At 39.7% G+C, this 142,301-nt stretch overlaps 5 protein-coding genes and 1 non-coding gene across 11 annotated transcripts in view; 3 read left to right on the top strand and 3 right to left on the bottom strand.

Annotated features, from left to right (window-relative positions):
• The window catches only part of LOC106903367 (nucleosome-remodeling factor subunit BPTF), a 45,224-nt gene extending 7,009 nt beyond the window's left edge, over positions 1–38,215 (top strand). The window contains exons 3-36 of one of the 2 annotated variants that reach the window (XM_014967099.2): positions 1–13; positions 110–278; positions 799–1,050; positions 1,967–2,149; positions 2,933–3,118; positions 3,760–3,935; positions 4,093–4,272; positions 4,402–4,583; positions 4,784–4,915; positions 6,538–6,667; positions 7,140–7,275; positions 7,922–8,185; positions 8,609–10,625; positions 13,785–13,909; positions 14,187–14,315; positions 15,346–15,496; positions 16,447–16,486; positions 16,711–16,936; positions 17,018–17,167; positions 19,578–19,708; positions 20,412–20,526; positions 20,671–20,888; positions 22,105–22,342; positions 22,432–22,712; positions 23,128–23,241; positions 23,344–23,505; positions 24,590–24,672; positions 26,843–27,068; positions 27,175–27,500; positions 28,268–28,441; positions 29,365–29,557; positions 29,994–30,078; positions 32,774–32,960; positions 34,827–38,215. The exon at positions 1–13 is cut by the window's left edge and continues 39 nt beyond it. In XM_014967099.2, coding sequence (XP_014822585.2) covers positions 1–13; positions 110–278; positions 799–1,050; positions 1,967–2,149; positions 2,933–3,118; positions 3,760–3,935; positions 4,093–4,272; positions 4,402–4,583; positions 4,784–4,915; positions 6,538–6,667; positions 7,140–7,275; positions 7,922–8,185; positions 8,609–10,625; positions 13,785–13,909; positions 14,187–14,315; positions 15,346–15,496; positions 16,447–16,486; positions 16,711–16,936; positions 17,018–17,167; positions 19,578–19,708; positions 20,412–20,526; positions 20,671–20,888; positions 22,105–22,342; positions 22,432–22,712; positions 23,128–23,241; positions 23,344–23,505; positions 24,590–24,672; positions 26,843–27,068; positions 27,175–27,500; positions 28,268–28,441; positions 29,365–29,557; positions 29,994–30,078; positions 32,774–32,960; positions 34,827–34,863 — 7,411 coding nt within the window. In that variant the 3' untranslated portion in view covers positions 34,864–38,215. Of the gene's footprint in view, positions 14–109; positions 279–798; positions 1,051–1,966; positions 2,150–2,932; positions 3,119–3,759; positions 3,936–4,092; positions 4,273–4,401; positions 4,584–4,783; positions 4,916–6,537; positions 6,668–7,139; positions 7,276–7,921; positions 8,186–8,608; positions 10,626–13,784; positions 13,910–14,186; positions 14,316–15,345; positions 15,497–16,446; positions 16,487–16,710; positions 16,937–17,017; positions 17,168–19,577; positions 19,709–20,411; positions 20,527–20,670; positions 20,889–22,104; positions 22,343–22,431; positions 22,713–23,127; positions 23,242–23,343; positions 23,506–24,589; positions 24,673–26,842; positions 27,069–27,174; positions 27,501–28,267; positions 28,442–29,364; positions 29,558–29,993; positions 30,079–32,773; positions 32,961–33,872; positions 34,792–34,826 lie in introns of those variants that run through there. The other variant, XM_088009721.1, reaches the window with a different exon arrangement.
• Positions 38,216–39,629: 1,414 nt separating this feature from the next.
• Positions 39,630–48,479, bottom strand: LOC106903369 (uncharacterized). The gene is made up of 5 exons (XM_014967103.2): positions 48,232–48,479; positions 44,744–45,406; positions 44,268–44,354; positions 42,465–42,656; positions 39,630–42,245 (listed from the first exon to the last, which is right to left on the bottom strand). Exons 1-5 carry the CDS (start codon positions 48,302–48,304, stop codon positions 42,058–42,060), a joined length of 1,203 nt encoding a protein of 400 aa, XP_014822589.2. The 5' UTR covers positions 48,305–48,479; the 3' UTR covers positions 39,630–42,057.
• A 1,156-nt stretch (positions 48,480–49,635) lies between these two features.
• Positions 49,636–49,708, bottom strand: trnar-ccg (transfer RNA arginine (anticodon CCG)). The gene has a single exon. It is a non-coding gene; the product is annotated as a tRNA-Arg (tRNA).
• Positions 49,709–50,128: 420 nt separating this feature from the next.
• LOC106903373 (importin subunit alpha-1) lies at positions 50,129–59,722 on the top strand. Its single transcript, XM_014967112.2, has 10 exons — positions 50,129–50,973; positions 51,072–51,212; positions 52,388–52,476; positions 54,407–54,675; positions 55,483–55,577; positions 55,978–56,241; positions 57,306–57,539; positions 58,141–58,323; positions 58,444–58,593; positions 59,518–59,722. Exons 1-10 carry the CDS (start codon positions 50,908–50,910, stop codon positions 59,602–59,604), a joined length of 1,578 nt encoding a protein of 525 aa, XP_014822598.1. The 5' UTR covers positions 50,129–50,907; the 3' UTR covers positions 59,605–59,722.
• Positions 59,723–61,114: 1,392 nt separating this feature from the next.
• Positions 61,115–123,365, top strand: LOC106903371 (E3 ubiquitin-protein ligase SMURF2). 3 transcript variants are annotated; one of them, XM_014967107.2, is made up of 25 exons: positions 61,115–61,595; positions 83,097–83,135; positions 85,824–85,932; positions 90,084–90,217; positions 93,267–93,332; positions 94,327–94,411; positions 94,548–94,631; positions 96,598–96,809; positions 99,037–99,121; positions 99,981–100,139; positions 101,818–101,871; positions 109,240–109,453; positions 112,110–112,213; positions 112,296–112,410; positions 112,541–112,719; positions 114,434–114,571; positions 114,671–114,791; positions 114,893–115,094; positions 115,678–115,753; positions 117,134–121,413; positions 121,580–121,631; positions 121,720–121,814; positions 122,510–122,558; positions 122,647–122,716; positions 122,816–123,365. In XM_014967107.2, the coding sequence occupies exons 1-20, from the start codon at positions 61,544–61,546 to the stop codon at positions 117,231–117,233; spliced, it is 2,328 nt and encodes a 775-aa protein (XP_014822593.1). In that variant the 5' UTR covers positions 61,115–61,543; the 3' UTR covers positions 117,234–121,413; positions 121,580–121,631; positions 121,720–121,814; positions 122,510–122,558; positions 122,647–122,716; positions 122,816–123,365. The 3 variants fall into 3 exon arrangements, with proteins under 3 accessions (XP_014822593.1, XP_087865833.1, XP_014822591.1); XM_088009707.1 differs by having other exon boundaries at positions 101,815–101,871; positions 122,516–122,558; XM_014967105.2 differs by having other exon boundaries at positions 101,815–101,871.
• A 596-nt stretch (positions 123,366–123,961) lies between these two features.
• On the bottom strand, positions 123,962–138,600 carry LOC106903372 (centrosomal protein of 95 kDa). Of its 3 annotated transcripts, none has more exons than XM_088009697.1 (21): positions 138,387–138,600; positions 135,532–135,660; positions 134,319–134,426; positions 133,727–133,843; positions 133,415–133,517; positions 132,024–132,089; positions 131,657–131,849; positions 130,941–131,007; positions 130,789–130,856; positions 130,493–130,680; positions 129,663–129,786; positions 128,642–128,720; positions 128,364–128,548; positions 128,167–128,262; positions 127,685–127,820; positions 127,232–127,401; positions 126,107–126,181; positions 125,853–126,005; positions 125,495–125,641; positions 125,348–125,419; positions 123,962–124,914 (listed from the first exon to the last, which is right to left on the bottom strand). In XM_088009697.1, exons 1-21 carry the CDS (start codon positions 138,409–138,411, stop codon positions 124,738–124,740), a joined length of 2,478 nt encoding a protein of 825 aa, XP_087865823.1. In that variant the 5' UTR covers positions 138,412–138,600; the 3' UTR covers positions 123,962–124,737. The 3 variants fall into 3 exon arrangements, with proteins under 3 accessions (XP_087865823.1, XP_014822595.2, XP_014822597.2); XM_014967109.2 differs by having other exon boundaries at positions 131,657–131,847; positions 132,019–132,089; positions 138,387–138,599; XM_014967111.2 differs by having other exon boundaries at positions 129,663–129,783; positions 131,657–131,847; positions 132,019–132,089; positions 138,387–138,599.
• Positions 138,601–142,301: the final 3,701 nt, after the last annotated feature.

Below are 142,301 nucleotides of genomic sequence, written 5' to 3'. Positions count from 1 at the left end.
CTACAGCACAAAGGTAGAAACTCGGGTTTTTCCGCTCGTACAGAAGTTCGTATTTGTGTTTAGCGCGGAGGCCATCTTGCTTAAGTCTCCCCCACTCTGCGTTTGCCAGGTCCAGCTGGCCGAGCTGATCGACCGGCTGGATAAAGAGTACTGGGAGGCCGACCTGTACGCAGCCCTGGAGGAGATAAGGGACGAGGTGCACACCCACATGGACATCACCGAGGACCTCACCAACAAGGCTCGCGGCAACAACAAGTGTTTCCTCACCGCTGCCAATGGTAAAGAACGGGAAACTCCACAAGCTGGTGGACTTTGTGATTCTTCTTGTCTTTTTCTTAAATTATTTAATTTATGGTATGTTCTCTCAATCTCTCTGTCTCTTATGATGCACAGAAAACCTTTTTTTTTTTTTTTTTTTGCCTTTTTTTCCTTAACCTATATTTCCAAGAGGTGAAACTTCCTGTGTCCACAGACATAGCTTCATTTTGACTAAAGAAAACAATAATTGAACAGTTTATTCCCTCTGGCTTGTCAGCAATATTTCTACACTAAATAAAAAAAAAAAACACACACAAAATAATCCCCTTGGTTCCAAGCAGCACATTATTACTGCAAACTGATATTACAACAATAACTGCAGATCACTTTTCCTGCTGGCTTTAGCATGGGAGCAGTTCTCTTAAGCAGCAGATTTAAAAAAAAAATAATACTAGCCTTCACCTTTTTAGTAGATTTTCCTTTCTGGACTTTCAATTTGACCGTTTCTTAATATTATTTCCCTTCTCTCTTTCCACTCAGATGAAATCTTGGAGCGACTGCGAGCTAAGAAGGAGGAAGAGCTGGAGGAGGTGAAGAGACGGGCGGCCGAAGAGGCCCAGAAGGCGCGGCTGGAGAAACAGAAGAAGGAGCAAGACTTGGAGAAGGGAGAAGAGGAGGCCAAGCCGAAGGATGAAGAACAGGAGGACGGCAAGGCCAAAGAGCGGTCAGTGGAAGACCAGTCAACAAAAGAGGAGGCCGCACAGGAAAAAAACGACGGAGAGAAGAGCAGCGGTAGGTGCTTTAGAAAGAAAATACTCTTGTAGGACCAAATTTGTTTTAGTAGCTGTCTGATAATGGAGCAGTAGTGGATAATATAGCTTAACCTGATGTTGTGTAATTTGGCCATATAATACTTTCTTTATTGCAGAGGTTCCCAAACTGTGGGGCGCGCCCCCTAAGGGGGGCGCCGTGTCATTGCAGGGGGGGCGCGGGAAACCGTCTGGATGAAAAAAACAAAACAAAACATGAACACTGTATGCGCTGGGTTTTTACCTTAGAATGGCCAACTCTCTGTTATTCCTATGTCAATTTGATACAGTAGAGGCTTCCACACTTCCCATATTTGTGTCCTCTGTCACTTTTATCAGCAGTTAAAACTGTTTAATCCGTTGTTAACATGTTGTAACCTGTTTTTCCGAGCCGCCTTTAAACGCAACATGAGCGCTACGACGCTCGCGCTGGGTTTACACCTGTGAAGGAGACCTGCTGCTGCTGGGCGGAGCTACGTAGGTTTGTGTTAGAATCACGGCAGCAAACCAGCAAAACGCAAAGAACTTTTCACAGTTTTTCCCTCCAAACTAACCGTTGAGTTGAGTAAAGCTGCTGGATGCAGGTAATGTTAGCTAAAAGATGACTAGCTAATATCAGTAGAACCTTAAGCTTAACAAGTACCTTGTAGGCTACCGATGTTGGTGTCTATTTTCAGCTACGTACATTCATTTTGCCCCCAAAAAAGTCGATGCTCCCCCCTCATCGTTTCAACCAGACAGCCATTTGTAATCCATGGGGGGGGCGCAGAAAATGTTTGGAAACCACTGGGGGGGCGCAGAAGAAAAAGTTTGGGAACCACTGCTTTATTGGCAGTTTCATATTTCATCACCTTCATGAAACATTTACATTTCACATTATTTCTGCTGCTATTCTACAGAAAGTGAAGCTCCGCCCTCTAGCCAAGAAGGCGGCGGCGGCGGCGGCAGTGTCGGGGATGTACCATCGATCCCGTCGACAGCTTCTCCTTCACAAACCTCCGTCGGGAGCGGCGGCCTGTCCTCCACTGTGGAGGTTCGGCTAGAGCGATGCGTCTTTGAGTCGGCGCCTAACAAAACCGAAGGTACAGTTTAAGTTTAAGTAGGACTATTTTCTTAGTGTATCTGGAACTCCACAAAAGAAATTAACTCTTGGCTTTCTTCTTTTTTAAAAAAAAAAATCATCTATGAGAGTATTGTTTTAGCTGTAAAACAAATAAAATTCATTTTGAGCTTTTCTGGAAAATGTTTTACTTCCACAGTCAGTATCATGAGGAAGAGCTCAAATTGAAATTTCTTAAACCCTCTTTACTCCATCCTCGTCTTCCCTCTTTTTTGTTGTGATGCAATACTCAAAAGGTTTCAGCAGAGGGAGCCAAAGCCTAACTTAATTTTTACTGGCATGAGAAATTGTCTTTTTTCACTGACAGTATATTACTTCCTCGTTTATTCTTTTATTGCATTTTTAATATATTGATTCTCTTCTTAAATAGATGGATAGATGCACTCTATTAATCCTGACATGAAGAAATTCATGTGTCACAGCAGCAATGGGCAACTCACAATTTAAAAAAAAGAATCAAATCACAATGAAAAAGGATCTAAACTAAAAGTTATAAACCATGTAAAAATGTTTTTGTTAATAAGCAAGCTGTGATATTGCACTTAATGAAATAAAATGAAAGAAATAACTTATACATTTAATTATTATTAAAATGTGCACTGCAACAATGCCAGTGCAGAATTAGATATTATTCTGGGTAAAATGAAAAAAATCAAATCAAATCTGCTACCTGTTTCAACATGTATACCATTTATCAGTCAGTGCTAATAGCCTTTTTTTTTCTCCCAATTCCTACTGCGTGAAGGAAACCCAGCATCTGACTCAGTGCCTGTCAGTGGTGACGGCGTCCCCAGCCTGAGTCAGCCCTCCCAACCCTGTGAAGACAACAGCAACAGCAGCGTAGGAGCTGCCGTCGCTGCCAGGGGCCCGGAGCCCCCAGACTTGGCTGATAGATCATCCCAGTCATCCCTGGCGAGCCTCGATGACGCAGGTCCGTCGCTTATAAAGCCATACAAAGCATCATGCTTAATAATAGGGCTGCAACTAACAGTTATTTTAGCAATCGATTATTCTGCCGATTAATCGGATACAAAATATCGGCACGTTCTGCTGATTGTTTTATTTAACCACTTCAGCCTTTTTACACAATATTACAAATACGTTAAAAGATGCAAATAAAAAATGCATTCCTTTTTTTAAGTAAGAAAATAAACATTTTACTGCTTAAAATGCAACAACACAGCTTTCCTTTAGTAAAATTGAAGAGTGTAGAGCTAAAACTACGCCACTCGAGGAGTTTTGGGTGAAACATATTTATAGACAAAGGTGTTTTTATCTTAATTAAAATGTGTATATATATTGTACCATTTTTGCTATAAATAACTTTTTTTTTCCTCAGTCCATATACTCCAGTTAACAATTAATTGATTTCTAAATTAGTTGATGATTATTTCAATTATTGATTAATCATGATTAATCCGATTAATCGTTTCATCCCTACATACTAACTGTCAAAATGTTGCAATGAAAGCTTTTTACTGTCTGAATTTATGTATTCACAATACAAAACAGTATGTTTTACTACGTCGACCTTCTTATTTCTTTGACTAAAACTGCTCGCTGCATTTCTAGGGGACAGCAAAGACTCGACCAACAGCGAGACGGCAGGCGGCAGCAGTAAGAGGTCCTCAGCGACGCGCATGGTGACGCGCCTGAGGAACCCAGAGAGCAAGCTGAGCCAGCTGAAGAGTCAACAGGTCGCAGCTGCTGTTCATGAGGCCAACAGGGGCTTTAAGGAGGGCAAAGAGGTCAGACTCAAACATGGGAGCAATATGATTCGACATATTTTATGTAAGAATGTCTTTGAAGTAGAATATCACGGGAAAGAAAATCTGTTTAAATTCATGAAAGGTGAGAGTTGCGGTTGTTGCGATAGTGTTTTTAAGGTTGCGGTTGTTTCTGCAGGTGTTGGTGGTGAACGCCCAGGGCGACATCACCCGGGTCAGCACACGGAGCAGCAAGGAGGTGGTGATGAAGGGAACCATCAGCCAGTTCTTCAAGCTGGGTCAGGAGGGGAAGTACCGCGTCTATCATAACCAGTACAGCGCCAACGCCTTGGCCCTCAACAAGCACCAGCACAGAGAGGCAAGTGGCGTTTTCGTCATTTCAGCTGTTGTTTCCCGATCAAAGGGGAAAAAATGTCAAATTCTGACTTATGTCCGATTGATTAGTGCATCTCTAATTTAACTTTCTTTTTTGTTTAAATCTGGACAGGACCATGACAAGAGGCGACATCTCTCCCATAAGTTTTGTATGACGCCAGCAGGAGAGTTCAAGTGGAACGGGTCCATTCATGGTTCTAAGGTTCTGACCATCTCCACGTTAAGACTCACCATCATCCAGCTTGAGAACAACGTTCCGTCTCCTTTCATGCATCCAAACTGGGCCTCACACAGGTAAAAACTGGAAAAAGATTACTTTTCTTTCTTTTTTTAACAAAACAAGAGACTTTGTGAGTATCAATCTAATTCTTTAGCTTACAAATAAGGTTCAAATAGAGGCACAATCAAAACCCGGGTGTTTATAGCCAAGTTTAATTATAATTTCTCTTAGAATTTAGGATCATGTAATTGATCTTTAGTGTTTCTTTTCATAGGACCAACTGGATCAAAGCAGTTCAGATGTGCAGTAAGGCCAGAGAGTTTGCTCTGGCCCTGGCCATTCTGGAGTGTGCCATCAAACCCGTGGCGATGCTGCCTGTCTGGAAAGACTCACTGGGTCATACCAGGTAAAGAAATACTACGCACAGAACCTGCCTGGAGTACAGATAAAAGTACCAGAGTTTCAGGGATTTTTTTTTTTTTTAGTCTGAATACTCCACTTAACGATTAATTGATTACTAAATCATTTGAACATTGTTTCCATAATCGATTAATCGTTTCAACCCTACACAGAATATTACACCTTTTCACTTTTCATAATGCAATATAAGCTAAACAAGTTGATATCAGCTAATTAATCGATATGGTTATCTGCTGACAGTTTGTTTTTTTTGTAAGTGAGAAGGAAGCATAGTGCCCTCTTTCATCCAGCTGACCTGCAGTGCTCACCTGCATTTTTTTTTCTATCATCCTAATTAATAGAAAGTGTTTCTAGTTTGAAGTTTTAGTATGATTAATCACCAGTAAGGAGCTCAAGCCTAACAGTGCTGTATGTGTCTGAGATGTGTGTAAATCTTTCATGAAACTACGTAAGGACATCCGCTGAACATGTAGAAAACAATATTTCATTTTTGCATCTTCTGAGTTCATGAAAAGCCTAATTTAGGAAGACATCTTCGTAACAAGAACACACCTCCTCATTACTGAACTATTTCTTAAACTAGCTGACCAAACCTTCAAAAGCTCCAGAAGCCTAAGTAAGCATTCAGTGCATGTACACAGGGTATGTTCACTGAGTTTAGCGGGCAAAGTCGACGGTAACCAGATCCGTTCGAAAGGCCCACCCTAGCTGTGAGGCATAATATTTTGATTGCACGTCCCCGACCAGCACCACCCGACTCTGCCTCTACGCCTCCTGTGACATAGGGCCCTTTCATAGAGGTGATTGTCCAGGCCCTCATTGGGTTAGGACCGGGATGTGTTTATACGTCCCAACTCTGAATATCGAGATAGTAGTGAGAGAAACTGCATTTCATAAAAGGGATTTTAAACAGAAGACCAGGTTCTCATTTTAAATGAAAGTCAAACTCATTAGTTTGAGTTAAACAAGGTTCCAACGCCGTCTAGAGTGACTTTAGAGTTTTGGATTAGTAAGGATCATAAATGTATGGGAAATGATTTGTATTCCTTCTCCTGACTTCATTCCCTGTTCCTTTGTCTACATTTCCTTTCTTTATTTTTTTCTAGTTTCCTTCCTTTTGTTTCTTCCGTCCTTTTATTTCTTGCTTCCTTCATTGCTTCCTTTTTCTTCCTTGTTTTCCTTCTTGTCTTGTCATTCTTTCCTTCCCTTGTTGTGTCCTACGTCATTTCCTCCCTCCCTCTCTTTTCATTTTCTTTTTTCTTCCATTCTCTCCTTCATTATGTTAGTTGACATTGTTCTTCCTTCCTTTTCCTTCTGTCCTTGTTTACTATGCTACTTCCTTCATTGTGTCCTTCCTCCTATGTCACTTCTGAGGTTTTGATTCTGCTCGAACTTCATAGAGTAAATGTTATTGTCTCGTATGTTAGAATCGGCGTACGGGACCGGGACCTCTGGAACTTAAATTGTTCAAATTAAAGTGTGTGTTGCACACAATGACAAATCTCACAATTCAACTTTCACGTTCTTGTCTTTTAAGAAATATTCTGTCAGGTACAACCAGACATCTTCATGCTTTCAGTTCATCAGTAAAATGTGAAACACTTTCAGGTTGAACCGCATGACGTCCATGGAGCGTGAAGAGAAAGAGAAGGTGAAGAAGAGAGAAAAGAAGCTGGAGGACGAGGAGACAATGCAACAAGCAACCTGGGTCAAGTACACCTTTCCAATCAAGCACCAGGTAGTTAACATTGGCTTAATTAAAGGTGTACTGATAGTTGGTTGAGTCCTTAATAATCGAATGCTTGTTAAGATTCTGTGCTGTCAATTTACTCTTTTATTTGTGGTGAAGTCGGACCAAAACCCGTACGATAAAATATTCCACCCATGTCGTCTCATCTGTTGTCTGAGTCAAAATATTTTTGAAGTCTTCATATGTTAAATGACTTTAGAGTGAGTCAATCTGGTAGGAAATAATGTGGTTTATGTGACCATCAAGGGCTCTTTGATATAGAAGGTCAAACATTGCTGTGAGTCATTTCCCTGAGCAATTTGGACTAAATATACCACTAATCTCTGAACATTTAAGCTTTGTGTACGAAAACTTGTTTTTCTTGCTTCACAGAGAATTTTCCTTGCATTTCACTTGATCAGTTGAGCTTCTTGTTCTTCCTTTTATTGATGTTTTTCCTCATTTTACGTCCCATATGTAGGTGTGGAAGCAGAAGGGAGAGGAGTATCGTGTTACAGGCTACGGAGGTTGGAGTTTTATCAGTAAGACCTACGTACCTCGGTTTTCCCCAAAGCTTCCTGGAAACACCAACGCCAACTACCGCAAAGAACTGGAAGGTCTGAAATAACCCTTTCACCCCAGAGTCTTTGGTTTATGCAAAAAATGGTCAACACTTGTTTTCGTTGAATATCTTCCTCGGATTCAAACTCTTACTCTTTCTTGGTGCCTGTGCATCATTAATAAAAGAGAGGTGTTAAAAAGGTTCTCATCTATGTCAACTTTAAAAATTATTTCATGAGAACATTAGACTTCAAAGGATTCTTGCTTTTCTAGTTTGCAAAAGTATTCACACCTCTTAGACTTGTTCACTTTTTGTCATATTACGAACTTAATGTATTGTACTGGGATTTTATGTGATGTTTCGAGCTTGGAACATTGTTTTATAACCAATCCCTGCTTTAAAGTTTAATGTTTTCTAATTTTTTAGATTTGTTTTACTTCTGCATTACTTTATTGTGTGACACCAATAAAACATCTTAAAGTTTGTGGTTGTTGTATGGAAAGGCACAAGGACTATCGATGCTTCTGCAGGGCAGAGTCTGGTGGTGTTACAACTCCTCCGACTTATTTTGAAGCTTTTTGTTTAAGCTGATTAACATATGGACTCTGCTGCTAAGCTGTTAAAGTTCAACCTTTCGAATGATTCAGTTTTTTAAATCCATTCTGGAACATGATCTCTCATTCTCTCATATTTTTCTATAGATGCTAAACTGGGCAAGAGATGTACCTTGTTGGACTTGAGCCGACGACCCAGTTTAGTTGGATCGGGAGCTCAGGACGGTCCTGCGTCAAGCAGTGAAACCAAGGAGCAAGACTCCACGAGTCTCTCCAGAAAAGCTGCGGAAGACGCAGAATCTATGGAGAGGATGGAGCAAGACGAGAACGAAGAACCGGAAGAAAAGAAGCCAGCAGGTTCACCTGTAAAGATGGAAGGGGATCCCACAGACTCCGCGTCAAAGGAACAAAGTATAGTATTGTTCTCCAAAGCTTTCGACTTTTTAAAACTACCGCAATGACAAGTACTAAAACAGCTACATGCTAGCAGCAGCAAGGGTAGCATATGGAGTTCTTCATATGCATTATAATATACATATCTCCATCAGTTGAAACACTAGTTAATCAGAGAGATAGGAATGAAACAAAAAACTTTATATTACCCTTTTTTACAAAGATATTGTATATTATTGTATATTCTCCACACATAGCCGGGTCTTTCTAAGAATCAATAGTAATATCGTACACACCGAATGGGATTCAGAAAAGTTTTCATCAACATGAGAGTTTTGGTGTGGATGAAAGGCCACAACACATAAAAATGTATTTGTTTTAACAGATATCCAGCTAGGTGTAAAACTTAAGCTGAAGTGTGAATGCATTTGTCTCTTGCAGAGTCCAGTATTCAGGAGCACAAAGCTGCCATAAAAGAGGAGCCTTCAGACCCTTCTCAGCGCCCCTTCAACTACGACGTCGTAGACGTCAGCAAGGGCTTCCTCACCCGCGTTGCTTACAAGAAGAAAGTGAAGACCTCCAAGCTGGACAGCCTGCTGGAGCGCAGAGTGAAGCAGCACACGATCGAAGAGAAGCAGAGGCAGCAGGTTTCCGCATCCAGACCGCTGGCACCAGCGCCGGATTCTCCCTCTTCAGCCCCCATCCCAAGCACTCCGATCCGGCCTCGGTCGCCGCTCAAGCCGCAGAATCTCGCACAGACACAACTTGTAAACAAGGAAGCTGTGAAAGTGGAAGAGAAACTTTCTACGGCACAAACGTTGGGGGCAACAAGAGCCGGAGGACCAGAGGAAGGAGAGAGTGTGACTGAACTCTTTAATCCTTCTCCTTCCTCTGTGTCGAACTGCAGCCCCAAAAACACTTGCAATACAGGTACAGGTGAAGGTTCACCACAAAGTCAAACTGCCTCCATGCTCCAGGATCACTTGGAGGAAAGGACTACAGGGCATAAAGAAAACAGCTCTGAAGGTTCTGGACAAGAAGCTATTAAGCTGTCGGAGGAGCAAGAGAAAAAAGTGAGGGGGTCTAATAGCTCTTTAGGGCAACAAACAGCCTGTGTTGCATCCGATGTAACCAAGGCGGAACATTCTTTAAATACAGAGTCCAACTCTGTGACAACACTTCCACGTGTTGTTGACCAAAATACCAGTGAAAACGGATCTCCTGTTAAAACCTCAGACTCTCTGGATTCTGCGCATTCAGAGGAAAATGGCTTTGGGCCAGAGGAGACCCAAGGAAACTCGCAGGGCTTTGGACACAACGGAACCATAGGGGAAGACATTTCCAAGCCGGTTTCGCCCGTTCCTCAAGTGAACGGGAATGGCGGTTTGGTTGGCGAAAACGTACTGAGTAACTCTGTAACGAGCTTGAACAATGGTGTGCTCACCGACAGGCCCCAGCCCAACATGAACAGCATCGGGAAGGCCGAGGATCAAAGGCTGGTGGTCTCGTCGAAAGATGGCGCACAGCAGAAGCCTTTAGTGAACGGAGACTTGGCCTCGGTAAACGCCACGGTCATTTTAAAAGGAAAAGAGGCACATTCAGATTCTGAGGCAGAGGGAAAGATAACTACACTGGACCAGAATTACAGCCCTCCGCCGAAGATGGCAAAGCTTGAGAACAGCACAGATAAGTTTGGAGGCAACGCCAGGAGCAATCTGGAGAACGACAGCACCTCGGCTTTTTATCCCGAGGAGACCAAACGCGCTCCTGCCGTGAAGATCATCAGAATGGCTCCTTCTCCCATTCCTTCACCTGAGGAGTCCAGTCTGAGCGACGACTTCGCGGAGGAGAACAGCAACAGTGGGTCAGCGGATCCATTCAAGACCATCATCACTCAGGTAACCACAACCTCCACCACAACGACAGTAGTCTCCACGGAGACGAGGACGGCGAAAAGCCCGGGTGAATCCACGGCGTCGGTGGTGACGACGAAGAGCAGCGCAGTTTCGACCCTTTCCAGCATGACCAAAACGACAGTGACCAAAGTTTGCTGCTCTGGACTCGACGGTCTGTCTGAAGACAGCCAGAACGAAACCCTGGTGCAGGAGCAGAGAACGATGCACTCGTCCTGCACCCGGGAATCTGGTGCAGGTGGTAAAACTACAGTGTCGTCTGTCTCCACGAGCCACGAAGAGTGTTCGACGACGAAAGGACGCGTGCGCCTTCTCAAATTCTCGCGCACGAAGAAGATGCGCTCCGACACAGCTCTTCCTTCTTACCGCAAGTTCATCACCAAGAGCGCCCGGAGGAGCATCTTTGTTCTGCCGCATGACGACTTGAAGGTGCTGGCGAGGCGAGGAGGATTCCGCGAGGTGCCGGTGTTCAGTTACAACGCCAAGCCAGCCCAGGATATCTGGCCGTACCCTTCACCCAGACCTACGTTTGGCATCACTTGGAGGTAGACCTGCTACTCTTTGTTTGTCAAGAATCACTTACTGTTCTCTGTCTAGCTTGTTTTTCTGGCATCCAAGTCCATTTCACACTCTGAAGGGATTTTTCAGTGAAGTTGAGGTACACATTGCACACACAATGCATTTTTTGTGAAAATACATTTAAAACATACACTTCATTAGTATATGTTTTACTAACAATATGATTGTTTTACTGTTTTGTATCATTCAGATAATATCTTTCTAATTGCATACGGTACTTTATAGAAGTATTTATACCCCTTTAACTTTTCTACATGTGATGTTAAAAGCACAAACTTTAGTTTATTTCCTTAGGCTTTTTGACATTTTTATTTTCAGCCCCCTTTACTGTGACTCACCTTACATAAAATCCAGTCCAGCTCCAAATGAAGAGTAATTTAACCCCATTCAGTGTTACCTGAACTGAACTAAGAATCTGTGACAAGGTTTGGAAAAATGTGCGTGTACAGATGCTCTCCATTCAATCTCACTGAGCTTGAGCTACTTTGCAAACAAGAATGGGCATTGAATTAATTCTCCAAATCATATCTGTAATTGCAGTGACAGGTGATCCTGTAAAGTGTTGGTTTGGGGATTTTGAATGATTTTTGTACTCTGCAGTTGTCAAGATTTTTGTATAATTTTCCTCACACATTACACGTGTACAGTACTTTGTGTTGGTCAGTCGCAAAAAAAAAAAGAAACTAAAATACTTTGAAGTTTGTGGTTGCAACATGACAAAATTGGAAAAACTTAATCCTCAGTATCGTTTACTGCAGAACATTAAGAAAAAGGCTGTCATGTATAAATGGGAAACAGATGGATGTGGAACCACAGGACTAAAGACACAGGTTACCTCCCCAAACAGCACACTTTCAGTTTCAATATAACTCAGTCCAGGCCTGGTTGTCTCTGAAAATCTTCACACATCTGTTTTGTATTTCAGCTCAAACTGATCAACACCCTTGACAGTTGTAATTAGATTGTCTGTACAGTTGTCCAACAATATGAGAGTGGTGTTGCAGTTTATATTACTTCTGTATCACAATTGTTGTTTCGTAGACGCCAAGCAAGATGTAGCCACAAGAAAGGTTAAGCTGGCTTCACATCACAGGGTGTGATGTAAAAACGACAGCTAGTTGGTTGCGGCATTTCAGAAAACATGTCTAACTCGACGTCTTTGGCTATGTGATGCTGGATTCATTTCTGAAAGCTCGGGTTGCCCTAAACATGGCCGGCTTCACTGGTAATAAATGGCCGATTTATACTGGGCGCGTGCGAACCGAGCATGCAGTGTGACGTTTATAGTTGACACGAACGACGGTGGCTCTGAAGATGAACAGCCTTAGAGGGATTGTATCAATGCAAATGCAGGGGTACGCATTTCAAATCGTCAAGTTAGAGTTAAAAGTGACGCGCGATTCGCTTTTAAAAGTTTGCGTAGAGCGCGCGTGTTCCGAGCAAGCGGTTTGGGGATTATAGTTGATGCAACGAACGGCGGAGCAATATTCTCCTAAAACGAGCCCTCAAGGAAGGATCATATAAAAACCGAACCTGCTCTGCAAGAACACCTTCCAAGTCATTCACGTTGCGTGAAAGGTGGCACGCGCGATTCGCGTCCAGATACAAACATTTTGAGGTGCACGCCGCGACAGCGCGCGGAGGCGACGCGCAGGGCACCGTTCATGCAAACTGGAAGATTTGAAAAGTGCTCTCTCTTGCAGACCAGGTGCAGTTGTACTGGTATTTATATAAACCCTCTTTGAAGGATCATTTTACAGGAATATGGCTCCAACTTAGGCACTAATGATAAACGCAATACCGCTGTCTCCGCTTGCGCAGGTTCAACAAGCGCCAATATAACTTGAAGAAGCCTAGTTAATTTAGCAATTATTAATCGTTAACTGGGATACACAAGCTAAATAAACGACTATTTGAAAGGCTAAAACTTTACAAAATATATATATAAAGTTTGCATTTAAGATAACACCTTTGTCTGTAAATATTTTTTTTCTCAAAACTCCTCAAGTGTCATAGTTTTAGCTCTTATCAGTTCAAATTCACTAAAGGGACGCCTCTTCGCTGCAATTAAATGGTCAACTACAAAACTTAGCCAGCTTTACAAAAATCCAGAAGTGCACAACCAGACATCGCAACAGGTGAGATCTCTAGTTGCCCCTTTGCACCCAGTTCAATTTGTCAACTATAAACCTAGCTTGAGGCTTAGATCAGAAAAAGAAAAAGGGGTCCTCTTATTGTAAAAATAACAAACTCATGCACTCATTTAAAGGGCTCCCTCTTAAAATTACCTGCTATACATACAGCAAATAAAGTGTTGTGTCAGAAAGGTGTATCCACTGTCAGTTTATCATTCGCGTCTCCTCCCTCCCATCTGCTGTTTGTGGTTTTGGCCCGTAGAGCCTACTGCGGCTCCCAGTCTCGTGTCACACAGGCTCCTCTGGTTGTTTTGTCCAAGCTTCAGAGTCTCGGAGCAGACATGAATCACCCGGTGGTCAGAGAGGTGTCACCACGTTCACTTTCTGCACCGACCAAACCCTGCAGCCTGTGCATACTTTTCCACTGGCGGTCACACATGGGAATGTGCAGATCTACCAAACCCCATCCGCACTCAAAGCCCTGAGATAATCATGTTTTTGTAGATGTTCAAGATGTTTTTAATCACAGTGTCCAAGAGCCAAATTCATTGTCAGGACAGAATTCCCGGCCATAATGGCCCGAGCAAGATTAATGCCTTCTTCTGGACATTATCTGTGGATGAACGGCATCCTGTCGTAAATTTTCGGTGACTAAATGAACTGTGTGAAATAAGTGTTCTTTGATACGGTTTTTAGTGAGCAACCATCCTAAACTTCCACTAGAGCTTGAAAGTATTTATTAAAAATGAAAGCCACCGCTGTTGGTTTGGCAGAAATATAATCGGCAGCGATATTCCCAGAAGTCTGGTTTTTTTTATCTGCATCTTCCAGTTATGTACGTGATTGTACAGCAGTTTGTTTTCTGTAACTCTGAAGGAGTCATTACGACACCGGCAAATCATGGAAATTTTGATGTTGGTCAATTGGACAACTGGAAATGTTTTCTCACATTTGTGGATGACTAACACTTCCTCTGGCTGCTGGATCCAGGTACCGGCTGCAGACGGTGAAGTCCCTGGCTGGAGTGAGCCTCATGTTGAGGCTCCTATGGGCCTGTTTGAGGTGGGACGACATGGCTGTGAAACCGTCTGCCGCCGTAGGCACGACGCGTACAGGTAGACCCTCCAATGTGTCCTCAGTTTTTGGAAAAAAATAATTAAAAAAAGGAAAAAAACTTCTAGAGATTTGTAAATTACCTCTCATATATGTAATAAGTACCTGATTTCTCCAACTTATTCCTACTTTCACCTAAAAACCAGCCAAGACATTCAGTTGGCTGTTACTGTTTCTATGTTAGAGAGCATTTCCTCCAATTTTTTGTTTTTTTTTGGGGCGGGGGTCTCGTCCTCATCACCATACCAACCAAAGCCCTATCCCCACTCATTGCAACAGAGACCTCGGATACCGAAATCACCACCACCGAGATCATAAAGCGGCGTGACGTGGGACCCTACGGCATCCGCTCAGAGTATTGCATCCGCAAAATCATCTGCCCTCTCGGCGTTCCTGAGACGCCGAAAGGTAAATCGCATTTTCTGTTTTTTGCCATTTACTGATTCCTACACAGTCGTCTTGCAAGATCGTGAGTTGATGAGATTGGTATTTTGATAAACAAGTTTGGGGTTCTTCTTCCCAGAGAGCAGGGCAAATATTGTGCACATGTAAGTGATTTGTGGCTTAAACCAGTGAGTTTCTTTTTTTTTTTTTTTTTTCTTTAGTTGTGAATTAAAATCTGCACTCTGATCATTCAGTGACAGACCCGCCAATCGCTGACTTTGCTCTCAAGTCATCTGACCCAAGATGACTTGAGACAAAATATCAAACTGTCAGACATTTTCTGGAATAACTGGAAATCAACTACTGTGACAAAGTTATAAAATGTTGTCTTCTTTTGCCATGCTTCAGGCTCTCTTGCTTCAATTGAATTCCTCTCCCATTTCCTAATAATAAGCAAATTACTGACATACATTTTGCCTTTAGTTAATAACCAAAAACCCATTAGTACACTCATAATTAGTTTTAAGTTTATTATGGGAGGCATTTTACAGTTTAACATTTTTGAGTCTTTTGTTCTTTTTATACACTGATACGTCAGGGTTTCCCTCAGTGTATTACAAGCCTGGCGGGCCACCAGGCTAAGCTTTGCTCGTTTTATTTATTTTAGGGGTTTTTAAGACTTTATAGTTGATACTTGGTTATTACAGATAATGTCTTCCACTAGCACATAATTACCTAGTGATATTTTCAAATTTCCTCTCAACTTTAAACATTTTTTTAACTCAAAAACACAGAAAGTTGCTGGATGACTTCCCCAGCTTCCCTACCACCAGACTTAGCTAGTTTTTTGACATGTCATACTAACTCTTAGCACTTGCTTGTTAAAAATGTTTGGAGAATCTAAAGAACTGAATGAAAAACAATGAAGAACTGATCTCACATTATATGTGTGAGAGAATGTTTAGCTGAACTTTACGTCCACATATTGAAGCAAAGATGCTTCCAATAATCTTTTTTTTTTTTTGTTTCCCTCCCAACCTGTCCGCTGTTCCAGAAACACACACTCCTCAGAGGAAAGGTCTGCGCTCCAGCGCTTTGCGTCCCAAGAAGCCCGAGCCCACGAAGCAGACCGGCCCAGTGGTGATCGAGACATGGGTGTCTGAGGAGGAACTGGACCTCTGGGAGATAAGGGCCTTTTCAGAAAGGTCAGGGGGACGGGAAGGGGCAATTATCCTTTCAGCAAAACAAAAACCAGTGCTGTGTGAGCAGAGTAGCCCCCAGGTTGTGTTGCTAGGCTTCTAAATGAGGTTTAAAGGGTTTAATCAAAACTGTTTCTTCTCCTTTTGGAGATGCAGCTGTTAATAAAATGACTTTTTTTTAGCTATTCCAGGAAAATGAGTCGTTTTGATTCCAAACGGAGGAGCAACCCCGTGTTTTTGCTGTTATTTGAATCAAAAAAATCAAATCACTCACTGCACTTAGCCAGCCATTTTAGGCCCTCATGTTTTTATTTAGACAGCCAATGATTAAATATTAGAAAAAGTCTCTCATTCACCTCTTTTCATGTCTTCTGTTTGTTTTTGGTGTTGCTCTGTTGTAACAGCTATTTTAGTGATTGATTGTTCTAATGATTATTCGATTAATCGGATTTAGAAAGAAATATGCGCATTCTGCCCATTTGTCCTTCTACCACTTAAGCCTTTTTAAACAATAATGGAAAACGATTAAAAAATTCAAATAAACTAATAATTCAATACATTTTTTAAATAAGAAAATAAACATTTTATTTCCTAAAACGCTGTAACAAAACATTCTTATACTAAATTTGAAAGATTTGATTTAGTCTTAAATGCAAAATTTTGTACAGTTTTGGTTTAAATACGACCCTGAATGTGTTTTATTTTTCACCAAATAGTCTTTTTAGAGTTCGAATGCTCCAGTTAACAATTAATAGATTTCTAAATTGGTTCACGATTATTTAAATAATCGATTAATCAGATGAATCACTTCAGCTGTATTGTTTAATAACAGAATCAGGTGCTAATGATACCCCTTATATGAGAAGATTGAGTGGAAATGTACCTTTTTAGGTGTTTTGAATCTGAAGTGAAGTTCTGTGAAGTGCTTATTGTTTGAACACTTTTTTATTTTACAGGGTGGAGAAAGAAAAGGCCCAGGCAGCAGAGCAAGCCAAGGTAAGTTTGTTTCCCCAGCTGGCATGTTGGTTGATTTTTATCAAAGCCAATTAAAGAAACCCATGAACTGAAGCACGGCTCACGTGGGTGGCATTAAAGGCTAAATATGGTTTTGGATGGGATCCAAACATAATTCTCCGATTAAAATCTCTGATTTGCGCGCTAGATATTTTCTATACGTTCTTGTGTTTCTCCTGCTGAGCGTTTGGTCTCCCACATCGCAGAAACGTCTCGAGCAGAAGTCCGGCTCCGTCACAGCCACGCCGGCCGGGACTCCCGCTACGCCTGCCGCCACGCCCAAAGTCATCGTCGGCTCAATTTCCGGCCAGGGCACCCCCACTGCCAAGGTGGTGCTGTCCACCAAGATGGGCAGTCCTGTCACATTCCAGCAGAACAAAAACTTCCAGCAGTCCTTCGCCACCTGGGTCAAGCAGGGTCAAAGCACGCAAGGTAACTCGGAGGGAAAAAAACCTCTCTGTTTATAAATGTCTTGGATTGATTTTAACACTCTGTGTGTTTTTAAATTTTCAGGATCAGGCGGCGAGACCCCGGTCGCCACTTCCAGTGGGCACACTTTACACATCACAGGGACCTCGGCCAGCGGAAAAGTCGTGACGGCGAAGCTGCCGCTCCCCGCAAACAGCAAGATCGTCACAGTCAACGTGCCAACGACGCAGGGAGGTACGGCTTCGTTCCGGACGCACGCGTGTTTGTTTTTCTTTACTTTACTACTGGCCCACACCTGAGACGTCTAGGACGCGTCGCAGACGGCTCGTTAGATTCACCTTATTACCTGCCAGCTGCTGTAAACAGCTCAGTGTGCCAGAAAAGGTCACAGATATTTAAAAATGCCGGGCAGGTCTTCATTCTTTTTAAATTATTTTTTTTAACCCCACATAACTGGTATATTTTGAAACTCAAATTAAACATATGGGACTGCTGGAGAGACATGTATTAGTCGCACAGTTTTCAGTCTGTTTTTAAAGTAGCAGCGCTTTATATGCAGTGTCTTCTTAATTTAAATTTTTTCTTGTTACAGCCACAATGAATTAGATTAGTGCACAATAAAGCTGCAACTGACAATAATCGATTAGTCGATTAATTAGATATAAAATTTGGCATGTTCTACAGATTTTCTATTTATCCACTTAAGCATTTTTATACAATACAAGAAATGCATTAAAAGATGGAAATAAACAATTATTCAGTTTCTTTTTTAAAGTAAGAAAATAAACATTTTATTGCTGAAAGTGGCATAATATAGCATTCCTTTAGTGAATTTGGGCTGAGTGAAGCTAAAAATACACTACATGAGGAGTTTTTGTAAGGAAATTATATATATGAACCAATACCAAAACTACAAATTTACAAATTGTTGCAGACATTTTTTTAACCCTGTTTCTAGCAAGGCACTGATAAATCAGCCCTGTGTGTGTGTGTGTGTGTGTGTGTGTGTGTGTGTGTGTGTGTGTGCGTGTGCGCGTGTGTGTGCGTGTGTGTGTGCGTGTGTGTGTGTGTGTGTGTGTGTGTGTGTGTGTGTGTGTGCGTCTGCTCTGTCTGACGGACAGACCCGCCCACCAAATCACATCTGTACGTGTTCGGTAAACAATAGCCACCACTCTGTTGCCAACTCACCGACTTTGTCTCTATTCTCAGACGATAACATCAATATCAGCCAAAAAATTAGAATCGGCAGGTCCGGTTTTTCAAAGATCAGCTGGAAAACTGCAATTAGTGCACCGTGAATCATTTTGTAATGATTCAGTCAAGACCGTACATTAATTTCCTTTCACTTCGCAGTTCTGCACTGTAATGTATTTGTTTGTCAAATGAAATCCAAATCCAGCACATTTAAGCTTGTAGTTTTATTACAACAAAATGTGCCTAAATACTTTTGCAAGAAATCAGAAAATGTTGGATCAAATTATGGGACGATAAATGAAAAAGCATACGTTTGATTATTTGAATTGACTTCAAATCTGCTTTATTAAAACACAACTAACATTTGAAGGGAATTCTGTTAGAGAGTAATGCAGCGCACGCGATATTTCTTACTTTTGAAGTCGCTGTGAAAGGGAACGTCGGCTCAGGTGGAGTGTGTCCGTTTAATAGACGTGTGTGTTTATCCAGCGTGACTGCTTGGTGCCCTGTTTGTTTTGGAACGGCTTAAGGAAGTAAGGCAGGGAAACAAGTTTACCCTGAGGTCTGCTTCCCAGACAGGTAGCCCTCTATAGTACGTCTGTACTCCTCCCCTCCCCCTTCACACACACACACACACACTCACTCGTCTTTCGTGTTTTTAAATAAGAGTTTACCTCTCCACTCGCTGCAACCCAGACTTCTCGAGCTTTCTTTCTTTCCCTCCCAAACAGAAGCGTGTTTTAATGTGCAACCGGCGCGGCAGCTACCAGCATTACGAGGAAGGCCTTAAACATCTTTATTTGAAGAGGGAAGCCCTTGATGTATGGGCTTACCTCTCGGGTTAGAGTTGCAGAACCACAGAAAAGAAGGCAGCAGAGAAGTCACACTCGCGGTTTCCAGTTCCTCCAGCAGTTTCGCATGAGCTCATGAAGGCCGAGAGCAAATATGAAACGCGCTCTTTGTCAGATTAAGCTAAGAAGTGGGTTTCTGCCGCTCCATGCATAATTTATAAAGGAGCTCAGGTATGTTGGGGGAAACCCAACTAAGCTTTCAGTGAGCCTTTGATTTTATTTTATTTTTCTTTAACCTACTCGACTAATATTTATAGAGATTGTGATCAAAAGTTGGCTCTTAAGCAAAGCGAGACACCCACAAGTAACGGATTGAGTTGTGCAACAGCAGGGCGACTGTGCAACTGCTTACTTGTGGCGTTGGTGATTAAATCATGGACTCCTGAATGTTTTGAAGCTGCTACCTGCCTAGAGTGTGTGCATATAATTGATGATTCCTACAAAACTGAACTTTTTTTTTTTTGACTAATTATCGTAGCGCATCTTTGAAAGTCTTCATTATTCACGCTTTCTTTACCGCTTTACTGTCTCACACCAGTTTAAAACGACGTTTTCGAGGCGTTGGGAGTTTTTGTAATCCGTCTCGGCTTTCTGTGCAGGTGTGGTTCAACAGAAAGTGTTGGGGATCATCCCGTCCAGCACAGCAGGAGGCGCCCAAACCTTCACCCCATTCCAGCCCCGCACGACCACCCTCAACATCAAGCCCGGTGCCCCCGGCTCCCACCAGCAGGTACAACTCTGGCTGCTATCACTCCCAAACGCAGCTCGGATTGTCTTTTCTTGTTGCGTTTGTTTTTGTTTGTATTTTTATCCGGACACCGTTTTAAATTTAAACATTTAGCAGACGTTCACGTTGCTGGTTTTCGTCCCCACCGTCCATTAAAACACAAAAAAATGTTTTGAATTTGCTGTATTTACATTATTTATAGCAAATTATTGATATGTCTGACAGGAAAGATTCTGCCAGCAGATTTGACCACAGAATTACATACATAGGAAAATATGCTTCTTTTTTTTTTTTTGTTTATTTGTTTAAATCCTTTTTTCACAAACATTAAAATCCCACTGAAGAAAATTTATCAGTCCTGTTTCTATAACTGTTTATGGTTTTTCTTAGTTTTAAACCTAAAAACCAGAAATAAAATGGTGGGTTTTTTTTAAAGTGTCTACAAATTTCCTATTGCAGATATTTATTAAACATTTGTACGCTGTCTTTTCACAAAAGCAGCTTATGTAACATTGAGTTTTATTCAGCTGTACTGATAGATTCTGTATTTAAGGCCTAGCCTGGGTTTTTATATTTTAAGTTCACTTAAAGCTCTGTCAGTTTTTGTCTGGAACAATGTGGAGTTCTCACATAAAAATGTGTTGGAACCCCGTTTAGAAAAGTGGGTGCTGTATTAAAAATATTTAATGGAATAAACACCCTTCAGGTTCTAGGTGGTGGTGGTCAGATCCGTCCAGGAATGACGATGATCCGAACCCCAATCCAGCAGTCCGGAGCTGTTGGGAAGACGATTCTCCGCACGCCCCTTGTGCTCCAGCAGGGTAACGTCATTCTGAACCCTTAATTTGAATAAATGTGCAGAGTTTTGTGTTATTAAACGAAACCACAGATGGAGCAGTGACCCGCTCTGTGTACATCACGGCTGCCTCCCGGTTTCTAATTGCGTCTCGTTGTTTTTCCTCCAGGTCAGGGCGGACAGCAGGTAGTGACGCAGATCATCCGTGGCCAGCCTGTTTCCACAGCAATATCGGCTGCCGGCGCCGTCACCGCGGTAACAGGTCAGGGAGTGACCGGTCCCAACGCCGCAGGACAGGCAGCTGGCCAAACACCGCCCGGCACCCCGCGGGCGCCAGGCCAGGGCCAGGTTAAACTCACCATGGCCCAGCTCACGCAGCTCACACAGGTTGGCATCCTGTGTCGCCTGCTGGTCTCAAATTAACATTAGAAGTGTGTGTGTGAGCGTGAGTGTGTGTGCATCTGTTAGTCAGCTAGAAATGACTGTTAAATGATGTCAACAGAGGAAAAACATACAGTATTGGGCAACAGTCTTTCTATTTCTACAGTATTCTCCCAAGGAAGGTGACTTCTTTTTATCTTTTACACATCTTAATCAGTAATTCATTCACTTTTTTTCTTTTTATCAGTTTGTCTTATTTTTATATTTAAGCCATTGTCTGAAAATGCCAACCAAAATAGCAAAAATCATTCCTAATTTGGACTTTTTTTGCATGTATTTTTAGCTGCATATCGCAAAGACACAAATTGATTCCATTTCTTCAGCTTATTCTGTAAAAACACCAAAGTTTGTACAATTTAACACATTAAATTACTTTAGCACCAGTAAGATGGTTGCCTTCAGACTAGTAGCTAAGAAATGACACAATGTTTCTAAGTGTCCCAATACGTCTTTTTCGCTTGCGATACTGGAAACGAAAATGTTTGAATGTTTGAGTATTGGCCGATACAAATAATGAACTGATATGACATCATCACAAATCACACTTTTCTTAATTACTTTACAGAGTGTAATGTTAGAATAGGCTTGACCAAGTGATATTACTCTGATGGTTCAGTCAACAATAGAAACTTTTACATTTACCGTTGGCTCTGTGTGCGGGATGGAAATGCCGGAGTGGACTAGATGCTGGAGCGGACTGCTTCTGTTGAAGTGCTTATACCTCAGGTTTTAGTTGCAGGCCGACATAATCTGATAATATGTTTTATTTTTTACCAATTTCTGACATTAATATCGGATCGGGAAAACCTTACAGTTGATCGGTATCATTTGCCAGTAGCTGAACTCAGTAGTTGAGCTGATTTCACTTAGCAATGCAAACTGATGTCTGCATTTTATTCATTCATAAACTCAAAGGCAACTTGCTACCAAAAACAGGTTGTTTGACTTTGTTATTCGGAAACAATAACATTGAAGTCGCCAGAAGTTCATATAAACTGTGCTATCGCACGTCACTACACTGTAAACATTGATTTTTTTTTTGGTCAGTTAAGCACAATATTGATGAGTTAGACAGACTAAGTGGAACCAATCTTAGTCAAAGCTCTTAATCTTACCTCAATAGTTTTGTAATGCACAGTTATTTGATCTTTGTTAACCGCAGAAGCAACAAGCTGGATCCGGTTTGGAGCGACCAGCTGGCGTTGGTGGTTCACAGGCCCTGACTGTGATGGTTCAGGGCCAGGGTCAGACCACCGGCCAGCTGCAGGTCATTCCCCAGGGGGTCACCGTCATTCCAGGACCCGGCCAGCAACTCATGCAAGCAGCCCTGCCGAACGGCCAGGTGCAGCGCTTCCTCTTCACCCCGCTGCCCTCCGCCGCCACGCCAACGTCAAGCACAGGTTTGACAGCGGCGCAACTCAAAAGGCATAAGATGACTCGGTTTATCCCGGCGTCTTGTATTCTCGCGCTCCGTTTCTTTGCTTTCCAGCCACTTCGTCTCCCAGCCAGCCCAACGCCACGGCGAGCAAAACCGCAACCCAAGCCGCGCAGCAGGCCGCCGCTCCGATCCAAGTCGGGGCGACCCCTCTCTCCACCACCGCCGGCGGCGCTTCGTCCACAACCCATCAGGGCCAGTTACCCCCGCAGACCCAGGCCCACATGCCTGTCCAGTCCCCAACTTCACTGCAGGTCAAAGGTCAGGGGGGAACCGCACAGCTCCAGCTGCAGCAGACGCCCCAGCTCATCAGTGTGTCCGGACTCCCACAGCAGGTACAGGCGTGTTTTTTGGGGGGGTGTGTGTGTTTGTTTTATTTAATTTTTTGCTTTTCTTATTTTTTAGTAAAATACAGAACAGCTGACATTCAAATTTTTTCACATCTCGTCATAAAACTCATTGATGAGCTTTTCGGGTGAATTTATGTTATGGAGCTTAAGTGGAAAGTGGAACAAAATGTTTTAAACATACAAATACACACCTAATATTTTTATTTGTACATAATTTAGAAAAATCCTTTTCCTTCCGCCTTCCAATAACTGTACTACTAATTACCAAATAAATAAAAAGCCCAATAAAATCCCACTTTTTGTGGTTTTAATGTGACACACTGGGCAAGTTGAAGGGACAGGAGTAGTTCAGGGTTTTAGAGGACGTTTCGTTGACCATGTGGACATTTGTCATCTTTAGGTTCTGGCACAGCTCCAGGCCCAGCAGGGGGGAGGCTCTCTGCCTCAACACATCAAGCTGCAGCTTCCCATCCAGATACAGCAGAGCGGGACCACCTCAGCCCAGGGAGGACAGGTACAGGACCCAACCACACCACGCTATCGTTCACCTGTCGACATGGAAACTAAGCTGATTTGAGATGCGGCTCAGTTCAAACACAAACCGATTTCTGCCCAGATTGGAAATGTGGTGACCATCCAGACGGCGTCAGTCCAAGAGCAGCTGCAGAGAATCCAGCAGCTCCGAGAGCAGCAGCAGCAGAAGAAGAGGCAGGCGGCAGACGCCAAGAGGGAGCTCGCCCTGAATGCGGCCAACCAGAGCGACATTATACAGAAGCAGGTGCGTTTGTGGAGGGAAGCCGCCGAAGCCAAGTCTTCGCCCAGTCAGTGTCCTTAAAAACAGTCACGACCCACAACTCCTCTGAGATGGTGTTTACTTTACTGCCTCTGTTTAGAGAGCCCAGCTGTCCCAAAACTACCAGTGACGCTGAGCCCAAACTGAACGCGTTTCACACGTCAGTGAATCAAGTTGGACGCTTCATATCGAGCATCAGAATCGCTTTAGAGCCTGTTGCCTTTTTTTTTTTCTCTCTGCCTATCTCTCTCTGCAATGGCAGATGAAATATTGAGAGAGCTTGACTTTATTTACTGAAAGCATCATCTCTGAATTCACCAGATCATTCAGCTGTGATTTTGGTGAGTTTCCCAAACTAGCTGCACGCTGAGAAGGATTGCTACCAGTGCTACTTTCGTCTCACCCAGGCCCAGTTTGACGACTTGATAACTGGAATCGGTGCCTGCATGTCCTGGCAGGACATCAACTACAGGCCACACCGTCGCAGAGCGGAGTCTCTCTGACTGGCTGACGCTCTGCGTCCAGCAACAAAGGTTCAGATTTTCCAACTGTAGCGTCGGCCGCATTGGAAGCGCTTCAAAACCAAACGAGCCACAAGACTTCTTGACGCGCCATAGACGCCCGTCCACATAGACTTCGCATGTAAACCAGATGCTCAAATCACGTTGAGTCTGAACGTAGCATCCAGGTGTCAGAGCATCCTTAAAAAGTCTTCAGTTCGTGTAATTCGTGGGACTTTTCTGGAACATAGAGAATAGAGAGCCACAGACGCAGCTGTGAGAAACAGGGGAAAAAAGAGTAAATGAACAGTAATTCATGTCTTCAAATGTTGGCAGTACAGATTTTAAATTTCGTCCATAATGGTCTTAAAAAAGGACTTTAGCTATAAGTTGGTGGAACCTGCAGAAAACCTGTACACAGTATGTAAATAATTTGCGTGTTTTACATTCAGTGCAACCTGTTTATGTTTAATATTGATGCATATCTGTCCTTTTCAGTGGCGATTCATGGTGCGTGATACTTGCTCATGCAAATGGTTTGTGCTGACATCGTTCAACGTGTTTTTCAGGTGGTCATGAAACAAAACGCTGTGATCGAGCACCTGAAGCAGAAGAAGACCATGACACCTGCAGAACGAGAAGAAAATCAGAGGTGTGTGTGTGTGTGTGTGTCCAGTGTTCGTTCTGTGTTTTCATCTGTGAAGAGATTTATTTAGTAAGTAAGGTTTCGTTTGGGGAGGTTAGAGGTTTATGTTGCGGCCCGTTGGGAATGTGAGTCAGCTCTCCGGCTGGTAGCAGCAGCTTTTGGATTCAGTTCTTATACCAACACAGAAATTATGTGTCAACCATCTGGGGGGAGAAGAAAAGAAAATCAGTTTTTCCTTGAAATTTCATCCATGTTTGTGTTTTAAGCTATTCTGGTATTGTCGTGGGTTTTCTGTGCTAGTTTCCCCTCTGAGACTTCATAACATTAAATTATAATAACAGTATGTTCTTCCAGTGATCCTAAACCAGAGAACAAAATGCAACTTCAGTTATTAATAATAAGAATCACACGCAAAAAAAAAAAAAAAATTCCAGCCCCTTCAGAGATGTACCCCGAAAAACAACTCTTTGCTGCTTTTTTTTACTGACTTCATCCTGCCTAGAGATTGAACTCTGACCAATATTTCACCTTGACAACCATACGTTTATGTCTGCAGACATTGTGTCAACACTGCCCATTCACACACACCTGAAACATCAAATCCAGACTACCTCTCAATCTCAAACACTTCTGTCTAGCTTCTTCTACATGCCTGCCCGCATTTGTTCGTTCGCCTCCATGTGCTCGCCGTAGCAACGCCGGCCTACCTCTGACCCTGGCAGCCATATATGCGTTGGTGTGTTTTTCACACAGATGCCATGCAGAACGAGGCGCAGACTTTCGATCTCGGTCGCGAACATTAGCAAACACGAGTGAACACACTGAGGGCCATAGATGACACGGGTTTACAGTCATGAACACACATTTTGCTTTTAGAGTTGCTCACAGTGCAGACTTTATCTGTGGATCTTTATTTCTGTCTTATTCATCACTAATATTTGTTTGAACAATTTAATTAGAAGCATCAATCACCACGAGCCTTGTAGCCCTGCACCTGACCTTCTTTCTTTCTTTAAAATTTATTGAATGTTATATTTTTAAACTTGCGGCTCTTTGAAGATAAGAAAAACTTAAACAGCCTGTTTGTTTTTTCTTCTTTTTCTGTTTCACTATTACCCTTTAGGCAGGCCTGCACTCTTATTGTTGAAGCTTTCAGAGTCTCATTTAAACATGTTTAGAAAGAACCTAACCCTGAAACAGAAAGTCACAGTTGTTACCAGCAAATTTGTAGCTCACTGTAGTTTTGTGTTAAAAAACGTTGAAGGGGCAGAATTTGAGCTTTAGATCATGCTGTAGTGTAATCCCTCATCAAAAACATACCTGGAGTGTCGCTTTGATTCTCTCATGCATGTTTGAGAAATCCTTTCGTCATGGCAACCATTCAGTTGTGCCTGGTTGGACATAGCCCCCCTGTCAGAGTTTCTGCCCCCTCCATTCCCACACTCGACTCCTTCAGACTAGCCAGCAGCAATTAGCAAACACCTGGTGGAGCTGCACATCAGCTGAGCTCATTATTCGAGTTACTTCTCAGAGAATCGCTGGTAAAAACATTGCTAACGGTTGGTAGAGGAGCCATGTTGTGATGACTTCCTGAAGGCGGAGTTTCAGAAAGAGCAGAACGTTCGTAAAGAGACAGAGGCTCAATTTCAAGGCGTTACAAACTGTATCATTTTAGAAACAACTAGAGATAATAGTTACTTGATTGTGTTTAAGAGTGGCACTATGTGGCTGGAAGACAGAACACCGCCCCTTTAAAAGTAGACAGGAAATGTAATAATACGACTAGGTAATTATGTCATTGGAAAACATTGTTGACAATCCTTAAGCACACTGATGTAGTCTTAAAACAAATAAATACAAGTAAAATAAATGTTATTTTTTGGCTAATTAAGCAATCAGCCAGGACTCAGAACCTGCTTAGGGACCCCAAACCTTCTGGGGCCCTCATAAATATTTAACACTGACCATAGATCTAGAAATGTAACATTGATTTGAGAATGATTTTACTATTAAGTTTGATTTAATGGTTTCAGCAGAGACAAATTAAAAGATCTTTTAAATTTCCTTTCTGTTGGACATTCTGACTTTTAGCATCACATTTGTCACAAGTCATTTCTCTCTCTCTCTCTCTCTCTCTTTCTCTCTCTCTCTGTTATTTTTCTTCCATCTGTATCAGGATGATTGTTTGCAACCAGGTGATGAAGTTCATTCTGGACCGGATTGACAAAGATGAAAGACAGGCAGCTAAGAGGAAGAAGAAGGAAGAGGTTGTGGAGGCCAAGAGGAGGATGGCTAACGCTAGTAAGCTTTCCGCTCTCCTTTACCGACACAAGGAGAGCCTCAAGATGGAGATCCTGAAAAAACGAGCGCTTCTCGACAAGGAGCTGCAGCTGGAGGCTCAGGTAAGCGTCGAAGCGCCGAAGAGCTCCGGCGACAAAAAGCGTTTCGAATTCAACAGAAATGGGCCTGATTTTTAAACTCCATATTTCCCTGCCTTGGAATCGTCAGGAGGAGCTAAAGAGGGATCTGCTGCGGATTCGGAAAGAGAAGGAAAAGGCTCAGGCTGCGGCCCAACAGGCGGCCCAGGCCGCCGCAGCAGCCGCCGCCCACAGTCAAAAGCAGCAAGCTGCAGCTCACAAGCACGGCGTCTCCTCGCAGCACCACCTCGCCACCTCCGTTGCCTCAACGCACAAGAGGAAACGGGAGGAGGAGAGGGAGATGGTGTCGGCGGCAAAGTCCAAGAAGAAGAAAATGATCTCGACTACAAGCACAAAGGAGAGCAAGAAGGATACGAAGCTCTACTGCATCTGCAAGACGCCCTACGACGAGACCAAGTATGCAAGGATTTATCAAATATTGGGGCTCAATAATCGACTTTATCGATTATTGATGAGATCGATGAGATCAATAATTGATGAGATCTCATCGATTATTGAGATCTTGACAAGCATGTTTTTCAAGCATGTTTTAAAGCTTCTATTCATTTGGGCTTTGAGTTCAGGTCAGCTCTACGGCCAGACTGAGATTTATTGTCATTTAAGACATTGGCATCAAACTATTATCATTGGCAGGACTTTAAAATTATTGAACAAATGTCTGAGTCCTTTTCAAAGTAAGAACGACACGAACTGAGCTGGTCCTGTCAGATTTTCATTATACTAGAAGCTTTTTTCTCAAAGCAACTTTTTTCTCTTAATTTTAAGACTTTGTTTTGTTAAAATTGCATCTTTATCCTGTTAATATTTGGATTGTTGTCTCTTAAACAAAAGTTCTCGTACCGTAGCCCTAATACTAACCTAAAATGGATTAAAATGGGAAATCTAATCTGGTTTGAAAAAGTTTATTTTTAAGGAATATCATCCAGCCCTATTGAATATTTAGTGACTGTACTGAGTTGAAGTAATAAAGTACTGATGTGAGGATTAAATTAATTTAATTTCAACACAACATTATAAACATCTACGCGGCATTAGATCTATTTGCTACAAATTGCAACCTTACTTTATGATTTCAGCCTTGTGATTTAGACGTAGTTAGCTTTTAAATCTGCAAATATTTTAGAGGAGCACTCTGAAATCATTATTCTCCCCTCTCTCCACAGGTTTTACATCGGCTGTGACCTTTGCACCAACTGGTATCACGGTGACTGTGTGGGCATCACGGAGAAGGAGGCCAAAAAGATGGACGACTACATCTGCGTGGAGTGTAAACGGGGCCAAGAGAGCAGCACAGAGGAGCTGTACTGCATCTGTCAGACGCCTTACGATGAGTCCCAGTAAGGAGGAGTGTGTGCATACATACATACGCACGCGCGTGCGTGTGTGTGTGTGTCAACATGAGCCATCTGTTGACTCAGGTTTTGGTATTTGAAAATAACCAACCAGAAGAAATATACATGTATGGCAGCAACTACTGATTGTTTAAAGAACCTATTATCCTGACGATTAATCAATCATTTTTGGCGATTAATCGATCACTCTGTCGATTAATCAATCATTCTGATAATTAATCGTTTTAATCAGACTTTTTTTATGGACGTTTTCTGACAATTTTTCATTCAACCACTTAGACCTTTTTACACAATTGTAGAAATACATTAATAGATGCAAATACACAAACAAATTTCCTATTTTGAATAAAACAATAAACAGTTTAGTGCTTAAAATGCTATGCCAATAAAATCTTTCTTTTATTGAAGTTGAACCAAGTGAAGGTAAAATTATGACACTTTGACTTTTGGCTAAAACATATTTCCAGTCAAAAATACATTATATTTATTTTGTACAGTTTTGATATAATTACTGCTCTGAATATTGTTTTTTTCAGCAAATTACCAGTTTTTGAGTCTGTTTATTTGAGTTAACGATTAATCGATAAATTAGTTGATTTAGTCAATTAATCACCATCAGTCCAGTTAATCGTTTCAGCCCTACATGCATGTCATTTAGGAAAGAGTTTAAACATTAAGTTTACACTCTAAAACATTCTCATCTTATTTACTTTAATAACGTCATAATAGATGGTATCTCACAAAAGTATTCACACCTTTTGAACTTTTCCATGTTTTCTTGTGTTACAACCACAAATTTCAATGTGAATTTGTACATATATATATATAAATTAACACAAAGTGATGCATAATTGTGAAGGACGACATGTCTTAAGCACCACATTTATTTTTGTTCTTTACCTTCCCAGGTTCTACATCGGCTGCGACCGATGTCAGAACTGGTACCACGGTCGCTGTGTGGGCATCTTGCAGAGCGAGGCCAACCACATCGACGAGTACGTCTGTCCGCAGTGTCAGTCCACCGAGGACGCCATGACGGTCTTCACCCCGCTCACCGACAAGGACTACGAAGGCCTGCGACGGATACTGCGCTCCTTACAGGTGAGCAGAGTTGCTGCCCGGTGTCGGTGAATGGTCTGGATGTAGTCCAGACCATTCATGACCATTCACATTAGCAACACACAAACGCATCAGCTGCAGTTTAACGATCAGCTGGCCAACACTGACAGCTCCTCGAAGCCCCCAGAGCAGAAAACAAAAGTCCTCAGTGTCCATCTCATCTGATGGGTCGGCCTCTCCTATTTGGACATGAGCCAAGCCTCTGTGTTTTCGTTTCTTCTCGTCGAACGTCCCTTTTTCCCCCCCGTCTCTCCTCCTTTTTGTCTCTGTGTGAAGAGAGAGAGAGGCTGGAGTAGAACATCTGTGTTGACCCACCTGCTTTCAGTGTAATTTTCGCGGAGCTGTTTGTTATTCTTTGGTTTCAGCTTTCTCAAGCATCTTCCCCTCTTCGTTTTTTTTGTCTCTCGTTCCTCTGCAGGCACATAAAATGGCTTGGCCCTTCCTGGAACCAGTAGATACTAATGACGCCCCTGATTATTACAAGGTCATCAAGGAACCAATGGGTGAGTGTTGGAAATTTGGTCCAGATTAACATTGTTTTGTGCTGCTTAATTGAAATTACTCAACATGTCTTTTTCAGTTTAAGCCCAAATTGGCATCAGCCAAAATAAAAATTGGCAAGTTATGCTTTTTAAAGATCGTTGTCGGCTAAAAACTGTCATCAGTGCACTCCTAAGTGAATATAGATCTACATCAAACTCCTCAGAAAATGTTTTTTTCACTGAAAATTATGTATAATTTTCCTTCTGCTTCACATTTACCAATAAAATGGACAATACAGGTACCGTATTTTCCGCACTATAAGGCGCACCGGATTATAAGGCGCACCTTCAATGAATGGCCTATTTTAGGACTTTTTTCATACATTAGGCGCACCGCATTATAAGGCGCTTCATACTCTATTATTACACATCCACATTAATAAAGAAATGGTCCCCGAGTACTTTATATAGTAGGCTGGCCCAGTCGTTGTTTCACTCACGGTGTTGGTGTTGCGATATTATGCCCAACTGCTTTCTGGGTAACACAGACCAACCGACACGCTGCCGCTGCAGTCTCTGTCTCTCTTCCCCTGCCCCTCCCCCCCTTTAAATGTATTATCAAACTTTATTAACAAACCAGTGTTCTGACAACTATCCCAGCATGCACCGCGCACTACTTCTTCTACGGGGAAAAAGAAGTTGGCGGCTGCTTACCGTAGTTGGTCGTAAGCAGCCTACTGCATGTCTGTGTAAACATGACGTCTTTCATTTCGATCTGAGTTAATTAGCGTAGCATTTCTGCCGGATTTTCACAACATATCAGCCACGACAATGGACAGGGGAACCAACAAGTTCATGTCATCTTTTTTGGACGACATCAAGGTGTTTGAGCCACTGGATGCCTCCAACATTGTGCGCGTCACAGCTAAAAGCTACCGATAGATGAGGAAAACAGCAGATCCTCACACCCTCAGCATAAATATAGCTGTGGACAAGATCACTGATGCCTATTGTTCTTGCAAGGCTGGGTAAGTCGGCATTCATGGTTTTGATGGTCCACAATGTACATTAGCATATGTTTACTACTGTAGCTTGTGTTTGTGAGACGGTCACGCACGTGGTAGCTGCACTGTGACCTAAAATGGGCATTAGCCAATGAAACGCGGCCCCTGTGGTAAGGTCCGTTGCTGGACCTGTTGTGGCTCAATATTGGTCCATATATAAGGCGCACCGGATTATAAGGCGCACTGTCGGCTTTTGAGGAAATTGAAGGTTTTTAGGTGCGCCTTATAGTACGGAAAATACGGTAGTTTGTTGTTGTAGCAAAAAGAAATTAAACCAATTTAAATACTTCCGCAAAGTGGCTTTAATCAGCAAATGTGAGGTAACAATGAAAACCACTTATTAGCAATTGTAATGAAGCCTTCAATTAAGCTTAATTTAATACGTTTGTAAGTAAAGTCATTAAAGTGGCTCTGTTTCCCGCTGCAAAATAAATCTTACAAATGAATCAGTATTGAATTTCTCCAGAAATTAAAAAAAAAATCCCTCCACTTTTCAAAATAGATGAAATTCTTGCATTTTATGACGTGAATGTGGGAACAGACGTTCATCACGCCTAAGATTCTTGAGCTGCTTCCTCATTTTGTCTTCGTATGACTCGGCGATCTCGGGGGTCTTTTTTTTTTTTACTCGCAGACGCATCGTGCATTTGTGTTACAGAAAGAGAAGAGCGGCCGTCACCGAATTTTGACTGCATGTTTATGAGAGCAGGTTGTTTGATGCGGCGGTTTCTGCTGTTTTTATTCCATAATTACTGTAATCTCTGGGAGCAACACCCACGCTCTCTATCTGCAGCTTTCAGAGCGCCGGCCGTCTGAAGGAAGCCCTCCAACTCAGATCAAACCGACCATGTAAACGGTGACTTGCGTCAACGGCAGAGGGTTTAGAGGGTGAGGGAGCTGGGCTTTTTTTTATATTTTATTTTATTTTTTTACTTCCATCTAAACACACTGTTAATGAGCGTCTCTCCAGGGCCCACCGCGGCCTCCCTGTGGAACCGAACTTCGCTATGTGTCGGCCTGGAAAACTCCTGTCCGTCCGCTGCTTTCAAAACAAATACAACATTAAAGCAATGCTGTAGCCGCCGCGGCTGAAGCTGTTGGTAGTTTATGGAGGGGGTTCAGCATGAAATCATACGACGGAGGGGGAGAGAAGTAAAAGGAGGTCTTTGAAACGTTGCCAGTGGTCAGCTGAATGGAAGGGGGGAGTCGGGGAAAAAGTTAGACGTGTTTGTTTGGACCCTTCTCTAGCAGATTACCTGAAGCCTCGTCTGCTTTCTGTTCTCCTTCCTTATCGCTCCGTAAATTGATTGAACAAGCTTCCCAACACTGACAGCATCTTTTCGGTGGAAGCTCTGATAACTTCCTGCGTTTTCAAACATTCCTGCGGTTTGGTTTTGACGTTCTCTGCTCCAGAAACTGCGCTCCCCTCAGGAATGATAAATAGGTAATATGTCAGCGACTCATCTGGACGCCCCGGAGACGCTCGAGGTCAGCTCTGGCGGAGGTTTAGCATTCTTCATCCACCGCCTAATCGGAGGATTCGAATCATAACACGACCTATTGCGAAACCTGACCATCAATCTGCTGCGTCCGATTACGACATGACAGCTGTTCCCTGTCGCGAGCGCTCAGTGTCTCAACTTTCCCCTCAGACCTGTCCACCATGGAGGAGAGGTTACACAAGCGGGAGTACGTCAAGCTGACCGAGTTCGTAGCAGACATGACCAAAATCTTCGACAACTGCCGGTACTACAACCCCAGCGACTCGCCGTTTTACCAGTGTGCCGAGGTTCTGGAGAACTTCTTCGTCCAGAAGCTCAAAGGCTTCAAAGCCAGCAGGTGAGGAGAAGCCGGGCTGTGAAGAGGCAGCAAGGAAGTCTGATGGTGGCGGTGGAGTTAGACCAGTTAGAAGAAAGAATAATGATTTTAGCTCAAACCTCTTCTCCTTGATGTCTTCAAACCATCTCTCTTGTTGTTTTTCTTTTCCTTTAAATGTGTTCGTTTTCCCCTGGTTTATGACGTCACTGGAGGCGCATGCTCCACTCAGAACATCCCTCTGCGTCGGTTCTCCAAAACTCACCTCAGTTTTTATGAATAATGTGTTTGTGCTGCTCAGTCCATCTGCTTTCTCTTACCCAGAACAGGGTTTCACTCAATTAGCTTCTTTCTTTTTTTAAGGCTTCACTGAGGTTTTTAATACTTATTCCTAACAACCTTCAGCTTTTGCTTTCTAATGATGCTGCATTTCCTCCTTCTTCTTCTTTTGTGGGATTCAAATCAATGAACACTCAGTTTTCGCCTTTCAAACCTCGCTGTCGACTCCTTTGAGTAAAGAAAACCGTGCCAGTGGAGATGTACGATATTTGGTTTCGATACGATATCAGTATTGCCGATACCAATATGATACTTAAGTTTGATATTTTATCAAATGTGTGACCGTTAGGGGTTTGTTGTTTTTTTGTCCTCTGAATTATTTTCTTAAAACCCAGGACAGAATTTGGACGTTTTCTAAGTGTCTGCAAAAGAGTTTTCCTCTCGCGCTGAGCACTAACACATCTGAGGGTCCATTTAACTCCTGTCCACTCAAAGCAGCAGATACTACCATCACTTCATTCACATCACTTGGGTTTTGTCTCTTTATTTTTGTTTTTTTCAAGCCAGTTTTCATTCAGCTTCTCTGTGCTCTGAATGCTGACGTACTTCACCCGCATGTATTGACTCCCATCCATTCTTTCTCTCTCTTTTTTGCAGATTGTGATGTCAGACTCCTGGGTGCCGGGGTCACTCTTAAACAAAATATTTTAATTTTCTATCCTGGATGTTGCTGTTTTTACATGTTTAAAACGGCATTTGTTTTGTTGTTTTTTGTAAAAAAAAAAAAAAAAAAGTGCTTATAATAAGCCACACATTAGGTGTGTTTTTTTTTCTTATTTTAAAGTAAACAAAAGCAAAAGTAAGAATTTTTCTAAGGTTTAATAGCTGCAGCCATGTTGGTAGCAAAGAGCCTCCAAAGGAAAATGTATTTTTTTACACTCACACCACAAGACTTTTTTTTTTTTTTTCTTCTTCTTCTTCTTTAATTATGTTCTGCTGGAAACGAGGCAAAAATGTCAAAGCTCACTTTCGTTTTCTTTCTTCGTACTTCATGCTTGGAAGAATAAAATTCAGGTTTCGGTTGTGAAATCAGACGTATAATTTATATTTTTAATTTGACGACAACAGAACATGTTTACCTCATTTAACAACAAGAAAACAAAAGCATGCACCCCTAGTTTCTTTTTATTGGCTGTTCTCATGTATTATTTTATGTTTATAATGTATCTTTTTGTGAAGGACTATTTTTATGTTCTAATGAAAATAATGATAGAAAGTGTAAAAAAAAAAGATAGGACAGAGAAAAGTGTAGGTTAGCGTTCCTATTCTGATGAATAAGCTCGGCTCGGTGTTCTCGGCAAGGGGGTTAGAAATAAATCGTAAAAAGTTGTACATAAATAAGTTGGGCAGACATCTTGTCGTACATTTCAGTGACTTTTAACCAACATGGCTGCTTGGTCTGTCAAAATGTCTGACCCACTGGCATCCGATACTTTGTTTTTTGTTTTTTTGTATCCTACTCTAGTCATATTTTGTCATATATTGTAAAGCTTTTAATAAAAAAACACAAAAAGAAGTTTTCCAACCGTTTTCTTCCTCCTGTTTCTTCAGGTCACATAACAACAAGCTACAGTCAGCTGCATCTTAGCTTCTGCTTAAAATCCCAGTGTCAAAGGTCGCATCTCTGATTGGTTAGGACGTGTTGTCAGCGGACCCCTCCCCCCGCCTATCGGTGTCACTCCACCACCTGACCATACATCCACACCAGTCACTCCCTCCAGCGTACGAGGAGGAGGAAGATGGGAATGAAGGAGACGAGATGATGGATGAAATTAAGATAATTGGATGCGGAATGGCCGCCTAACCTCACAGATTCCTTCTGGATGATTCAGCTTTACGCGCTGAAAGTCGGTCAGATGGGTTCACGGTGTCGGATCACCATATACATTTAACTCAAGTTCATTTAGCAGAGCCTACCAAAAGTATTCCTCCCCCCCTTTTTGAGCATTTGATCACATCTACGGACTTCAGTGTGTTCTGTTGGGATTTTTCGCAACAGGCCAACATAAAGAAGCACATCGTCGTGACGGGAAACCAAACTGTTGAGAAAGTTATTCACACGCCTTGTAGGTTTCAGTTTAAAGCCATCGTTTCATTTTACAAACATGTTTATTTTGACTGGAAGTAATTTAGCAGTTTTCGTCACCAAAAGACCTTCAGACGTACAAAAACCTGTTCAGCAGTTATAATAAGTGTCTCAATTTTTAATTCCATTAAAATGAGCTCCACTGATAACTGGGAAGATTATTTTTCTTTTCTTTTTTTTTTTTTTAACAAATTAAAGGTGAACAAAAACAAAATTTTTATTTATCTTTTTCATTGATTTACATTTTCAAATATACTGGTTGCATTTGCTCTCAAAAATAAACTTCTGGGTTTAATAAATAATAATCTGAAAAGCCATCAGTATGAATAACTCCAGGTTTTGTTTTACCAGTTTGTCTTTGCAAAATAGGTCCAGCTTTTGTTATATTGGATGAAAATTGTCTGTGAATGAGTTTTCATGTTTTCCTGCAGATTTTCAGTTGGTTTTACGTCTAGACTTTGACTAGGCCGTTCTAGCACATTTAGCTGTGTGTTAAGAGTTCTTGTTCTCCCTCAAGGTGAACTTTAACACTCTAAAGTTTTCTGCAGTTCTTTTTTAACTTTGTTGTTAAAAAAAGAACTTTGTTTTATGGCTCCTAAAGAAAGCCATGAAGAACACAGCATAATGGTGCCACTGTGTCGTCATATGGATGGTAGGGCTGGGCGACGGATTTTATCATTTAACTGAAAGTTTCCGTTTTTGAAGATTTAATTTTGGGATTTTTTTTTATTATTATTCCAACTATGCAGTCTTTGAGTTTCCAGAGTGACATAAGCCCACCCAAGAACTACAATCTCTTTTTTACCAACCTGTTTTACAGATTCTATTTACTTGTACTTTGAATTCAGGTCATCTCACAAATTGAGTTTAGAAAATATCTTAAGAAAACTGTTTTATTTCAGTCATTTGTAAAAGAAAATGTTAATTCACCTGCAGCTTTAAGATATGGGGTCATTTACTCTGTCTGGTGGGGTCACACTGACCCCATGTAGGCCTTTACATGTTTTTTTTTTTTTGTGAAAACCGTCAGTGTGGTTTCGGGAACTGACAGTCTGACGGGACAACCCACCCGGCTCCTCGCTATCCGACCGTGACATTTGCTGCTCTCATCCTGAGCGCTGCGTCAAAGACCACAAGATGGAAAAAATTTGATCAAAATTGAATTTGGTATTAAAAAGAAAAATTAGATTTAATTTTTAAGCCACATTGCCGAGCCCTAGTTCAGGGTGTATGCAGTTATTTTGTTCTTTTTCTCCACACACAGCGTTTTCATGAACCGTTAGCAGTTGAGAGAGGCCCAAAGTAAGTTGGGTAAAAAATAAATAAATAAAATGTGGCATGACAATTATCAAGTTGGTCTGTTGAAAGAAATCCAGATAAAACACTGAGGTTTGGTTGTAATGTGACAAAAGCTGAAAAAAGGGGGTATAAATACTGTTGCAAGGCAACTACACAGGATTATACGCTGTTATTTCTTCAAGTGTTTTAGTTTGACGTTTGCACAGGTGTGTAGGTTTGCATCGAGCATGAACCCGATGCAAATGTTTGACAGCACAGCCCCTATCAGAGCAGTCTGGTAGACGGAGTGTGTGTTTTGTCAGAAGGCTGAAATGCTTTCATGTTACTGTCCAGAGGGAAACGACACCGGACAGATCATCCCACCCACCGCATCCGGCCTCTTTTTTCTTTTTTTTTTTATCTTTTTCCATGCGATGCTCTGAAATGCAAGTCAAAAACTGTCTGTGTTTGAAAGGAGGAGGCCATTTAGAGAAAATGAATTGTGTGAAAGGCTGAAAGTACTGTAGCTCCCTCCATTACAGAGTCTCATCAAAGCTGTGTGTCTGAAGCTGACAGGTTGGCTCACATGCATCTCTCAACTCGCTCTGTGTGTGTGTGTGTGTGTGGGGGGGGGGGTGTGTGTGTGTCTGGTTAAAGTAATTGGATAATGAACTTCCCCACTCAGCATCAGCTCAGTTATGTCGCGGTCTGCGGCAGCGTGACTGGGAGTCAAACCTCAAACGACGACCGACTGTGGAGTCTTTGTATGAAAATTTTATAGCTGCGTTTTTTCAAGCATATCTGGGAACTTTTCTTCTGTGTGTGTGTGTGATTCGTCCATTTTTGTTTCAGAGAGGAAAGTTGGGGAGCAGTGATGTCTTTCGATTTAGATGTCTTAGAGAATGATGGAAACTTTTTTCTCTCTCTGTTTTGAACCCTGAGGTTGTTTTTTTTTCTGTGTGGAAGCAGAGTTGAGAGATGATGTAGCTTCTGTCTCCTTCTCTTTGTCTTTCAACCGAATGTTTGTTACTTTGTTATAAGATGATGACGTGCTTTATTTTCTGTTTGTAATCTCTATTGTATATTATTGCTGTCTAAATATGTAGAGAGAAAAGATTTTTAGAGCAGTAGAACTTTTATTTTTGACTATTTGAACCAGCAACCAAGTCCTCCTGTAAATTTAAACTATTTTTTTTCCTCTTTTATTTGAAGTGGACTCTGTTCTTAACGTGAAATTGCCCTTTATATAAGAAGTGCTGCACATTGTGAGCATATCGGTTCTGATCCGGTCGAGTGGCACGATGACTTGTACAGATTTTTTTTTTCTTCTTTTTTGTAAAACAAAAAGTCGGCATAACTTCTATATTGACGTTGCATTTCTTGTTTTATTTATTCAGACTGACGGAAAAAGTTATCCATTTTTTAAAAAAAGGAAAAAAAAGTAGTATCTCGAGGAAACGTAACTGCAGATAAAAAGCACTCTATGTTTTTAACAGACTGGCCACTCTGAAGAGACTCTCTTTTGTACTTGATAGGACATTTCATCCTGGATAATAATAAAGTCAACTTTTTTGGAGATGTTTCTGTCTTTTTTGTGTGTAAGTATGCAAAACATGCTTTGAAATTTCTTTGTAGAAAAAAAAGTTAAAATGAAAGTCAGGTTGATTGCACACAGAGCCAGATACCATTTATTGTTGGTCTTTGGGGTAGATATAACTTCAGGCTAACGAAAATCCAAAATTTAGTTCGTCCAGAAAATTGGAATATTGCGTAAAACCAAGACATTAATGATTTCTGGTGGGGGTTTTTTTTATATTTATTTTATTATAATCAAATTTCATCACATAAATAAACGTCCTGATTGAGTAAAAGTCAATTCCACAGCTTCAGTTATTACAGCCAGAAACTAGAGATCAGGCCCGGTGTAGTGATGGACTCGGACCTGAACCTTCAGAGCCACATAAAGGTAATCATAAATTCTGGCTTTTATCACCTGAGGAACCAAACATGTAGAAGCAGGAATCGGTTTTTGTGCTCTAGTAATCTGGAAGAACCTTCCAGAAAACTGCAGAACAGCCAAAACGATGACTTCCTTTAAATCAAGGTTAAGTATCTGTAGAGCTTCCTTTGATTGGTAACTGGGACATTGATCCTTATAATTGATGTGCATTCTGATGATAGACCAGTGTTTCTCAACCCTGGTCTGCACTGCCCCCCCTGCTCTGCATGTTTTAGATGTACCTCTGTTCCAGAACAGCTGATTCAAATGATTGCATGACCATCAAGTGCTGCAGAAGCCTGTTAATCACCCAGAGATACAATTCAGGTGTGTGGCAGAAGGGAAACACCTAAAACATGCAGGACAGGGGGGCGGTGAGGACCAGAGTTGAGAAACACTGCATTAGACAAAATGTGGTGTTTGCTTGTTTCATAATTGGTAACTATTGTTATGATGTAAAGCACTTTGAAGTGCCTTGTTGATGAAATGTGCAGTACAAATAGCTTGACTAAACAAATATTTAAATTTGCCACGGTTTTGGAATAGTTTTGGGACTTATACAGATAAGCATCAATCAACAACAAATGCCATCTTAAGACATTGCGATTTATATATATATATATATATATATATATATATATATATATATATATATATATATATATATATATATATATCTGTCCAGTACAACAAACATATTCAATGCTAATGATTCCAAGCATCCTATGAAACACTAAAACACTACAGTCTAGCTCAGTTTCTAATTCAAGTCAGTCTTCTGTTTCAGGAAACCTAGCCCATTTTTTGACTTCATTTTTTAGGAAGTCTCAGCAGCTTGCCCCAGCTAAAGGATGTTTTCCCCACAGGACCATGCAGCCACTGCCATGTATCAAAGTGTGGAGGGTGTATTCAAGGAGATGTGAGCTGCTAGTTTCCCGATAATACCACACTAATTTACTAAGTTAGGAGTTTCATAGTAAGACACGTTAAATGAAAGATCTTTTCAGACTTTTATTAGTAAAAAGTTAGCAAAAACCATGTCATCATATTCCCACAACTTCACAATTCTATACTGGTATATTACATAAAATCCTGAACAACAAAAAGCTCAATAAAGTTAAATAAAGTTGTAACATGACAAAATGGGGGAAAGATTCAAGCGGTGTGAGTACTTTTGTCGGCCACTGTACCAGAAGGTCCGAGGCCTGTGTGTGTGTGTGTGTGTCTGATTCAACCTCTTCTTAAGTCATCCGTGGTGCCAAACGGAGAAGTGGGCCCCCAGGGACGATGAGGTCACGACCTGTTTACAACCATTCCTGTGATCAAGTTATCCTAAATGACACATCCAGCCATCACCGACTCCCATCGCTCCCTCTCCTCTCCCTGACCTCCACCTCTTTATCTCCTCCACTCAAACCACTAAATGGATCCAGAGGCTCTCATGGACGCCGGGAGCGCCACAGATGACCACAAGCCCACAGTTTTTCTTTTTCTTTTTTTTTTTCGCGCAGTCTTCACACAGGAAGCATCTACCAGATATTCCCACCTACCCGCCCCACACCCCTCCTTCACATGCTCCGTGATGAGGAATGTCCTCCCGCTGCGATAGTGGCCACAGTGTGGATCAGGCTCCCGTTTCCTGCCCACCACATGCGCCTGTTCCCTCCAGCACTGATCGCTGATAGAGGCTGCGTGGAGCCTGGGAACTGACCAGAGATGACGGACGTGCGGGGGGCGAGGAGCAAGAGGAAGAGGAAGAGGAGGAGGAGGAGAGGTTAAACGCAGCAGAATTTGGCTGTTAAACTTTAATTTCTGCGCCCTGTTCTGAGGGACGGCGCTTCTTCTGGGAATAACAAAATTTCACGTAATCCTAATATATTTAAAAGTTGTTTTGTTCTCCCAGCTCTAGTGGCCTTTATTTGACAGCAGTCAGACAGGAAAGCGGACTGTGGGTGAGGGCCGGGACTCGAACCTGTGACGGCCGAGTCGAAGACCACAGCCTCTGTATGAGTCGCGCGCTTTTCTCCGGCGCCGTCGCCATGTTTCTCACCTAGAAAGAACATGGTTTTCATTCAGGCTAAGTTTAGAAAGACAGAGCAAGAGTTTAAGTGAAATTGCATCACAAGCCAATTCGACAAACCCGACGCTGCTCAGGCTCTCTTGGTTATACATTTTCCACCCGCTCTCACCGTGCTGCTCCCTCTACATTTCTCAAATATCCCCCCTCTGAGCATCGGCCTCCCGAGCAGATTCAGCATCTCGGAAAATAAGCCGCGATGAAGGCGCTTCTTTGAGCGCCCAGGTGTGTGGAGGATCGGATTCCTGCGATTAGATTCATGGCCTGGTCCCAGCGAGACCCACGACTCCTCCTCGTCGCTGTGTTTGGACCCCACCACCTCCACCTTTTTGATGTTGGGCCTATTTATCATTGTGGACACATAATTAAAGTTAAAGAAAGCAGAACCTCTCTCAGAGCCAGCTGACGTTCCTCATTTCCCGCCATCTGAATACTCCTCTTCACTCTCCGCTATGATTTGTTGCCTTTTATTTGACCGCAGCTTCCTCCCATCCAACCATCTACTGACCCGTTTTTTTAAAGTTGCAGTATAATTCTTTGAAGTCATGGCAACTGTTATGAAAAGAGTAATAACGACAGAAAAAAATGATATTCCGAAAATTTGCAACATTTTTTAAACCTTGCTATCTGGATTCAATGTCTAGGAAATTGAAGCATTATTAAACCGTAAACCGTCCCAACATCACATGCTGTGTTAATTATTGTGGAAAACAGACGGAATCTTTTCCCAATGCCAAATTTGGAAGCAGATTCAACAAACAAGCCATTTGTCCCACACTTTGGAGCAGCTTCGTGTCTCCTCAGAAAAGTGATACCTGTTCAGCTCTGGTACTTCATTTACCAGCTATGAACATTTGAAGAGTTTAATTCGAGTTGAGCTCAGGAGAAGGCGTGAGAGAGGAATGCTTGAGTCCCAAACCAGCACGTGGAGGAGTCCAGTTAGTCAAAGTTGCTTGTATCCATTGGAGAAAAAAAGTGGGTGTGTATTAAAATGCGGGTGCCACGCTAGATTGGGCGCCAAAACAATGGCAGAATAATTATTTCTAGTCGGTATTTTCTGTTTGTGCATTGAAACCCCCCCAGTGGGTGCCTATAATGTGTCTGCATACACCTCAGAAAGTACTTCGCTGCGTCCCGCTTGCATCAAAGAGGCCCCAGTTCAGTTCAGTTCTTTGGGAACTTCATAGATAAAGCCAATATGATGATACATGATAGCGGTCCATATGAGAGCACATCCACATCCACTGCACATCCTCCCCTCTTGCACAGTGCCATAAGGTTGGGTAAGATCGGCTGCGAAGTCTCTTCCCCTGCAGCAGGGGGCGATATTCTCGTCGGTGGTTCACCTACACCTGGAGCGGACGGCCTCCAGAGCTTTCTGGTGTCTCCGTTTGTTGAACCTTTTGACGTAGTTGCTGCTGCGCAGGAGGCCATCCCCGGGCTTTAGTTTGCCAGCCAGCAGGGTCAGGAGGTCATTGGGAAGGTGGCGCCTCCGGTGGTAGATCTGACCCATTACAATGTATCTTGCCCCTGTGGGACAAAGCAGATGGCAGGTTGAGTTGAGATCTACATCCCATGTTTTCAATGAAGAATGGCCAAGATCTAGTAGAAACACACACCAAAATCCATAATCACAGCAAAAAAAAAAAAAAAAACTAAACAAAAAAACAATTCTGTGTTCCGCATCGAATACAAATGTGAGACACATTTTTTTCCCGGTCAGCTCAAAAGCAAATTTCTTGAACTCACCAAGCTTGATATCAGGGCAGGGCTTACTGCACTTGAAGGTGTCCAAGACCAGGAGGCGAACCTTGAAGAAGAAGCTGTCTGGGGTCACATAGAGACGACTCATCTTGTAGAAGCCGTCAGCGCTCACCATCAACGTGATCAGTCTGACTCCTTTCCTCAAAACGTCGATGTCGTGGACAATCCCATTGACAGCTGTTCAGCAGATGAAAGACGGTTGGTTAGACGATTTGAAAACGGCATTATGGTGTCCAGGATAGTGTAAGATGCATTGAATCATGATTGGAAAAGGAGTCATACACCAAGAGGAAACCTCACATTTTTAACGTCTGTGAAGCTGGTTAGTTTAGATTACTGTAATGACATGAGTCGAGGCGAAACAAACCGGATCTGGCAAAAGAAAAAAAACAATTCTTTGATTTTCAAGTTTTATTTATTTCGATACATTGAATTTAGGATTTAAGTAGTGTTCCTACTACTTAAATAGTAGGAACACTATTTAAGTAGTAAATAGTGTTTACTACTATTTACTAGTAGTAAACACTACTAGTAAATAGTAGTGTTTACTAGTAGTAAAAGAAAAGAAAACCTGCTTTTCTCGTGGTTTTCATTTGAAACCACGAAAAGCAGTCTGAAATCCTGTTTTATTTATTAATTGTAAAAAAAAAAAGAAAAAAAAAGAAACTATCCAAAGCAACAAGGCGCTATGTGAAAATGGTCTCTGGAATGTCGAGTTTAATTTTACAAGTCACACCACAGTAAATCGTTTTAAGAGAAACTGCCTGTCAGAATCAAGTACCATGGTTGACCAACCAAAACTTATCCAAGAGATTGTCTGATACTCTTCCATGAGGTAAAGAAAAAATAACAAGAAAAGCACTGCAGGCTGCACTTCCTTTAGTTAGGACCAGAGTTCATAATTCAACAATAAAAGATTCAGATTGAGCAAAAATGGCTTCCATTGAAGAGTTCCAATGTGAAAACCGCTGCTAACAAAGAGTAACCCAAAAGTCTGTCTCACATGCCCCCTCCAAACAAAACAAAACAAAAACACATGTGATTGCTAAGGCATCTGGTGTAAAACTAACAGGATAATGAAAAAGAACATTATGCCATCATGGAAATGGTAGTGTGCTCCAGGACCTCGATACACTCCAACCCTCTTGGGTTAGAAAGCAGGACGGTAGTCTGCTGTTTAATACCCTACCGCACATCAGCAGGTCCAACTCTCAAGGGCTCAGAAAGACTTAGGAATGGCCCAGTCAAAGTGTAGTCTTATATCAGATCGAAATGCTGTGAAACAATCTTAAAGGGCCCTTTCATGTGTAAATACGACTGAATAAAAACAATTCTGCGAGAAAAGTCGACCCCGTTTCCTGCACATCGGGGTAAGAACCTTGTGACTTGTTCACTCGAAAATGTTTGATTGCTGCTAAGACTTCCGGGGGAAATGACTTTTTCCCATAGAACCAAACAGTTGTTTTTTTTCCGATTACTAAATTAAGCCGTCACTTGAAAAACTCAACTTTGTGTATTTACTCAGGTTATCTTTGATTTTAAAATTGTTTTGATGATTTGAAACAACGAAGCTTGACAAAAACACAAAATCAGAAGAAACCTGTGAGGATGAATATGTCTTTGCATATCTATGTAGATGGGTTGAACGTAATTCAAGCAAAGCAAACAAACAAAACAAGTGTGGTACAATATTTAAAACTGTTTTAAATTGCTGAGAAACATCAAGGAAATAAAAAAACGCATTCTAAATATGGTTACATTTCTTCTATGTGTCTTTGTAAAACATACCAAACTCGCTGTAGCAGTAATATTCCCTCTCATCCTTCTCCTTCCTGCACTCGCTCATGCAGAAGGCGTCGTGTGTGTAGTCAGACTCTGTGGAGAAGAGAAAGGCAGCTTGAGAAGAAAGTTTGAGAAGAGTCTGTGCTGCTTTCTCAAGATAGCAGGGAAGACTCATGACTGCTGTAACTATTAATGCATATTTACTCACTAACGCACTGGACTTTTTAAGAGAGGAAGAGTCTTTGACTTTGAACTTCCAACTCTTACTGTGTTATGTCATTTAAAAATGTTGCCTCTAAAACGTCTCATTTGTCTGTTTTTTTCTTATGTTTATAGCCAGAAACTTCCAATATGTATCGGAATATTCAACCATAAATGCTCTAAGAGTGGAATTGTTTTGATGAAGATATTCCCATGTGGGAGATTTAGTTCAGGGACCCTGTTAGAAGATATGTGGAGCACACACAGGTCAGATTTCCTACCTCGCCTCAGGACGTCAAACTGGTAGAGCAGGCTGGAGGACCCAGCCGCCCGCTGGGTGAAAAACACCGGCGGGCGGCTGTTGTTCCAGGCCGCGGAGCTGATTCCAGACTGGAAGAGGCCGGACCTCCCAGGTCGGTTCTCCTCTGGGTCCTGCCGTCGGTTGGGGGAGTCTCTGCGAGGTGAAGACGCTGTCTGATGCGGCTGGATGGGTGTTTGTGTCTGAGCTGGGGTCTTGGGTTTGGGGTTGGGCTGTCCCTCCTGCTCACCCTGCTGAGGAGGGCTGATGTGGGTCTGGGTGTCCTGACTGACTTTCTGTGTTGTGCGATTGGAGCCAGAGCTCGTGGCTCCCGTCAGCTGGGTTTTGGGAAGCAAACCAGCAACTTCCCCCCTGTTTTTCTCACTGTTGTGCTCTGTTAAACGGTCACTCTTGTGCCCCTTTTTGCTCTTGTTGTTGGGGCTGGGGTGACGGAGGACCGGGGCCAGGTTGCTGTGCTTTGGCCACACAGCGGATGGCATTGGGTGGAAGTTTAGCTTGGACTCACTAGACTTGCTGCTTTTCTCCAAGAGCTCATTGATGGGCAGGGTGGGCTCTTTGACCACCAGCCTGGTTTGGTTGCTTGGTGCAGGATCCTGTGGACCCTTGTCTATAAGGGTGTACAGCTCTGGAAAAAAAGCAAACAGCACTTCAGCTTCAAAATGACACAATTCAAACTGATACTATGACTGATATCTGGAAAACAATTTTCCCTTTGCTAAAAGAGTGATCCCACTCACTGTGGGTCTTTGTTTGTCTTGGCCTTGCTTCCTGTTTCCTAAATGTCACAAAAGGTATCCCTCTGGGATTTGTATTAGGAACAACACTTCTTGCAATGTCTAATAATAATGTGTGTCAGAATATTACTGATGCCTTTCTCCATCTATCATTCTATATGTTGATGACACAGTTGTGTGTTGACCTGCAAACAGTGTTGGGCTTGTGTTTGATTTCTGCAAGAAGACTTATCATTTGTTTCACCTCAAAATATTAGAACTGAAGAAAAAGCAAATATCCAAAACATCCTGTGACCCTATTGGGTCATCTGTCTGAAGAATGAGACAGGACTTTGGTGGATACCATGGCTGCTTTAGTTAGCGTAGCACTACTGACTCATCCGGTTAGCCAATGCTCCCATTTCAATCTACTCTGACGGTTCTGAGTATGACATGGAAGCAGTCTGTTAGTAATGAGTGGATAACACCTGGGAACTGCTATCTTTCTTTAGTTGCCAACTCCTCCCTGGCAAAAGAAATTACATTGGAGACAATTCTCCTGTATTTCAAAGTTCACTGTGGACATTTTACATGTTGCTGGCAAGGCTAATTTAGAGGCAGAGTCCAAATTGCATGGAGTCAAATATGATGCATTGCATGACAAACCAGGTGGCTTGGAGACGTCCCAATGTCATCAACATTGACAGCAGAGGTGGTGTGTGTGTGCCTTAATGGAACTGAGAAATCTCTCACAGTCCATTAGCCTAAGGTTGATAAGCAATGGTCCTATGAAGCCTAACCACTAGACTCTCGGTGATGGCGTTCCACAATTCAGAAGTGAACTGTGTTTCAAAGAGAGGCCTGATGGTATGCCAAAATGTATTGTTCACATACCAATTAAGGCAGCTAGTCTGAAGGACGATAGTTGAGTCAACAAGCTTCCACATGCTTGGACTGCAAACTTCAGCTATGGAAGGCCTACAGTTATTGTCACTAGAATCAATGTCTGGTTTATGGCCAACCGCTGCAGGGACTTTGCTTCCTGTCATGATATTCTGATGGTCACCTGTTGCATAGCAGGCAACTTTCTTTGATAAAGCTAAAGTTTTCTCACCAGTCCCCATGTCATTCAACATCTCTACTCTGCTATCCGAAGAGTACCTTTACATTCCTATCATCCTCAGTGAACTGGATTTTGATTCTGTGCCAAAATGTGCATCTTGGACGTCTTTGGAATGGCTGAGGAAACGTATTTGATTGTGGACATGGATCTACAATCAAACAGGCGGGAGAGGTTTTCTGCTGATCGCCTCAATGTGGCATGCCTGGATTTGAACCAGTCAGTTTGTATGGCATTGCTCCCACATTGACGTAGATACCTTTGTCACGTTACACCTACAGAGCCACGTGGCTTCACTGATGGTCCTGAATCAATGTCTGAAGTCTCTCAGGACAACATCCTGCCTAAGTGCACTAGGTTTGTCACTTAGGCAGTGCCAAACCTAGTGCACTGCCTAAGTACCAAACTTAGGTATTGCACTAGGTGTTCGACTAGGGCTAGGGAATTCTGGGGAAATTTCTGTAGGGTCCTCTCAATGTATGGCATAAGTCACTCTTTGGAGTATTTACACTTTGTGTTCCTAAACATATTGAGTCATTATGTGTTTTACAATAGAAAGTTACTGTCTCCACAAGGTAAAAGTTGAAGGAGTTAACTTCAGTTACGAACCGTTAACTTGCTACTGGAGCAAAAGAGATAAGAAGAGCCCAGAATACATCCTTCCACGTCCACTTACAACATTTTATTTAAAATAAACTAAAACTAATTGGAGCCACATATGTGCCTCACACTGACCATGGTGTCATTGTTTAAGTGAATAATGCTAACTTGAAAAATTTTAACTATTCAAGCTTTTTCTAGATGTTGGGCACTGAGGTTCCTCACAGGATCTCACCCACCGTGATAATGTGTACATGTACATTAGTTTTCCACATGCATGTTGCTGTAACAGTTTATTTAATTTAGAAATCGATACCGGAAATACTATCAGAGGTAAACTTTCTATGCCACTTAAACAGAGCATCCAGAGCTTTCACTCACAGGCTTTTATCATAAAGTATTTAGTGTTCATTTAGTAGAAAAGATATACAGGTCTACTTCGAATAAACAACAGCTGAATCAGAAGCAGTGCAGCTTAATTGACCGTGAGGATTTCAAACAAATTTTAAAAGCACTGGAAAAGCTATTTGTTATTTATTAGCAATGCTATTCATACTATGGTCTGCTTGTTTTAGTTATTTTTTTAATTAGTTGTATGCACTAGATTGACTATTGTATCTGTTTTAGCAATATATCTGGCATCTTAAGGCAGGTTTGATAATGAGAAGCCATGTGCCAATAGGATTTACCTGTATAAACGATGGTGAAATAATAGCAATATAACAAAATGTTAACAAAAACCTAATATTTTTGTAGTTGGGTTTTTTTTTTTTTTTTTTTTTTTTTACAAACAATTATTAAAATAATTGTTTGAAGTCAGGCTTTTTCTGTATTAAATATCTTATACATAAAAAAATAAACTTACTGATATGGCATACTGTATTTAAATAAACCTTATCCAATTACAGACACAAATAATGCCATGTAGTGACTAGTATTGGTCATAACTAAAGCTATAAAATGGACACCACGAGTCAGTAGAAAACAAACAAAACAAAAAAACATAAATCAGCTCACCGTTGACAACTTGTTCCTCTGTGTCATAAAGAGGAAACGCCAGAAACAAAAGAACCAGAGTAATCCCTGTCATCTTGGATGGGTCGATTTTGGACTCACTGCACTGTTTGTTCTCAAGTTGGGATTCCTGGGATTTTTATAGGAGCGCTCAGGGAGCGGATGGGATGAGGTAAAAAGGGAGGGTGTGGGCTGACCCAAAACAGGGACACAAACACTTTCACACGACACTCCCACCATTTGTGCATAATTTAAAATACACCAACAGAGCCCACTGTGTGAAAGAACTATGCACACAAATATTTTATTAAAAATAAGCTTTCTTTGTTATCTGGTGTCAGATTAAATACTCCATACTTGGCTTCTTAATTTTTATATACATAAAACTTTTAACCTTTACATTCATTAGGAGACTCTTTAGCATACAATTCACAATTTAACGCGCTTGAAGATGATTATTTAAAAAAGATGAGTATTCACTGCCCTCTAGTGTTGAAGAAAAGAATATCAGCAATTTGTAATTTGGATAGTTATTACAGTTTTCTTATACGCATTTGAGAAGTCGTTTATTTTATAAATTAATACTTAAAAAATCCTAAATGGAATAATGAAAATATAATAAAATGTTCTGGTTCTGTCAATTATTTGCTCTAAGGACATATATGTTTATATTCATTAAGTAAATAGCTAAAATGAAAATAAATGTTGGGTTACTTCTTATAAATTATAGGCAATTTTGTTTCTAAAAAATGTTGGCATTCAGTGAGTTTCAATAAAAAGACATCTTTGGCCCAATACACGCAATTCTGTGATTCATTAATATGTTTTTGTATTTTTAAGAAAAAAAAAAAGTATTTGTATTAGAATACTTTATATGATGAAATAAAAATAATTTAGGCTGTTAGAACCTTCTGCTTGTTCCCCACACACTGTCTTTGTTGTTAATAACAGGGTTGATATTTGGGTCTACTAAAAAACGTTTAGAAAGAAAAGAAAGTAAGAAAAATGTCAAGCAAAGGTTTGACAATTACAGATTTATCGAAGTTTAACATGTTTTCAGTAAAATAACTTAAGAATTTAAGGCAAATTCACAGTTTTTGCCTCTTTATCTCTTGAAATATTAAATGTACGTTGAATTATAGAATCACCCATATGTAATAAAATGTTACGAATTACATTTTGGCTATCTTTCTTTCATTTCAAAAACTAAAAAAAAATTCAGCAATAAAATTCTGACATGAACAAATGCTACGGTTAGTATTTCTTACACTGTCATTAAAATGTAGTTTCGAAATGATGCTGATCCATATGGTGCAGCAACAGGACAAATGCGTTACAGAATTCATCGTTGGTTTATCTCTATACGTATGGCATTTCATACTGTGACAACTAAAAGGTAACTAAATGCGACCCAGATGGGACTCGAACCCACAATCCCCAGCTCCGGAGGCTGATGCCTTATCCATTAGGCCACTGGGTCATTACGTGGAAAGTTTTGGAAACATCATTTTGTATCTTTGCCATGTCAGTTTCATGGTGTGTTTTATGTCTTTTTTTTGTTTGTACGTTTTGCCCGGTGGTGGTCACCTCCGATAATACAGAGGCATTGTCCTCAAAATGTTACTACGCAGCAAACTATTTCATTTATAAACGCCTGTTAATGCACCACACCGCTGAAGTTAGCATCTGGAACGAAGCTTCTGATTTGGGTCTTGTCTAAAGGGCTCTATTCACTCCACTAGATTAACTTCTAATCATATTCTATAAAGTGTAGTTTATGGATAATGAAATCTTTGTGCAGTAAGTACCCTAGCTAAGACAAAATCTGTCAATGTTTGACGTTTCTATACTGTAATTGGATCTCTTTAATAAACCTTAATTTTTAGAGTTTTTACAAATTGCATAAAGATTTAACAAATCACAAACTGTATTTTATAGAGTTTATCATCAGTATAAAATAATTCTGTTCGAGCCTGACCATTGTCAAACGTTGTTAAACCGGGCCTCTTCTAAAGTAGTGTAAAGCCAAACAAATCTTCCTTATTTGAAATTGTCTCAAATTAAATAAGGGTCATGTTGAATTAGAAATGAGATGCGTTTAGTAAAACATCTAAAGTAAAGCAAATGTATTAAATAAGGTGAAATATTTCTTTAAACGTCATAGCTAAAAAAAAACAACAAAAAAAAAACAAAAAAAAAACAACAACTATGAATCGGATACTAACTTCGTTCTCCCTCAAACCCCTGGTAACAGGGCGGAGCGTTTTGCAAATCTGACCAATCATATTTTAGAACACCAGGGGGGTATATATTGACGTCATTTCAGAAGTGTTTTTTCCCCCCCCCCTTCAAGGTAAGCACTTTGCACATGTCGAGTTACTAAGCGAATTTCCATAACTTTATCTGTTTTCTGTTACTTTGCTTAGTATTTGAGTTTACATTTTTTCTTCAAGTCGTTTCTGTGTACAGTGGGAACACATGGAGTCAAATACGTTTACTTGACTTAAAGAGACACGCACCGTTTACTAGCTTACCGCCTGCTAGCGAGCTAACCTGAAATAATCGGTTGACGGGTTGATTAAAAAAAAAAAAAAAACGGTTAACACGACCGTTTCAGTTAGTCGTTAGTTTTGCGTAACATTAGCAGAGTCGGCTTGTGTTGCTCAACGGCCAGCAGGAATGTCAGCTGACACGGACAACGGGGCTCGGCTCTTCCAGTTCAAAAACAAAGGGAAAGACGTGAACGTAAGTTCTGCCTATAACAGCATTATTACAAAGTTAACAGCTAAAGTTTTTGCTGTCATGTTGGCTATGAACTTTTTTTTCTCTCTCTAATTTTTCAGGAATTGAGGCGCAGGAGGTCAGAATTCAACGTTGAGCTCCGGAAAGCGAAGAGAGACGTTCAAATATTGAAGAGGAGAAATGCGCAAAGCTCCGCGGAGGATCCGATCTCCCCGCTGCACCTGAAAGCCCTCAACGTCCAGGTGAGTCACCGCCTGGTTCACCGGCCTCCCGCGCTTTGTGGCGATACTTACCTTTACGCAAAAACTTGCAGTAAAGTGAACTCTAGTTAAAAAAAACATTTAAATTAATTTAAAATGTATTTAAATTTTTCTTGTATTACTGATATACCAACAAAAATGACCATATACCTAATATTTATTTACTTTTTGCTTGCTTTTCCTTGAATGCAGAATACTATTTAGTATGTAGGGAGGTAACTAAATATATTTTCTTTTGCCTTTTTAAGACAGGCAAACTAATTTGTCAAACTAAGATGAAGACATTGGTTTGTTTGAATCATTTCTGATGTCTTTAAAAAGCTGTGAGCGAAAGTCTTTAAAGTTATGTTCATGTTTCAGCTCCCCAGTAAGGTGTACAGAAAGATAAAAAAAACAAACAAAAAAAACATACATTTATTGCTTAGTTGATTTAAATTCACACAAATTGGAAATCTCCTTCAATATCTAGCAAGTGAAGACCAAGAAATATATATTTTTTAAAATTGGTTGAGACATCTTAAAAAAGACACAAAAAAAATCTTCTGAAAAGTACATCCATGTGGATTGTTCTCCCACTAAATATTCTGGTCCTAACATGAAGTAAATTCATCATATTTGTCGTGACATTAAGTTTTAGAACTTTAGAGAGGATCAAAATGGGGTGCCTGAGGTGATGTTTGCACCTTTCATACCTTTCAGAAAGCAAAGTCAGATGTGACAGAATGCATTCTGACGCAGCTGGATTCCTCTGAATAAAACGACGTTTGTTCACGTAAAGTTCAAAGTTGTCCAAAAAGTTATGCCCATGCTCATTTGGTTGTTGTTGTTTTTTTCTTCTTCTTTTTATGCGCAACAAAGCCAATTGAAACAAAAACGTTTGGTGCTGCTTTCACTGTTCTGTAACAATGTACATGCCAGCATCTCTGAACTCAGAGAGACTAGCAAATCCAAACAAGGATGTGACTTTTCTGCACAACTTGATGGAAGTTCATTTTTAATCTTGGTGCAGACTTTAGTATCAACATGCAAATGACAGCTTCCAAAGCTGTTTTTAAGAGAAGTCCAGTGCAGTTCCTCTCAAATCTGGCTACCAGTGGAATGTTATTTTTAACTTCTCTCCCGTGGCCGCTAATCCCTTTTGGTTTCTGTTTCCAAAGCCGACTCAGGATTGGTCTTTGGAGGACATAGTCGGAGGAGTAAGCAGTGTGAATACAGAGCATCAACTTCTGGCTACACAGGCTGTCAGGTAAAATCATTTTTTCATGTTTTTCTTTTTTTTTTTTTGTGTGAAAATACTAAAAACGCTTTCTAAAATTTTTTTTTTGTGTAAATATAGCAAAGGGATGTCTATATTTGTAAACCAATCTAATACTTAAATTTTTTTACATGTATTTGAGAAAAAAAAACATTTTCATTTTATTTTCACACTTATTTAAAATTTTTAGTTTTTCTTCACATTGCTATTTGTAGGCCTGTCAGGATAACAAATTTTGCTGAGCGATTAATTGTCTAAAAAATTATTGTGATAAACGATAATATTGTTTCAAGACCTTTTGACACTGATTTAATGGAAATGACTGACTAATGATGCATGTGATTTCCTGCCATAGATAGATACACTTTATTTTCAAAAGAACACATAACACTGGAACTGATAAACTAAAACAAAACAACCAAAAACAAAAATAAAATGGATTCTCAGTCTCCATTAACAAAAAACGTACTTGAATAAAAAGTAAACAACATAAAGCCAAAGTGGAAATAAATACTGCATTCAACCAAAAGAGTGCAGATTATGAAGTCTGTATACTGTATTGGCCTTCAGTAATCACTAGATTTAAATAGAGAAGACGGGAACATCCGACTACCTAATGCAGTAGTTCATACTACAGGATTTTTTGCCCCTATTTTCCCCTTATGACAATCTTAGATCGTTGGCCAATCAGAAAGCTGGATTCTCCTCTGTGCTTTCTGAGGGGAAATTCCAGAGGGGAATCCCAAACAGCTGACTTGGCAAAGCCCAGGGGACATTGGAGATGATATGTGGAAACAACATTAATATTTATTTAACATTTCGTGCAAAGAATATAGAAATGACAAGGGGAGGAGTTGGAGCCAAATTGCTACAGCAGTTGATGAACCCGGTAGGTTTTCAGCTGTTCTTTGTTAACGTGACATAAATAGGTTATAATGATTTTCATTCAGTCAGGACTTTACGCTGAGTCTAGCCACATGCATCACTGGTAGATTCTAATAAAGCATTGATTAATGCCTGATATTAAAATTAGTTAACTGGACTTGTAGCCATTATTTTGGGCTACAAGTCCAAAATAATGGCTGTGTGGCTGGACACCACAGAGCACGATCGAACCCGATTGAACCATTATACCTAGGATTTCTGTCGGCTAATGGTGGTCTCAGGTTTTGAAAATGGGCCGACAACTCGTGTCGTGTGCGCTGGACATTACACTAAGGAAATAAGAAGGGAAGGTCAGTGGAGAGCACCGGAGCTGAGCCTTTTTTCATTCAGTGTCATCAACAGAAAGAAAAAAGGCAGGAAGAGAAGATAAAGCCGATAATTAAAATGAGGTCGATAGGTTTAATTTATCGTGTGATTAATTGATTTATCGTTTATAGCGACAGGCCGAGTTATTTGTAGTTAAGTAGTTTTAACTGCAGTGTCTATGAATTCAATTTAAAAATACTCCTTTGATCCTAAAGGGAAATTAAATAACATTTTTACCTACAAAAATGCACAGAAAGACAAAAAAAAGCAACTTAAGAACTGTAATATATGTGCAATAACACCAGTAACACTTATTCCTGTATAACGAGTTGTTTGACAAAGGTTTAAATGTAAATAACCAATAATGTTGGTACACATGTCTCACCTTTTGTTCCAAACGAAATAGGAAGACGATCAAATTGTGTTTCGATCCAGTTTGTAGTTTTTTTTTTTGTAATAATTACAAAGAAATAAAAATAGTTTGCATGTTTTAGTTGAGTTAACATCTCTCCTCTTTGTTTCCACTCCCAGACTTTTTAGACGCTCATTCCTTCCAGTTACTTTCTAACTTTTGCAAAACCAAAAAGAGCGGCGGGCATATTTTTTTCTTTCCTTCTTTCATTTTTCGCTCCTAGCTACTTTTCTCTCACCGTCTCCTACTGTGTTTCAGAAAGCTCCTCTCCAGAGAAAAGCAGCCGCCTGTCGACAGCGTCATCGCCGCGGGCCTCATCCCGCGACTCGTAGGCTTCCTGGCTCAGTTCGACTTCCCCCACATCCAGTTCGAGGCGGCCTGGGCGCTGACTAACGTCGCCTCGGGGACGTCGGAGCAGACGGCCGCCGTGGTGGAGGCTGGGGCCATCCCGGCCTTCGTCAGGCTGGTCGCATCACCTCACAAGCACCTCAGCGAGCAGGCCATCTGGGCCCTGGGCAATATCGCAGGTATGCTGGACTGGAGCAGCCGGAGCAGGGGCCGTTAAACTCATTCTCATCCGAGGGCTACATCAGGATCATGAACGCTCTCAATGGGCTGGTTGCTCCAGAATGCATTGATAAAACCCATTAACAAAATAGCTGTCTCTGCAAGTTCTTCTTAAATTTAAATAATATTGAACATCTTTTAACACTGATCAGTCTTGTTGGGATTTTTGAATTTTTTTTTTTTTTTTTGCATCAAAACCACAGATTTTTGTGGGGGGCTAATACTGAAAAATATGCAAGGAATTTTGAGATATTTGCGCTTATTTCTTTAAAAGTGAGACTAAAATATCAGTAAATGGAACGTGTACATTTATTAATTACACAGACTTGTTTTTAAGCCTTTATGTCTGCTAATGACTATAATTTTTTGCTGACAGGTAATGAAAACTGGTGACTTTTAAAATTAGAATATTACATCAGATTAATAAAAAAAAATCCATAAACAATTGCTCATACAGGATTTTATTTAATAGTATGACACTAAAGGGAATTAAACATCTGTATTTGTCATTTTCCTCTCACTTCAAACTTATGCGCTATTTTTGTCATTCCAATGCATAAAGTACCAGTGAAAAACATTGAGGTTAAAAAAAAAAGTTTAAGACGTGAATAGTTTTGAAAGACATTATGTATTGTTGTTTCACTTAAAGTGTGTTGCTGAAACCCTCAACACACGTAAACTAACTTACCGCTTCCTAATCAAGTCGTTTGTGCTCCGTAACTCTCCTGATTTAACGTGACCAACTGGATCTTCTTTGTTGAATTTAGGCGACGGACCCAATGGCAGAGACTTGGTCATCAAACATGGCGTCCTTCAGCCTCTCCTCGCCTTGGTGACGACCTCTGACCTGTCCGTGTTACCCGTAAGTCGCTCCCGTGTGTGTTTGTTTGCATTGTTTGCATTCGATTGCAGTTTTCTGGCAGATCACCTACAATGAGCAAAATCAGGGCCAATTTATTGACCAGCTGATTTATAAGTGAAATAATTTGCCCTTGGAACAAGTACTGTTTCACGAATATTAAGGAATTATTGAGTTACAACAAGCTCATATTTCCTGGTGAAAAGTTACTTGTAAGTTAGTTTTGTCTTATTTTAAGTGGACTAAGATATTTACACTAGAAACTCGACCAAATACTGGGTAAGGTGTTGTTTTTGCAGTGTACTATGCCATTGTTTTACAGTCTGTCCAGTATCTGACATGACTGAATAATAACAATAATAATAATAATAATAACTGCGCCGTTCTTAACCCCCTGCATCAGCCTGCCTACCTGCTCAACGTGGCCTGGACGCTCTCCAACCTGTGTCGACACAAGAACCCGGCCCCTCCCCTGGCCGCCGTGCAGCACATGCTCCCCGCTCTGGTGAAGCTCCTCCACCACGACAACAGCGAGGTCCTGGCCGACACCTGCTGGGCTCTGTCCTACCTGACCAACGACTCCAACGAGAGGATAGAGGTGGTGGTGAAGGCCGGGCCCGTCCCTCGTCTTGTGCAGCTTCTCGCCTGCGGGGAGCTCTCCATCGTGGTGCGTGGCGTCCAGCTTGACGTCCGTTTACGATTTTAGACGAGACCCGAGTGAGATTAGCTTGTGGCGCAGAAGGTTCTGTGAGATAACTGTACAAAGGAAAGTCCAGGATTTAAGGATCCAAAATGGTTCTTGCTCCAATGAGGGATCTGGGCATCTGTAAAAATTCTTACATTTGTGCATCTAAAATTAAGACCTTTAAATGTCTTAAATTTTTAAGAAAATATGTTATGGAGTCTTAAATTTTGTGGTGGCAGGACTATTTTATCCTGTATGTTCTATGTAGTTTATTTTTTTTGTTGGACTTTCCTGTCAGTCAAATGTTTGCACAGATCTTCATTGCGAACTGTGACTCAAGGCAGTTGAGGCTACCGCTAACTAGCCTTGCTAACTAGCTAGTGTTTTGTGTCCATCTTTGGTAAGTATAAATTTATCTGCAGTTTGCTGGACAATGTTTGTCTTCTCCACTGGCTCAAGTCTGTTGCCAGCTCGTACAATGCTACATTGTGCAACAAAATCTAGCACTATTAAATTAAATTTGCTATTTTGGTTTGTACATCTCTGTCATGAAACGGGTTGTAAATTTAAGTCATAATGGTCGTAAAAAGTCTTAAATTTGAAGACTTAAACGTTTCCTGTACAGTCTTCTAAAATTCTTACAATTTAAACTCTTCCTACACGAACACATGTAGGAACCCTGAAAAAACAAAGTACATTTTGTTCCAACACGTCCATTAATGATCTTACAAATAGATTTGTCTCTCTGAAGACAGTAGCTAAATATCCAGCAGTGTTGATGTTTTGCCCTTTCAACTCTCATTTCCTCCAGTAGCTGGATATTTAGCTACTGTCTCTCTGAAGACAGTAGCTAAATATCCAGCAGTGTTGATGTTTTGCCCTTTCAACTCTCATTTCCTCCTTCTCATTTAGATGCACAAATGAGGATTTGTGAATCCTCATTTCTGAGGATTCACAAATGAATCCTCAGAAACTTCCCCAGTCGACTCGCGCTCGTTGGCTAAGTTTCATCTCCTGAAATAATCGTCTCGCTCTTCCCTGCTAAGACTCCAGCTCTAAGAACCATCGGCAACATTGTGACCGGAACCGATGAGCAGACCCAGTGTGTGCTGAACGCAGGTGCCCTGGCAATGTTCCCGGCCCTGCTGAGACACCACAAGCCCAGCGTCCAGAAGGAGGCGGCCTGGACCGTGTCCAACATCACCGCCGGCAAGAGCAGCCAGATCCAGGAGGTCATTAACGCCGGACTGATACCCATACTGGTGGAGGTCCTACAGCAGGTCAGGACGCAGGAGTTCAGAGCAACATCTCATGTTGTCTTGATATTTTATTTGTGTTTTACTGAAAACTACAATGTGAAAAACAGAGTCTCTTGTAAATGTCACAGCTCCTCTGCATCCCTGTCAGCCCGCTTGCGTAGACTGGAAATATAGACTGAAAGAGAGTATATTTTATGAGATTTGTTTGATTTTTCTCGAAATAAAGTTTTTACTGACCAGATTTATTGCCACCGATTTCCTTAACTTCAGTACATCGGTGATCGGTCGATGCTTGCATGTGAAGCCGATCTTTTCTACCTCAGAAAAGGTCTAAAAATGAGCAACTGTCCTCTTCTTCTCTGCTGTGAGAGACGTTTGACTGACTGACCGGCCCACCAGGTCATGTCTGGACATTTACAGTTAACAATAGTCACCTGACTGTTGTCAGCTCCGCGACTTTCTTCCTGTATTTAGCGACATTTCAAACAAAAAAAAAAAAAAAAAAAAAATGGTATCGGCCAAAATTGGCATCAGCGTGTCAAGCTTTTTAAAAATGGAATCGGTGCATCCCTGTGTTTTTAATTTCCAGCATCTCATTTGTTTTTTCTGCTAACGTGTTCAGGGAGATTACAAGACCCAGAATGAGGCCGTGTGGGCCGTCACCAATTACACCAGCGGTGGAACGGTGGACCAAGTGGCCTACCTGGTCCACTGCAACATTCTGGAGCCTCTGCTCAACCTGCTGACTGTGAAGGACAGCAAGGCCATCCTGGTGATCCTGGAGGCCGTCTCCAACATTCTGCAGGTGATGAGTCTCAGCCGTCTGAATTTAAAGAACGCATTTATGAAGCAGGTTTATTCGTTTTAGTGAGAAGTTCTGAACTTTTGAACGATTTTTTTGTTGTTTTGAACTATTTCTGTCCAGATGGCCCAGAGCACCGGCGAGATGGAGAAGCTCTGCCTGATGATCGAGGAGTTGGGCGGGCTGGACAAGATCGAGACTCTGCAGACTCACGACAACGAAGCCATCTACAAGTCGGCCCTGAAAATTATCGAAAAGTTCTTATCTGAGGAGGTAGTTTTATCCAGACTCTCTGTTCGGTTTGAAAATGTTTCTGCGTCTGTTTTTTATTTTTATTTTTATTTTTTATAATTACTTTATCAGTCCTAGCAAACCAGACAGACATTAAAACTGAAAAAAAGTCTGGTGGATAAACAATAACTACTTTAGGAATTGTATCGATAAGAATCAGGATTTTTAGTCTTTAGTCAAAAGGGATGTTCTGAAATATTCTACCGCTTTACAAAAAGATGATTGGAAATGAAAATGATTAAAGCTCACTTTGGAGTTTGTTGAGAACTTCAAAGCGTTTCACAAAAGTAAAGGATGAGCTGGAATGAATCAGAGCATTGTGCCGAAGGTTGGAATTCATAACCGATTAGATCCAGTACTGAAAAATGTCATTTTTAAAAGCTTCTTTTCTGATCCAAAAAGTGCATCACAACTGAGAATTCCAGCTGTTTTCAGTCTATAAATGCATTAACCAACAGGATCCATGTTGGATAGAATCTAATGACATCAAATAAAGATTAAAGATATCCGCTTTGATGCATAAGTCACATGTTGTTCATCTGAGGTAATGGATCCACAGATGTTTTTTTTTTTTTTGTTTTTTTTGATAGTTGATTTAAAATTACTACTTTTCAAAAAAATTAGGATGTTATTGAAAGGTTCATGGGCTGCACAGTGGCGCAGATGGTAGAGCTCTTGCCTTGTTCTGTGTTAAATTCCATGTCCGGGGTCTTTCTGCATGGAGTTTGCAAGTTTAGCCTGGTGGGGGGCACAAGTAAAGCCTGGTGGCCCGCCAGGCTTACAATACACTGGAGGAAACTCTGGGTCCTGTATAAAGGTTCCACAATACTAAAATCTACTTTTTCCTCCTTTTTTGTGCATTTAATTTATTAATACCGTTTGGCTCTCGTTCTTTTTGTCTTTCAGAATGCAGACGAGCCTCTGGCTCCTGATGCTGCTCAGGACTCCTATGCCTTCAACATTCCTGAGGACAAAAGCACTTTCCAGTTTTAACTTGTTCTCTTTGATTTCTGACATTAAAGAAAGAAGGGGGAAATCCTTAGCTTGACATATTAGACTAAAATCTTTTGAAAAAATATTTGTAAATAAATTTTTAAGTATTTTAATGGAATTTTTGTGTCTTGTTTATTGTTTCTCTTCACAACGCTACGCAGAGAAGCAAGTACACATGGGTGGATTGTTTCTGGCATGAACAGGTTGGAAAGACTTTTTTTTTTGTGAAAACAGTGTGCTCATCTCACCACTAGGTGACACTGTGCTCGTTTCTAATGGTTACAGATACATTTTGAAACAGATTTGAAAAATTTATGTTTTTGGTGCATTTAATGGTTTATGAAAATGACTGAGTTGGTTAATTAGAAGAAAGCAGGAGCAGAACTACTTCCACAATACAATTAAATAAATTTTTATACCATATTCAACTTTTTAAATATTCAACTTGGTGCTTGTAGAAAAATCAATGAGGTAAACTAATAAATGTTAATTTAGATGAATTGTTCCTTAGGTGTAGAAGTAACTTCAAGCTCTATAACCGTAGTTCTGCAATGTAATACAGCCTCAGACCAATTAATAGTTGCATTTCAGTTCACATAATTAAATTGGCAGTTTCATCTTAGATGCTAAAATAATGGCCACACTTGACAATCAGAAAGGTGTAAAATGTTTTAGTTTCAACAGCTGAGTTAACTTTTAGCAACTGTTTAGTCTTGAACTGAGAACTCAAGTAAATTCATCTGTCACATCATGTTGGAGAAACTTTCAAAATAAAGCAACAACGTACAAAATGCCATAGGTCACCAAGTTAGGTTTTACTTTGACTGTATAAACAAAACACTGGGTTGAATTTTTATACGTATCTACATGTTTTTGAACGCCGTTGGCAGTTTCGTCTCAGGTAAAGTTTCGGTATCGAGATGCGGTTCCTGCTATGCAGTGGAGGTATTGCGCTTCTATACGGTGTTTTACAGTAAGAGTGACTATGGTGCATTCAAAAACATCATGTACGTCGGATGATCTATATTTTTCTAATAATTTTTCCCTTTACAAAAAGATGATGAATCCTTTTGTAAGTTTCTGGCTTGTTAATTCACAACATCTGCGTTAATTAAAGACACCCTTCAACTGAAAGAAGTTAGACAAAAATAATACGGGACATAATCTATCGTCTGCATTGCCGTTTTTAATTTTTAGAATAGGAAATGAAAACATACAAACCTACATTTACATATATATATATCGATTTGTATTTTAGAATGTTACCTTAATTTTATTTTTGTTTATCTTTTATCGCTGATTTTACATTAAAAAAATAGCAAACAGCAACACTTCATGTTCCTAATGAAGTGCTCAATAAAGTTTTAGTGACGTTTGGATATATTATTTCAGTACTGATAATCCTCAGTTGACTTGAATGCACCAATGGCCAGAAGCACCGTAATACAACGTGTAGAAATCCATTTGGTGGAGCCAACAAGTCTCTTTGGAGGGAGTCGCCTCGACTCCACACCGGATGTACGTCTGCTTGCCTTCAGCAGCGTAGTCTTTACAACTATTTCCCCCCAACTTCAGTTCGAGCAGCTCGGGCAGTGTAGACGCCTGTCCGGATGAAGGACAAACCGCTCACCTAATCCGTGTCACTCCTCTTGACACGACCCGCAGTCGGGCATGTAGCTACGTGTATTTCATCTACGTCTGTGTTTTTCTGCTGAAAAATGGGCTCCGGTGGAGAGTGTATTGGAAGGGATCTAATTGTGAGAGCATTACGTTGCATGCACAGTCAGCGTGATTTGCTATGGTGATACTACAAGAAGCTAACCCCGAGCTAGCCCAGGGATCGTTTTTGGGAGATACCTTTTATTGGACAAAGCTACATGCTAACGTGTGAATTAGACACTTTTTGTTAATCTTCATTAAAGTGGAATATTAAAAGGGAATGTCGAACCAAGGAGTAAGGAGAAATGGCCCAGTAAAGCTGCGGTTGACAGGTAAGCAAAATTTAAACCCCCCTTCTTACGCCGCTTAGTTATGCTAGCACACTATTAGCCTGCATGCTAGCGGTTCTTACTACGTCTGCTGGGTGTAATAACTCATGTATTGTGGGAAATTATTGTATCAAACACATATATGATATTCTGACTAGTTGGAGGGAATTAATAACGTCATATTTAAATGAATAACATTTAAAAATGTACTGAAAGGTATATAAGTGCAGCTTATAAGCCTACCTTGTTAGCAAACATTAGCTGACTTCACTGTTTATGTTTGGTTAGCTTCGCTGCTAAACGTTGCTTCTATCTCTTTCCTTGAACTACCTGCAGTAGTTTGGGGTATAACATTACATTAATTAATTTCAGTTTACTTTAAGTAACCTTGACTTTTCACAGAAGTTGGATGTAAATTAAGCACCGACTACTGTGCTGTATAATGCGGTTATGGATAATATTTATAGGCATATTTTTTCAATTTGCAGAATATTGTAAAACACGGTACTTTATCAATGTTTGCACTGAGGCTTATAATATCTGAAAATCGCTTTCTTTTAAGACTTTTTAAAAATGTTGCAATGAAACGTCCTAGAAATGATCTTTTATTTAATTTAACCGATATATTGTCTTGCTTTGCCATGGAGTCATGGTCAAGACGAGGGACAAAAAGTCCTACATACCCTGAATGGAAAACACAAACCTTAAAAAAATGCAATAATCACTTATAAAATACTGAAGACGTCAAAGTATAATTAAGAACTTAATTAAAAACAGTTAAACTTCTGCTAAAACAGCTTTCATTTGAATCAAATTGAATGTGTCCTCAAGATCTTTCCATGCAAATATATTTTTATAGAGCCTCAGGACATGATCGAGGAACCTTTCTGAAGATTCAATATTTGCTTCACTGGAACAATAACTAATAGAAGTTCTGGCTTTTTCAATGTTACTTTTTGGGTAAATTGAATATTTTCATCAAAAACTGAGAAAAGAAATCTGTCTTGAAATAAAAAGGCATTCTGTTTAGAATCTTTTTTTTAAAGTGAATGTCAGTAAATGTATATTGGCGTAAGTTATTTCTAGTTTTGATGGAATCTGATCCTTGCTTAGGTTAGAAAACGTGCTCTCATACCAACTTAGTAGATTTAAGTTTATGTAAATGGTAAAAACAATGACAGACAGGTTGTCTTCACCTTCCAGTAAATTAACCATGACTTTGTCATAGCAAAACTTGAATGACTAAGTTGTATATAACGAAGTATTTGGAGCAAAAATGGCAGCCTCAGATCCTCTAATCGTAATATACCGTTTCTTTAGCCTCTGTGGTTTAAACTTAATTTCCAACAGCTTTAAATCTTCATGTTTAAGTTCAGTGCAGTAGTGCTCATGTTAAAAAGTTGCACCTTAAATGTCCCTGCTTAAGTTTCTGAGCTTCATTTCGTTGCTGCAGCTAACCATACCGGTTCTAGTTTAACTCCAGCAGACTGAACTGTGGCTCATGGAGGACTAAGTAGTGTTGTGAAGAGAAACTGTCCATCAAACACATCCAGTTCTGGTCCGGTCCGGTCCGGTCTGCCTGGGGTCTCTCTCTCTCTCTCTTCCTCTCCATATGGACGATAGTTTTAAATGTGCCGCAGTGGTCTTCACCGGAATGCCAAGAATGTGAAACCTCAGAGAGCCTTTCCTGATCAGAAACCCATTCAAAGTGCGACTTGCATCATTTAGATGCGAGACCCAATTTCCAGTGTCTCGACTTCGTCATTGGGCTTGTTGTTGTTGTTGTTTGCGTCGCAGACATTGTAGCGTTTGGATTCAGTTGTGGCCAGATGCGATTTCAGATTGGAATGCAGTGGTGGTTCTAAATGCACAGCTGATGCGGTGGACCTTTAATTGCAATGTGTTGTTCCCCCCCACGTCTTAAAGAACGGTTTGTCTGGACAAAAGATAATTAAAAAGTTGTGGTTTATGTTGCTTGGTAAATATTCTTCCAGGAGTTTTAGGTTCTGGTCATTATGTTGAATAAACTTTGGGTTTTAGTGATGAACCTTTAAAAGAATCGCTCAGATGTGTCGGCGGTCCTGTCCTCAGATCTGTTGTGTAAGCTTGAGCCAATCAGTTTACAGTAAAGTGGTGACTTTCTATCAGATATAGAAGAGAAGAAGCTAATAGACAATGAATGCCACATGAACTGTGGACCTTCAAAGATATAATCTTTTAATAATTGTATGACAAACAACTTGATTGATTTCTAAAAACTATAAATTTGGTGCAAACCTTTGAATTCGTCTGCATGCACATGTCCCACAGCTTTTAATAAACGTCCTACAGGAAGTTACGGAGGAACCGCACGCCGTTCCAGAACCTAAATGGCGATTTTCTTTTTTTCCATTTCAAAAGACGTTTCGATGAATTTCTCGTTAAAACACCTCGACCGTATCCGGTTGTCAACCGTCTGACCCAAACTGTGTCATCCTCAGAGGAAAGAACATTTGTTGAAATGACCACAACCAATCCAGAAACAACCAAGATTGAGCTTTTCAGAAACTGAAGGATGCTCTAACTTGGGCTTTTGTAAGCAAATAATTTAGTAATTTATCGATTATTTTGATGAGTAATTGAAAAATAAAAAAAAATGTCCTGTTGTGTTGTAGATATTTAAGCCAATCGAGTCGTTTATTTTTCAGCAACGAGGCAGATTAAAGTGCTTTACGTCATAAAAACATAATGCAGTAACCAATTATTTACCAATCAATGAACAGTGCATTTTGTCAAGCAGATATAAATTCAATATATTGACCAATGTCCCAGTAACTAGAAGTCAAAGGCAACTCTATATAGGTGGGTCTTTAGTCTTTATTAAAAAAAACCCCAAAAAACTAAGTGTTTCAGCATCTTTGCAGTTTTCTGGAAGTTTGCTCCAGATTTGTGGTGCATAGAAGTTGAAAGCCAGAAGTTCGGTCTTCTGGTTCTAGGTAGAAAAAGAAATATATGAAAGCCCAAGTACGTACAAAACAATTCAGTTGCCTTTTTTAAAAAAATAACATTTTATTGCTTAAAAATTCAATACAATTCTAAAATCATGTTTAGTCTCAAGTTTGAAGTATGAAAAAAGCTTCTTTATAAATTAGATACGTCTAATCTATTCCAAATTTGGCCAAAATAATCAAGGGGAAGCTTTAAAATGAAACAAAAAAAAGTGTATGCACAATTAGCAGTACCACCAGTCAATGTTTAAATAGACAATAAAGAAACTGGAACTGACTGAAACAATACTGGTTACAATCTGGAATAAAACAATCTGGAATGATAAATATTATTGAATCTCCACTGAAATCAAGACCTAGAGAGTAATAATGTCTTTAAAAGGGCCTAAATTAATGATAATAACTTCATAATAACTCCTATTCTTTCCCCCAGACAATTAACATTTTTTTATGCTCAAATTATATCAGTGATTTAAAAAAAAAAAAAAAAGGAAAATGAAGAACAGTGTCCCTGGTGTGACGTTAGTGGTGGACTTTATGTGCTGAATTAAAAAAAAAAGAGAAATCCTCGGCTTAATGAGTGCTGTCTATTTTCTATTTAACTTCCCTTCGGGATCAATAAAGTACTTTTGAATTTAATTGAATTTCATTATCCTTGCGCTGCGTCGTGTTTTCCCTCCACTCCCTCCCTCATCTGCTGCATAAGTTGGCACGACTCGCACAGAAACTCGGTTTCCTTCAAATGAGGCAGAGTTTTTATTTTTTTTATTTTTTAAGGTTGAAATACGTGAGAAGAATATTTAGATGAATTACATCTCCCATTTTGTCTGCTCGGCTCGGCTATGCGTGCGATCCGTTCTCCCCATCAGACCCCCGTTGGCGTGATGCGAGTGGAGAACGACTGACAGAGTCATCCCGCCGTTGTTCTTCCTGCTCTCTGTGCGTGTTGCGCTCTCGCAGGCAAGGAAATCCACGTGTGTGCTTTTCATCCACTGTCACGCCGTGTCATTGTGTGTCTTGTGTTTTCCTCCTACTGTTATACGTGGACTTGCTGATTCATGAGTGTTCGTGCGTTAAAGGGGAAAAGACAGGATGTTGATGATTGAGATGAAAGTCCTTCCTTAGTTTCAGGGCAGAAACGCATCAGAAACGACCGTTGACCGCTTGTACAGCTCATCGGTGTGCGTCGAGTTTTTCTCTTCTAAAAATGGACGGCAAAGGCAGAGCGTTGCCCTCAAATTCAAAGTAAATCTTACACGCAGTAGCTGAGATGTTTGCCATATTGGCTTATAAGTATAGAATTATTCTCCATCCAACTTTTAAAAAAATGTGTCATAATTCACTGGTTTTCAACGGTTAAGGTCGAAACTTTGGTAAAGGACTTCCAGAAGCTTCCAGGGCTTGTCCACCGTTTCCAGAAATGTTTTAGTTCACACGGAAACGCGGAGAACGAACCAAATGTTGTAAACTCCTCCAGGCCTGCAAGTGGCGCTAAATATGGAATGTGGGACGTGTAGTTAAAGCCTCCGCCCGAGGTTAGCGGTTAGCACAACAAGAGAACAAGAGTGGAGGCTTTTGCAGAAACTTTAATGAGGTGGCACCACCGTCAACATGTAATCCGCCATTGTTGTTGTTTTTTTATGACACCTTTGGGGTCATAGGTCATGCTAGAGATGGGCCTAATGCCTCTATCTTCACAGAAGATGCTTTATAGCTAGCTTTGGTCTGAAGTGAACCTGAAACCTGGCAGCCTTGACAACAACACACCGAGTCCAAGTTTTTAAGGATGAGCGATTTTGTTTCCAGCAGTCAAAAATGAAAGAGCCTCTTTTTAGTCGATATACCGTCTTTTATTAACTGCTGATTGTCTGGAAGATATTTGTTTTGCTTGTCAGCCTGTAAAACATTTTTTTTAATCACACATTACGTGCGATAGAGTATTGGGGCCGAACAAAGAGATTATTTATTTTAATTACGAGAAGAAAGTCATACTATAACAAGAACACAGTCATTTTAGCAGAATAAAGACAATATTACCAGAAGACAATCTTAAAATGACTCAAAATGTTTTCAGTGAGAGCAAAGCTGCGTTGGTTGTCGAGATCTGATGTGACCTGCTGCTCTGGTCTGTGGTCGTTTCTTTGAAACACAATTGATTCAAACTCTGCTTCTGATTATAATTTGATTCTAATGTGTTAAAATATAAAGTCAGAAACGAAAAAATATTTCGTTTTAATAAACGAAATATTATATTATATATTATATATATTATAATATATAATACGAAATAATTCAAAAATACTTTACCAGGTTAGACTTTGACCAGATTTGGTTCCTCTGACTCATTGGTGCTCTATTAATGACTCAGTCAGTGACCTATTATATATATTTCTGGAGCATGCAGTGTTCTAGCAGAAAAGTCCACTTTGCCCCAGTAATTAGGCGAATAATGGCCGCCGATTAACTCCGCTGACTCTTGAGCAAATTGCCTGTAAGACACTGATGTGTTTATCAACTTTATTGCTGTCTGGCTTGACCAGAACCCATCAAATGAAAGATCCCATATTGTGGATTCAGGGAACCTGGACCGTTTTTTTTTCTCATTCTCTTTTTTTGAGCATTAGGAAAGTGTGAGAGTGTGTGTTTGTTTGTATGTTTACATTCCTGATTTTTCTGTAATTTTCCCCCTGAGCTTTAAAGACATTAGAGCAATGTATTTGGGCACCGTGTAAGCTCTGCTGATGTTGTCCGTCAATCCCCACAGGTGATCCATTAACTCTTTTGATGGTTCTTAGATGGATATATGCATTTTTAATCTTGCTGTTTATTAAACAGTGAGTCTGATCAGGGAGACGTTCAGTTGAATCAGGATTTATTTTCACATTTCTTTTCTCTTCAGTCCAGTGGAAATGAGCTTAACTCTGGTTTTATGAAAGAACAACCGATTTCGTCTCATCCTCAGCTAATCTCTCGGTTGAGCCATCTGTTTATGTTCTGGAGTGCTATAAGTAATTTAATTAACGCTATAGATCGGTCTGCATGCGCTGCCGGTTCCCAGAAACGAAATTCAGAGCTTTTATGTGTTCAGCCGTGCTCTCTTGATCTTGCCTGCAGCGTTTGGGGTCATTGTGTTGTGGTTAGATTTTTGTAGCGCACTACCAAGGTCTGTACCCAAACTTCCTCCAGCTCTGTTTAGTCTGCATCACTGCAGTATACTTGAATTGACCACACGTGCTCCGCAGGTTTCTTATACCCGTTTAGCGCTCACATGGCCTTTGTATTGGTGTGGAAACCGTTTGCACGCAGTTCAGGGCGCAGATATTCTTGCCGTAGTTGATCTTTATTTCGTGTTCGTTCTTATCCGTGCTCTTTTATTAGTCAGTCTGGAAGTAACTTTAAAAATTAACACAGACAGGAAGTCTCTTCAAAAATCTAAAATGGCACCTTACTCTTCTGCTTTCCATGGTAAACTATACAGAAAAAGTAAAAAAATAAACATAACCCAACTTATTATTCCTTCTCATTACATTTACCACATTTTTCAAAAGTTATCTTTTTCTGTCAATGCAAGTTCTTAAAAGTATGGAGGAAAGAAAGAGTTCACACATATCCAGGGGTTTTTCTGCTCTGTGATCACAGATAACATTATTGTCTAATCTCATCTCATCTGCTTCACGTTAAACAACATTTCTCACAGTTATGTCTGGCAATCTTTGTTACAAACTTAGCTTTGCTTATGGCCTTTTACAGCGAAGTAATGCACTGTTCTCCATGTCCGCTGGACCTCAGCTGTTTATTTTACTCAGTTTTTCGCTCTCTAGAGAATAGGCAGTCAGATTAGAATGAAACCCTAAAATCAAAATGCAAATAGCAGCTCAGATACCACCGTCTAGTCGCTGCTGCGATAACAACTACGATGTGACAGACGTGCGATATTCATCTCTGTTTTGTTACCCGATGAGGAACTGGAAGAATTGTTGCAAAGTTGGACCATGTACAAATGAAATCTGTAGCGCTTCTTCTAGAGCGTAGAAAGAAACCATGTCTCATATTTGCTTGAGCATTTGGCGCCGTCATTGACGACGTTTTAACAACCGGTTTTCTTATTGAGGTGTAAAAGTCTCACCCATTGCAGTTTTAAACATGGTATAATCCATGTAAAATGGTCTTAATGCTGAAAAATAAGCACTGGAAAATGTGTTTCTTCTTTTGGATAAAGATTTACGAAACTTCAACAGTTTAACAGATTATCTGATCAGTAGCGGTGAAAAGGTATCTAAAACTCACAAGACGGGACAAGATATTTTCACACACACAGACTCAAGTCTTTCATTAGATTAGATTACTAGCATGGTCTGCAGTAAAACATTTCACAGTTGCTAATGACCGAGATGTAGCTTAGCGTACCCCTAGACGTCCAGCCGCTGGTTGTCATAGCAATTCTGTCAACATCTGAACAACTTGGAGTTGCTTGCATATTGACTGAGTCTTGCCTGATGGTACTTTGATTGTTTACAGTTCCTAAATGCTGCTAAACAAATGATTTAAGAGTAGTTGGGGCATCTGCTATTGCAGCTTCATCAGGCGGAGCCATGCTGACCGTTTTGGCTAGTGAGGTCGCGAGATAGCCCAATGAGGAACATTGGGACGTTATTACATCGTTGTTACAGCCTTACTGGTGAATTTCCACATTAAAGTACGACCGATCCATTAACCTTTAGCTCAATTAAGCACTTCAGTTTGTAGTAAGTCATCTGTCTTGTTCAACTCTGCTTCAAATAAAAAGCAAATTGGCCATTTCCAAATCAATATTGGCTTTGCAGACAGTGGGTTTTAAAAACTAGAGCGAACCTGTTAAACTCTTCAATTCAGTGCGGTTGAAAATTTGGATATATCTAACTTTCTTTTACCTAAGGTGAAAAGTTATGTGCAGAATGTTGGTCTAAATCTCAGAGACGAATCAAATAAAAATCCACACTTGTTAAAAAAAGCGACGAGCTCCAAAGATGCCAGCTTCAGTGGTGGCTCGCAGTTAGCCACACTGTTCTCAGTGCTTATAAAACGTGTCCTGTTTGTCACACAAATGTTTTAACGCTGACGGCAGGGCTTCTTTAGTCTTTTTTTTTACTTCAATCTGGATATTTTTGGGCTGGCCGTAAACTTTTTATTAGTCAACTCTGTCAACAAAACAAGTCAACATTTTTTATGGCTCGTTGACATTGACGGCGCATGACAGACACCTCGTGGCCGCCGGCGCTGCCTACTGTGTTTTTTGGAAGTTCACAGCTGTGTGCAATAATTTTCGTGTTTTTCTTTTCTTTCTTTCTTATGCAGCAGTGAGTCAAACTCATACTAAATGTATTTAGTTTTTCATGTAATTCACATTTTTCCAATGCGTGGAATCACCTTTTTCCTTGTTCTCGACAAAATGTTTTTCATTAAATTGAGTCTTCACTGTGGCACGCACGATAACGACAGAACAACGTGTTAATCTCTCATTCGTCTGTCACACTTTCACCAATTTGTCACTAATCTTGCTCTCTGAATGATCCAACATAAACCCTCTGCTGCTGCGTCTCAGATTCAACTGCTTTTCCAGCTACTTTTGAACTCTGTGGCATCATTGTACTTCTGAACAGAGAAGTGGAAAGACTGAACACCTTGGACTTGCATAACGGCCTCAGACCCGAGAGGGGGGGTGGCTTTAAATATGCAGAATACATTAAACTTTCCAAGTGCTTCAGGAGGATTTTCCGGCACATCATGAATGGAGCGTGGTATTTCCAAGAGTCTTTACAAATTTCTATTTGGAGCATGTGAAAAAGCGCGTCACTGGTCTTCACTGATATTAAAGACTAAACTTGTCAAGTTTCATTCTTGTGATATTTTTCTAGAATTTTGTTTTCTGATGACAATGAAATGATCATTTATTTAGCTGGATTTGACCCAAAATATTTAGTTTTTAGTATGACTTTCTGGAATATTACAGTTAACTGACTGATGGTCTGTTTACTGTTGTAACACATCAGCTGTAAATCTTATAAAATTAATCAACATATCTCAACTTCATGATGACGACATCCTTTTATTAGCTCAATAATTTATAGAATCCTGATATGAAATATAGATGAGGAAAAAAGTAGACTAATTATTATATTTTTATGATTCATAGGGCTGAAACAATCATGATAAATTGGATTTATTTGCTGAAAAAACACCTTATTCAGAGCAGTTTTTGTGCTAATTATATACACATTTTGTATCTATGTCTGAAAATACGTTTTACCCAAAGCTCCTCAAGTGGTGTAGTTTTTGCTTTACCTGGTTCAAATTCACTAAACGAATGCCATGTTTACTGCATTTTGAGCACTAAAATGTTTTCTTCTTTTATTAAAGGTTATATTGGCTTGATAGTGAATTGACAGGAAGGTTGATAATGAGAGATGGGGAAAGACATGCGGCAAAGGTCGGCAGGCTGGGAATCGAACCTGCGACGGCCGTGTCGAGGACTAAGGCCTCCATACGTTGGTTGTGCTGAACCACCACAGCACACCCTATAAAATGTTTTCTTATTAATGTATTTCTGATGTATTAGATGGAAAATCTGTTAAACGTGTCATTTTTAAGAAAATCCGATTAATCATCGGAATAATTGATTACTCAAATAAAGTTGCAGCCCTGTTGATTTAAAACTTAAAAGTAGTGAAAAATATGTAGGCACTTAACATCACTTGAAAATGCGCAACTATTCCCCGTTTTTGTTTAATCAAATTTAAGTTTTTGTCATTTAAGTGGAATGAAGCTACTTCACGTTCAGTTTTGAAACTATGATTTGTTTTCATTTAACCACTGCGGTGGCACTGGGGGCTGTCAAATCGTTACTCTGGATTCTGATCTTTCTTCTCTCTCTTGAGTTGTTTCACTCTGTTTTTTTTCTTCTTCGTCTAACAGGATGTCCCTCATCTCTCTGTCATTTCTCTCTCTTCCTTCCTCTCCCCTGCTCACCCCCCGGATCTAGTCCAGACAGCTGTCAGACGACTCTGCCGGTGCGGCTCCAGTGTGCCGATCTTTTTTTTTTTTTCTTCTCTCTTTCTCTCCCTCTCTCTCTCTCTTTTTTTCAATCTTTATCTGTTTTCAACTTGCGATATGTGCGCCGCACATACTTGCACACGTTTCCTGTAGCGATCCTTCACTGCCGCTCTGCCAGTGTGTTTACCTTCGCGTCGTCTCTCTGAGAGGATTTCAGGAAAGTGATGAATCCCCCTTTTTAAGTAGCAAAATCGACGCACACATCCATGGAAGTTGTAAAATCAGTTGTTTAACTCTTATATTGTCATTTGCATGGGCGTCGTATTTAAAAGCCAACAAGCCAGCCCTGCTTTGCTAAGCGAACAAAAGGTGCTTGTGCGTGTTTTCATTGCAACTGGAGTAAGACAGGAGATTAGACGTTATGGATTCAACTTTCCTCCCCCTCACTGTCTTCTGCTACTGTTTCTGAGGTCAGACTGCCCACCTCTTGTGTGTGTGTGTGTCTGGTAGACCACTCAGCATGTTCACTTTATGAAGGCACATATGCACACACTCGCATTTACTGCTTCTCTTGTTGCATCCTCCTCACAATCTGTGATTTCAGTTTAGCTGGAAAAACAGAGAAGGTGCAGTCACATTTTTTTCCCCCTTCGCTGTGGAAATGGTTAACTTATTCGACTAATAACGACAGCGCAGTCACTAAGTATGACGGTCATAAAGGGGAAAAAATGGTCCCTTCCCGCCAACGGTACTTTTTGCATCCATTAAAGAATGTCAAAAGTTAAATGTGACTTTTTACCATGTGGGAACCAAAAACAGCTCTGATTAATCAATACATCTCTTTGGTACCTGGCTACTAACTACAACCAGAATATTATAACTGAGCAGCATCCCAAACATTTTAATTTGTCGATGTGTTTTTTTTTTTTTCTTTAAAGTTAAGCGCACAGTTTGACAACAACACTGTTATCTGTAGTGGGGTCTGCAGCAATAACAGCTCCATGTCTGACGCAGCAGAAAATCCCTTAAAGTCTCCAGAAAATGGTCTGATTTGTGTTTTTGTCTGTATGTTTCTGTCCCCCCAAAATATGCCTAGCAACAAGTTTTAACAACTTCATGTTAAAGCCACCAGACCAGGTCCACGAAACATGGGGACCTGCCTCTTTTCTTCTTCTTTTAAACCAAGAATTCAGCATCATGATTCATCAGTCACTTTTTCCGTTGCCACGGGGTCTGGTTTTTATCCTCACGTGCCCCATTGTGGGTGCCTTTTGTTGCCTCGCAAGGGTCAGTCTGGGTACATTGGTAGTCAGTGGCTACGCTCTCTCTGAAGCAGCAGAGCTTATGTTCGCACCTTTTGATTAGGGGCAGCACTAATCTACAGTGCTTGCCAAAAGTATGCATTCTTGTATGGTGTGTAATGTGAAGTGGATGGGAAATGATACATGATTTTCACATTTTTTACCCCCATAAACCTAAAAAGCGTGGTTCACATTTGAATTTAAACCCACAAGGCAATGCTTTGTAGGGCTACCACTGGAGTTTTTTGGGTTGTATCTCCAGGTCACAGGTCAAGAGGCGGGGTACACCCTGTACACGTCCCCACGGGGCAATACAGACCAACGAGGGGTTCACCGATAAATCAGCTCTGATTTCTAAGCTTGTCGCAATTAACCGCTTGATAAATTGAAATAAGCTTTATAATTTACATTTGAATGATTGTTTTTTTTTTTCTTGTATCTCTCTTTCCACCAAAGATTGGATGACAAAGGGTTTCAGTGTGGAGCATTGGTACCAACCAGCTCATTATTTTACAGACTTCAGTGTCAATGTTATTTGTTGTTTCTGGTGTTATGTTTATTTATTTTGGTTATTTCAAATGTCTTCGAGCGTTAAATGTTTGTTAGAAGCCTTGAAAATGGTCTTCAAACCAACAATCTTGTTGATTATCACAATAACTGGGGGATTGTACTTAATTTTTTGAGATTGGACAATATTTACATAAGAAACTGTTCTTATTCACGTCACAAAGGTCTGAAAATCAGCCACTTTTGTCTGTATAATGGTTAATCAATCACTAATCACAATTAAGCAGATTAATCGCTATTAAAACGATTAATCATGACTAAACTGATTAATCATTTCAGCCCTAGTTTGAACAAAAATGTAAGGTTACCTCTATCTAAGCTGGTTAAATAAAAAACAAAACATGAGTCGTTTTGCACTCCCTGTCCTGAATAATCTTACTTGGGATTTTTCTGGGCGTCTCTTGGCCATTTCTCTGTGCAACTCCAGTCTAGCAGACTACACACATTGCCAGCCAGCATTTATTTGTTTGCAAATGTGATATTTCATTTCTTGAATTCTCCCTGCCAGAGATCCCCAGCCTCATCCTCCCATTGTAAATTCCTGTCTCCAGATAAACATTTGGTCTTTTACCTCCCTCGCCCCCCTTTCTCCCTGCAGACTCTGTGCTCACTCCAGATTCCTATCCTTAGATTATTGGCTTCTCCTCAGGGAGCACAGAGGGAGGGGGAGAGTCAGCTGTGGAGTTTGGCCTCTCAGCTGAATGACATAATTGGCATCCTGAACATTCACTTGACTGGCGAGAAAGAGAGAGAGAGAGAGAGAGAGAGAGAGAGACTCAGACTGGGAAGTTGAGTAATTGCTTTACTGAGGAAATATAATGTAGATCAGACTCCTCTTTTTTTTTTTGCTCATTTCTTTAATAAAAAAACCCTGCTTCTTGCTGCACTGTTATTTTGTTGTAATGAACGGTTGCCACAGAAACCTAAAATTAGTCACGCACATAAAAGAGAAGTTGTTTGCAATATTTCCCCACATGGACTGTGAAGAGCGTTAGAGAGGGGGAAGTCTTCTGCTGAGCTGATGGACTCACACCGAGCGACGGTAGAGGAAGTTGTGGGTCCCTTTTTATAATCTGAATGTCTTTAACAAAACTTGTGGGACGCAGTTTTTTTTTCTTCGTCTTTGAACCTGATAAAAAGTTTTGACCTTTCATGCCCACTGTGAAACATGGCTGAAGTTACGTGCATCAAGCTGAATTTTGTGGGCGATCTAGATCAACAAGTGGAAAAACCACTTGTTGATACAGGTGTAAAAATTGCATCTAATATAACACAGAGAACATCAAACCTTGTGTGAGCAATCTGCTGCCAATACATTCTGGTTTGTTCACTGAAAAAGACGAAAGGAAAAAAGAAATAGGGCTTAGTGATATGTTTGTTTTTTTCACACCAGATCCAATTTTAATAAATGTTTTTTGCTTTCTTTTCCAACTAAAAAAAATAAGGTCAAAGGCCAAAATCATTTTCCAAAAGAGGCATTCTTTGAATTGTACAGTGGAGCATCAAGGCCAGGCTATCACAATTTTTGTTTAATTATGAGAATATATCAGTAGAACAAAGATGCAATTTTACCAGAAGAAAGTCTTAAAATTATGAGAAGAAAAAAATTAAGGAGAAAAAGCTTGGATGATTTTTATGTTTTTTTTTATTATTATTATTTTTGGGTTGGAGTTATAAAATTACTACTTCGTCCTCCTAATTCTACAACTTTACGTTTTGAATAATTTCAGTATTTTCTGTCACTCATTTCAGAAAATGAAAACATATATTCTTTACACATAGTGAAACATTTCAGCTATTTGTTTCTTGCAATTTAGATGATGTATACAGCTAGCCCAAAATTCAGTATCAAGAAATTGGACGATTATGACATTTTCTAAGAAAATTGAGCGGAAGGCAGAAGTGTGGTAGGAAAAGTTTCATTAGCAGCAGAGTGAATTATCAAGCGTCAATGTTTAATGTTCTTCTTCTGTGGCTTTCTGGTCAGCCCTGTAGGACTGAATTCATCCTGCTCCTTTAATATATGAGGCAATAAATGCAAATGAGAAAACAAGTGTGAATGCCCCTTCAGGTCCCTCGGCGAGGATCGGTTTATGACCTTTCACCTATTGACCAGAACAAATACCAACCTTATGCTAGATCTTTGTCCAGACAGATGGAGACACGTAAAGGTCCAACTGTTGCAACGGTCCCTCCTTGTTATCAGACACACGCGCCGTCTCGGCTCTGCAATGAATAAAAGTGGATTCCACAGGATTTATCCACACAATAATCCTCTTTCTTCAAGGAGATTTCGTTTCCTGCGTTAGACTTTTTGACAATTTCACGGATGTTTCTCCACATCCGTGAAATTGTTTCTTTCCCCCTGGGAGACTGGTGAATTTTATTATTTTATTGAAGTTTATTTTCACTGCTAACTATATTTCCAAATAACTTTATAAGTGCACAGAAATTTCAAACGTGTGTATCAGTAATTATTATCGATTTCTTTAGAAATAGACTTTCTCTGTTATAGAGGAGCCACTCTCTGGCCTGCAGACTTATAATAATAATAATAATTATTATTATTAGTAATAATAATAATAACTAATAATCCAATCATTCTGTGATTGGATTAGCAAACCAGTGATAATTGGTGGATTAATATACATCGTCTTTCAGCTAAGTTGAGATTTTAAGATTTTTTTTTAGTTCAAAAATATAAAAAATATCTAAAAAAAAAATACCATGCATTTTATTACAGTATATTACAAGACATGATTGAAATCTATCATGATTTTGGAAGAAGTACAAAAGTAATCAAATTAATAAATAAGATGGTATAAAAACCCCCAAGACCACTGGTCGGTTGCCCTAGCAACACTTATTAATTCATTCATCAATTCCTGGAGTCATTTTTGTTGGCCGGCCTCCTCTGGAAATGTTCATCACTGCTGCATGTTTTCTTCGTTGTGGTTTACTGCCAAAGCCTTAAAAATGGCTTTGTAACCATTTCCAGACTAATGGATGTCAATCATTTTGTTCTTATTATGTAATTTTTTTTTGTTTTCAGATGTATCGTTCTTTCTTAGGTCTTTCAGTTGTCCTATAGGTTTGAACTTTTGTCACATTAGTGAATGAAACCATCGTTTTTGAAAGCAGCTTCTTGTGTTTAATCAGGTTATCGTAATCTGATATAACGTTGCTTGAAACATTTAAGTGTGACAAAAACCCCCAGCTTATAAGAAGGCAAACACTGACTGTATATCATGTTATTGCAATATCAGAAAAAGTGTTTTAAATTGAATGCACTATCATTAAGCATTAGGATACAGTCATTGGGATGAATTTAAATCTTAAGGTTTAGCAAATGTTCTGTTTACTTTTGGTCTTTGTGGAGTATTTATTTTACAAGCTGTTAATTTTTTGTCTTTATTTTGTATTAATAAATAACTTTGTAGACTGCTTTCAATAATTGTAGAGCGAGGTAAATACCAGATTGTTAATACATTAATCCCTGGACAGTGGGTGTACTTTCTTTTGACCTTGACCCTAATTGCCTGAAAAAATTGTCTGATTGGTAATGAAGTAATAGTCGGCAACCAGCTTTATTCACTAACTGCGACCTTTATAGTAAAAGCTAAAAACAGATGGACACTAAAAGCATAAATGAAAACATACACACTCTGGCCAAACAACTCGAAATGGCAAGACATTTCTAGAATCGCCTCGTCGTTCCCGCCTCTCAACACGCTGTCATCACATCTCTACCTTCAGACTTCACGTGTGCAGCTGCTCCCTTCTCGTCTTTGTATGCCTTTATTTCCCCATTGTACTCTGCTGTGTTGTTTTTTTCTCTCCACCAAGTGGTGAAACCAGTTTGTTTGGCATGCGCCTTTTCCTCGATACTGTGCTTTGTTGGCAGTCTGTCCTCCAGTAGGTGTTGCTGGATTCTAGCTAGGAGTATCTGCAGTGTGGGTGATGTTTGACAAACTGTTCCCATTAAAGAGCAAACGCTGCTTTCGCTTAAAGTCCTGGTATGTGAGTTAATGTGTAAATGGTAAGATGATGATGATGTTGTGGTTAATCTGAGTTGTAATGGTGGCTGGCAAACGGGAAGACAAAATAAAGGTCACTGAACTGTGGACAGGAGTTGTGTTCATTCTAGGTTGCCTAATTGTGTTGTGATACCATCATGTTGATGTTGTGATGTGGCACTTTATCACATTGTTTTTATGGGCAACATGTCATAGCTCCACGCTAATTACTAAACGCCCCAGAGAATGAATGACTCTGCAGTCTTAACCATTTTTCCTGCCATTTGTTGGCTTGAATAGTAATGTACATCTACTAGGGCTGCCAACCTTAACACAAGTGATTTATGTAAAATCGCATTACCGTATTTTTACCGTATAAGTCGCTACTTTTTTCCCCACGTTGTGAACCATGCGGCTCACAGCCCGGTGTGGCTTTTCTGTGGATTTTTCTTCAACCACCAGGGGGCTCTTTAGCAGGAAGTGAATCATTGGAAGTCAAAATTGGAAATCAAAGAAGAAAGTGCTGATTTTCATTTAGAACAAGCACATGCTAGCAGCAGGCACGATGGAGAAATTTCTTCAAACTCATACCCCCTCATCATGGAAACAACAGGAAGAAGTTCATATGATGACACTTTTAAGTTGAAGGATATCGATCTGGCAGGACAGGAGGGAAATAGAGCTGCTGCACGTAAGCCATGGTTCGGCGATGGAGACGAGAGCGGCGGAGATACCAGCGGTTTATAGCCCGTTGCGGCTTATATATGTACGTTTCCAGTTTAAAAAAAAAAAAAAACTTTGTAGATGTGGCTTATAGTAAGGTGCGCTCTATACTCTGGAAAATGCGGTAGTCACATTTCCCATTTTGATCTAAAAGCCTCCCTCCCACATAGGGACACCTGGTCCCTAACCCGCGCTAACATGGTCTTGTACTGCGGTCAGCAACGCAGAGACGCAAATGTGAGTGAAAAGACGAACGAGGGTCGTCAAACTGGTGTGTTAATCGGCAAATTTCACTTTAAAAAACACAAAGTTTGGATAAAACCAAGGTCGTCTGAACACACTGCAGTGATGAATTATCCTTCCAACCAAGCATAACTAGTTTCTAGTTGAAATCATCAAATTGATGTTTGAAACAAAATGATTTCTTTTTAACCTTCCTGAAACGAAACCCTGGAAAACAGAGAATCTTCAGGGATGCTTTGCTTGAGAGAAGAAGACATTTTCTTCAACACACATACTTACATTTCAAGCTTATAAAGTTAAGTACAGTAATTAATTGTGATTAATCAAAGCTTTAGTGTGTGCTTGATCTGATTACAGTTTTTTTAATTGATTGACAGAACAAATATCTATTAAAGCAGCTCTCATTGAGTTGAGTGAGTTTAGTCCCTGTACTGTTGGTGCAGAGCGAGTTGACGGTGGGAGCGGTGACCCACAGACCACCCCGGGGCTCTCCGGTGGTGAACTGTTAGTTGACCCAGCTTTCCTCACTAGAGTCCCAGTGTATCTGGTTTTCTGCCAGCCCCGGATCACAGTGGCTCGCCTGCTCACGTGGCATCCAGTCAATAGGCTGCTGCAGGATGTTTTTTCTGTTTTTTTTTTTTTTTCTTTTACACGGCAGTGATATCAGATTTGTTCTAGAGGCTGCAGCGGTTCTCTGAAGAAGCTCAGACAAGATTAGTCATTTCCTGGGGTTTAATTATCCCAGCCCAGGTGCCACTGCGGTGAAATTCTACTGAAATATGGAAGAAGGGATGAAAGCGTATAGGGCTGTTGTAAACGAATATTTTAGTAATCGAGTAATCTATCGATTATTCTTACGATTAATCGAGTAATCGGATAAAAAAAAATTATAAAATGAAATATTGGTAAATCTGGCATAATACCGGTGTTACTATCAGATATCAATATCAGTCCAATTTTTCATATTTGAGCATCCCTAACAGTTGCTTTTTTGTAGTTTAGAAAACTAACCTGTAACAATAATAGCTCACTTTCTAAGTTAACCAGAAGAAAAGTTATAGAAAAATCTGAAATTCTATTGAATTTAATAACAAAGAGGAGGGCTCACAAATATGCTTATAAAAATGTCTACAATCCAGCTTTTAGTTTATGTATTCATCTTCAGTGAGTTTAATAGATTAATTAAACTCACCTTGCCACCTAACCTGTCACGCTTTGGGTTTGAAAATACAGGAAATGCCGCCTGGAGTGGGAGGAGAGGGCGAATGAACGAACGTAAGATGGGGTGGAGGGGAGGAAATAGACCAGCGGACTGACAACCGTTAGACCGGGGGACGAACACGGGGGAAGCAATACGGGATATTTACGACACCTTCACTGGTCACACTCAGAAACTCATCTACCAGCCATGTACGATGCGCTCCGCCACCCGTTTCTTCAGACCGGGATATGAAATTTATTGTGCGGTTCGTCGGTAAAGCTACATTTACACGGTAAGCATCAGCTACTCAGCCGCCCGCCCTGTTCAGGCTATCCGCTCACCTCAGCGCTCTTCCCGCCGTTCGCTTTCAACCAGCAGCCCCGGAGGAGAAATGCTGCCGTACTCCAGGCATTCCCCCAGTCATTTTAAGGATGCTTATTGGTTCCCCAAAAACGATAAAAAGTCGGGCATTATCATCAATCAATAAAATCCCCACGGGCCAATCTTGAAGATTGGACTTTATGCCGCTGAGACTTAGCTTTTGTCAACAACTCAGAGGCGGAAGTGAGAGCTCCGCGCAACGCAAATGAAGTCCCGGCCGGAACACGGTGCGCTAACTAATAAAACATAAATTAACGAAGCTTCGAGGCAGGTAAATTTTCCTCGAGGAATTTTAGTAATCGAGGTACTCGAATCATTCGAGGAATCGTTTCAGCCCTAAAAGCGTAATTTGTTTACAAATGATGAAAGAATGGCTCTACATTTTATGCTTACCCCTAGAAAAAGAAAAGTAGAATGAATTGGATCTGTCTGCATTTATGCTTTGGATGTTTAAGTGGAAACATTGATTGTACACTCACTGCTTGGCAATTGCATCCACTTTCAGTCTACTTTTGGTGCAAATGCTATATTTAAAACTAACTTACTAACTTAAAAAAAACAAAACAAACAAACAGAGTATTAGATTACCTTTCTCCATTTCCACAGGTTTTGTTTATATCTCCAGAAGCCACGTTTAAACCTTCGGCTGCGCTCCGTTATTGCCTAATTGTTTGATTTTGCTTCAAGAAGATATTCATCATTATCAGTAACAGTAGCTTGCCGCTCCTGGTGGCTCAATTGGCGAAAGTCCACTGTTAACAATGAAGGAGGATTTTCTTTCTGTGGTATCTGTGGCTGAGACAGAGGAGCAGTGTGGAAGTTAATCCCTTAATCTTCTTCTTAGCACAGTTTGGTAACTAGAGAGCTAAGTACAACCGGTGCAGCCCGGTCGCTGCCAAACTGAGCTCGCCTCTTGCGAAGATGCGCCGCAAATCAATACTCTGTCAAAAATGGAAAAACGTATCAGCTCTGTGCTTTTTCTCATGCCTGTGTTGGGTTCCTTTTTTAAATGTTTTATGATGAATTAATCCTCCAAGCCAACATTACTTTGGTAATTAATAACAGTGTTAGTTTATTGTTTTGGCTCAGATTATTGGGGGAAAAAAATAATGTGGCAATTATTTATTTTTTAAATATTATATTAGATATTGAAATTTTCTTGTTAAATTAAACATTTTCTTTGGCACACTCATTCCTTGCTAAAATATTCTAAGCTTTTTTTCCCCAATCACATTATTTTGTCCTAAACATGATCTTATTCAATGAATATTGACTGAATTTACTTGAAAAAACATAAAATATTTCTGCTAACACACACGATGCAGTTATGTTAAAAAGTATCGGTATCGGTCCGATAACTAGAACTGGGCCAATATTAATGTTTGTTTCCATTTTGTTCAGTTTTATGTTGATCATGCAGTATTTGTTTGGTCATGTGACATTAATGCAGCATAATATCGGTAAATAACAGTTTTTGACCATAACGGCAATATTAATATTGGAAATATCAAAACAAAGTTTCATTTTGGTATATATTATATTATATTACATTACATTACATTACATTACATTATATTATATTATGCTTTCTTTCACTTGTTTGAATGAAAGATTTGATGCTGACCCAGTTAAAAACTCGACTCATTAACTTGTCAGTTTGAATTTTTCTCCACAAATAATCTATGAAGATTTCAGTCCACACAGCATAATAATCTCATGTAAGCAGATATTGTCTTAAAATATCTGAGACTTATCAGACTTGCATTGTACAGTCTAGAGATTTAACATCGCCCGGTTTCTGATCCGTGATGCCTCCGCTCCGTTTCCGAACACACGGTGCTTTTTCTTTTGGCATCAGCACCACGTTGGATGGAGTCCCTGCTGGAAAACCGCAGTACTTGAGAAAGTCGGACCTGGACTGGATTCTTCTAATCACCATGCTTGTCCTAATTTGTCTTCCTTTAAGTTTGAGTTTTGTAGCAAGCATCCATCAAAGCACCAGTGTTGCCAAGTCCTTACAACACACCGGAGGGCATTTAAAGAAGGAAATTAAAGAAAAAAAGAGACTGCAATAGTCTGAAGGAGACGTGAGAAAACAGGCTCTTGTTCTCAGCTTGGCTCTCCATTTGTCCCTGTTAGTTGAAAGCTATTGTATGTTGTCGGTGTTGCAAACCCCTGTGGACTTGCTTCATACAGGAAAGAGTACTTGTCCAATCAATAATTTAAAACAAAGAGACTCTTATCTGGTTTCCAAACCTTACAACGAGGAGGACGTAGCAGGAACTATTCAGCAAAATCCATTTTGTGTTTCCCAGCGAGAAAAACCCCAAAACAAACAACACATGGCAGATAACTGAACTTCCTTTTTATTTCCCATCCATCAAAATGCAGTCTGAAAAGGAAAAATGTAGGAATGCACCTATAAATCTGCACCAATTTCCTTAATCTGGAGAGACTGGCGATTGGCGGAAGCTTGCTTGAGAAACCGATCTTATCCACCGATCTGATCTACTGTGGGAGAGCGCGGAGCCACAGGCACGTCCAACAGGTCACGTCTCCACGTGCAGTTAACAATAGTCACTCCACTGCTGCCGACTGGGTGTCTTTGTTGCTATATTTAGCAACTTTTCAGGGAAAAAAATTTGCATTGGCCAAATCTGGAATCAGCAGATTGGGTCAGAAAACTGCAATCGGTGCACCCCTTCAAAAATCACTTACTTTGAGGTGATTTTGACAGTAACAGCTGGTAGACACTGAACTTTTTGTATAAAAAGAGAATAACTAACACAATACACAATATTTCCAAAAGTTTTAATTGATCCCCCAAATCATAGAATCCAGGTGTTGGATGGTAAACAGTGGCCAAGAGAAGTTTTAGGAGATGAGTTTTACCTGAAACTCTGATGTCAATCTCTGAAAAAAAAAAAAAAAAGAAGAACTCCAACTTGATTCCTGGGATTGTATAAAGAAATTAGGTTTTTTCAATTTAAGCTTTGTTTTATTTTATTACCTCTAACATTTACACCTGTCTTTGTTTTTCTGTTTTCTTTTTCTAGTCCTCTGTGCAAAAAACCTGGCAAAGAAAGACTTCTTTCGTAAGTAAAGACTTTGTGTTGCTTTTTTTTTTAAGTCCCATTCGTTTGCTGGTTCTTCAGAGGGGACATGTTACCTGGGAGGTGAACTTGTTTCTTTGTAAGTCATTAAAGATTTTAATGAGGTGGTAAAACTATAAATGGAGGCAAATACTAATAAAAATTTGAACTCTGATCGAAGGAGTGCATCAAAATAAGATATAAGAAAAATACATAGCCTCCTGGGTATTGTCAACAATTGTATTTTGATTATTGGAAATTTTCAGAAAGACATTTTGTATAAGTGATTGTTGTATTAATGTGGATTAAAGTTTTTTTTTCATTGCTAAGGCAATTTTTTTTAAATTTTAAGAGTCACCCAGATCACGAATTTGCCTGAAAACCAAAACCGTACACACAGAACTGAATATGTACATATTTTTTAGTATCTAAAATGCAAAACGTACTTGCGCACAGAGGCTCATCGAGCCTTTCTTCTCCTCCTAAGCTACTTAAGCACTCATGCATCATCAAACAATCCAAGAGAATCATATTTCAAGCTAAACAGGTTATTCATTTCCACACATGGTAGTATTTTCAGTACCCGTGTTTGCTGTGGAAATGTTTCATACATCCAAAAAAGAAAAAAAAATGCATGTGAGAACACGCTCTTCTAAAACCAGAGTGTTTGAATTATCTTCTCAAATACTTCAGTTCTCTGGCTTGGTCAAAACTGAAACTAGAAACCTTTTACTGCAAATCAGGCATAGTTCTCCACAATTATTGGTAATTATTGGTAACAGATGTGTATAAATTACAAATAAATTAAGCTTTTATTGCAGTAGCATAGTGTGCACACTCAAATTTAAAAGAAAAAAGGCATTTTTAATTTTAGTGTGGTTATTCGATGCTGAGGAAAAAAATCCTGTCACAAGAAATGATTGTTTTGAACAAATCAACTAGAGCCACAATTAGTCCCGTCACAATAACAAATTATTCTGCACAGTAAATTGTCCCAGAAGTTATTATGATAAACAATAATATTGTCATTTTGAGTCTGTTTTCAACTAAGATAATAATTGTAATTATTATGGGATAATAATATGGAAGGTTTCCCCCAAAGCCTGGTGGTTGGGCACTAGGTCAGTCATTCATCCAGCAGCCCGTCGTGTTTTTGAGTTAAAAAATATTTAAAGTTGACAGGAAATTTGTAAATATCACTTGATAATTATGTGCTATTGGAAGTTTAATCCCTGAACACCAATTATAAAGTCTTAAAAAATGCAAACATTTAAAAAGAAAACCTAAATAAATAAGCAACGCTTAACCTGGTGGAGGCCCAAGTAAAGCCTGGTGGCCCGCCAGGCTCATAATACACTGGGGGGAAACCATGATGTGATTACACCCACTGAGAGTTAAAACAAACTTTAATTTCTAAGGAACATTCAACACTGGGACCGCAAAACATTTTAATAACCCCAAATAAAACAAAACCAAACAAACACTGATTATAATGGATTATGAAGTCTCTGTGACCAAAATCGCATTTTGAAAAATAATAGTCACTCAGCTTTGACAGGGAAAACGGGCAAAAGTGGCAGGTAGTTCAGACTAACTACTTTGTACTGGGTGTCAAATGATTGCAGCTTTTCTCAAAATGTCGACTTTTCAATCACATTAAACCGGAGTATCTCTTTGACGATTGATGTCCAAATGGAAATTATTGCTCTCATTTTAATTTATCATGCAATAAATTGATGTATTGTTTATTGCGACAGGCTTAGCCACAGTAACCTCTTCTACCCATGTGGGCGATATGGCTTAAATGTAAAATCCCAGATTTCTTTCATACCAATTTCAATAGCCAATTTTAAATCCATTTTTTCCTCCTTTTCTTTTCTTAAAATGAATTTACAAATGAAAGAAAATATTTTCAAAAACGTTTCATCCTTTCTGGGAGTTGACCTGAATTCAAAGTCCAAATAAATACACACTGTAAAACATTGCTTGTAAAACAAGATAGTAGGCCCTGTGCAGGCTGACATCACTCTGAACTATAAATAACCGTGGAGGGCATTGGTGGGGAAAAAATATAGATTTTACAATCACTAAATCTATATAAACAGCAAATTCGATTAAAATCAGTAAAATCAATTTGTTGCCCATCCCTACTTCTTCCTATAATCTAAATATATATTCAGTTTTAGATTTACTTTTCACTTTTTCTCCTACTTTTTAGCTCAACCCAGAGAATTAGGAACGTTTACTTATCCATCTATGACTTCCTGTTTCCCTGGGTTGTAAAACACATGATTTCTGTTAGCTGCTCTTCAAAATGGATAAGACGATAATCTAGATCATGTTATCCAACTAAAGCAGTTTGTCTTTATAGGAAAGGAAAGGACACCAAGAAAAGAGCTGATACCCATATCTACCATCAGATCAATGACATTTAAAACAATTGGAGCAATTAGAAACTGGGCTCTACAAGGATACAACTTCTTACATCAAAAACTAAACAGATAATGAACCATATCAATGTTTATCCTTGTGATGTTTATTTTTTTATGGCCGAACCAGGCAGACTCAGTGATATATCTGAGTGTTTTATTGCAGCTCATGTTTGTTTCCTTCTTCAAAGATGATCCAACCTTTGGTTTTGATTCGCTTGCTAATCAAAACCATTTCATTCTGCTCTGTTGACCTTTGCAGGGTTGCCAGATCCTTTTGCTAAAGTGGTAGTGGACGGTTCTGGACAATGCCACTCGACAGATACTGTGAGGAATACTCTTGATCCAAAGTGGAATCAACATTATGATCTGTAAGTACCATGACACACTACAGTTTGGCTGCTATGTATAAACATTTCCTGAATTTATGTCATTTTTTGTTGTATTTTTTCTCGTTCACTTCGTTGCTCGTCAGTATTGACATAATATTAAGCATTGTCAGAGTTTAAAAACTGAACTGCACCCGGCACAGATTTGTTCTGACTGAAAAATGTGTAGAGAAAAATGGCTGCAGTTGGTTTTTCTCTCTCTGCAGCACAAAAAAATAATCAATGAATACAGTGAAATGGTCCAGGTTATGAAGCAGTAAATAGAGACCAATTAAGTTGATAATATCTTTATAAAGCAGACTATATAATGATATATATGTACTAAACAATAGGTTTTTTGTTTTATAGATCTGACTTAAAGCTGTGTTTTTATAAATTAAGAAATCATTCATTCACTCATTCTAACTAAGCAAGAAGAACGGTCTCCGTTACACGGCTCAGAAATTAAACCGTTCACTTTAATTTCAAAACAAAGTCAAAATGATCATGGAAAGGATGTTTTAAACTGTCTTCAGCATCTTATATTGGTGATTATTGCAGCTAGCATTAATAAACTGGAATTTCTGCATGCATTCCCTAGAAGGACAGTTCTTGACTGTAAGATTTCTAAAAGCCAATGTATCAAATAAATAAAAACGGTTACGTTTCTGCAGTACGTTCAGCCTCCCTGCAATCTGCTTAAGTCTGACTAATATTAAATCCAAAACTTAAAATACTTCATGCATACTGTGTAAGAGGTCATGTGTCGGTCAACAAACCAAAGTGGTATCAGATGGTTTGTCTCTGAATAAATTTAGCTCACTGGTTTATCCTCGTTGTTTTCGCCTTCCTGTGACCAACGTCCTGAGAATGAAGAGTCGGATGCTTTCTCTCTGCGTGTTATAGAAACACCCTTCTATAAACGGTTTTACGTGGCAAAAGAACATCTTGGAGAGTAACATTTCAGACATTCCACACCTCTGATCTGGCATATTGTATTCTCAAGAGAAACTAACCTGAACATGTGTATATGATTTGTTTTAACTCAGAAACAGATTCCACCCAGTTTTGATGTAGATTAGATTGAGAAATTGTTTGGCTTTAGACATTTTCAACGTCGACTTTTCTGTTGATGACATATTAGAAATGAAAGACCACCTAAAGAGGTTCCTGTGTAATCTTGAAAAGTTTGTAAAAGTAAGAATTAGTTTTTTATCACATCCCAGGTGTTGATAAGTATGGAAACACATGGGAGTGGATGGAATATGTACTCTTAGTCTCAAAAGGTCAAAAGCCTCATAATACTTAATAAATGCAGAAATATTCACATTTGTTCATGTTAAACCAGCATTATTTTACTTAAATCTGCTGGTTTCAATTTTTGCAAAAGAAATACAGGCATCACAGTTCATAAACTAGCATAGAGAATGTAATTTAGTCTAGTGTACTCCATATCTTATGCATTTTTATGTTGAAATTGACCCATTCCACACTACTAAAATTAAAAATATGTTATGCTAAAATGTTTTTAGAATATTATGCTAAAAATATGCATGAAATTCCTCCTCGAAAAAAAGAAAAAAGAAAGAGAGAGAATATGATGAGATAGCACTGTTCCTGTGCTGGAGAAAATGCTATGTGTGAATATGTAAATTAGCCACACGCTAATGACCTTACATTAATTGTGCAAGATGTTGCTCGGTTGTTTTAAAAGTTTTTTTTTCCTTTAAAGCACATACTTTCATTTTCAGATTCTTCATTTAGCCTCTGATCTCCACCGTCTTTACATAATTACCCTCCCCCTCCTGCCCCCCCCGCTCCCTTGCCGACCCCCAGCCCACGCCTCTTGGCTCCCCACCCTCTCGTTTTCCCCACAAAGCGACCCTTGGCCTCTTCCTCTGGTTCAGGAAATGGCTAACATGCCACAGAAAGCAGATGGAAGTGTGGGCTTGGCAGATTGCCTTCTCACCACACCCCCATCAGCAACCTCCAACTTTTGGGGGTGGAATCTTTTTCCACATTCGACAGATACTGGATGCCTTTGCTGTATTATAGATACTCTGCAAAAATATATTTACAGTATGTCTTGTTTTTAGTGTCTTTAAAAAAAAACAACCAAAAAATAAAAACATCCACTGGAGCTCTGTGAAGTAATATCATGAGTGAAACATTATTCAAAATCAAGTGAAGTTTATTTCTTTAGAACGTTTCAGAATTAAGGCAGTTCAAAGTGCTTTACACCATGAAAACATAATCCAGTGACCAATCATGCAACAAGCAATAAACATTACATTTTATCAAATGCCTTGATGAAAACCATCAAGCAAATAAACATCAAATATATTGATCAATGTTACAGTTATTATTAGTCTAAGGCAACTCTAAATGGTTTGGGTTTTAGTCTTAATTGAAAAGAAGTCAGTGTTTCCACATCTTTGCAGTTTTCTTGAAGTTTGTTCCAGATTTATGATGCGTAGAAACTAATTAATCCTCTCTTTTTACTTGATGTTTAGTCAAATATGGATTTAATCAGATAAGTTTCAGAAGACTGTGACATTTGGAGGACACTTTAGTCTATGTTCACACAGTGGGTCTTGATGTTCAGCTCCAATGTTTTATCTTATTTTTTTTATGTTATTTGGTTAAATCTATTTTTTTTTTCGCGTCCACTCATACTACAAATTAAATGTGACCATAATCAGACTTCGCACAGCAGCTCACTGTTTACAGAAGTAGCAGTGGATGCCGTTTCCTCTGGATCGATCTCTTAAGAGTTGTTTGGAATTGACAAACCTGTTTGCGACTTGTAATGCAGGTTGACAGGAGGGAGAATGTTGACACAGAGCAAACAGTGAGCTCAGTGTTTGGAATAGGGAATAGCTTTGGCTGTGTGATCTGGAATTGTTATACTTACAGGAATTTGTGTTGCTTAACGTGTGTGTGTGAGTGTGAGTGTGTGTGTGTCCTGTCAGACCGTCGGTTAATGAAACCACACTAAGAGGCACACGCGGGGTCAGTGCGACCCCGCCGTATCGTGCACAGAGGAAAAAAACTGGTGGGGTCCAAGTGACCCAATCTCTCAAGACCAGGGGAGGAATAATAAATCCAAGAGAAAAATGCTGGCTGTTCATGTAGGCGTCAGTTTAAGTTTTTTACAAAGAGGCTGACACATTTCTGCAGAAAGTGCCACGTTATAAAAGTATATAGAGCAAAAATTGTTAGTTGTTGGATGTGTGGTGTAGTTTATGACTTTGTATTTTTGTGTTTTTATGATGTAAAGCACTTTAAACTGCCTTGTTGCTGAAATGTGGGATACAAATAAACTTGATTGATTGAAAAATGTTTCCTGGCATACTCCCGATTTCAAAAGATAATTTCAGATTAGATCCAATCATGCATATATATATATATATATATATATATATATATATATATATATATATATATATATATATATATATATATATATATATATATATATATATATATATATATATATATATATACACACACACATATTGTTTAACTACTTTAGAGTTTCTTTTCACTTTTTAATGTGCGTGTTTTTCTCTGTTATGCGGAAAACCCCTCTCCCTCAGACTGACTTTTAGGGTAATCTAGAGTTCGCATCCTGTTAGACTGTAATTACATCCATGTCAGCAGGAGTGTGAATGTGCATCTGACTGTAGTGTGAAGTGTGTGTTTACTGCGAGAGCTGTCTAGGCCTCAGACAGTGGTAGAGCACATCGCAGGGACTTCCTCTGTTCTTCAACCGCGACGAGACAGACAGGCCTCGGCTCTGCAAGCTCTGCGCGCAAATGAGTAAAATCTTTAAACTCAGCAGGAAGAGGTTTAACACAGATTTAGGGCTTTGTTTTTGTCAGTGCTTTGTGTGTGTGTGTGTGTGTGTGTATATATATATATATATATATATATATATATATATATATATATATATATATATATATATATATATATATATATATATATATATAAAGCACTGACGAAATTGTAAAATTGCATGGTTTTATTTTGACGTGAACTGGTCAAATTTGTCTTGGTTTGTATTCAGATGAGTACAAATACCGTTTTTGTAGTTTCTGCATGCAAATTAGGCATCAAATTGACTTTTTGACGCCTTTTCTGTCTCGTAGCTACATCGGGAAGTCGGACTCCATTACGATCAGCGTCTGGAACCACAAGAAGATCCACAAAAAGCAGGGCGCGGGATTCCTCGGCTGCGTCCGGCTCCTGTCCAACGCCATCAACAGACTCAAAGACACGGGCTGTAAGTACCTGTTTGTATTTCGGTCTGCGTTTTGTGTCACTGAGCATTCGCTGAAATTAGGTCAATGGTGTCTGCTCTCTTTGTATCCTTTCTGCACGCCTGGCATGGCCTCTATTCTAAAAGGCTTGTCAGACCTGTTGGAAAGTTGGTTGGAGGCTCCTTGGAGTAAAAGCAAATAAATGATTAAGCAGCAATCATGTGGTTGGGTGAGCTATTTTAAACATTGTTTCTAAATCCCACCTTTTACTCATCGCAAGAAGGCGAACCTGTTGGTTAGACCAAGTGTCTGCAAGAAAGCAGACAAAGTTATCTAGTGATTTTTAGCAATAATAATCGACTCTCAGAGCTTCTTCAAGCTGCGTTTTCTGTGTCAGATGTTGCGTACAAGTAATTTCAAAGCAATGCACTGTGATTAAATCAACCACCCAGTCAAATAAAGTGCTGGGTATTCCACACATTTGTTTTGTTCGTGAGCAGTGGCGCCCCCCAATGGGTGGCCCAGGGGGGCCAATGCCCCACCTAGTGTTCAGGTCATAGAAAGGAATTCAGAGTCTTCAGTCAAGAATTAAATGTAAAACCAAATAAATAAATAAATGTATATAAAAATTTTAATTCATTCAAAAATAATAAGAATTGTTTTTAAAGCTGTGACCTCCTAACATTTTTACTGACCTGGTTTTCCTCTCCTAGGAAAATTTTCCCAGTGTGCAACAGTCTGAGAGTACAAAGAGGAGTCTTTTCAGCTAGCTGCTTTTCTTATTTTAACAACTTAAACTGAAACAACAACAACAATAATAATAATAATAATAATAATAAAAGCTGATTTAGTGTAATTAAATCCTTTCCTGTAATTGCTTGAAAATTATTCTAGTTATTGTCCTTTTAATCTGAACTACCTCGCTGGATTATTGCATTGAAGACGGTGTTGACAGTGTGAGTTTTTCTTATTCTGTTCAAGTTTAGTTCTCAGCTTATTAATTTTACCATCCCTTATAACAAAAAAAAAAAAAAAAAAGAAAAGAAAGGAAACTCAGCAGCATAGCTGTTGCCCAAGGTTTTTCCTGTGAGACAGTTCAGGCTCCAGACAGGCCATCATAGCAGAAGTTATACTTTATCTCAACCACAGGAAGTGGACAAGGAGACGTGCTCGATGACGGGACTTGGCCCGCACGTTTATCCCTTTGTCCTTGTCCTATGTGCTGCAGACAAATGAATCTGTGGCCTCGACACACACACAAAAAAAACCCATATAATAAGACATTACTGGAATTGCTTTGGTTGTCAAAACCCATTATTCACACGTTATGCATTGTCATCTGATGCAAACTCACACAGTAACTCCCTTCTTTCTTTTTTTTTCTCTCTTACCAAAGTGTAAAAACTTTGCACAGTTGGCAAAAACTGAGTTTAGCCTTTTTTGCTCCCTCAGTTATAAACCTGCAAATTCACCAACTTGCACATGTTCCAAAACGTTCATCTTGTGTAGCGATGTAAATATGCTAAATAAAGCTACTGTCAAAAAGAGAGAGAAAAAAAGGCACATGGCTCATTTGGCTCATCTACACAGGGGTCCACATTTCCAATTGCTCAGTTTAGTCTGCAGCGGCAGAAAGTTTTCGGAGCTCCGGCGATTCGGTTCGGGGAATGCTTGTGGTTAAAGGTCTGTACATTTTCTCTGTTTTCCCTCCTCTCTAATTTCAGAAAGAAATCTCATTACCGCTCCTGCCATGTAAGGCTCAGACCATCCCTGTTTAGTCTAGACACATATCCGGAGCAGATGTATTTGTGCACACATAAACACACCAACATACACTCCAACACAAACACACACACACACACACACAGAAACTATAGGAATGTTTGGGATTTCTATGTAGATAAAAACAGCCTTTTCCAAGCATATTAAATTTTTGTGGCCAACCGACTACATAATAAGTCAGATCACTTTGGTTTTACTGTTGGATTTTATAGAACATTTTATTTTCTTTCCCTCACTCTCACTTTCCACGCTGACCCCACTCACACGCCGTCTTGTGTCCACTTTTGTCCTCCTCATTTGGTGACAGTCAGGAAACCCACTGGATTTTAAGTGGGCACTTGTGATATTATGGCTCATGGTTTTGTGCACTTTTGGATTTTGACATTACAACCTTTCTATAGTCAGAAGGGCTCAGTATATAAGCATATACTCAAAGTAAAATGTTGGTACTTGAAGCAATTTGAATGCAGAGTAAGAATAACTTTTATACTCGGAGAGGTTATGTTTCATGAAGGGTGTGCAATATGAAATCGTCTTCTCTGATCATCAGTTCAAGTTTTGTTGTCGCAAATCTTGGATAAATGTTTTAAAAATGTAGAAAACAAAGTGGAAGTGATCAAATGCAGACCAGAATCCTTAAATGGTGAAATGGCTGATTGGGAGACTTGAGTCCAGATACCAACTTCAGCATTGCTTACAAATCATTCCTCACAGCCAGGTCAAGGATTTTTGGTCTTGGAGATTCGTTCATGACAATAAAACTAAATGTTTGGTTCCAAATTACTTTCATGTGCTGCAGGGACAAATGTCAGCCTCCTGCAGGAGCAGCACCTGTTTATTACAGTCAATCTACACAGAAATGCAGTTCAAAGTGCCTCACACACACACACACACACACACACACACACACACACACACACACACACACACACACACACACACACACACACACACACACACACACACACACACACAAGAAATACATTAATCAACTATGAAACAAGCAATAAACATTACATTTTGTCAAATGCCATCATCAAAGCAAATTAAAGAAATATCCATCAAATATTCTGATCAATGTTCCAGTTACTAGAACTCTAAACAGGTGGGTTTTAGCCTCAATTTAAACAAGTTCATATTCCAGCGGTTTTGCATTTTTCTGGAAGTTTGTTCAAAATGTCGCACACAAATAAAATCGATATTTTATTTTATTTTTTTTCAGTGTCCGTTGAAAACTCTTGGCAAAAATGTAAAAGAGGGTCTGAATATGTGTCGGTCTGGTTTTTGCAGATCAGAGACTGGACCTGAACAGGCTGGGCCCCAATGATAACGACACCGTGAGAGGACAGATAGTAGGTAAGGGCTGCTCCGATTCAGTGGCATGTGCTTGAAGTCGCTTCGTATTTCAAGGTCAGATTGTGGGTCTTAAAGCAAATCTGCAGCGATGACGGTCCTACCTGGTTGAAAAGCAGGGCTGCCTGGTAGAGATTCACCAACCAGGCTTTCACTTTCTTATTTTGATTTTAGCTTTTATTTGTTGATTTTATTTTAGTAATTATTGTCAGTTAAAAAAGTGTTACTTAATGGATCCAACTGAACTCTTATGCAGAACCTTTTCAGAAATGCCATCTGGCTTCTGGAGAAACTTTTGCACATAAGAGTCGTAGATCATTAAAAGTCAGTTTTATAACTAAAATTTTATTCATTGGCTTCTAGTTCAAGTCAAGCAGAACGCTTAGCTTTTCTGTGCAAAGTTATGTCTAATTTAGTTATTTAAAATTGTTTTATATTTGTTTTGTTGCTCATATTTAGCTGATTAGATTTTTTTGTTCTTTGAGCAGCACTTTTTCCACCTATTTTATTTTTAATTTGGTTAAAGAAAAGTTTTAAATTGATGTAGGAAAATCATGAATTATAACCATATCCTTATTTCTGCACATGTCTTAACTTTTTTCAGACTTTTATGAAATTCAAAACAAAGTTCATGAAAAAACATGTTTTGTTTGGTGCCTAAAATTAAAGTTTTTTTTTTTGTTTTTGTTTGTTTTTTTTAGTTTTGATGCATGTAATAAAAAGTAGGGCAGTCAGACAGCTTTTCTACCTAAACTCACCATTTATTTTTCTGAAACAAATTCAATTACAGCTTAAATGACAAAAATAAAAGAAATGTGTAGATCTAAGGATGTATTCAGATTTTCCCAGTATTTCAACAGCTGATAACTGTTCAGTCGCACATCATCATGCTGAGAAGAGTTCACACACATTATATGGTATTAATATCATTATTTGAGCCTTGTGGTCTGTAAATATCACTAATTAACTGTCCTCTTTCATTTTGCACAAAAACCAGTGAGTCTTCAGTCCAGAGATCGCATCGGATCCGGGGGACCAGTGGTCGACTGCAGCCGCCTGTTTGACAACGATTTGCCTGACGGGTCAGCATTTCGTTTTTTTCATGAACATTTAACTATAATCTGAGTTTTTAAATGTCAGTATCTGTGTGTGTTGGTAAAAATAAAACTTTGAAGATGAAGTGCTTATGCAATTTACCGGTTTCTTTGAATTCAACAGCTGGGAAGAAAGGAGGACAGCATCTGGGAGGATACAGTACCTGAACCACATCACCCGCACCACGCAGTGGGAGAGACCCACCAGGTACCAGTATGCCGTGCGAACGGCACAAAACAAAATGATGTAGTGCATATTATAATAACGGCTTAGTTAATGTGGTACAGAGATGCTAGTTGTACTTTCTCCTACTTCCCTTCTTAAAAAAAACAAAACACAACACTTCCACTTAAGCGCACAACAATAACAGTCTGCTGGTAATGAGTGCTGTCAGTTTCCTCCAGCAGGGCTTCATGCGTGCACACACTCACACAAAGACAAAGCAGGCGTGCACGTGCACAGCTAGATAAACCTAGCCAGTCAGCCCGACAGCCTGGCTTCACTTGCTGCGAGAACGACTGTCGCCTTCCTCCCTGGCGCATATCAGCGGAGCCATTAGGGGAGTAAACAAATAAACCTCTGCACCTTCTCACCCAGTTTTACCACGCATCAGTAGTCGGCTCCGAGCGGCAACGCTCAGAGTTCTGAGAGAAAGAGAGGAAATGGTGAGAAATGGGGCCAAAGGGGTGCGATGAGGGAAATTACAGGTGGTGAGCAGGTGGAGGGGGGGTGAAAAAAATTTTGTTGTTGGATCTTTAAAATGTTTGATGGAGAGATTTGTTCAGATGCCGCAACAATCAGGCGAGTGAAGATAGGATAAAGAAAAGTGGAGGCAAAGGTGGGGAGAAACGAGAACCGTGAAGGGAGGAAATGGGCGGGAGAAAAGTGTGTGTGAAAGACTTCTGGGTCCGAGGCTTTAGATAGCCAAGGCGTCAGCAAATCTGGCCAGACGGTGGTTAGACACTGCTACACACACACACACACACACACACACACACACACACACACACACATAAAAAAAACTCAGTGAGTTGGACTGTGTTTGTGTCTGCTTATCATGTATTTTTTCTTAAGTAACACACATGTTGGCACAGGCTGTTGGGTCACGAAGGCTTTTTGTTGTTTTTTTTCCCTACCATCTATCATCTTTGACAACAGTAAGACCATAAATGATACCAGAAAAACACACCCATCATATTTTTGGGGATTTGATCTAGTTTATATAGATGGAATAGAATAAAATCCACAATAAAACCAACTACTTTCACAAAAACATCAACAAAAAAGAGCAAAAATACTGACTTATTTTTAACCTTCTCAACTATAAAGCAAGTTGCAATACTTTAATTTAATAAGTAAAATAGTATTTTTTTTTGTTATTGTTGAAAAGGGTGTGTAAATTATTGTCGATCCAAAACTATAAAAGAAAAGGATCCACTTTGAGAGTTTTTAAAGGTCTCAACGGAAAATAAAATGTCTTTTTTGTTAATTCTGAGCAATAAAAACCAAATATAGGCAACTTTTTTTGAAAAGTAAAAACCCAAGTTGTTTTATAAATTTACTATGATTCATGTATATTTTAAAAAATATAAGAGAAATCAGTCTACCACTTATGGCTGTAATATATGGAAGCATAATTTGTTTGTAAACACGATGGGTGGCGCACACAACCTGTCTGCAGAAAGTGCCAACCTGCCTTTAAACTGTCACCGGTTACCATGGTTACCCACCATTGTACTGCTGTGGTAACATTATATTAGTTTTTAGTATTCTGTCAGCAGCCATTCATCACATCGTCATAAAAATAAGTTATGCTTCCAAACTGATGATGTCTGCAGGCGAGTGGATCAACAATGAGGAAAAATCACCTGTGGGAACCATGCAGCACATTGAAAATAGGCATGTAGCGACAGTGTGTTGTAAATAATTTTATTAGCCTAATTGTAAATAGTTTAAATAGTTAGGATAATCCTGCTTTCTGTCTGCAGACGACATGCACCGAACAGTGGTTGCTGATGCAGCGTAATGTCAGCTGATAACCCCTCCATGCTTTTAAAACCTTTCTGTTTTTTTGCATTTGCTAAAATAATTTCGCACGTTTCAGGAAGTATGTTAATCCAGCGCTTGTTTTCCCCCTGTCCAGAATCACTCACGCTCTCTGCTCGTTTTCCAGGCCGGCGTCGGAGTACTCCAGCCCGTCCGGGCGTCCGCTGAGCTGCGTGGTAGACGAAAACACGCCGGTGATGACTCCCGTTAACGGGGCCGTGGCCAGCGGACCTCCGGGCGAACAGCGCATCCAGGAGCGGCGGGTCCGATCGCAGCGGCATCGGAACTACATGAGTCGAACGCACCTGCATACGCCACCCGATCTGCCCGAGGGCTACGGTGAGAAGCAGACTGGCTCCACCGAACACCTGCCCGCTCGTCACTGGTTTAGGTTTCTGCCGAATCAGAATATCTGGAAGATTTGCTGAAGTGCGTCAACGTTCCCAATTGGAATTGGAAGGCTTTGGTTCAGTTTTACATTATTATTTTTTTAAAGTTAGTAAAGCTGCAGGTGTAGGACTTGAAGATTAGCACACAATATTGAGGAAATAGAATAAACATACAGAAATCTTTCTGTAAGTATTCTATTTCGTGAACATCGGCGTATTTCAGCACTCCTACTTCAAGTAGCTGGGTCCTCAAACTCTGGTGCATCAAACTCTGGTGCATCACTATTACCTGCTAATCCTGCATTGATTTGGTGTGGACTGCTGCTTATGGTCTCTTATTCTATCCTGTGTCTGACCTACTTTCTATGACAATTAGTAAAGTCTGTATTGTGATGGTTTAGGATTAAATACTAAATCCAACTATTTTAATCATTGCGACATTGCTCCTACCTTCTTAGGATGTTACAAAACTCATTAAGGGTTTATCCAGACACCTCCCTAACCGCTACAAGGCTTCCTACTATTGCACTGAACACTGAGATTAAGTGGGATATTTGCTTTTTTCTAAGATCAAGATTTGTTACTTTGCTTGCCAGCTGGGCTTAAATTCAATCTCCACAAACCTCGTTTTGTGACGACATTCATGGCAGACGGGTGGGTGGGTTGACAGAGGACAACGGACCATAACTTAATCTTTAAACCAGACTTCAGAAGCATTTATTCTGGAGGTCATACAGGCTTGTTTCCTCTTATTAGGTTTTTATCTTGTGTAGTTTTTCATCAGAGATATGTGATGATATATTCATCCCTGATCTTACCGGGTAACAGCTCAGATTTCACACCGACTCCTAAAAAAAATATAAACGCAAAGAAGTTCTTTATTTGACACAAAGTCACCAAACGCCCACTCAAGTTCAAGATGACTCATTTGGATTTTTAAAATATCTGTTTTAGGAAGTGACAGACTGAAATGCTATGAAAGGTCTGATGTTTCAGCAATACTGTAAAAGAAAGTAGTTTGACGTTTTCATCAACTTTTAAACTTTCGCCGTTTCTCCTTTCTCTGCGAAAAAATTCAGAGCTTCCCATTGTTCAGCAATACACTGGAAAAATGACCACACTGCGAAGTGTACTTAATTGGCGACTTTGAAAGTTTTTTTTTTTGCCGTCAGAAAAAGTGTACTTTTAGGATTCATCCACAGTCCCAACCACAAAGCCCTCAGAGACGATTTAAAAAGCCCCGGCGTTCTACATGTCAGTGATTCAGAATGACACTGCTGGGCACTGTGTCTCCTTTGAAAGGTCCCCGTGTGTCCAGTGAGGCTGGTCGAGGTCGGGCAAAGTGAGTCACTGATGCCCGGCAGCTTCAGAGCGGCTCTTCCTCGGCTGAACTCTCTGAACCGCTCGCTGGGAGTGGCCAGACAGAAACAGAGGCAATGAAGGGGAAAAAGGAGCGAGGCAGCAGGAAGCTGGGCGGGGGGTTTGTTGTGATGGATCAGCTTTTGAGTATGTGTACAGTAGTGGCAGCAGGTACTATTTCTGCCAAGGAGAAATCTGTCTGGAGTTTTGACCTGTTAACACTGATTTCTACGTGTTTAGATGTTTTATGCAAATTATTCGCACAAACATATTGGCAGCCAATTCCCAGTAAGTTTAAATTGAAGTTAAATCGGTTGCTCTCTTTAGCCACATAATGCCAAAATGCTTTAATCCGAACATTTAAGATTCTGTCTTAAACTGCGAAAGGAGGAGAAATAAAAAGGGTCTGAGCTGCGTAATAAACGGAGTCGCAGTTATCATTTCAAGATTGTTGCAGGCAACTTGTTTCAGTGTTGCAGTCACAATGCCATATTTAGTTGCAAGACATACTCAAAGTGCCATTTATAATCTGTGTGCTGCTAAAACTCAGAGAAAAAGTAATAAAGCTTTAATGATAGAAATTATGACGGAGCGTTACGCCAAGAAAATGAAAAATAATAGTGAAATTATAATAATAAAGTTGTAATATTACGAGTACATAGTCGTAAGTGAATGAAATCTAAATAATAGACTTCATTCACAACATGGACAAGTTGCCTTTTCTATGTTTGGCCAGCAGAGCCTTATTAATAAGCTCAATTTATTGTTTGGATTTTTTATTTTTTTAAAGGTTCTAATCAAATTGATTTCTGTTTCAGAACAAAGAACCACCCAGCAGGGCCAGGTGTATTTCCTCCACACTCAGACCGGAGTCAGCACCTGGCACGACCCCCGAGTCCCCAGGTACCTCCTTCAGCCTTGTTTATTTCTGTTTGTGTAATTTAGAGCATTTTGTTTGTACAGCAGGAGCCGTCCGAAGACACAAATTAAACAGACCCAATACGCATCCACCTGATTGAAATCTGGTCCAGCAGAAATTCAAGCTAATTCAGTTCATTCCAGTTGAGTCCAATCACACAGTCGAATTCAGCCAAAAACATGTTTGACTAAAGAGCCGACCTCTGTGGCTTTAAAATGTCAGACTGAAGAAGAAGCGGCCTTTGCCTTCAGCAGGTGTTCGTTTTCCTCTTCTTGCTGTTTTGCTTTCAGAAACAGACTTTTAGTCAAACTTTAGGCTCAGATCCTGGCCAGCCAGGCCAATTGTTTAAAGTTGGATCAGCATGTTTTTGTTTTTTTTTGGATCGTTGTGGAACGAGACGGCGGATTCTGTCATGCTGTTTCGCTAACACTTTAGAGTTCGTTACCCAATTCCCTAAACATTACACGCCGGGCCGTTTCTCTGCATTTTTGGCCGTGGCTGAGCAGGAGGACGACGTCCAACCCACAGCAACAACATCTGGGTTCAGTCATTTTAGACGGAGCTGCTGAAAAGATTTGGTATTTGTGATGAGGGAAAGAAAACCAGCGTTTCATTCCTGACTAATGTGTCCTCACTTCACACACAAAGGCAACAGCCACATTATTATCCCAGATTGGAGTTTCAAGGATGAAGAGCAGAACGAGAGTGGGAAGAATTAGGAAGAAAGACTAAGATGATTGCACCTTATTTATGTGTCTTATGAAGTTTATACTTTTTACATTTGCCTTCCGGTTTCAAGATGTCAGCATGTATGCTTTCTTTCTGTTTTTCTTTTCCTGTTAGGGACTTAAGCAATGTGAACTGTGAGGAGCTGGGACCACTGCCTCCAGGCTGGGAGATCAGGAACACCGCCACTGGCCGCGTCTACTTTGTTGACCACAACAATCGAACAACGCAGTTCACAGATCCACGACTGTCTGCTAACCTGCATCTGGTGCTCAAGTGAGTGCGGTCGTAGCTTTGTCAGGCTCTGATGACGGAACATTTGAGGTCAATGCAAGAGTCCCAGTTTGAGAAATGCCTGTATCAGGGTGTCTGCACATCCTTAAAAAGTCTTTAATTCATGCATGTAGAAATAAAATAAAGCCTTAAATTATCTTAAATTTATTGGAAAATATGTAAGTTGACATTAAATGCGTTAATCACAGATTGGTAGGACTATTTGACCTTCTGTACTCTGTTTAGTTTAAAGCTCGAGTCACGCGCAGACATCTTCCGTGACTCGAGGCCGTTGAGGCTACTGCTAACTAGCCCCTACAAAACCCCTTCCAGCTAGCTTGCTTTTTGGCGTCCATCATTGGATGACATTTGACTTTGCCACTGGCTCACTTCTTTTCCCAACCTGTATGATACTATATTCATTCTCAAAAAAAAAAAAAAAATATGGCCTTACTATATAGAATATTCAGAATATTCAGTTTTCTTTACTACATTACTGGTGTTATACAGGTCTTAAATTTCATTCATAATAATCTTAAAATGTCTTAAATTTGAGGTGGTGAAACATGCAGAAACAAACCATTTGTTAGCGTTACTAACAAACTAGTTAGCACTACTTGCTAACTAGCATTACTAGTTGTTAGTATTACTCGCTGCTCAGAACTTGTAATGATAGTTGTTAGCATTATTAACAACTAGCTATGCTAACAAGCCAGTAATGCTAAAGCTTGTTAGCTTAGGCTTCTGGTTTTGGCAGCAGGAAAGGTGAGCGGTTTTACTTTGGCTGAAATGTCCAATATAATTCCTCTTGGTTGTTGTTTTAAAAGATTTCCTCTGAATGTCACCCATCTTCCAAATGACATGGATTTTATACCAGTGATTTTGTTTTTTCATGCGATACTCGACATAAACTGTCAGTGCGCTTCAGACTTCAACCTTCTGCGATAATCATAATGAGGTTGTAAATTAGTATCACTGCTATAGAGTTGTGACAAATGTTAATTGAGTCAAAATCATTGATGTCTGCATCTCGATGCATTTGGAAACAGATTTTTCTTAAACTACTTTCATTTATTATTTGAACCGACTGTTTCTGATTACAGTCTTTCTGAATCTATTCAGCAATCTGCTCTGTTTTTGTATTCACACTAAACAAATGTTGACACCAATGGTTTCCCTTAGGAAAGTCTTATTGCCACTTTAAGAGACTTGGTTACATTTTATATAATCTGATTGTAAAGTTCTTTTCAATCAATGATTTCCAGTTTGAATCATAAATAATGTGATTTTAGCACTGATTGCTCCCTCGCCCTTATCTAATTTCATTTTTTTTGTTTTTTCTCTTCCTCCAACTTCAAATCTCCCTGCTGATTGTCTTTCCATCTTTTCATCCATGTCATCGTGTCCATGTTTTCTTCTCACCCACTTTCATCTTCCCATTTGTCTCTCTCCTCTTCCTTGTATATTTTTTGTCTGGGTTATTTTCTTTGAACCTGCCCTCCTTATTAATTTTCCTCTCTGCCACATCTGTTTTTCTGTTTGTTCTTTTTAAACCCATCCTTATTCTTCACTCGTGTCGTTCGCCTGTGTTTTTTTTTTGGTGCCTTTTAACTTTCTCTCCTCCTTTGTTTTTTTTCTCCTTTTTCTCCCTCCCTTTCTGTCCTCCTGTTTTCTTCAGCAGCCCGAGTTCAAATGGTTCCCGCGTGGCCCCGGACAGCCAGAACACTAACCTCAGGTAACCTGCATACACGCATTTTACATCTTTCTATCTTTGCAAAGACTTTGCATCGACTTCCATTCATTTTTTAGTAATTTCTTTAGTCTAACCCTAATGCAGCACTTCTTCTTATGGGGTTTTGGGTCTCATAAGGAGCAGCCGGTCCTCACATTATAGTGTTTTTTTGGAAAAATGTCCCTTAAACGGTGAGAAATGCTAAAGCACAGGCACATATTTGTACTCTGAAAAATGTGACTAATTGCTACTCATAGTAGATAATAAATTATACACCTGTACAAACGTCAACATGGCCTGGAAGGCTACATGACTGTTTTCTGGAACTGTCGGTTTATATCTTCAGCAAGTATCCACTCAGACCAAAGCAAAACGCTCGTCAGCACAACAGCTTCCAGTGGAGTTAAATGTGAAAAGGGATATTTGCTTTTCATGTCTGATAAAGTAAATTAGAGGAAGTGTTTTGGCTGTCTGGGAGGCCCTTGTGCCTTTTGTGACTCAGACGTTTTTCCAGGTTTGCTCTTTTGGTGCAGAATCTCTGTTGGAGCTTTGTGTCTGGCAGGATAAACATGTTTGGGAAATCAGCATCTGGTCATTTGGTCAAATCACATCCATATGTGTCTGAAAAGACTCTCGATGTGAGCTGAAGCTCAGCCTCGCTGCCTGCAGCCACCATTAGCTGCTTGTCTGACTCCATACTGGTACAGGATAGATTCAGTCCAGATTAAACTTTTAAAAGTTTGGTCAGGATTAATCAATTTGGATTTGTAATGTCACTCTTTACTAGGGCTGCGACTAACGATCAGTTAGGAATTGATTATTCTGTTGATTATTTTGACGGTTAAACGATTAATCACACACAAAAAATGGCACATTCTGCAGATTTTTCATTTAACCCTTTTTATACAATATTGAAAATCCATTAATAGATGCTAATTAACAAATTGGTTCATTTTTATATCAGAAAATAAACATTTTATCTCCTGAAATGCAATAACATGTCATTCCTTTAGGTGAAGCTGGAGCTACCACTATTGGTGTTCAGGGTAGAACATATTTAAAGATGTTTTTTAATGCAATGTGGATGTATTTTTGTACAGTTTTTACTTAATTCCTGCTCTGAGGGTGGTACTCGTTTAGCAAACGGCCTTTTTTGGAGTCTGTGTACTCTAGTTAACAACTTATTAATTCCAAAATTAGTTGATTATTTCAGTAATTGAGTCATCACGATTAATCGTTTCAGCCCTACTTTTAAATGTGCTTTTAAAAAAAGAAATGTATAAAACATCACTGACATTGTAAAAATCCTCTTTTGTTTTGTTTTGCATATTTTTGCTATTTCTTTAGCTGGGAGTTTATGCAAGATAAATACTTTAAAATGAATAAATGTAATATTTACACATATTGCACACACATCCATATACCCACACACAAGTTAAGGGAAAGTTATGAATGGATGAACTGGTGAAGCAGACGAGCCTGTGCACCCAGTCAAACCTCCTCCTCCTCTCCTGATCTGTGGGTTATGGCTCCTCTAAATGCTCTCTGGTTTTACGCCTTTCAACTAAAATCTCTTCCGCCTGTTGATTGGATTTTGTTTTTAATTCACACCAGAATATAAGATTACAGTACTTATCACTAGGCAGGAAAAAGATGCTGCTATTGTGTCACTCTGTCTCTTCTAGTCTCAAAAAGATGGACGCTCACAGTGTGCGGCCTAAAGGAGAACCATGGTCATACTCTGAGTATTTCGGTTTAAAAAATAAGTATTAAATTATTGGCAGGTGTTAGTTATTGGTCGTTACTACGTCATTGGTTGCTGCTTCAGAGCATTTATTCCTCTTCACGTTTCAGAGGCTGTGATCAAACCATTGAAGCCTTAATGAGGATTTGTTTTCTCCGAATGGAAAGAATCTGATCCCAATCACCAAACATTCAGTATTCCCCCTTTTTTATTTCTCCTTTTCCAAAATGCACTACACCTGGACTGTCTGCTCACCATGCGGTTAAATTATTTACAGATTAAGCGACAAAGGCCATGGCACTAAACACAGGACCCACAAAGACAGAAGAGATGTGTTTGAGTTTGTGTTTATTTAAAAAAAACTCTTCTTAAAGCTTTTTTTGTTTTGTTTTCATGTACAATTTACTAAGTAGGTTTGGAGAAATATACTTGAATTTTAACAGGGTTATATTATGATGTCATCTTTTGGTAGTTTGAAAAGGAAACTTAGATTTTGTTTCTTACATTTAACTATAACAGGAATATGAGTTGCTTTGGATAAACCAAAAACAAATAAAAAAATCCTATTTAAATACCTAAACCCCGTTGCTATCGTCTCTATTTACAAACTCTCATTTAGAATTTTTTTTTTTTTGTGAAGATATGTAATTTTTTCCTATTTAGAATAATAAAACTGTTTAACTTTCTCATAATTTCAGTTTCCATAATTTTCAGATTCTCTAATGACCATTTACTTCATCTAGACTCATAAAATGGCAGCTGAGGAAATAACTTTGTGTTTTTCAAATATATTTTATTCCACTTTGGCATAAAAACTGCACAGAAGTTGCGTCTATCAAATCTCCTTCCATTGCTAAAATGCCACACATTTTTACACGACTTTTGTTTTTGACATTTTTCATACAACCCTCCAAACAGAAAGCTTTTGTTTTGTCTGCAAGATTAACAGATTGTGCATTTTCGAACTGAGCTGACATTTTGCACAATTTGCACCTCGGCTCTCTGCTGCTCTAGATCTGACTACGACTGTTGCCTTTTACCTGAGATGGTGAAGGCCTTGAATTGTCAGACAGTCAGACACATCTGCACGGCTGTGGTGTACCACACTGTCTCTCACATACTCTGCTTCCTTCTTTTGCACCGCCAGAAAAAATCTGCTTGAGAGATTACATCAGTGTTTGGAGAGGGTATTTTTAGATGGGCATCAGTGGCTCGGTGTTTTCCCAACCAAGCTGTAAATCTTCCTGACATGTACATCAATATTTGCACTGATGTTTTAAGAAGTGTTGAGTGTGTTTGGTCCTATATATATATATATATATATATATATATATATATATATATATATATATATATATATATATATATATATATATATATATATATATATATATATATATATATATATATATATATATATATACACACACGTGTGTGTGTGTGTGTGTATGCACGCGTCGGATTTAACCTGTGGAGGACGAGTGCAAACACCAACTTTTGGGTTGACAAAACAAATTCACGCACGTCTAAGACTTGTGACTGAAAACACCAGGAGATTAGCTCTACAAAGTCGGATAAATTCAGGTTTTTGTTGCTGTGATAAAGGGATTGTACTTTTACAGTGCCCCTCAAACATATCTACACATCTTTACGTTTGTCACATTTTGTCACATTGTATTTAGCCTCAATCTTTGAACGTGTCACAACGTGTCCCAATAAAATAATTGAAACTTGTGCAAAGTGCTGCATATGTGCAGGTGCAGCACCCTGAAGTCCACAAGTTGAATGTTTCCTCTTGTTGCTGACAGTATGCTATCCACTGGATTTCTGTTGACTTACAGCAGGTGCTGTCATATCTGTGACTGACTGACTGATTTGCAAATCTTTATCGTTTCTTGCTGTTCACACAGCAGACCTGTTGAACTCAGTAGACACTTTGTTCATCACAGTAAGTCGTCTTCTCCTGTCCTGCAGTTTCTCTTGTTTTTATTTCTGAGGTAATTTGCTGTTTTGAGAAAATGTTAGAGGTCAGTTTTTCATTGGCATGTCTGAGGCATTTCCTGGGTATTTTCTGCTGTACGGTAGAGAGGTGAGAGTCTGAAGGTTCTCCTAGAGGCTCCTGTTGACTCTCTGGTCTCTAGAGTGCAGCTGCTGTGGCTTTCACACCGCTTTAGTCAGCCAGCCATCATGCCACTTTTCAACGAATGTGTGAAAGGAGCCACATGCAGATGAGCTCTCGTTATCATGCAGTCTTTGTAAAGACGCAGTGCCGATAAACTAAGAGGATCAAGGCGTATCTCGACTCTGCAGGTTCAGCTGCAGGCCATTCAGTTCAGGCGAATCTTCACAATGTTTTTCCATCCGTCTCATCCAGCGTTTACTGAAAACTATCAGCCATTTTGAATTCAAGACAGTTTTCTTATGTTTTATTAGGGCTGAAACAATTAATCAGATTAATTGTCATTAATTGATTGTTGAAATTATTGTCAGCTAATTCAGTATTTGATCGCTAATTGGAGTATGCAGACTCTAAAGTGTTGCCATTTGATGAAAGAACAAAACGATCAGAAAAGTAATTAAGCCAAAACTTTACAAAAATATATTAATTTGCATTTAAGATAAAATAAAAAAAAGCCTGTCATCAGATATGTTTTACTCAGAACTCCTCAAGTTGTAGTTTTAGCTTCATCTGGTTCAAATTCTGTAAAAATAAAAATTAAATCTCTGCTTCAGCGTCTTTTGCTATCCAATTAATTATTCCTTCTAAATTTTTTTTTGCTTATTTTCTCATTTAAAAAAGGTATTGAAAATACTTATTTGGTTCTTTTAATGTATTTCTAATATTGTACAATTAAGTGGCTAAATAAAAAATCAGCAGAATGTGCCAATTTTTAACCAATTAATCGTCTGAATAATCGATTAATCGTCAGAATAATCGATTAATCGTCAGAATAACCAGTTAATTGTCAGAATAACAGACAGAATAATCGACTACTAAAATAATCATTAGTTGCAGTCCCAGTTTCAAGTAGCTTTTGCAGTATGACTGGGCTTTTTGGTTTTATGTTTTCTGCATTTGCCGTCATATTTGGGAACTAACTCAGGATGACCTTTAATGCTATCCCCTCAAAATAAGCTGTTCGTTAAAGTTTTGTTTTATTACATGGTTCCTGAGTCTTATAATCGACACAAAGTCCTTCTACTTTGTTTTAGGGCATCGTTCCTTGCTTTGCTAAAGTGGTTTTCAAGACTGCTGCGCTGCAGTCTTACCCTTTCTTTAACATGAGAGAAGCTCCGGCGTCTGCCAAGGAAATAAATAGCAGTGGACTTGATTATACAGGGGATACAGTAGTGAAAACACTGCAGCCATGTAGCCCGGGGAGCCCAAATAGATACATGGGCTACTTTTAAACCCACTGAGCTGGAGACCCAAAGCGCTGGTGGAGGACTGTGTTCTCCCGCCTCACAGGGCCTCTCCTCCATCATCTATCACACTTGGTTCGCTGCCTGCTGTCTGGCCGACTGCAGCGCCGATTCTCCCCTCCCGGCGGAGGACAGTAGCCTTTTCTAAAGAGGTCCTCTGCTGGCTCAGCGTCTTCTCAAAGGAAAATGAGGGCTGCCGTCCTGCTGGAGGAAAGAATATGTTTTTCTGAAGCCCACCCAGGCGTTTCACCACAGACACCACAGTGTGGGCTGGAGCAGGCCAACACTAGAGAGCTCACCTTTGTCCAGACTTGATCTGATTCTCTCTCAACAGAAGAAGAAGAAATTGAACCCTTCGAGTTTTCTAAATCCCCAAACTGGATTATGGTTTATTTTTGTCCAACATGCTTTTGTCCTTTTCTCTCCCTCCTCAGAACAGCTGAGGGTTTAGTTGAAAATAGTAAAATGGCTGGACGATGCGGCCCAAAATCAATAGCATACTGATTAGTTTGCCTGGATGTCGATAAATGGACGATGGCACTAACGTCCTCTGTGGAAATAAGGAATGTTACAGGCCAGCGTAAATACTTTACACCCAGTTATATTGATGGTATGATTCCCCTGGACTGGTTTCTCGCAATTATTTTTATTGCCACTTTAATGGACTTTAAAACTGCGCCGTCTGCAAATAAATGAGCAAAACGTGTACTTTTAGTCGTTAAGAGTTACTGAACAAATAAACACAAATGAACAAGTTTGGAAGGATAAAATAAGTTAACTTCCAGCTGGTCTGCAGCCTTTACAGTCCAGAGTCGTTTTCACCCTGAGTCCAGCTGAGAAAAACTCGTTCAGAGCCACAAATGTGACATTACCTTTTGGAGAAAGAAAAGACAACTTATTATTTTTGAATCTGTTATTTTTAAAGAAACACCATTTTATTTATATTTTTAAATAAAGATGAAACACTTTGGCATCGTCTTTACAGGACGTTAATATTTCTGTAAAATTATGTGTAAAAAAGTACCAACCAAATGAAAAGAAAACTAGTTTTAGACAGCATTGCTGCTTCTTTTAGTGTCATCCTGTAGTGGAAAGTCAGCGCAATTATTCCTTGAAATAATTTGAAAAAGCAGCTAAAACCTGCGTTATTATTACAGGTATATTTAAAAACATTAGTTGGTTCTTCACTCTGTTTAAGAATCTACAGATTCTTACCTTTTATAACATTAACCTTTTTCAAATTTGTCTTTTTGTTTATAAGATTTATGAAGGTCATTATATAGACCCAATTTACCTTTACTCCTTCCTGCACTGTTATTTTTTTTCTTAATATGTTTATTTTAATTGTGCAAAGGTCCAAAGAGCCATTTGTGACTCTGAATTCATGAAAAAGGAACACCAACCCATTAAAGAATCCAAAATATTTTGTTGAATCCCCTTTTTTGTGTTAATTAAAGCAAAACAAAGACATTGAAATCACCTTCAAGGATTCGGCTTGACGACCATCCCCTCCCTCTTCCCCCTTTTATTTTTCTTTCTTTTTGAAGTTTCTAGTAGACGGGAAGTATTCGACACAGAGTGGAGACAGAAACAGCTGGAAGAATGATTTAAACAAATCTGTTTTTTTTTATAAAAAGGAAAACAGTTGCTGAATTTGAAGAAAAATCCGGGATACTGATGAGCTGAGAAAACACAACCCTATAAGTAGCGCTGGCGAGGAGCGCCAGGCCGCTGTGAGGGAGCTTGTGTGTTTCTGCTTATTCGGTTTATTTCCCCTTCTGCGTCTTTTCTGGTGGCTCTATTTACCGAGCGTCTGGTAGCGCGCCTCGCCTGCTCACACAGACCCGGGATCAGATTCACTGCAGGGCTTAAAGGCCTGTTGTTTTAACACCGGCGATGAGTTTGAGGGCAGAGAGGGAATTTTTGACAAAACTCCACCGGTCTGTGGTTGGAAGCACACATGAGAGGAAGAGGTCTGGGAATTCCCTGCGCTACACATCCCTCCTCTCTTCATGTCCACACAAATCCATCACATCCACCGGATTTAGAGCGATAAACAGGAAAAAACGCGGCTCTCCTAATTACATTCACCTTTTGATGTCGCAAGTGGAAGAAATAGCTTTGGTTTCAACTTTTTTTTCTCTTTTTTTATAGAGAGTAAAACAATCGTATCTTTCCTCATTTGTCTTCATTTCCTCCGGCAGCCATCCACCACAGCTAAAGGACCAGGGTGGTCCCGGAGTCCCTCCGCAGGCTCTGTCTCCCGCTCAGCTACCCGAAGAGGCGGAGTGTCTGACGGTGCCCAAGTACAAGAGAGACCTGGTGCAGAAGCTGAAGATTCTCCGGCAGGAGCTCTCACAGCAGCAGCCGCAAGCCGGCCACTGCCGCATCGAGGTCAGCCGGGAGGAGATCTTCGAGGTAAAACGAAGAAGAAAAAGAAAACTAAACTGGCGTCTTTTAAACACCAAGCACTTAGGAATGCTGATTTTCAGCTACAGGCTTTGCCTGACCTTTAATAGTGGTCTTTAAAACTGAATTTGTTTAATAAACGCATAAATATATCCAGGGAGCAGTGATTCAACCTGCATTTTTACATTATGCATCATCGTACAGGTGCTTGAAATTCTTGAGAATGGTTCCATGTCAACAGAGGAGTCACAAGTTGTACTCGAGTGAGAGCAGCAGTACTTCAGCATACTTCTACTGAAGTAACAGTGAAAAGTGGCCGTCCAAGAAATTACTTTTTACTTTAGAGTAAAATGTTAAAAAGGCTACGCAAGCAGCAAAATGTCAGTCATTTAACTCAGGAAGAGCGCAGCAAATGTCACGGTCAGACAGTGGGAAAGTGGGGAAGTCCTGTCAGACCGTCAGTTCCCAAAACCACCCACAAAAAAACTCGTAAAAGCGCATGTGGGGTCAGTTTTTACAGAATAAAAAACTGAAGAAGGCCAAATGACCCTGCATCTTAAAACCACAGGAGAGTTAATATTCAAAAATTACATCATCAGACCAACCAAAACAATTATGTGGAAAGACCAAAATGAAAATGATTCATATAAATAACACAATTACAAGATCAGACCTGAAAGACATTTTTACAAGTAAGTACATTATTTCTCTTTCTGTTTGAAGTTAAATCAGACCAAACTGAGTTTGTTTTAAGTCGGTCAGAATGACTAAAATTATTTCTATTTGCTCAACGTCAGAAAACTTAATGGGAATCATTTTTGTAACTTTTCCAGACCAGCTGTCTGAGAGAGACATGTCAAAGCATAACATTTTGTTAAATTTTAGTTTATCTTGTCTGCGCTGCAGAGTGTAGGATACAATCACAATATCTTATTAATAACTAATAAATTATATATGGTAGTGAATATAAACTGCCCTCTTTAGTTCATTTGTATTGCTTTTATCTCCATGGAAACCTGCCTTGAAGACGTTAAAATTTTACCGTGGGAAAATTGTGCAAACCCCTGTGTGTCATGCATTTTTAAGATGTTCTTTTTGTGAGTTCCTGCCTCTTGATTTCCAAAAGCGAGCAGAAATCTCTTGATTCTCACAACACCGCGCAGCTATTACTCTTTTTTTTTTTTTTTTCTCGCTCTTCCAATCATTTGTTCAGCTGAGGCAAAGGCATTCCTTCTGCGTGATTTCAGCAGCTAAAGTAACGGGGGCGAGGCGGAGAGGGAGGGGGCGGCTCCGGGCGAGCAGCGGAGTGAAGACAGCAGTGGCGAGCGTTCATGGCCAAACATAAGTTCTTAACTACAAGCTGAGCTCTGAAAACGATGACTTCATCCCGTTTTGACGTGGAAGCAGGAAGTTCTCGAACCTGCTCCTTGGATTCTTCTGATGCTTTCAAGCATGAACCGGTGCTGCAGGTTTCCACCAGCATGGATGGAAACGGTGGTGTCATAGGCACTATTGTTGCTCCTTACAGCTTTTGTGGCTTTCTATTAATCAGGGTTCTAACACGGTTTGGGAAAGTCCGGAAATTAAAATAAGAATGATGAAAAACATTTGCTTTTCCAGACTTTGTTCTCTGTCTGAAGGTTTGTTCAATGCATGTTTATTGGTCCATCTGTTTTTCTATCCCTCAGTAGGTTTCTCCATCTTTCCTTTATCATTCTGGTACTTTAGTCCACACATGTAGTCATTCAAATTTGTATTTTTTCTTAAAAAGGGCCGCCGCTGCCTTTTTAAGTTCTAAAACCAATATTATACCAAGAAAAAGCAACAACATGGAGTGTTTTTGATTGTTTGAAAAATGTTTTGTTTATTTCTAGCACAATTCAGACAAAATAATAGCTAATAATTTCTTAAAACGTAGACGTAAACGAAAGTTAACTTAATCTATTCCTTCAAGTTCAAAAACCTCCCGTCGTCACATCAAACGTCTCCATCAGGAAACCCGACATGATCTCTTCATCAATGGGACGGTCTAAAAGTTACCAAAATGATCACAACATTTTCAAATATGATAATTTAGTGCAGATTTAGCTTTACAAACTAGCTCACGTTTATTCCAAGTGCTTGAAGAAAAAAACTAAACTGAAAGAACTTATTATCAATAAGAATTCAACATAAATGGCCACAAAATGGCTAAATGAGCTGGAAACTTTGGAACTGTGAACTCTTCATGTCCTCTAAAGTTTTTATGTTTAATGCTTGTACAATGTGAGCCAAATTGCTTCATGGTGCACACAAATTTATCCAATAAAGTTAGTAAAAGTACGAAAATGCGTAGCAACCTTAAATAAATTGTTGTGCATGTATTTCATATTTTAATTTACTTTTAAGTTTATTATCCAGTCTAAAACTGGATTTTTAAATGTTGCCATCTTCATCCAGACATCCATAAGTATTTGGGTCTTTTCAGGGTCGGCGTTGGTCCTACAGCGTTCTTTAGAGAATTCAAAATGCCAATCTTTCCAGTAACAATATTCCATTTAGCCTTTATTTAACCAGGTGAGACGGTTGAGAGCAACGTTACGTCAGCCTGTGTCTCACGCGGCTTGTTTGATTGTAAGTTTGGCTAACTCGGCCGTGCGGTTCTGCTGTCTGTCCTGACCCTCAGGAGTCGTATCGACAAGTGATGAAGATGCGTCCGAAGGATCTTTGGAAAAGACTGATGATAAAATTCAGAGGAGAAGAGGGACTGGACTATGGAGGAGTTGCTCGGTAAGGCGTCTTTCTGACGACGCATGTTGACGCTTTAACAGATTTGACGTAAAGATTTGAGCTGACCCAAACGGTGTTTCAGGGAGTGGTTGTACCTGCTTTCGCACGAGATGTTGAACCCGTACTACGGCTTGTTCCAGTACTCCAGAGACGACATCTACACTCTACAGATTAACCCAGACTCTGCTGTCAACCCAGTAAGCATTATCTCCATGTATTGGCTTGTTTGAATGCGCAAAACTGTAAGACTTTGAGCTAGATTTCGTCATCGTTTGCGACATTACTGGAGCAATCAGAGTCCAGGTAAACGGTGTTCGTAACCTGCAGGAACACCTGTCGTACTTCCACTTTGTGGGCCGCATCATGGGCATGGCGGTGTTTCACGGCCACTACATCGACGGAGGCTTCACGTTGCCGTTTTACAAACAGCTGCTTGGGAAACCAATCACGCTGGACGACATGGAGTCCGTCGACCCCGACCTCCACAACAGCCTCGTCTGGATCTTGTAAGTAGAGACGTGTTTCTGAATCGATCAATCAATCAATAGTCAAACTAACTGCTGGACATGTGGACGTTTGAGTCTTATTACTCAGTTTTCATGAAGAGAAGTAGAAGAAGAAAAGTCATGATGAAGTACTTGGACACAAGAGTGTGGTCACTTCCTGTCTGATGTTGCCAGGATCAGACATTACTTTTAAAAGCAGTTGTTTTGTTTTATTTTAATTCTATTAATTTAGATTTTCTCCTGCTTTAATTTGTCCATGTTCTCTAATTTTATTGTTTAAAAAGTAAATAAAAATGCATTGGAGTTTGGAAAAGAAATAAAAAATAGAAATGGTTACCAAAAAAGAGGGGAAAAAACCAAATCAACAGTTTTAACTGTAGCGCCCTCTGGTGCCGAGTCAGTGAAACCTCTCCACTGAGAAAGGCAGCAGAGGGAAAAAAGCCTTTTTGACACAAGATAAATACTTACTCCATTGTGATGTATTTTAATATTGATGCATTTGGTGCCATTATTCAAACTGGTGATCTCGTTGTCAGCAGATTGTTTTCAATTAAACAAACAGGTGGAAATATAGCTGCTAATGTACTGCAACAATTATCTGCTCAGAACTAATCCAAATAAAATAAAAAGTCATTTTAAATGCAAATTTAATCAAGTTTACTAAAAGGTTCCGATTCACTTGAACTGAACTCTTTTAAGATTTTAGACTGAAAAAGTTCATTAAAACCTGCTTAGAGCAGCCGAGTTAAATGTTTCTGTATCTACTGGAGGAGGGACAGCAGAGAGATTCTGGTACATTTAGCACCTTTAAACATGGAAATTCAGAGAGTAAATATGATGAGGAAGTCATTTAATATCACCCATCAGTTTAAACATTATGCAGCTTAACTCTAACAATAACTCAGATTAATTTAAAATACGGATGGATGCTCACAGTTCAACATTTTGTCAATCTAGACTCATCTACACAAAATGTTAACAACACGGCACCAAAAGTATCTATTTGAAGAAAATAAAATTGTTAAAACAATATTTAGAATGATTGTTTCAAGTTACCTGAAAATATGAAATAAAAGTCATAGACAATAGAAATAAAATATTAAAAGTGGGAATAACGGTTTGCTAATGTTTTCTCCAGATTCTGTCGTAGCTTCTGTTTTCTTTCCCTTAAAATAAATAGAACCATTTTTAAACCTATTAAATATGTGTCTACTATCAGTTTTAATGGGTTTAATATATTTTCTAATAATAAAATATTTTATGAGTGCTGCTGTAGAACAACTGGAGACGATGGTGCAAAGAATGACTCTTCTTAAAATCAACAACCTGGCATACTACTGTACAGTGTCTTCAGTCAGAGGCTTCTTCAGATTCACTGTAACACAGACTGCTTCTGGAGATAATTCCTTCCCTCTGCTATCAGTATCTACAGCAACTCTGAAGAAACTTAAATAATCGAGTTACATTTAGTTTCCCTTTGGGATCAACAAAGTATTTGTCAGTTGAATTATAACCCAATTCAATGTGGCTATAATTTCATTGGTATTTTGTTGGTAGTGGCTGTTTGATATCAAATGTGACTGGATAACGTCTAATGCAGCCTGCAGACAGACATGAGATTACGTGACAGTGAAATCCAGTTTCCTCAGCATAGAGACGGAGCGGTTCTGTCCGAGTTCAGTCCGCAGAGTACTAAACAGTCTCTGCTCCTCAGGGACAACGACATCACCGGGGTCCTGGACCACACCTTCTGCGTGGAGCACAACGCTTACGGAGAAATCATCCCGCATGAGCTGAAGCCCAACGGGAAGAGCATGCCGGTGACGGAGGACACCAAAAAGGAGTATGTCAGGTACAGAACAGCCGCGCGCAGCTCCACGTCTTCAGTTTCCCCCGTGTTGGTGTGAGAAATGTGCTGAACGCTGTTTTCCTCCGGACTCGTCTGCTGCAGGCTCTACGTGAACTGGCGTTTCCTCCATGGCATCGAGGCTCAGTTTCTGGCTCTCCAGAAAGGCTTCAACGAGGTCATCCCACAGCACCTGCTCAAGGCCTTCGACGAGAAGGAATTAGAGGTACAGCAGCACCTAAGAGAGCATCTCATTCGTTATTCATCTCTCTTTAGTTTGTCTCAACGCGCTCCGTTTCACGGCGACCGAAACGTCTGTGCTTTCAGCTGATCGTGTGCGGCCTGGGGAAGATCGACATCGCCGACTGGAAGTCCAACACTCGGCTGAAGCACTGCACCCCTGACAGCAACATCGTCAAGTGGTTCTGGAAAGCCGTGGAGTCGTTCGACGAGGAGAGGAGGGCCCGGCTGCTGCAGTTCGTCACTGGCTCGTCCAGAGTCCCACTGCAGGGCTTCAAGGCTTTACAGGGTGCTTAACGTCTCTCACCGCTCTGCAGCAGATCGCTTCAGAAAGCCAGGAGCCGCGTGTAGCGCCCAGCTAGCTTTTGTTCTACTTCTTCTTAAGAGATTTCTTTATTGATTCAGTAAACGTTTTAATAATTTACCGAGAAAGTAAATGAGAAAAACTGAAAGGCGTTGAGAAAAACACCAGCTGTTTTGTGAGCGTTGTCGCCACCTGCTGGCCAGGCATGGCCACTGTAGGGTTTGTTGTCAGATCGGCCAAATTACAAGAAATTCCATCTGGAGGAACTTTACAAACGTGTACAATTCATCCAAATTAAATTCAGATCTGTCCAGTCATAACGTCGCATTCAGATCTGATGATTTTAATTTTAATGTGGTTAAACCAAAACTGTAACTGAAAGTTGGTAAGATGTTAGTATCTCAAGACGCCCATCTGATCGATATAGAGCACTGATCTGTGCAGCAATCCCTTGTGTAGACAGAACTTTATTTAAAAAAAAAAAAAGTTTTAACAATATGTGCAGAGCATAGTGCATGTTGTAGTCTGCACTACAACTCATCAGTCCTGCTGTATGTTTCCATTGCAGGTGCAGCAGGACCCCGACTCTTCACCATCCATCAGATTGATGCCAACGCCAATAATCTGCCCAAAGCGCACACCTGGTGAGGCGCGCGTCCCCCAGAGAGCAGAGATTACATTTTATGATCCCAAACATATCTCTACAGTTTGTCATGATTGAACATGTACATCAGTTATGGCTTTGTTTCTTCAAATATGAGAGGCATTGAAAATTATTACATTGTTCAAATGATTGAAGTAAAAATTTTCCAGTCAGGTTTAGTTGTTTATGCCAATTAGTGGAGCAGATAATTGAATATTTTAGCAAAACCTTTCATGTGCAAATACAACAACCTGATGTGACACAGATGTTCCCAGAGGCTTGCTTTTTGAAAACAATATGCTAACAGTATGCCGTTAAAGAAAATTTATTTTTGTGCTAAATGTCCCTATTGTTTTTAACACAGATCACTTTTGTGTACAATCATACATAATTTGAAATCATATTTACTGATAATTTCTTGATTTTGTTCAAGATGGCCTCCGTAATTGACATGGAAAATAAATTTTTGCATTAAGATTGGCAATTAAATGAATGTGTTTGGTGTCACAGCCTACATAATTTGAACTATAGAAATGTTATATGTTTTCTTGATCTTGTCTTTCTTTTTGGTTGTAATGGAGAATATATGTTTGGTCAGGTTCACTAACCTCTAATTTACTGACAAAGAACCTCGACATTAACCATCAAACACATAAAAAGTAATAGCATAAACTGAAGCTATGCTATTTTTATGTGCTACTTAGCACATAAAAATTAGTAGAATCTAACGGTAAACTGCCAAAACCATTTTGAAAATTAGCAGATGATAACACTAAACCACTAAGCACATTGTAAAATCTTTGCAGAAGCTAACGGTAAACTGTTGAACACACTAAAAAACCCAGTGGAAGCTAATGCTAACCTGCTTAAAATATTGAAAAAATAGCAGAAGGTAACACTAAACACCCAAAAATATGTAGAAACTAATGCTAAACTGCTAAAAACATTAAAAAATAGCATAAGGTCACACTAAACCACAAAAAATTAGCAGAAGCTAATTATAAGCACAAACTCTTGAAACCTAGCATAGGGTATCAGACGTCCGTCTCTCAGCCTGTGTCTCATCTTCTTGACGACTGGTTTGAGTTTGGCAAAGTCCTCAGTTTCAGTCTTGCCATCTGACTTTGGAACATATTAATACTTGAAAGTTGTATGAATAGGATGACCAAAGTCAAAAACATATGAAGTGACATAAAGGCCATCCACCACGAAATAAAAGTGGGTAACATAATTGGTTTAAAAGACTCAAAAACGGTGGCCATCTTGAAAAATATCCATCATCCTGAAACTGAACTCGCTAACAGGAAACATGAAAAACCCTGAAAAGAGTTTTACAGCAGTATGCCGCGCTGAACGCCTTCTCCCCTCCGTTCTTCTCCAGCTTCAACCGGATCGACATTCCTCCCTACGAGAGCTACGACAAACTGTACGACAAGCTACTGACGGCGATCGAGGAGACGTGCGGCTTCGCGGTGGAGTGAGCGCGCGCGTTGACTCGCGCGCAACGCACAGGACTCTGATGAAACGTCATTGACGCTGCAACGTGCCGGCTGGATCGCCCCCCTCTGAGGATCCAGCCTACAGTCTTCCTCTTCTCTCTTCCATCATCATCATCATCTGTTCAGGCAGCAGAGTCGTTGTTGCTATGGTTGGACTTCTTGTTTTTGCATTCAGAAAAAAAGGAACATAGATCAAATTCAATTAGGAAACTTTGTTACCGGGAAATTGCTTTAATTTTTTTTTTCCTTAAACACACAAGAACAAAGATCAAGTATTGTTCCACCTGCAGGGCCGAGTCGTTCCTCCTAACCCTCCCCGTCCTCATGGCTGCAGAGCTGGTGCTGGAGCACCGTCGATTCATCCTACCTCAGTGGAAAGTGTTCGTATTTGAAGTTACTCGTTCTAAAATGCCATCTTTAAATTCAGACAGTGATTCGTTTCTTCACACCAGCAGTCATTTTGTAAGTTTTTTTTAAAAAACAGATTTAATTCTGAGACGTTCCGACGGCCACATCTTTTGGTAAAGCGTAGACGTTGCGTTGCGAAAGCCCTTAGATTTTCTCCAGTTTCGTTGCACCACCCCACCCCCTTGTCTCTAAAACCTTCCCGACCCCCGTTTCACATCAAGTACACCTGCATGTGTTTTTGGGTCCCTAAGAGCGTCACACAGCTTAAATTCCTGCCTGTTCATAATTTCATATAATCTCATTCATCAAAGAGTCTTCTGCTAACGAATCCCCCTACCCCCAGCATGATGCTGTCGCCACCATGTCTCACCTTGTAGCTGAGAGGGGTTCTGGGTTTTGCACGTAGCCCGAAACGCTCAGTTCGTCTAGTTCAGAAATACAGGTTGCCCCGGCGACGGATTGTTCCACCCGACCTGCTGGTCTCTGCATCTCCTCCAGAGTCACCACAGGCCTCCTGGCTGTCAGCCAAAGTGGCGGCCATGTTTAGAGAGGATCGTTGTAAAAGTGGGGGTGAATACACCTGCATGCCAGATTTTTTTCTTCGCGAAGCCATTTTGCTTTCACTTTCCAATTTAGAACCATTTTATTTATTCTTGATCACAAAATTCCCAATAAAACGTAAAGAAGTGCATAAAGTGCTGGGTGATGATCCATTTCTTTTTTTTTATTAATTAATTTTAAGACATTCTTCTGGTAAAATTGCCTCCTTATTCCTCTAATACAGGGGTGTCCAAAGTCGGTCCTGTAGGCCCGGCATCCTGCATGTTTCAGTTCTCTCCCTGGTGGTAGCAACAACCTCCTCAGCAAGTCAATGTTCTCCTTAGGCCTCCAATGAGCCATCATTTGATGCAGGTGTGCTAAAACATGCAGGATGCCGGCCCTACAGGACCGACTTTGGACACCTCTGGTCTAATATTATGACTGCAATCCCCAAGTTAAACAGAAATTCTCGTTTCGCCATCGTACGACTTTTCAGAAGGTATGACCGAAATAAAAGCCACTTTTTGAAAATATTTTTTTCTGTATAATTCCTTTTTTATTTTTAAGAAAAAAAAGCAAGAAAAAAATCGATTAGGTATGAGAAAAAGAAAAATAAGGTGGGATTTTATTTTTAAGAAATATCGCCAGGCTCTAGTTAGACCGAGGTTATGACATCTTTTGCAAGGCCCTGCATGTGTGTGTGTGTGTCAGTGTGCAGGCAGATGTGTTGTAGTTTTCTGAATCTCACTGCAGAGCTGATGAACCAACCCGCCCCGTCTGTCTGCAGCAGTGTGCATGCCGGGGACACGAGTCAAAAACTTTACATGACATAACTTTGGATTCTGTCTCTATTTACACTTCAGAGCACTTTACAAGATGCGCAGCGATGGCCGCAGTGCCGCTTTCATGTCTGGATTAAAGTACATCATGTCTCCTTTTACATGTGTGTGCAGCCACGTTAGCTAAAACGCAGAGTTAGAAAGTATCTAGAGACCTGTAATTTTTAAGTATATATGTACAAAGATATAGCTATTTTGTATATTGTTGCTTGTTTTCTTTTTCGGTTTTAATTGCACGCATGTTAATGTCTTTCACAGACCTCTTTGCATTCTCAGGTGAAGTTAGCATTTTTTATTATTATTATTATTATATTAGACCAATAGGTGAAGAACCTAAAATTGAGGAGCCCCTTCTCTCCCTCGTCGGCGGCCATGATACAAATATTAACCTGTAGGTCACAAACTAAAGATCTAAACAGCATAGCTTGTTTTCACTCGTTTTCTTTTTCTTATGCATCAAGTCTTGAGTTTTAGATGCAGAGCTGTTAACCGGATGGATGCTTGAGTTAATGTTTTACAGATTACTGATTTTTACGTACTCTTATCAAATTTGAATTTCATATGCAGACATTTATTTGCAGCCATGAAACGGTTTCATATCAGACGAGTTCAGAACATTCTTGTGTAGTTTGAGAGAATTTCTTTTTTTTTTGTTTGTTTGTTTGTTTGTATGCATATGCAGGCTCAAATGTAATATCTACAACTTCTTTCTATGTACCGAATAGTTACTGGACTGTTTTGTTTTTTTCTTATGGATTCTAATCATATTTGCACACACACACACACACACACACACACACACACACACACAGTTGTATGTTTGTCTATTTCTGCCCTTTTAATATTCTTTTGTCTGTTTTTCCCCCTCAGTGCAAAGTTTTGCAGCATTTAAAGCAACAAACCCGTACATCCTGATACAAGAACTTAACTAAAATGCAGCCTTTGTTTAATACATTTATTTTTTTTAATTGATGATAGTTTACCTGTTCCAAACCACAGCAAGTTGTTGAATGTTTAGTACACACATCGCCCTGCGGTTCGAAATGATAAAATCTGGATGCAACATAATGTACCTGCATGTCTGTGTGGGCCCAGTGGGGCTGGATTGATTAATCAAAATGTATGTGCAAATTTTTATTTTTTTTGGTGTGAGTTTTAGGAATTTTGATTTGTTTCAGCAAAAAAAGAGAAAACAAAACTGTTTTTTTAAGACATTTTTACGGCTTATTTCCTTTGATTTTTATATTTATTTTAACGGTATACATGTGTGCATAGTTTCCACATTAGCTGCTCTGTGAGTTTGTAACTTACACTTGTACATAAGGACAATAAAGACGCAAAGAAACTTCTTATACCCTTGCAGAACACTGAGCAATAAAAAAAATATGCTGTTTGGACACGACAGCAGTATGTTTTATAGAACAACATGCATTATTGTCTTTTTTTTTATGTGCTGAAGCTAAGAATAGACGATTTCTATCACTGTTTTGAATCTGAAGTTAGAAATTACGTTGAGCACACCACTAAAACATAAGTGATTCTTAATCGTTTGAATTACCTAGGTATTATATCATGAAATTCTAGTTAAGATGTTAAAAGTGAATCGTTCTGAAATATAGAATATAGATTACAGCTCTGTCACCGTAAGATAATAACCAATGTGATGGTGCAGATAAATATAAGCTAACCTTTAATTTGACTCAAAATAATCCTCTTTTTCTTATGTATGTAGCACAGCTGGGTGTTTCTATTTCATAGGAAACAAAAATGGTATTAATTTACAAATTCCTGTTATTTATAGTGCATTTCATTTATGTTTAGATGTTGGAATTTGAAATGTCATTTTGAGCTAGCTAGCAAGAAATGCTAACAAAGTTTAATTTTTACTTGTTGGGATTTTGAATTTCATTTTCTCGCTTAAAAAAAGTACAAAAGCGAAAACTCAATGATTCCCAATTTTTGTAACTATTTAATAACAGTTTATTTTGAAAGATAGAATAATTTCCACCCCCTTTTGAATGTCATGTTGCAGTTCACTGTCCGTTCAGTAGATGGCGGAATTGCTCCCGCTTTTGTTTTGACATTTGTCATTTATAATAAGCCTCAAACAAGCGCACAAAAAATATTTTGATAACATAGGAGAGACGAGGTAAGTAAACAGTTGTTTATAACGTAATGGTAAAAAAAAATCAGAAAGTTAAGAAAAAAGAAGCCATAGCCAAGCACAGAGTATGTAAAACAGAAAAAAAGTGAAGTAACCCTTTACTCGCTGGAGCCGGAAGTGAGGAACAACAACCTAGCTTCTGCTGCATTTCATCTTCCGGTAGCTAATAACTGAGGGGACTCTGTTTCATTGCCGAGTTGTAGCTTTTCAGGTAAATGAGCGTGCGTCAGAAACCCCGCCATCTTTGTTGTTATTGTCGACACGTGCGCCAGCTAAAGACGCGGCTTTATGACGTTTCTATTTCATTTTAACACACCAACCCCACTCAGTCAGTGTGCTTAAGGTGTTTAAGTCTCTTATCTCATGTTTATCCTCAGGCCAAAGCAGAAATGACTTCTTAAACTTAGTCTTGGTGGGAGAACAGTACTGGTTAGTAATTAATTCACTAATCATGCCAAATTTAAGAGAGCTAGCAGTGTTAGACTGACTCATTTCTTTTTTTGTTGTTGTTTCCCAGGGAGTTTTGGAGAAGAATCCATGATGAGTTCTTCAAACGAGGCCATGCAGGACATCAGTGCGTCTTCTTCTGATCGGTCTTCAAAACATGAACAGGTAAATCTGATCATTCCCTCTGAAACATCAGTCTGTTGTCTCAACCCGCCTATACATACAGGGCGATATTCTGTTAAGTTTATGTTTATGCATCCCATAATTTAACTATCTGTTCCTTGTATCTGTCATCAGCGAGTTTATCTTATGTGGACAGATTTTAATATAGTATTTCTGATTTACCCTGCGTGGTAACACTTTATAAGACTGACATGACACTGTCATAAATATGACTTAACTTAGCTGTCATGAACATGAAGGAGTCTTTATGAATGTCTTACTGTTGTGTTATTTGGTAAATAATGACACTTTAATGCGATGAGTTGCATTGAAAGCCATTTTAAAAGTGCCAACTTTGCATTAAAAGTGTCATTATTTACTGAATGACACAAGTCATAAAAACTCCTTCATATTCACAATAGGTGTTATATCATACTTATGACAGTGCCATGTCAGTCTTACAAACACCCTATCAAATAAAGTGTTACCAAATTTTTTTACACAGACTTTTTATAATTTTTCAACTTTAAAGGTCACATTCAGATATCTCCAGTTTATTGAATGGAGTATATTCGGTATAATGGCTATTTTCTTTCTTTTTTTTTCTTTTTTACATTTAATCAGTCCAAAAGACATATTTAAAATTAGCTTTATTTCCAAAATCTATTTTTTTTTCTTAAAACTTCTGTTATGTCAAGGAGCAGAAAGCAGAAGCTGCATCTTGTCAAGATGAGTCAGAAAATAATGGTGAGTTAACTTTAAATTGTTTTTTTATAGTGAAATAATGACATCGACGTAGGGAAGTTATAATTATTACAAATATGTTCATGTACAGCTGAAGACGATGAGGAATTTACCACCTCGCTGAGTGTGGGTGATGGACACTACCTGGTGGATCTGGGAAGGTTTGCTGCTCCAGACTGAAAGCTTTCAGCGACCTTCTACTTAGAATTTATTTACTCACATCTTTACTCAACCCGTGTGTGTTTTCTGAAACCCCTCAGCTCGTCTGAGTTCGTGGTCGACGAGTGGTCCTTGCTGGAGCTCTTCAGGTGCTGCCGGCAGTGCAGCCGCAACTGTATGGTCATAAAACGTGTTTATGGACTGAAGGTCGTGGTCGACCAGAGGTGCAGCTACTGCAAGAACAGATTCACATGGACCAACCTGCCGGATAACTTCAGTGACGAGGACGACAAAGACTTCACCAATGGACGGACACCAGCCAGCTGATGGAGGAAGCAGACTGTAGCGCTAGCATTGTCCAGTATAGTTAGAGGAAGACTGGGAGCTTATTTTATTTTTTGTATCATGCCCATTCCCGTTTTTTTCCCCCTCCTACTGTTAACGAAGACTGTCTAGCAGTCGTAGCTTTGCAAAGTCTGCAGGGTGCTTCTTAAGTAAAACAAAATTCTAGATGACTGTTTTTCATAAAGGCACAGACCCCATTTACAGGAACTCTTTATAGAGCGGCCACAATAATAATAATAATAATAATAATAAAAAAAAGTTAAACATTTGTATGTTTGAGCATTCAAATAAAAATATACAACAGTTGTTTTTTTCTGTCAAATGTAATTTTCTGTAATATTTACTGAAAAGTTTAATTTACGTACTTTTAGCTAGCAGCTGTATTCATAAGCCAGTCACCAGAGGCAAAGTTATGAGCTAACACGTGATTGGTTTACAGATGAAACGCTCTGCGGTTGGACCAATCAGATGTCAGGGTCTGTAAATCATTACTGACCCAGAGCACCAGAAATGTAGAAATGAAATATTTACATTTCTATTGATTTACAAATTTGGCTAAGTTATTCACATTTATATAATGTATTTAATACAGTTTTACGATTTTTAATGACTGGCTGTCGACCCAAATTTGTCCCAATGATGAGGTTAAACAGTAGAGAAAGCCACAGAAAGCTGTGAGAAATTTTCCCCGTTCACTTTGTCTCTAATGAGGGAAACATCTTTAATCTCCACAACCACCGGATTTACAGTTCTGTGTATTTTCTCTCCTGCTGTTCCCTCATCGTCGCCGCTATACTGCCCCACGCAGGTGTGGTGGGGATTTTTGCTCTTTGGCACTTACCATTTAAACTTTAGAGCAAAATTTCCACCTTTTGCAAATAATTTTGACACATTTTCCCACCAGTGATTCCACACATTTAATGGATGTTAGGGCGGGGGACACATGTTTGCTCCAGGATTACAAAAAAACAATCCGTGTGGTGTTCAGCTGGCACAATCATTGATTCATCACGTTTCAGGATTTGGTTAAAAGTAGAAAAGTCACAATCAAGCAGAGGTTAAAGTGAAGTCACAAACATACCGATTATCGTTGCCCCTGGCGATTAAGACATCAGTCCAGGTTAATTAAAAATCAAACATTAAAGTTAAATAAATAATCCACTTGCATGGTTAAAGTATTAAAAGGAAGACATTTCATGTAAAAGGAAGAAAACCTTAAGACTCATCAGTGTGACAATATTATCAACTCTGTGTCTGTGGTCCTTATTTGGCAACAGGAGGAACAAGTCACTATTTTACAATAAAAGCACATGACGACCGCAGTGGGGAAGGTAAAACGTTCTCATTCAACACGTTGTTAAACCCGAGGAGGAGGACTTGGTCCAAAGTGTCTGAAGTTCAGGTGTAGCAGCAGAGGTGAGAGGAACAGTTAGCTACATGAGCTAGAGCTACATTTTGTCAGTGTGTGTAAAATTCCTCAACAAAACTCACATTTCGCTCTCACAACGGTAACGTTCTTTTCTGTGCAAATCTAAAAAAAAACAAAAAAGATGCCTGAGACGGTTTGTGCATTAGATTCTTGTACCGTTGAGTTGCGAATAGCAGAAATCCAACGCGGCTCTTTCCTTCGACGCAAACGCCAATTTGGACCCGAGCCGGCCTCGTTTTTTTGTCCCGCTCAGTGGAGATAGCTGGTGTTGTACTGGAATGAGGCCATGTGGACCTGGTTGCGCAGCCTCTGGACCTCCAGGTTCTGGAAGTGGTCATCCTCGTCGTTCTGGATGATGATTTTCTGCAGGTCTCTTATTTCGCGCTCCATCCGGGAGCGCAGCTCTCGCTTCATTTTCAGCAGAGCCTGGAAAAACACAGGAGGAAAGATGAAAGCAGGGAAAGCATCTTAAGTTTTCCCTGTAACAAGGAACGAGGGATTCATCGGGTTTCCTGATTTATTCACAAGTTTAAATAAGTTGGACCAATTGTGAAGTGACACAAAGGCCCCCTGCTGGACGTCACGTGAAAGTGCTTACAATTTGGGAGCGTCTACAGAATTAAATTTTCAGACTGAGTTGTTTTCTTGGCAGACTTTTAAATACAAAAATGAAACTTTGTTGTAAATTTATGGCAGATATTTCTGTAGCAGTCAGGTTTTAAAAATGGAACCTGTAGTTCTGCAATATATTATTTTCAAAGAAATGCTCTCTCTCTCTCTCTCTCTCTCTATATATATATATATATATATATATATATATATATATATAATTTTTTTTTTAACTTCCTAATGAGTTTACCTTTTCTTGAGCTTTTTTCCGAACCTGAATCTCCTCCCGCTCATGTGCGAGTTTCTCAGCGAGTAATGAAAACTGAAAGAGACAAAACGTGTCACACATGTATGAAAATTACCAGTGATGTTATTTGCTGGTGTGTTTGTGTCGTACCTGATCCTTGTAGTAGTTCTCCAACGACTCAAACTGGTCCTGCTGTCGTCTCTGGTGCTCCAGCTGCTGCTCCTTGGCATAAGCTCTCTGCTCCCTCAGCCGGAGCTTCTGTAGCTCCAGACCTTCCTCGAATAGCTGCCGAAACATCTACGTACGTACGTGTGTACACACACACACACACACACACACACACACACACACACACACACACACACACACACACACACACACACACACACACACACACACACACACACACACACACACGGAATTATTTGGAATTTATCGCGACGACAATAAATCCAAACGGTCATGTTGAAAAATGCATCAGGATGAATAACAAACGCTAAAGGCCCACCTTCTCCTCCTTGGTGCGCGCCCTCATCAGGCGGGCGCGGTGCTGCACGTGGTAGTCGTTGTGGTACTTCTTGGCCCGGGCGATCTGCTGCCGCTGCTCCCGCAGTTTGCTCTGCACCGACTTCTGCTGCTGGATCCGCTCCTTAAACTCCCTCTGGAAGAAAAGGAGGTTTAAAGGATTCCCTGCATGTCAGAGCGGGAGGCCAGAACGCCTTGGTTGGGCGTTTTGGACGCCTTTGCTCCAGTGATGCTCACCAGCCGTCTGTTGTGGTCCTGGTCTCTGTTCACCAGATCCACCAGCAGGTCGTGTTTCCTCTGAGCTTCCTCCAGCTGAAAGACAAGGAGGAGTTCATGCCCAACGCATCCGTCAGATTGATTGAATAGAGCCAATCTGAGGGATTGTATTGATCGCTTTGTGCTCTGGAATAAACCCAGATGACAAGGTTTACACAGCTGATGGAAACCAGCAGCAGTCAGAGGGAGACGGTCACTCTGTCCGTCCGTCTGTTGGAAACTCTTTAAATTGTTCTGGGTTCCTGGAAAAGTATGGATTTGACTAGGCCTGTCACAATAAAGTTCCCTTAACGACAAACTGAGTTGAGGTAATATTGACGTTTTGAGACCATTTTCAAGGAACATATTGATAATGGCATAAAAATGTCAGCTCACTCTCTGATAAAGACCAAATAACTAATTTAGTAAAAATAAATGAATAAAAATCACCTAACACTGGAACTGGAAGATATTTTAAACATCCAAATTAAAAAATGACGAGCAGAAATAATGAATAAAACATAAATAAAAGCACACACCAGAGAGCATAAATTAAATGTCCTTCAAAAATATTAATAATCAGGAGGAAGATGATCGATGTCATTTTATGTTCATCATTCGATTGCTTAATTGCTTATTGCGACAGGTCTACATCTGTATTTCCCATTTTACAGTTTAAATGTGTCCTTTATCCCTTTGACTTCCCTTAATCCTTCCTTCCTTCCTTGTGTCCTGCTCCATCCTCCCTTCTTTTCTTCTTCACCATCCCTTTTTCTTCCCTTCCTTTCTGTCATGACTCATCCTTCCTGTTCTCAATCTTTGTCTCTTCCTTGTGAAACTCTTTCTTAAGGTTTTCCCTCTTTTCCTTGTTTCTTTCCTTCCTCTGATTGATCTAAATTTAAAGCATTGGCTGCAACCGTTTATTTTAAGAGGAACAGAAAAGAGAAAGACACAATCTGGAATGTTTTCTTGGGAACCCAGGAATTAGCCCGTGCCCAGCTGTCCTGTGCAGTAATAACACGCTTAAATTGCTACTAATGTCGCAGCGTTCAAGACTCCCATGTATCTGAGCTAAAAAAAAATCTCACTTGTTGGACTCGTTCTGACCTGCTTGCAGAGTTTGTGATGATGTGGATGGCGTGAGGACGACACGGCGTGCAGCTTGTCCACCTGCTGCATCTGCTGCTCCCACATTCGACCCAAAGCGTGAGAAGAGACGTGAAGGTGAGGCAGCTCCTCCCGCAGCAAAGGGAGCAGCTCGTTCTCCCTGATTCTCACTGGGTGGAGGGAGACGGGAAGAAAAGTCTCTGCTTTATAACATCTACGTTATACTTGTGGAATAAACACCCTTTTGTAGACCTTGAATCACTAAATTAGCATGGAAAGCGTCACGCTGTCCACACACTAAGTCACTCATAGAAATAACTGAACCTAGACCAGAGCCTTGTGGGACACCCGCTGATACACACAGATGTAGCAGTAAACATTTCAGAGCTGGGCATTTTCCAAAACACCAGCCTGACGCCAACATGAGGTCAGAGGTGACGGGGTGTGACTTACGTGATGGAGTTTTCCTGGGCACCTCGAAGCGTCTCTGTGCTGCTGTTTGTGTTTTCTGTTGAGTCTTTGTTTTGCCAGGAGACGGTTTGGGTGATGGAGAAACGTCTCTCAGAATGGCCTCTCTGTACTCTCGCTCCTACACACAGAGACAAGCGACGCATCGAAATGTGATAACCCTGTTAAACGTTACTGTAATGATGTTTTCTCATCAGTATCTGCCTGGGTAACCCATGGCAACCATTGTAGTTCAGGTAGTATTATTAATACTGGAAAAGTTTGAAAATACTTTCCCTCTTAAATATTTGATAGCAGGTTTATTATGATTGAAGAAACAGCTTAATAGCAAAATTAAAAAAAAGAATAAATCTCACTTCTAAGACTATTTCCTCTATATATTTCTCAAAAGTTCTTTACTTTAAACATTATAGATGAAACTAAAAAAAATAATATTGAAGCCGTGTGCGTTTCCATTTTGGACTTACAGCCTTCTGAGCTCCTCTGCGTGCTTTTTGGAGTTCAGTCCGTTCCCTCTCTTCACACCTTCTCAGCTCCTCTTCGTAAGCTTCACTTTCCAGATGCTGAAAAGGTTTGGTTTTATCGACAGGAAATGATTAAAAAGCCAAAAACGCGTTGCTTCGTGTGAAGCAAGTCTCGTTTCTTTACTTGAACAGAAACGCACCTTCCTCTGAGACGACCTGTGGTGCGACTCGCCTCGTTTCGAATGATGAGGAACTTGCAGGTTGGTTTGTTTCCCGTCGTCCAGGCTCAGCGCCTCCGCCATGGCCTCCTCCAGCTGGCCGTGTGCGGAGCGACGTTCCCGACGAGGAGAGGGGGAGGCCTTCCGCTTGTCAGGATCAGGTTTTCCTGGAAGAAACGTCCCAGTTCAGTGCACGGCTGTACATACGAGGTGGTTCTAAAGGCTGATAAAAACGATTGTCTCGTGGGTGAAACTGTAACCTCTGTGCTTCCGACGGGTCCTCTTGACGCTGCCGCTGCTGTGGGACCCGTCGCTTTCTCCCAGAACTCGTTTCAGCATCTACACAGTTTATTGTTTGAATTGAAGCACGTCACAGGAACACATATTAAAAAACAAAACAAAACAAAAAAAAACATACTACTCCAGAAACCATACATTTGTTTGATTTTATGTCATTTTATTTTATGTTTCTAAGAGTGATGGCAGAAATTTAATTTTGTTCCCACTCGTCTGTTTTCTGTACGATTTCTACTAAAACGTTCGCTGAAATGTACAAATTACCTTGTCAGACTCATCATTTCTGTTCAAGGAGCCACACTTTTAAAAATGATGGCAAACAAGGATGGGTGGAAAGGCGCATAGACTTTATATACAGTATAAATAACAGAGGTAATACAGTATTTTAAATTTTAATTTAAAAAAATAAACAAAAATGACATTTTAAAAACATCTAATTTGACCTAAAATTGAATCTTTTATTTCTCTTGCTGTTGTATTATTGAAGAGTGTGGGGTTGATTAAAACATAATTAAAAGCTTTTAACTAAATATTTCAATGAAAGTCGAAGTTGAAATATGAAACTCAGTTTTATAAATCAGTCGGTCCTCACCGCTACGCTGACGACACTCTGCTCTATTTATCAATGAAACCAGATGAATGACATCATCTACAGAAGTCATTATTATTGTTTCAGACTTTAAAAATGGATGACTCGCTTTATCTTTGTATTTCAAATTTCCTCTCATAACTTCTAAAAGAAACAAGCTAATTACTGGGATAGCAGTACTTCTTAATCTCTTGTTTCTCTAATTTCCTTATCTGGCCTTGAATAAAGCTGGAGACACGTTTAGATACATTTTGCACCGTTTATGCTGGTGTTCTTTACAGTTCTCTGCAAAAAAACAGAGAGTGCAGCTCCAGTGTTAATAGAGCTAACACAGCAGCTGCTGGTTGTTCTACTGATCCAAATCAAATTCAAGTGTAGATGACGTGTGCACACACCAGATCCAGCTCCTCCAGGCGATGAGAGAGGTTCTCAGATATGTGATGCAGCTCCTCTTCCGCCTCCTTGTTCCTTTTTCTCCGATAAGCCAGAGACTCTTCTGGACTCTCCGGTACCGTCCTGCTTATTTCAAGAGACGAGACGGACGGCGATGTTGGGTTTATTTACATGTTTTTCATGTTCAACAGTCCACAGTTTCCCAGATTCTGATTCGCAACAAATTCTTTGAGATATTTTAACTTTAAAAACAGAAGCATGCAAACAAACTGATGGATAAATGGATTTATGGTAGAGCGGATGGAGAAACGATCAACAATATTTGGAGAGTGAATCTATACAAAGTCTGACCGATTTTTTTTTAAACGCTGGATTCTAGAGAAAATATTACACTTGAATTAAGAGAAAGTAACTTACAAATAGATTTTCAGCAAGATATATGAGTTTGTTTTAAATCAATAATTCATAATGTTGATTAAAATAAGAACAGGTTGCACTGGCAGGTTATTTCACTTAAAACAAGACATTTTTCCCATGTTAGCTATGGGATGCTAACGATGTTATAAGTGAAATAATCTGCCTGTGGAACCAGTAGTTTTTCACCAAAATTAAGGAATTATCGGCTTAAAACAAACTCCTATATCTTGCTGAAAAGTTACTTGTAAGTTAATTTTGTCTTATTTCATGTGTGCTAAGATATTTGCACTAGAAACTGGGCCAAAAATCCTTGGTAAGATTTTGGATTTTTGCAGTATGAATCCATCACTACATTGTCCAGGAACCCTGTAATTAATGTGATGGGTTTTTTTGTCCCCTACAGCAAAATTCTCACCCAATGTCTGTGCTTGTTCTGAGACTTGTTCCTCGGTCCTTAAATCTTTGGACACGACTCAGAACTTCCCCGTCCTCATCGGTGTCCGGCGGCGAAGGCGTGATGGCCGACACCTCGTCCCGCAGGGTGAGGAAAAGCACATCGGGCTGGGTGCGGAACAACACCCTCCTCGGACCCCCGTTGGTCGGCTATGAAACGGCAGAATTTGGTGTGATTTGGTTTAATACAACAAACAATTTTTTGGTGGGGTTGCCGGGGGGGGGATCTTGAGCAGAGATTTAAACCTTATCTCCTACCTCCAGTGTCTCTCCCTCCATCTCTGCCGCAATCCGCCGCCGGCTGGAGGCAGAGTCGTCGCTTCCACCTGGAGATCAAACCAGGAAGTGATCACCGACAAACTCAACCCGACCTTTTCGCTCTCCAAAACAGTCTGGGTGTTTCTGCTCACCTGAAGACAGGCAGTGCACCGGGGACATGATCCCGTTGGTCAGAGTCTCTGTTGTCACTTTCGAGTCCTGTGACAGAGAAACAGAAATTCAGATTAAGATTACAAACAAAACAAAAAAGCGACAGTTTATTGCTGAATGCATTTTTAAGGTTTCCTTTTCTTCACAGCAATTTCAGAAAAAAAACAAACAACGAACGCATTAGATTTGACGAGTCGAAGAACGAAAACACTTCAGACTGAAGTTTTTGGAGACTCTTTGGCTTGTATTTATTTGCCCTGTCGTAACATCAGGCTTCACGTTAAGCTTTGCAAACAAACATCCACAGTAAAAAGGTCACATGTGTTACGGGACCCGGCCCGTTTACGGTGGAAGTGAGGCGCTTCCTCTCTTCTGTGGCAAAACAACTTAAAAATACTGGTGAAAAAACGGCTAAAAACACAAACTTATTGCGTAAGAAGATAAACAAGTAAAAAAAGAGCCATTTTTAAAAGTAATACCAAACTTCTATAAAGGTTTTAATGAAAGTAAAAGTTGGTTTTAAACCAACTTCTTTCTACGAATCGCTTAGGTTGCGTCAGCATTTTCACATCCTTCCGCTAATGTGCTGCGTCGCAGAAACAGGAAGTGAGATTGTGGGAAAACGGAATGAGCCCCCCCATCGTTTTTGAAGCAGTAGCCTAAATATCACCGTATATTTACTGTGGTCACATTCTACCTCAACCCGTGTTATGTCAGGATTGGTCTCCTCGGTGGATCCCTGACTGAGGGAAGCGGCTCTGATGGGGCGGCCGGGAGCGTGGGGCGTGTCCCGCTGGCTGGGCGGCTGCAGCGGGATGGCGGAGAACATCTGGTCCTGGTGCGGCGCTCCCTCGACGGCGCCTGACGTCAGAGGAGGGACGGCCGGTTCTGCCATGCAGACACAAAAACATCAATTTCTCTGTTATTTTTTTTACATTTGTTTTGGTTAAAAAAAAACAAAAAACACCACGTTAAATACTGCAACAATTCAAACACGGCTAAAAATGCAAAGAAAGAAAACCCTAACCCTTTTTAAAATCACAGTTAGCATGGACTGACCTTGTTGTTTGGCCGTAAGCGTCTGATCCGATCCTTTGACCTCACCAGCCAATCCAGTTTCCTCTGAGTTTCTGCAAATGAGACATTGTGTTACTATTTTTTCCCCCAGGTTAAAACATCTATTATCTCAGCTTCCCTGAGCTTAAATCAGTCAGAACTGTTTAATAAAAAAAAACATGCAGCTGCTTTGTAATATAGAATTGACTCATTAGGTTTTATCAAGAAGTTAAAACCTCGAGTTGGAAAACAGGTCTGGTTGTTTTTCTAGCTAATCACATCACAAAGAAAACTTTGAGAAAGCTGCACCAAGGCTGACCAATTTAATATAACCAGAGTCAGTCAAGAGAAAAGTTTCATAATACAGTTACAAAACTTGAAATAAAAAAAGAAGAAGTTTAGCATTAGATGTGTTTTAAAATCATTTATTCTTCAACGTGAACAAGATGTGAGCGTGTGAACATTTTCCGTTGCGTGGCTTCAGTAATGACGCTGCTGCAGGCGGCTTGTTGTGTCAACAGCAGAGCGGCGCTCCGAGTCATGAGCTGCAAACCCCACGGTCAGCCAGAGGCTCAGAGGAAACTAATTAGAAACATCCCTTCCTACAAATTCAACCAAAATCTGTACAATCAAGTCAACATGTAAAACTTTAATGATGTTATAAGTTTCCTTATTATAGGGGTGTTCAAACTGTGGCTCGTGGGCCATTTGTGGCCCGTTCAAATATTTTTTTTTCGGCCCCTGACCACAAGTCAAGAGTCGGAAAGATTTTTCGAGCAAAACACAAAACAATTAATGACTCAAAAAAAAAATATTTTTTTATTTTAGTGAGGCAACATCTGAAGCCCCTTTAATATTTTGGATCTTTAATAAGGTACAGATTTTATAAAAAATTTATTTATTGTTGAGCAGGTAAACCAAACAAAATCACAATAAATTCATTTTTAATTTAATACATTTTGTGGCCTGGAGGGAGTTTAAATTAGCCTCCAGAGTCAAAACCGGCCTCAAAATGATGAGTCATAATTATCTAAGGTGAGAAAAACCAGTTTCCTTTAGGACTGAAACAATTAATCACATTAATTGATTACAAAACATAATCGTCAACTAATTTAGAAGGTGATTAATCATTCACCTATTAAATGTATACAGACATTGAGATAGTTTTAGCTTTAGCTAATTGAGATTTACTAAAGGAGTTTAGGCAATAAAATGTCTATTTTACATTTTAAAAAGGAATTTGATTATTTGTATCTTTCAATGAATTTCTAATATTGCATTAAAAAAGACTTAAGTGGTTAACTGATAAATCTGTAGACTGGGCCATTTTTTCAATAGATTAATTGATTATTAAATTAATTGTTAGTTGCAGCTCTCGTTTCATCGGAGAAGCTCTTACTCTACACTGGGTGAAACTGATCTCCTCTCCTGCTGCGTCTCCAGGTTGGCCGGTTTCTTGCTCTCATCAGCTTCATCCTCGTTTTGGGGGTCATTAGGTTCAACTGAAGACGAGAACAGAACGGATTACTTAGAGAACGAACAGAAGAAAAAATGAGAAAAGCAAAAATGCAAACGAGTTTAAAACCAAACGACAATACCGATTTAAATCCTCAAAATTGCACTAGAAGACAGAATCACCAACGAAAATGATTTTATTAAAAGGGTAAACCTGCAGATCATTAATAAATCTGATGAGAAAAGACAAACATACGCGTGGCACCGTTCTGCGTCTCCTCGTTTAGCTCCTCGTTGAGGTATTCCAGGAGGCCGTCGAAGATTTCCAGGAGGTTCTTGATCGACTCTTTGTCTCCGCTGACAACATTTTCTCCTGCAGACAGAAACTCGGTGAGTTAGAGCCGCTAGATGTTCCCAGAAGTCAGGACTTCAACTTTCCATCCCGTGATCCTCAAAATAACATCGACAGAGACGATAAATAGAATTATTTCATTTTAGCTAGTCACAAATAAACCAAGAGAAATAATTCTAATATACATTTTTTAAATGACAAATATACATTTAATTTCATCATTTAACAAGTGTATTTCATTGTTCAATGAGACATTCAAAGGTACATTTATTTACTTCACAATGCATCTATTTATTTAATTTTGTCTGTTTTGGCTCTCCGTACATCTAAAGGGTCACATCCATGTTATTCTGAAAATCATTTCGTAACCCCCACTGTGTCAACCCCTGCTGTAAGTGATTTAATGCGCCGATTAATTAAAAAACCCAGCCCTCAGTTGAAGAGACATGAAACAAATCTAGAAATATGGAGTGTGTGTGTCGTTTCGTTTCTGTACCTGTGATGTGTGAGAGGCTGATCTGAAGGTAATCCAGAGACAGAGAGTCGATCACAGACTGAACGTTGTGGACATCGTCCTCTTGACTGTTCGCTGATGCAATATAATCTAAAATGCAAACATGGAAGAAGAAAAAAGGCAAATCGGCATAACTCAAAACCAGCGACCAAGAGATCTGTGCATTTAATTTGAAGACATCACTTTGGACTTCCACTGGATCTCTTTCCTCAACCGTTCAGTTTCAGTACGGCTGAAACGATTAATCGGCTTAATCGTGATGAATGGATTACTCACATATAGTAATTGATTATTCATTAACTGGAGTGTACAGAATCAATACAAGGCCTCTGAAAGGTCAACATATTCAGAGGAGTGATTAAGGCAAAACTGTAGAAAAAAATACATACATTTTGCATTTAAGAGGAAAAACCTTCTTTGTCTGTAAATATGTTCTACCCAGAACTCCTCAAGTGGCATTTTTAGCTTTACCCGGTTAATATTCTGTAAAAGAGACAATCTCCTAAGCACCTTTTGCTATCCAATTATTAATCTGTCATTCAGAAAAGCAAACAGATCAAAACTTCACTGTATAGATGTTGATAAGCCAAGCAGAAAGGTGTGAGCTTCTTACATTATGGAAAGTATTTTTTTTTGCTGCAAATTCGTCCTTTGTAACAAATGATCAAGTGTTCGCTAATTGAATGTTATGTTTGTGCTTTTTAGGCAGTAAAATATTTTTTTTTTTTCTATTTGAAAAATGAATTAACTTTTTTCTTTATTTGTATTTTTGAACACATTTCTAATATTGTATAAAATATGATTAAATGAAAGAATGAAAAATGTGATTAATGTGCCAATTTTTTCTTGATTAATGGTAAAAAAAAATCAATTGAATAATCAATAACTAAAATAATCAGAAGCTGCAGCCCTTGCTTACCGGAAGGAACAGCTGTGTATGCTGCATGTTTGAGTCTGTGTTCAGATGACACCTTGCAGCAGGTTGCAACATGTTTAGAACGTAAACATGTTGCGTAAGGCAAGAGTTAACAAGCATCCGATTCAGGAAATATTATTCTATAACCTTTCTTGCCAGTGACAACCCGGATCAACCATCTTAACAACTCAAAGTCTCGAGAAAACGTGGCCACCGATGAACACCAGATCATCGGAGCGTCTCCAGAAATATTCCATCTGCCCAGGAGTCTGATTTTACCTGGAACCGTCTCCCCGAGGATCGTCTCGTACAAAGTGACGAAAACATCCGGCCCGCACTCCGACAATGTGCTCAACTTCAGGTTTACGTTACACCTGCTGAGCAGATTGTTTGCCACATCAACCCAGTCTGCAGAGAAAAAGGGGAAATAATGAGTCAGGAGGGTTTGCTGGTAGAAAAGAAGATCAGAATGTCTCGCTGAACGACAACCAAGTCCAGAACAGCAATCCTGTTTAAGCACAACGTGTTTTTTTTTTTTTTGTCTGGATTTTAAGGTTTATGTAACTCTTTTATGTAACTCTCAGACAGAGGATTACGTTTGTTCAATAATAGATGACAGGGAAGGCTTAGTTTTAGCATCGGGAACATCACTTCTTTTTGATTCATTTCCATTTTATCCAATCTATGAACCTTTTACGTGGTTTTCCTTCTTTCTCTCTCTCACTCAGCTCCACATTCTTCCAACTTTTCCATTATCTCAAACCACCTTAGCTTCACACTCCTCAGAATTCTCCAAACTTCTGCACCAGATTGCTCCTGTAATATGCTCTTTGCCACTTCTGTTTTGGTCATATACATCACCAGGTCTGGCTAACAGTTTCAAAACGTTCAACCAAAGGTCCATCTACTAAATGCTGACTTGAAGGGGGTGAATATTTATGCAGTCACTTATTTTATGCTACATACTTTTATTTAACTATCATTACTTGGTGGGAATTGGTTTTCACTTTTTGTGTAATGTCTTTCGTATAAAAAAAGGTGTATTTTGTAAACTATGACTGGTTTGTAAAAGCAGTAAAAGAGTAAAACAGTCAAAGAGAGTGAAATCTTTTTATAGACACTGAATATTTCAGAACATTTGGGTCCATTTGTCCCCTGCAGGTTCTTTAATCTTGTGACTGGCGCCGAAAACAGAAGCTGACTGAGATTTCACACCAACAGCCCCAGGAACTCTTTTCCCACCGAGCTTCAGATCTGTGGACACAGCTGTATTTTCTAAAAACCAACTAAAGGGTCAAATCTTTTACATTTTCTTGATTATTTATTTATGTCTATTGCTATTTAATACCGATCTTTTTTTGTTGTTGCTTGTTTTACTCAATAAGATAAACTGGCTGTTCAGTAATATCAGTATACAATATGAATAAAACTGGAAACACATACTATGGATTTTTTTTAAGAAGAAGTGTATTTATGGTAGTATAAAAATTTCAATAATTTGAGTAGCGCATAAATAAATAGTTAAAAGCAGAGACCATTAGCATTTATTTGACTATTTGTGTAAATCTAGCTGATCTGTGAAGGACCAATAACCACAGCAGAGAGGGGAGGAAGAAAGTACATAACTTTTATTTTAAAAAATGTTCTTTAACTTATTTGTTAAAACTATCACCAATTTGTGACAGTACGGCATTAGATAATCTCTGAATAAATAAATAAATAAAAAAATCGTCCCCCTCCACTGCATCACAGAAATGCATCACGCTGTCAATCATGTTCATGTTCATGTATACTCTGCTCAAAGTGCTAATGGTGGAGAAACAACTTACCGTTACAGGAAAACAACTTACTCACTGTCATTGGTGGCCATGCTAACTAGCCTGAGCATTCAAAGAAACACAAGCACTAGCATGATTTACAGCGCTAAGGCCCTCCTCTTCATTCCCATTGGTTGTTTTTGTTCAGAGCAGTGCATTTCTGGGGTGAGCACGTTTTTTTTTCTCTCTCTTACACATTCTCTGTCTCATCCCACACTGTCATGGTATAGTGATAGTTTTAGCAAATGTGTAGAAAGCAAATGTTTTAGAAATGTTACACACTGCAGCTTTAAATCAGTGTTGGAGCATAAAATCTTTCCAAATCTTGTGACAAAAGCTGATCCTACCAAGTTTCCTACTACGTATCATTTTTTCCCTCTACTTCCCAAATATATTGAAGTGAAACTTGGTTTATCATCTAAAATCCTGACTATAACATTGCAAAGTTTGGGGGAAAACGTCAATGTGTATGGATACTACACCGTTTTGCATACTTCATCAGCTCTTCCAGACATTACATTTGTTGTCATCTTACTTTGAATTAAACTAAACAGCATCTCACTAATCGCCACAAATAAAGTCAAAATAAATAAAAGTCTCTTCTATAACTAGATTCAGTAACTACTCTCTCACATCTTGGTGGTATGACTGGATCTTTTCTTAGTTACTCCAGCTCTGCAGATCGCAACCTCATGAGGATCAGCAGTAAGCTTCTTTATCATCTCCTACAGACTCCCTCACTAAAATTATATTGTTAAAAATCTGTAGGACCTATATTCTCTCCGACATACCTTCAATGTAGCCAGCCTCCTGTTCACTTCCTGTTGCCAATCCTCTCATTCGCCAAGTTTCTTCCTCATTCATCAGTTCCTTAAACTATCCTTAATAAATCGGTCTAACACAGTTATTAACTGCACAACCTCACTGGCTTGCTTCTTTACTCTAATTTCGTCACACTAACTACTGTTTCAGGCTAAAAGTTTAATTGACATGTTTTGTTCTAAAAGACACCAGTATTGATTGTGAGAAAACACATCTGCCTGCAACATTGGTGCCTTCTCCAACGCTGTTTTCCTCAAACTTTGCCGGTTGAGTAAACTGAAAAGTAGCAAGCTAACGTTGCTAATGGTTGCTAACAGGAACTTTATGGGATAAAGCTAAACGGCGACCTGTTATCACTGTAATAAATATATATCTACAATGAACGTTAGTCCAGCTGTAAGAAGCGACAACATTAGCCATCCAGAAACCAAACTTTAGCCGCAAGCGTTACGTGTTGCTAGCTTTCAGTCAGAAAGAAAGTCGTGGTAGCCTTACTTCTGTCTCCCTCCTGAGTTCCCATGAAACAACTGTCGAAAAAAAGATGGCTGGGGCTTGAAAACGGATGATGAGCCAAAAAAGGGGGCGAAGTCCCAAATTTCCAAACCTGACCCGAAAAACTGGTATCGGTGTTGAAGTTTTTTTTTCGGTATCAGCTCACATTCAAAACTGAGGTCTTGTTTGATTGGACGTTAGCTCATTCTTTGTTTGAGGAAGTAAAGCATGATGTGCTGTCTACCGCCCCCTACTGGTTTCTATGGATATTGACCCTTTGCAATACGTCACTTCATCGCGCGAGTCGCTAGTGCGCTGCACATTCATTTGGCACGTCAACAATCTCGCCATATTGCAGAGGGAGATTTAGAGGAAGTGTCTATATACATAAAAAAAGGTCATTCCGAGTGGAATCTTGGAGCTGCAAAACTTTCGTATCGTGATATGTCTTTAGAATATTGTAGACCTAAATATTTTTTGCTTTTGTTATAATGTATTTTAAACAGTAAAAGATTATGCTTTTTTAAAAATATTTTTTTATTTTGCTTGCTTATAATTGAAAATGATTTTTAAGACACACACACACACACACACACACACACACACACACACCCACACACACACGCGCGCACACACACACACAGACACACACACACACACACACACACACAAACACACACACACACACACACACACACACACACACACACACACACACACACACACACACACACACACACACACACACACCCAGGCAATAAAAAGTCATCTGTCACATTCTTGAATTGTTCTGATTACATCAATTTAGAACTCAAAGAACAACTAAAGCAGATACTCTGTGGGACAAGCGGAAATCATAGCATTATATTTTTGTCTTATAAACTACTTAAGATAAAATAGGCTCCAAACAGAAAACTTTTGTTTATGTTAAATATCAAAGTTCTTTTCACAGATCCAGTAGTTTTCGTTTGCACACTGAGCATCATTCCAGCTGCGTTCAGAGTCAAAGTTCTTTATCTCCACACAGTCCTCATTTCTGCCTTAGGTTCTCCAAAGCGCCAGTAGCTGAAATAAAAAAGAGATTAACAAGTTTTAGGCAAAGAACATCAACCTCTGGTTGATATATGTAGCATGTAACTGTGAAGAACCTATCACAGTCCTTTTATGGTTGAATTAGAATGAACATTAATGTGAGAACCTTCTTGTTAGCGCAGTCCCATCCACCCATTTAAACGACCCCTCTCGTATTCTGTCAGTAAGACCAATCCAGGCCCTCTTTTGAAATGTCCTTGTGAATTCCTGAATCACACAAACAGGCATTTAAATAATTAAACATCACACAGCTGAAGCAACATCCAGAACATCAGTGTAGCTTTGCTTGACTTTCTAATCCAACAGAATGTCCCACAAGTTTGCACGTTAACTTCATTGTTTCTTTAAATATACTGAGTTATGTCTTGGTGCAAAAACTGAACAGAACTGCTTTTAGAAACCCTCGTTTAAATAAATTCAATAACTACTTTTGCTCTGCAGCAAAAAGCATGCTTAGCAGAAATTCAACAACAGTAATTGTTGGATTTCTTAGCAAAAAGAAATTCAAATGTCTTTGATTGTTTAGTGCTACAAAACATCCTGGCAATACATCTTGTAGAGTTGGATCTCTTTGTGAATGCAGACACAATGCAGTAACAATGTAAGACAGAGGACCTTAAACATCTTGTTGGAGATTCAGCCATGTTGAATGAAAATTTCTCAAGAAAACTGTTTGACAGAAATGAACTTTTCTTCAGCTCTCAGGTTGTTCATTATGTTTGACCAAACAATAATTATGGAAAGTAAAGATACACATGGTTAGACGTGACATAGACTCTCCACAGGCTGCACTATGACCCATGGATCCTTTCCTCTGGGCACAGACCGTCAAATTGTAAAACTTTCTGATTGGGAACTATGTTGTCTTATAAACTGACGAATACACTGTACTTATATGCTCCACAGAAACAAATATTAGCATACAAACCTCTTCTTCTCTGCTGCTGATGATCACCAGGTCGGCTCCTCGCCACTGGCAGTCATATTGACTGCTGTGCCAGGACTCCTTGGTTGTAGAAACATAATAGAAGCTACCACTGAAATACACCCATTTTGCCTCTGCAAATTTAGCTATTTAAAGAAAATAAATTAGAAAATGTCAGTGCATGAAGCAACAACATGATGATGTTCATGAAGAGCACACACTGAAATGTTCGACAGCTATGTTGCTTATTATACACAATACTGGACTATGTGTACCCAATGTTTGCCTCTGGAGGTTCTGTACTGACCCTACACCAGTTTGTACCCGCTCTGACAACAGATGATTCGTTCTGACGATTTCCAAAATGTCTTCTCAGTCTCCGGCACACTTACCTTTACTAAATTAAGAGTCAAACTCACCAAAATCACTCAGTTTCGTCGTCAGCTTATTTTTCTCAGTAGCCAGGCCTAACTTCTCCAATCCTGGTTAAACATTAATACATGTCCACATGGAGAAATTTAAGCTTTTTAAGTCTAATTTGAAGAATTCAGGGGGGTTAAATTAATCACTACATTGTTTTTCTATGACTTTATAGTCTATATGTTTCCCACTTACTGCAGGTAGTAAGCTGAAGGCTGAGCTGACTGTTTTCCACAGATAATCTTCTGGACTTGGCTTCAATATCTGAAACAGGATATTCAACAGTAGATGATGGTAACACACTGTTAGCTATGTTGATGACACACACACACTCCCACACACAATTTCACCACAGGATTATGGAGAAGTTTTACTGTCATAAAACAAGAGCTTAGATTTTCGGCTTTAAAGCAGGATTTCATCTCTTTGCTCTCAAGACGTGTAACATTTTCAATTTGTGAGCAGGAATTCAGTACAATTCTCTCACAAATGATCCTCCTTCTGATCACAGTAAAGTCATCTGAGACCTGATGGCTACTGGAAAAATGCAATCATCACTTACCAGAGTTTGTCTTCCTCAGTCCGTCGCTCTCATTAGTAAGTGAAATTTGTTGTGACGCTGTAAATAAAGATTCAAAATGAATGCTGTAGCTTTATATGCAATGGCATATTTAAAATATTGAAGTTCTTCTTAAATCCAGTAGCTTTCTTTTCAAATTACTTGCTGCTCCTAAATGAGAATGCATGAGACCGCACTTATTTTCCATACTTACTGCAGGTAGTTAGCTGCTTTTTCAGGTGGTCTCTTTCTGTTGTGAGACTTCTGGATCTTGACTCAAGAGCTGAAATAAAGTCAAACATATTCAATCAGAAGTTATTGCCACCCTGGTCTATGCAAAACACAAACTAAACAATACAATAGATTTCAATATTGTCTGAACATCCTTCAGATTAAAACTCTGAAGAGTAACTGGACTCACCAGAACTTGTCCTCTTCAGCTCGTTCTTCTCCGCAGTCAGCGAATCAACTTGTGAAACTACCATTAAGAACGGAGACGTTGCCACTTAATAAGATAATAAAATCATTAATATCTAAAATGCATTAACTAGTTCTTCTTGTTAGATATTTCTTCTGATGGCTGATCAAACTCACCAAACCCACTTATGTTCTTTTTCAGCTCATCTCTCTCTTCGATCAGGTTTCTGTTACTGGACTCAAGGCCTAAAAACACATTTTTAACCATTTCAGTTTTTCGTACACAACATAAATGTATCAGGATACTCTTTAAAAAAAACAACAAAAAACAAACAAGCCATCCATGCAATTTGTACCAAGACATAAAAATGACTCCTCCTAGATTGTTGTGTTCAGTTTCTCTCTCCTTACAAACACCAAGTTCCCAGTGAACTCACCAACATTGATCTTCTTCAACTCGTCTCTCTCTGCAGTCAACGTGTTAAGCTGTAAAACTGACATTTTG

Source organism: Poecilia mexicana, unplaced genomic scaffold (genome assembly GCF_051168715.1).
Source record: "Poecilia mexicana isolate PSO_F unplaced genomic scaffold, ASM5116871v1 scaffold_2, whole genome shotgun sequence".
Lineage (NCBI taxonomy): Eukaryota > Metazoa > Chordata > Actinopteri > Cyprinodontiformes > Poeciliidae > Poecilia > Poecilia mexicana.
The sequence above is the reverse complement of the archived record's forward strand: the minus strand, read 5'-3'. Positions and strand labels throughout refer to the sequence as shown.

Bases quoted from the DNA above. Each gene is read 5' to 3' on its own strand.
- LOC106903369 (XM_014967103.2), bottom strand. From the start codon at position 48,304: ATGACAGGGATTACTCTGGTTCTTTTGTTTCTGGCGTTTCCTCTTTAT. The intron at 44,355-44,743 runs GTAGGAAATCTG...TCTTCTCCACAG, and splicing joins GTTTGACGTCCTGAGGCGAG to AGTCTGACTACACACACGAC. The intron at 42,657-44,267 runs GTATGTTTTACA...TCTGCTGAACAG, and splicing joins TTACTGCTACAGCGAGTTTG to CTGTCAATGGGATTGTCCAC.
- LOC106903373 (XM_014967112.2), top strand. From the start codon at position 50,908: ATGTCAGCTGACACGGACAACGGGGCTCGGCTCTTCCAGTTCAAAAAC. The intron at 52,477-54,406 runs GTAAAATCATTT...ACTGTGTTTCAG, and splicing joins CTGGCTACACAGGCTGTCAG to AAAGCTCCTCTCCAGAGAAA. The intron at 57,540-58,140 runs GTCAGGACGCAG...TAACGTGTTCAG, and splicing joins TGGTGGAGGTCCTACAGCAG to GGAGATTACAAGACCCAGAA.
- LOC106903371 (XM_088009707.1), top strand. From the start codon at position 61,544: ATGTCGAACCAAGGAGTAAGGAGAAATGGCCCAGTAAAGCTGCGGTTG. The intron at 90,218-93,266 runs GTAAGTACCTGT...TGGTTTTTGCAG, and splicing joins CAGACTCAAAGACACGGGCT to ATCAGAGACTGGACCTGAAC. The intron at 94,632-96,597 runs GTACCAGTATGC...CTCGTTTTCCAG, and splicing joins CAGTGGGAGAGACCCACCAG to GCCGGCGTCGGAGTACTCCA.
- LOC106903372 (XM_014967109.2), bottom strand. From the start codon at position 138,411: ATGGGAACTCAGGAGGGAGACAGAA. The intron at 134,427-135,531 runs GTAAAATCAGAC...TTTGCATTTTAG, and splicing joins CCTCGGGGAGACGGTTCCAG to ATTATATTGCATCAGCGAAC. The intron at 128,721-129,662 runs GTGTGTGCACAC...TAAACTGTGTAG, and splicing joins GCCTGGAGGAGCTGGATCTG to ATGCTGAAACGAGTTCTGGG.